Here is a 144,179-nt window from a genome sequence, read left to right as displayed (position 1 = left end):
TCCCTCTGCAACATCAGGAGGCTGCCTTCGCAAAGAATTAAGATCGCATGGGGATTTCAGTTTCTGGCTGTGACAGAGTAATTGGTACATTATTTTTCTCCCTGCTTTAAACAACTACAAGCAGGGCCAAAACATACGAGGCAGAAGTTTTCAGATGCTGAACAACAGGCAATTGGAGACTGTGATTTTGGAGAGAAGTGAACTGTATGAGGAGACTCCCGTGTTCACCCCAGCTCTCTGCCCAGGGGCATTTCCCTGCAACAGTGGAGAGTGAACCTAAGCTGAGTAGTGCTCTCTCAGAGCTGAGAAGGCAGAGATCAGAGCTCCAGCCTACAGAAAAGGCTGGACTTTGTGGGACAGGATATCAGAGAAGAAAGAGCTCCACAAAAAGGCAGACCCCTGAAGTCTGCATGGGGATTGACTGGGGGGTCTGTGGCTGAGAACTGAGCTACACAGACACAACTAAGAATCCACAAGGCCTAGCAAAGGTCACACACTGTAGGGCTGAGATCTGAACAGACACACCAGAAGTCCTGCAGCCCTGAGAGACAGTGGACTTCTGGCCCAAGCAGAGTGGACGCACCTTCTAAAAAGTACCTCGAGGACTGATTGGAACCCTCAGAAAGTCTATGCCTTAAGAGTAAAAGCCATGACCTAGAATTAGGGCCTAAATCTAGCCTCAAAACAAAAAACAGACTCCCTCCTTTCACAAAGAAAAAGAAACAGGCCTGACAGGACCTGACATATACAATCAACTGATGTTTGACAAAGGCACCAAGGCAAATTCATGGTGAAAGAAAAGTCTTTTCAACAAATAATGTTGGAATAACTGGACATCCTTTAGAAAAAATGAACCCTGAACCCCATCTCACACAGCTCACAAAAATTATGGTTGTCTCTTGGTATCTGCAGGGGATTGGTTCCAGGATGCCCCCACCCCTACGGTTACCAAAATCTGAGGATGCTCAAGTACCTTATATAAAATGGTGCACAGAACCTACACACATCCTCCTGTATACTTTAAATCATCATTAGGTTACTTATAACACCTAATACAATGTAAATACCATGTACATAGTTGTAAATACAATGTAAATGATATGTAAATAGTTGCCAGCACTTGGCAAATTCAAGTTTTGCTCTTTGGAACTTTCTGGAACATTTTTTCTAATATTTTTGATTATGGTTGACTGAATTCATGGATTTGGAACGCACAGATATGGAGGGTCAAACTGTTATTCAAGATAAATCCTATATCTAAACCTAAAAGCTAAAACTATAAAACTTCTAGAAAAAGGAGAATATTTTTGAGGTTCAGGGTGTGCAAAGATTTCTTCAAGATGACATTAAAGTACTAACTATGAAATTTCAAAATCAATAAACTGGACTTTATCAAAATTAAATATTTCTACTCATTAAAATAATTTTTTAAGAAAAGGGAAAACAAGCCACAGCCCAAGGCAAAATATGTATAATAAAATGTCTCACTAGAGGAGAAAAGGGAACACTGTGTGAGTGTAAATAGGTGCAGCCTCTATGGAAAACAGTATGGAGGTTCTTCAAAAGGTTAAAAATAAAACTACCGGGTTCCCTGGTGGTGCAGTGGTTGAGAGTCTGCCTGCTGATGGAGGGGACACAGGTTCATGCCCCGGTCCGGGAAGATCCCACATGCTGCGGAGCAGCTGGGCCCATGAGCCATGGCCACTGAGCCTGTGCGTCTGGAGTCTGTGCTCCACAATGGGAGAGGCCACAACAGTGAGAGGTCCACGCACTGCAAAAAATAATAATAATATAAATAAATAAATAAATAAAAGTACCACGTGATCCAGCAATTCCACTTCTACGTGTTAATCCAAAGGAAACATAAGCATTAACTTGAAAAGATATGTGCACCGTTATGTTTAGTGCAGCATTATTTACAATAGCCAAGACATGGAAATAACCTAAGTGTCTATTGACAAACGAATGGATAAAGAAAAAAATACACACATATATATTAATATATATAATGGAATATTGTTCAACCATTAAAAAAAAGGAAATCCTGCCATCTGCAACAACATGGATGGACCTTGAGGGCATTGCACTAAGTGAAATAAGTCAGGAAGAGAAAGACAAATACCACATGATCTCATTTATATGTGGAATCTAGAAACAAACAAACAAACAAACAATAAAAACAAACTCATATGCCAAGAACAGTTTGGTGGTTGCAATGGGTGAAGGGGGTCAAAAGATACAAACTTTCAGGTATAAAATAAGTAAGTCCTGGGGATGTAATGTACAGCATGGTGACAATAGTTAATAATGTACTGTATATTTCAAAGTTGCTGAAAGAGTAGATCTTAAAAGTTCTCATCACAAGAAAAAAAAATTAAAACTGTATGGTGATGGATGTTAACTAGACCTATTGTGGTGATTATTTCGCAATATATGCATATATCAAATCATTATGTTGTACACCTGAAACTAATATAATGTTATATGTCAATTATAGCTCAATTTAAAAAAATGTCCCACTAAGAACTTGTATCCAGAACACATAAAGAACTTCTACAAATCTGTATTAAGAATAATAACAAAAAAAACCCAAGAGTTCAGTTGTTTTTTTCAATGGGCAAAAGACATTTCACAAAAGAAGATATATCAGTGGCGAATAAGTACATGAAAGGAGGTTCAACATTTTCAGTCACTGGAGAGATGCCCTCATAGTGCTTGAAGTTCTGCAAGGAAGATAGACATTGAGCAAGCAATTAAATGGCATTTGATGGACAAAATTACATACCAAAATAGCAGTGACATACCAAGGGGGTGGTCATGGTGGGAACAGTCAGCCCAGAGTACCATAAGGAGGTAAGTTGTCTGTAGAAAATTTTAATACAATAATAAAAACAATTAAAAGCTGCCTGCTTTTCATTATGTGACAGCAATTCTAAACAATATCAGTGAAAAAATATTCTTACCCCCACCCATTTACCACTGATGATAGTTAAGCACTTGTGATATATATAATTTAGATCCCATGTCCCCCCTTAACATTAATTAATATATTTCCTCTTTAAAATCTTCCTGAAATAGGAAATTTTAATGGTTGCATGATACTCCTTCATATTTTGTTAACCAATCCCCTCTTATTGAACACTAAGGGTGTTCCCAATTTTTCAGTCTTACAAATGACATTGAGATGATATCTCTATGCATAAATCTTTGACATTTTTTCAGGTTATTTCCTTAGGAGAGAAATGTCTCTTCTTGATGCTTGATGTTTGAGGAAATTCTTGGACAGTGAATTAGCTGGAAGTGTATGGGAGTGTATGTGCAAGGACCATGTAGATGTGTCCTCCAGGGCTGAGAGATGTGGAAAGGGGAGAATAGCAAGTGGGGAGCAGCATGGGAAGGACCCCTGGGAAAGGAGGAATGTGTGTAGGACTCTACCTAAATGGTGAGCAGAAGGGACACCAGGCCATGCCTGCACCCAGAGCAGGGATTAGAAGTTACATGGAGGCCGCCATGTTCCTTGTGGCTGGCAGACTTTACCCTCTGTGTCTCATATTCCTCATCTTTAAGAAGAGCTTAGGAACAGTACCTAACTTTGTAACCCTCTTCTATAGATTAAATAAGTTAATGCTTATAAAGCATCTAGAATATGATCTGAAACACTGTGAGTGATATGTGTTTGGTAAATAAAATAAAGGTAAGCATGACTCCTGTGGGGCGCCCAAGACAGTGCCCAAGGAGGAAATCTGCACCAAAGAGGACACAGAATGGATGCCTTGTGTCCCTTCATGAGGGAAAGTGACTGGCAGCCTTGCCCTGGAGTCAGCTTCTATCAGAGCAAATGCCTATGGGGGCCAGCTGCCTCTTTTCTCTGACTCTGGCCAGTATCTCAAAGATAAGCTGTGAGAAAGGAAACACGCTGAACTGAGAGATAGAAGACACAGCCTTCCCCTTCTGTCAGCTCTTCGGGGGCACCAGCCACCACTTATTAAGCAGTTTATGTCAATTAAGCTTCTCCCAGGGGAGCTGGAGAGCCACAGGACAGTGTAGATAATGAAGATCTATTGCATAAGCAGAAAAAGTTCAATGGATAAATACCTCCTCCCATGCTTCCTGGCTGCCTCTACCCCAGCGGTCCTGTCTCCTTTTCATTAACAGAGGATTCAACATGGATTTTATTTTCTCACTCCTTGTGAAAAAAGACATTGATTCCAGCTTAAGGAGCTTCTCTGCATCTGTTCCCTGAGGCTGAGAATTGGGTTCCTCCAGGCACAAGCTGGATGCTCCCTATGCCCGGCGAGCCCTGGGCATGCTTCTGACTCACTTCCCTTTTTGGGTCTCTGAGATCAAGGATAGTGCCTGCTCTCAGGCCTCTTCAACCAAGGAGGACTGCCCTCAAAAATAAAAGCCTGACATGGAAAGGGAACCGGATGCCACCATTCCCTTGGTTTCTTCCAAGGGAATGAAACACAGGGCAAAAATGGAAAACACAAGGCCTAAGGGCCTTCCGATCTGTACATTCTGTGAAGTGGAAAGTCACCAATGGTCCAGGCAGCATCTGGAGGCAGGGTGGGCTCAGGCCCGGGTGAGGTCACGAGGGGAGAAAGGGGAGGAACACGCCGCCTGGGCCCCAGGTCAGTGGAGTCCGGGGCACGCCTCACCACAATGGTTTATTTTACTCCATCCATGGACCTCTCACTCTTTGATTGAGCTGGGTGTGTATCATGTTTGAACAGAAACAGGTGAAGAATTCCCCGCTAATGTCTAGCACACGTTTCTCCAAGCCTTCTCTAATGAGAGGTTTGGAGTCTGTATTCCATTTCTCCCACTCTTTGGCCTCCTGTCTTACCTGTCTGCCCTGGACCCTGCTTACCAGCTCATCCAAGCTAACCTGAGGTTCACATATGCCATCTGAACCTCATATGCCCTCCGGCCCAAATACGGAACTTTTAAAATCTGCCCTTAATACACACACTCTATCATGTTTATTCCATTCTTGTACTCCTCACCCCATCTCGCTCCATCCCACCTCTGATCCCACAGGAACCAGGACCCCGTGGCCATACAAGATATTGCTATTGCATTGTAGTCACCCCGAGTTTACTTTCACAGGAAAAGTAAGTACCTACAAGTCTCTATGGTTTAGAATAACAGTGTTACCTGAATAATTGCCTGAAGCAAAGCATTAGGTGCCTTTTTCTTAAACCTGGTAAACCATGTAGTTCTGAGGTAGAGACTAAATTAGAAATACTACAGCTGGAAAACAATTCACACACCAAACCCCATGAACTGTGTTAAAAACTGGAAGTTCAGAAATGAACAACATATGGATTATTTGGTTGAGAGAAGCATATATCACCCAGTGTATTGGAATCAGAAGACTGCGAAGGCTAGCAGTGTGGAATTAAATTAAAACACTGGAATTGCCACTCTGAGGAATTTGTCTTTAATTCAGTGTTTCTCAGCCTGAGCACTTTTCACATTTTTGACAAATAGTTCTTTGTTGTCAGAGGCTATCCCGTGCATTGCAGGGTGTTTAGCAGAATTCCTGGCCTCCACCCACTAGATGCCAAAAGTACCTTCCCCCAACTGTGACAACCAAAAATGTTTTCCGTGTGGGGGCTGGTACCTGTACCTCAGAGAGAAGGTGAGATTAGCGACTGGGAGGAGGGAAATAAAATATTAGTACTTCTATATATTTTATTTGATTATAACCTATAGAATTTAAGTTTTATTGACATTAATGATGTCCTCATCCAAGATATGTCACTGAGATACACACAACTTGGACAGGTAGACAGAAAAACCCTCATTTGTTCTATCCCTCTAGGCTTATTACAAGGGGTTGCAGTTCAAATGTGCACAATTAGATGAATTTAGTAATTATTTTAAATAGCAGATGGTAACAATAAAGACCCCAGAGGTTATCTCATGGCAAGGCACTTAAAAATGAGGCATATTTTTTTCTCTTACAAAAAGACAAATTATTCCAAATTTACTGCCCTTTTCAGTGATAGGTAATATGCCAGTAGTATGTTGCCTAGTAGATATTTTCCATACACACAAAATGCATTTTTTCAAAGAAAAGGTGATATTTTACAATGAGTGAAAATGTGACTACTTTTAGAAAGATGCCCATGCTATGGCACTTCTGGCAAATAGCAAGAGAGCTTGAAAATTCCTCCTGAAATAGAACACATAGATATTCTGTATAAAATATAACAGGCACACTTTTAGATTCAGAACTAAGCTGACCTGAAAGTAAGGAAAATCACCAGATTTTCACTGTGGGATGCAGAATACACAAATACTGAGGGCTGATCAGGGGACTTGAACATCTACAGATTTTAGCATCTGCAGCCGGAGCTGAAACAAATCCCCTGCAGATACTGAGGGTTGACTGTACTCTAAAAAAGGCCCAGGCATTTGTGGAATAAGACCAAATAGAATTCTAAACACAAGAAAATATAATTTTTATAATTAAAAACTGAATGGATGAGAAAAAAAGGAGTAGGACATTAAACATGAAATTAGGCACACTGAAGAAAGAATTAGTGAACTGGAAGATAGATCTAATGGAATATGCAGAATACATATTTTTTTGGAATCAACAGAAAAACAGTGCTAAAAGAAAATAATTGTCAACCAAGTACTGTAAACCCAACTAAAATATTATGTAAGAAAAAGAACAAAACAAAGACATTTTCAGACAAATAAAAACTGAGAACTTTTATTATAAACAGAATAGTTACTAAAGGAATTTCTAAAAAAGAAGTACTTCAGAGGAAGAAGACAGTCTTGTCAGGAAGTTCTGAGCTTCAAGAAGAAATGATTTTCCATTTAGAACAAGGATTCCTTTATTAGTTCCTAATTATTAAGGGTTTATACACAAATTTGTGCTACTTTGAGCATTTAAATGCATTTCAAGGATTTGAAAGTAAATGTTAGAAGTTAAAGACTTTTTTTTTTGCCACTTATTCATAGTACAATTTTAGATCTTTTTAAAAAAGGAGGAAAAGAAAGAAGAAAGACAATAACAAAGCAAGTGAATGTCAGTTATAAGAAAATGTTTGTTTGGAAATACAAACATAGAGATTGGGAAGGAAGAAAAAAACTGTCTTTGTTAGCAGATAATATAATTGTATATGTAGAAATCCAAAAAAATGACCAAAAAACAAAGCAAAACAAAACAAAACCCTAAAGCAAAAACAACTCCTGAAACCAATAAGCAGTAACAGCAAAACTGCAGGATATAAGTTAATATACGATAGTCAATAGCTTTCCTATATACACTAGTAGTGAACATTTGGAATTCGAAATTTAAAACATAATAACATTCATATTAGCATCCTCTCAAAATGAAATATAAATATGGTATGAATCTAACAAAATATGTACAAGATATATATGAAGAAAACTACAAAACTCTGATGGAAGAAATCAAAGAAAAACTAAATAAATGGAGAGATATTTCATGCCCCTGGATAGGAAGACTCAATATTGTCAAGATGTCAGTTCTTCCCAACTTGATTCAGTGCAATCCCAATCAAAGTCCCAGGAAGTTATTTTGTGGATATCAACAAATTGATTCTGAAGTGTATATGGAGAGGCAGAAGACCCAGAAGAGCCTGCACAATATTGAAGGAGAAGAACAAAATCAGGATTGACACTACCCTAAGATTATTATAAAGTTACAGTAATTCAGACAGTATGGTACTGATGAAAGAATAGACAAATAGATCAATGGAAAAAAAAAATAGAGACTCAGAAATAGACCCCGATAAATAGAGTCAACTTATCTTTGGCAAAGAAGCAAAGGCAACACAATGGAGAAAAGATAAACCCCAACAAATAGTACTGGAACCACTGGACAGCCACATGCAAAAAAAACAAAAAAACAAAAAAAAACAAACAAAAAAACCCAGAATCTAGACACAGACTTTACATTCTTCACAAAAATTAACTCAAAATGGATCAGAGACTTAAATGTAAAAAACAAAACTATACACATATATACAATGGAATATTACTCAGCCATAAAAAGAAACGAAACTGAGCTATTTGTAATGAGGTGGATAGACCTAGAGTCTGTCATACAGAGTGAAGTAAGTCAGAAAGAGAAAGACAAATACTGTATGCTAACACATATATATGGAATTAAAAAAAATGTCATGAAGAACCTAGGGGTAAAACGGGAATAAAGACACAGACCTACTTGAGAATGGACCTGAGGATATGGGGAGGGGGAAGGGTAAGCTGTGACAAAGTGAAAGAGCGGCATGGACATATATATACTACCAAACGTAAGGTAGATAGCTAGTGGGAAGGAGCCGCATAGCACAGGGAGATCAGCTTGGTGCTTTGTGACTGCCTGGAGGAGTGGGATAGGGAGGGTGGGAGGGAGACGCAAGAGGGAGGGGATATGGGAACATATGTATATGTATAACTGATTCACTTTGTTATAAAGCAGAAACTAACACACCATTGTTAAGCAATTATACTCCACTAAAGATTTTTTTAAAAAAATAATAAAAAAATAAAAATAAAAAACAAAACTATAAAACTCCTAGAAGATAACATAACAGAATTCTAGATGATCTTGAGTTCGGCAAAGACTTTCTAGACAAAACAAAGGCACAGTCCATGAAACAAACAATTGATATGCTGAACTTCACTAAAATTAAAAATTTCTGCTTTGCAAAAGACTCTGTCAAGACTCCCAGCCACAGACTGGAAGAAAATAATTGCAAAAGACATATCTGATAAAGGACTGTTATCCAAAATATAAAAAGAATTCAGAAAACTCAACAATAAGAAAAGAAACAACCCAATTTTAAAAATGGGCAAAAGGCACCAGAGGGCAGACAGCAGAAGCAGGAAGAACTACAATCCTGCAGCCTGGGGAACAAAAACCACATTCACAGAAAGAGACAAGATGAAAAGGCAGAGGGCTATGTACCAGATGAAGGAACAAGATAAAACCCCAGAAAAACAACTAAATGAAGTGGAGATAGGCAACCTTCCAGAAAAATAATTCAGAATAGTGATAGTGAAGATGATCCAGGACCTTGGAAAAAGAATGGAGGCAAAGATTGAGAAGATGCAAGAAATGTTTAACAAAGACCTAGAAGAATTAAAGAACAAACAAACAGAGATGAACAATACAATAACTGAAATGAAAAATACATTAGAAGGGATCAATAGCAGAATAACTGAAGCAGAAGAACAGATAAGTGACCTGGAAGACAGAATGGTGGAATTCACTGCTGCAGAAGAGAATAAAGAAAAAAGAATGAAAAGGAATGAAGACAGCCTAAGAGACCTCTGGGACAACATTAAACACACCAACATTCACATGATAGGGGTCCCAGAAAGAGAAGAGAGAGAGAAAGGACCAGAGAAAATATTTGAAGAGATTATAGTCAAAAATTTCCCTAACATGGGAAAGGAAAGAGCCACCCAAGTCCAGGAAGCACAGAGAGTCCCATACAGGATAAACCCAAGGAGAAACATGCCGAGACACATAATAATCAAATTGGCAAAAAAAAAAAAAAAAAAAAAAAGAAAAAAGAAAAAGAAAAATTATTGAAAGCAGCAAGGGAAAAATGACAAATAACATACAAGGGAACTCCCATAAGGTTAACAGCTGATTTCTCAGCAGAAACTCTACAAGCCAGAAGGAAGTGGCATGATATACTTAAGGTGATGAAAAGGAAGAACCTATAACCAAGATTACTCTACCCAGCAAGGATCTCATTCAGATTCGATGGAGAAATCAAAAGCTTTACAGACAAGCAAAAGCTAAGAGAATTCAGCACCACAAAACCAGCTCTACAACAAATGCTAAAGGAACTTCTCTAAGTGGGAAAAACAAGAGAAGACAAGGACTTACAAAAACAAACCCAAAACAATTAAGAAAATAGGAATAGGAATATACATATTGATAATTACCTTAAACGTGAATGATTAAATGCTCCAACCAAAAGACACAGGCTTGCTGAATGGATACAAAAACAAGATCCATATATATGTTGTCTACAAGAGACCCACTTCAGTCTTAGCGACACATACAGACTGAAAGTGAGGGGATGGAAAAAGATATTCCATGCAAATGGAAATCAAAAGAAAGCTGGAGTAGCAATACTCATATCGGATAAAATAGACTTTAAAATAAAGAATGTTACAAGAGACAAAGAAGGACACTACATATGATCAAGGGATCAATCCAAGAAGAAGATATAATAATTATAAATATATATGCACCTAACATAGGAGCACCTCAATACATAAGGTAAATGCTAACAGCTATAAAAGAGGAAATCAACAGTAACACAATGGTGGGGGACTTTAACACCTCACTTACACCAATGGACACATCATCCAAACAGGAAATTAATAAGGAAAAACAAGCTTTAAGTGACACAATAGACCAGATAGATTTAATGGATATTTATAGGACATTCCATCCCGAAACAGCAGATTACACTTTCTTCTCAAGTGTGCACAGAATATTCTCCAGGATAGATCACGTCTTGGGTCACAAATAAAGTCTCAGTAAATTTAAGAAAACTGAAATCATATCAAGCATCTATTCTGACCGCAACACTATGAGATTAGAAATCAATTACAGGGGAAAAAAAACATAAAAAACACAAAAACACATGGAGGCTAAACAAAACATTACTAAATAACCTAGAGATCACTGAAGAAGTCAAAAGGGAAATCAAAAAATACCTAGAGACAAATGACAATGAAAACACGACGATCCAAAACAAATAGGATGCAGGAAAAGCAGTTCTAAGAAGGAAGTTTATAGCTATACAAGCCTACCTCAAGAAACAAGAAAAATCTCAAATAAACAATCTAACATTACACCTAAAGGAACTAGAGAAAGAAGAACAAACAAAACCCAAAGTTAGCAGAGGGAAAGAAATCATAAACACCAGAGGAGAAATAAATGAAATAGAAACCAAGAAAACAGTAGCAAAGATCAATAAAACTAAATGCTGGTTCTTTGAGAAGATAAACAAAATTGATAAATCATTAACCAGACTCATCAAGAAAAAGAGGGAGAGGACTCAAATCAATAAAATTAGAAACGAAAAAGGAGAAGTTACAACAGACACTGCAGAAATACAAAGCATCCTAGAGACTTCTATAAGCAACTCTATGCCAATAAAATGGACAACCTGGAAGAAGTGGACAAATTCTTAGAAAGGTTTAACCTTCCAAGACTGAACCAGGAATAAATAGAAAATATGAACAGACCAATCACAAGTAATGAAATTGAAACTGTGATTAAAAATCTTCCAACAAACAAAAGTCCAGGACCAGATGGCCTCACAGGTGAATTTTATCAAACATTTAGAGAAGAGATAACACCCATCCTTCTCAAACTCTTCCAAAAAATTGCAGAGGAAGGAAAACTCCCAAACTCATTCTATGAGGCCACCATCACCCTGATACCAAAACCAGACAAAGATAATACAAAAAAGAAAATTACAGACCAATATTACTGAATATAGATGCAAAAATCCTCAACAAAATACTAGCAAACAGAATCCAACAACACATTAAAAGGATCATACACCATGATCAAGTGAAATTTATCCCAGGGATTCAAGGATTCTTCAACTTACACAAATCAATCAATGTGATACACCATATTAACAAACTAAAGAATAAAAACAATATGATCATCTCAATAGATGCAGAAAAAGCTTTTGACAAAATTCAATACCCATTTATGATAAAAACCCTCCAGAAAGTGGGCATAGAGGGAACCTACCCCAACATAATAAAGGCTATATATGACAAACCCACAGCAAACATCATTCTCAATGGTGAAAAACTGAAAGCATTTCTTCTAAGATCAGGAACAAGACAAGGATGTCCACTCTCACCACTATTATTCAACATAGTTTTGGAAGTGCTAGCCACAGTAATCAGAGTAGAAAAAGAAATAAGAGGAATAGAAATTGGAAAAGAAGGAGTAAAACTGTCACTGTTTGCAGATGACATGATACTATACATAGAGAATCCTAAAGATGCCACCAGAAAACTACTAGAGCTAATCAATTAATTTGGTAAAGTTGCAGGATACAAGATTAATGCACAGAAATCTTTTGCATTCCTACACACTAATGATGAACAATATGAAAGAGAAATTAAGGAAACACCCCCATTTACCATGGCAACAAAAAGAACAAAATACCTAGGAATAAACATACCTAGGGAGACAAAAGACCTGTATACAGAAAACTATAAGACATTGATGAAAGAAGTTAAAGATGACACAAACAGATGGAGAGATACACCATGTTCTTGTATTGGAAGAATCAATATTGTGAAAATGACTATACTATCCAAAGCAATCTACAGATTCAATGTAATCCCTATCAAAGTACCAATGGAATTTTTTTACAGAACTAGAACAAAAAATCTTAAAATTTGTGTAGAGACACAAAAGACCCCAAATAGCCAAAGCAGCTTTGAGGGGAAAAAACAGAGCTGGAAGAATCAGACTCCCTGACTTCAGACTATACTACAAAGCTACAGTAATCAAGACAATATGGTACTAGCACAAAAACAGAAATATAAATCAATGGAACAGGATAGAAAGCCCAGAGATAAACCCATGCACCTATGGTCAACTAATCTATGACAAAGGAAGCAAGGATGTACAATGGAGAAAAGACAGTCCCTTCAATAAATGGTGTTGGGAAAACTGGACAGCTACATGTAAAAGAATGAAATTACAATACTCCCTAACACCATACACAAAAATAAAAGCACAGTGGATTAGAGACCTTAATGTAAGACTGGGCACTATAATACTCTTAGAGGAAAACATAGGAAGAACACTCTTTGACATAAATCACAGCAAGATATTTCTTGATCCACCTCCTAGAGTAATGGAAATAAAAACAAAAATAAACAAATGGGACCTAATGAAACTTAAAAGCTTTTGCATAGCAAAGGAAACCATAAACAAGATGAAAAGACAACCCTCAGAATGGGAGAAAATATTTGCAAATGAATCAGTGGACAAAGGATTAATCTCCAAAATATTTAAAGAGCTCATGCAGCTCAAAATTAAAAAAACAAACAACCCAATCCAAAAAGACCTAAGTAGACATTTAGGTCTATTTAGGTCTTCTGCCATTTCTTGGGCAGAAGACCTAAATAGACATTTCTCCAAAGAAGACATACAGATGGCCAAGAAGCACATGAAAAGCTGCTCAACATCACTAATTATTAGAGAAATGCAAATCGAAACTACAATGAGGTATCACCTCACACCAGTTAGAATGAGCATCATCTGAAAACCTACAAACAAATGCTGGAGGGAATGTGGAGAAAAGGGAACCCTCTTGCTGGTGGGAATGTAAATTGATACAGTCACTATGGAGAACAGTACAGAAGTTCCTTAAAGAACTAAAAATAGAATTACCGTATGTCCCAGCAATCCCACTACTGGGCATATACCCAGAGAAAACCATAATTCAAAAAGACACATGCACCCCAGTGTTCATTGCAGCACTATTTACAATAGCCAGGTCATGGAAGCAACCTAAATGGCCATGGACAGACAAATGGATAAAGAAGGTGTGGTACATATATACAATAGAATATTACTCAGCCATAAAAAGGAACGAAATTGAGTCATTTGTAGAGACGTGGATGGATCTAGAGACTAATACAGAGTGAAGTAAGTCAGAAAGAGAAAAGCAAATATCGTATATTAACACATATATGTAGAACCTAGAAAATGGTACAGATGATCCAGTTTGCAGAACAGAAATTGAGACACAGAAGTAGAGAAAAAGAGTATGGACACCAGGCGGGGAAAGCGGTAGGGGTGGGGGTGGTGGTGTGATGAACTGGGAGATTGGGATTGACATATATACACTGATGTGTATAAAATGGATGACTAATATGAAAAAAAATTTTTTTAATATAAATAAATAAAAAGGAAAAAAAAAAAGGAAAATGGGCAGAGGTCTTAACAGACACCTCACCACATAAGATATACAGACAGCAAATAAGCATATGGTAAGATACACAACACCATATGTCATTAGGGAATTACAAATTGAAACAGTGAGATACCGTCTCACATCTACTCAGATGGTAAAAACTGAAAATACTGGGCTTCCCTGGTGGCGCAGTGGTTGAGAATCTGCCTGCCGATGCAGGAGACACAGGTTCGAGCCCTGGTCTGGGAAGATCCCCCATGCCGCGGAGCAACTAGCCCCGTGAGCTGCAATTACTGAGCCTGCGCATCTGGAGCCTGTGCTCCGCAACAAGAGAGGCCGCGATAGTGAGAAGCCCGCGCACAACGATGAGGAGTGGCCCCCACTTGCTGCAACTAGAGAAAGCCCTCGCACAGAAACGAAGAGCCAAAACAGCCATAAAAAAAAAAAGGCAAAATTCCTTAAAAAAAAAAAACTGAAAATACTGACAACAGCAAATGTTGGTGAGGATGTGGAGCAACAGGAACTCTTATTTATTACTGGTGGGAATGCAAAATGGTACAGGTACTTTGGAAGATAGTTTGGCAGTTTCTTACAAAGTTAAACATAATTTTACTATACAATCCAGCAATCACACTCCTCGGTATTTAGCCAAATAAGCTAAAATTTTATTTACAAACAAATTTATAGTTACCAAAGCAGAAATGTGTGGGGAGGGATAAATTAAAAGCTTGGGATTAACATACACACACTACTCTATAGAAAATAAGTAACCAACAAGGACCTACTGGATAGCACAGGGAACTCTACTCAATATTCTATAATAACCTATGGGAAAAGAATCTCAAAGAGAATGAATATATGTATATGTGTAACTGAATCACTTTGCTGTACACCTGAAACTATTACAACATTATAAATCAACTATACTCCAGCAAATTTTTAAAAAAGATTTAAAAACAAATAAATAAACAAAATTTTATGTTCACACAAAAACCTGTACGCTAATATTTATAGCAGCCCTATTTATAGTTGCGAAAACTTGGAAGCAACCAAGATGTCCTTCAATAGGTGAATGGATAAACAAACTGTTGTATCTCCAATTTTTTATGTGCAATGGAATGTTATTTACTGATAAAAAAGAGTGAGCTGTCAAGCTGTGAAAAGACATGATGGAATCTTCAGTAGGTATTGCTAAGTGGAAAAAGCCAGTTTAAAAATGCTAAATATAGTATGATTCCAAATATCTGATTTTCTGGAAAAGGCAAAACTTTGAAGACAGTTAAAAAAAATCAGGTATTTGCAATAGGGAAGGAGGTATGAATAAGTGGAGCTCAGGTTATTTTTAGGACAGTGAAACTATTTTGCATGATACTTTAATGATGGATAGGTGACATTATGCACTTTTTGAAACACATAGCACTGACATCACAAAGAGTGAACCCTAAACTAAGGACTTTAGCTAATAATAGTGTATCATTATTGGTTAATTGTAACAGACCCCACCTGATGTTAGACTTTAATAGGGGAAACTGCAAGGTGGGAAAGGGTCACAAGGGGGTAAATGAGAATGCTCTGTACTTCCTGCCCAATTTTTCTGTAAACTTAAAACTGCTCTAAAAAATAAACTCTATTAACTGAAAAAAGAGAACTATTAGAACTAATGAGTTCAGCAAGATTACAGGACATAGGATGAACATACAAAAATCACCATACACTGTATCAACATACATGGTATTTCTATTTAACAGCAATGAACAATCTGAAAATTCAATCACTGTTGCCCTAATTCAATCACCTAACAGCCACATGTGACTAGTGGCCATTCTATGGGATGGCACAGACATAGAGCATTCCCATCACTGTAGAAAGTTCTACTGGACAGCACCACCCTAGCACAAAATGAGGGCTCTGTCTCCTCACCTCAAAAACTGGGATAGTTTCCATCTCACAGGTTGTTGTGACTATTAAATAAAATGATGTCTGGAACAGAATAGGTGTTCAGTAAGTGGTGGTATCTTTATGACTCATAAACAAGGAGTCGGCCGTGTTGGTTGTTGGGATGCCCTGGCGATCCTCAGTGCTACCACCAACTCTCCATGTTACCTTGGATAGCTCACTTCCCTGACCTTGTGACCCAGCACCTTTGTCTGGAAAACACAAGAATTGGGTCAGATGCTGGTGATCACTTCTGATATTTGAATAGCCTATTAATCAAAGGATCTTTCCATGATAAATGATTAAAGAAATTTTTTCACTCTATCTCCTCCACGATAGGGCCAAATCATGCAAAATGTAGAGAAAAGGAAATAGGGGATATACAATTTTTTCTCGTTTCTGTGAGAGGTCCTAGAATTCTTGGTGAAAATTAACAATTAAAAAGCATTCACTCTTTCAACATAATGAGGAAGAAAGAAAGAAAAGGCAGGAGTTGGGGAAGGGGAAAAAAAAGCATATAAATTTACAGGTTGACTCAACCTGTTCCAACTGCAGGACATTTGACCTCGACATATCTTCTGAACAAAGTAGGAGGGAAGGGCTTCCTGCCATCCTTTGTCATCAAGCAGGCCAAGCCTGGCTAATGGGAACTGTCACCTGGGCCTTTCCAGGTCAGAAACGAAGAACAGCAATTAACTCCTCTTGGGGGCCAGCGGCCCTGAGCCGGCCCTGCTAGGCCAGGTAGCTAAATCATTAAAGACACAGTTCTTTTCAGTGATAAATTTTGCAGGCGCGTGAAACCCGCTGCTGGCCATTAATCTGGGCTAATCAGGTTGAAAGCTGGGTTGTTTTATTTAGTAATTAATGGGTTATGTGAAAAACATGATCCATGGCCTGGGGCATGTCTATAGAGCACTGTCCAGGCAGAGAGAATGGAGGACGGCGGGGATTCTCTGGAGAGCCACTCAGCCTTATGCAATTATAGCCATGGGCAAATGCTGAAAAATGACCCTGGGTTCGTATTGACACCCAGGAAAGAAACATTGCTGCCAACAGCGCAGGCGGAGTCTTGAAGGCCGATAATTGCTCTCTCCCCACTGCCCCTCACCGCCACCTGCTAAGCCAGGCCCAAGGTTTCAAAGACGCACGGTGGTTCTGCAGGCACACACTGCTCCCCGTAGCTGTGGACAACCTGTGTTTGAAAGTGGGCCGGATGGAGGGTGGGGCCCTCTGCAGAAATGTGGTTCCCAAAAGGAAGAGAGGAAGCTGAGGGTGGGAGAGATGAATGGCTCTGGCTTGACACCTAGGTGTCTGGTGCTCAGCGACGGGCAAGAAGGAATGACCACTTGGCGACTGGATGGATGGATCTGGAGCTCAGGACCTGCACAAGAGGTCTGGGCTGGAGCTGTGAGCCTAGAGGGGTGCGTGATCATCCAGAGAGGCTGTGTTGAGAGCAAAGGCTGAGAGCAAAGAGCAGAAGGCCCGGCTCAGGGCCCCGGGTGTGGCCCAGATGGAGGTCAGCACCCAACTACAACCCAATCCCCTTCACATAGTTCTGCTGCCGCTCTGCTACTTGGTTCCCTCCTCCACTCTTGCTACACAACGAGTCACCAGAAACCATGTTCTGCCTATTCCACCTTCTAAACTCCCTCCCGTCTTGTTCTTCCCCATGGCCCGCCCTCTGCGGCAGGGCTAGCATCTCCGCTGTAGAGTCCGATGCAGTAGCTACTTTCAGGTCTGTCCATTTCCGTTCTTACCTCCTCTGAGTCTCCACCATGGAGTCGGGGTGATCTTTCTGAATTACAAGTTGGCCCAAAACTTTTTGGGATGCTCCTGAATGATTTAAAGATAAAATCAAAATGCTTTCCCAGGTGACCAAAGTCTGGCATGATATCAGGGCCTTGCTGCCCGTCCAGTCACCTCCTCTCCCCTCACCCTCTGTGACCCAGCCAGCCTACACTTCACTCACTTCTACAAACGTGTCTTTCAGAAACCTCTCCCCCTCCCTGCACCATGTAGCTCCTACTGGATCTTTGGGGTGTCAACTGGAACACCTCCTCTTCTAGGATAACTCACCTGGCCCCTCAAGCTGGATTCGGAGCCCTCCTGTGGGTGCCACAGCCCTGGGCTTTCAGGGCATCCACCACTTTGCGGCCATTGTCTGCTTCCCTCTGTCTCCCTCCAAGCCCTGGGAAGGCAAGGCCCACACTCATAGTGCTGTTTGCTATTGCACTTCCAGCTCCTAAAATGGTTCCTGACATAGTAGGTGCTCAATAAAATTTGTTGCATGAATGAGTATAAAAATTCTTTGAATCAGAAGGCCCCTTGAAGGGCACTGAGACTCAACCCTCACTGTTCAAATAAGGAAAATGACTCCAGAGAAGGCCAATACAGTACATGTGGCAAATTAGTGGCAGATCAAAAAGGGACCATGGATCTCTTGACCCAGCCTAGGGGTCTCTCCAACAAACTATATTACCTTTCAATTCACATCTGCCACTGCTTTTTCTTTGGAAGATTTACTACTTAAATTCCTGTGGAAGGCCCTTGACCTTTTGACCAGTTTAAGCAATTTCTCCAGATGAACAGCCTATAAGTGGGAATTGCTGACATTTCCATGTAATGTCAATGACTAGAAGGAATCTAAGGAACATTCCTGAAAGTTCACGTTAACCTTTCAGCTGACAGGTAAGAGGGAGTGTTTTGGAGCCAGAAATTTAAACCTGAGTTTAAATTCTCGCTCTGCCATGCATGAGCTATATAATTTGGGGCAGTTTACTGGACCTCTTTGTGCCTCGCTTTTTTCATGTATAAAATGGAGATAATAACAACACTGACCTAATGAATTATAGCTAACAACAAGTGAGATGCTGGAACTTCCCTGGTGGTCCAGTGGTTAAGACTCCACGCTTCCACTGCAGGGGTCATGGGTTCGATCCCTGGTCCGGGAACTAAGATCCTGCATGCCACGTGGCACAGCCAAAAAAAAAAAATGAGATGCTAATAATAATAATAATAATAAAGATGATGTTTATTAAGGGCTAGATGCTATGTTAAGTGTTTTCTATGTCTTATCTCAATCTCTAGTGTATCAGTCTCTCATATATCTTTTATCTTCTCTCAACACCTATATGGAACAACATACTATTCTTATCCCCATTTCACAGATGACGAAAAGCACAGCACAGAAAGGTTCAATAAGTTGCCCAAGGTCACACAGTCAGTAAGTGGAAAAGCCAGGACCAGCTCACTTCTAACCACTGCACTCAGTTTCCTGTGCAGCCCAGTGCCTGACACACGTGCTCCATCCATGTTTCCTACTATGAGTAGAGGCAGCACCAGAAGCCACAGTTGAAAGTGCATTTTGTCAAAGGCTTGGGTTATAGTAGGTGCTCAGTAAATGGTAGCTTGGGTTATAGTAGGTGCTCAGTAAATGGTAGCTTGAAGAGTCTGTGTCTGGGAATGTGTTTTCTACTGTTCCTACTCTTTCTTTAAAAGGCACCTAGGAGCCCTTGTGAGGAAATCCGATCAGCAGGCATGGGTCCCTGCAGAGCTAGGTGTTCTGGCCACAGAAGAGCCAGTCCTCAGAGGGCCAGGAGTTCTGGGACTGGCTGACTTCCACTCAACTGCCGAGTCAAGATGTGCCAGGACCTGGTTTCATCTCCTTGCAGGCCTGAAGCTAAGCCTTGTGCACACAAACCAGATGGAGTGTCAGGTTAAAATGCCCAAGGGTCGGCCGATGTAGCACCCACAGGACTGCAAAAGCCCCGGGGGGAACCTCTGTTGCCCCAGGACTGGAACCTGGAGGACACACCCTGATGGCCCCGCCCCTTCCCTAGGCCAATCATGCAACAGGGTAGCTACTCCTACTGTCTCCCCTCTCGAGGGGCGGCCTCTCATTCCTCAAAGACATGCATCTCTTGTTGGCCTTCCCGCCTAGCTGAACAAGGGAAGGTACCAGCTAGTTAGGTCCAACTTCACAAGAACACCAATGGCGCCATTCCTTGGCAAACTGGGAATTCATTGAACCTCAGAGATAGAAGGGTGCTTGCGTGGAGATCTCCTATAAAGGTAGGTGTTATGGAAATAAGATTGAGACCCTGGCCTCTGGAGGCATCCTGCCCAGGTTTGAGTCTGGGCTCTGCCCTCTATCAGCTCTGTGACCTTGGGCATGTTTCTTAATTTCCCCAGGCCTCCATGTTCTCATCTGTACTAATGGGAATAATAATGTTACCTACTTCATAGAGCTCTGTGAATGTTACACGAGAGAACTCACGAAAAGTACGGTTGACCCTTGAACAACCGCAGGTTTAAGCTGCATGGGTCCCCTTATAGGTGGATATTTTTCAATAGTAAATACTACAGTACTACACAGTCCATGGTTGCTTGAATCTGCAGATGTAGAGGAACTGTGTATGCAGAGGGCAGACTATAAATTATACACAGATTAACACCCATGATTGTTCAAGGGTCAACTGTATTTAGAATGGCGTTTAGGACACAGCAATTGTTCAGTAACTGTCAAATGCTTATTCTTATCCCTGTACCTAGTGCAGGAATCCTCACTATAACTAACGTGTGGGTCGTATCCACTTAACCAGTTCTAATGATGGGAAGCTCATTACTTTGCAAGGCTCTTCTACTGGACCGCTCTGATTATTGGATGGTCCTTCCTTCTCTATGCAGCAATTAAAATGTGCATGTAGGAAGCCTACTATACTAGAATGAAAGATACCCGAGATATATTCAATGAAAAAGATCAAGCTGCAGAGCAATATGTGTTTAAAAAAATAGGATTTGCCCTGCTCAGCCCTGAGACAGCTCAGTGACTGATGACAGATATTGGCCCCTCCCTCTGTGTGATTGCCCCGCCCCTCCATGGTTTTAGGCAGCAGGGTAGGCTGGTAGGTAATGGAAGAGAGTTTAGGTGCAGAGGCTCTGCTGATTAAATCTCCTAGCTACCTGCTAATCCAGTCTCAGAGAGGGTCAGTCCCAGAGCTTGACCAAAGGAAACTCACTGGCCACAAGGGGTGGTTTAGGTCATTTTTTAAATGAAGCTCGGGATCCAGAATTGATGGGAATTCTTGGATCTGTCATTTAAAAAATTCCCCAAACTCCCAAGAGTTGGCCAAACATCTCTCATGCAAAACTTAATGCATGCACGTCAGGGCAATCTCAAGTCATCTTCCCTTTCAGGACACTCCAAGGGTCCCACTGAGGGCCTCCTCGTATCCTGGGACGATGGCCCCGCCCTGCCTCGCCCACTGCACCTGTTCCTTACCCAACCACGAGGGGGAATCAGATTTCCTCTCTGCACCCACAACACCTGCGGAGGCTTGGAATAGTATTATGTAACCAGTTCATCAGCAAGGAGAGAATGCTCACCTTGTCCACTAGCTTCGCTCTGCCAGAGAAGTTTCTGTGGGTCAATGGAAGTTTGCAGACCTGGGCCATGTAAGTATGCAAACCTCCATCATATTCATTATTTTATTCAGTTTTACAATAAACCCATAGAGGAGGTCTATTTGATCCCCATTTTACTTATGAGGACAGTGAGGCAAAGACAGGGAAGACTCACCTAAGGGCAGAGGTAGGCTGACACCCAGCTCTCCCAGCTCCTCACTGCATGTTCTTTCTGGTCCCACTGGCCCCTTTGCAGCTTCATCCTTTCCTCCTGTCTTTGTTCCTAAACCAGTTCCTCTGCCCTCTTCAATCTACCATCTTACGCTACCATGGGGAAGAGAAGTCTTCTTTTAGGAGAAGAAAAGTAACAGGAAAGTGTGACAGAACAGAAAACTATTGGAAGCCCAGGAAACTGAAGCAGCAAATACAAACATGGGGCTTGTTCATCCTGTGAAAGCCCCAGATCATCCAGGCTGATGCTCAGGGTCTGATTGAGAGTAAGGCCAAGGTCCTCCTGATGGCTGTGAATTGTCGCTCACTCTGCTCAAGGCTTAACAGAGGCTGGCTAATGAGGCTCTATGATGCAACTAAAGAAGAGGATACAGGGCTTCCCTGGTGGCGCAGTGGTTGGGAGTCCGCCTGCCAATGCAGGGGACACGGGTTCGTGCCCCGGTCCGGGAAGATCCCACATGCCGTGGAGCGGCTGGGCCCGTGAGCCATGGCTGCTGAGCCTGCGCATCTGGAGCCTGTGCTCCGCAACGGGAGAGGCCACAACAATGGGAGGCCCACATACCGCAAAAAAAAAAAAAAAAAAAAAAAAAAAGAAGAGGATACAGATGGTCAGGTCTGCCCTGGGCTCGCAGTGCCCACCCCGAGGCCACACAAGAGCTTTAGAGCCCTTAAGCTGTACTTTGTAGAAGGGCGGGGAAGCTGCCAGATGAAGGAGGCAAAGTCATGGACCGCCATCGCCATGGCAACCTCGCTCAGCAACATCATTTATTATAGAGAGAGAAAAAAAGGGAACACCAGCCCCCAGGCAGTCCTCATGCTTACACCTGGCCCCCCGGGCTCAGGCCCTCAGCATCTAGGAAAGCGAGGCGAGGCTGGTGTGGGCATCCCCTCCCTGCTAGGTGAGACTCTACTCTGCAGTCTCCACCCTGGCATTGCTCTGGAGGGTGCCCACTGCCCAAGGTGGACCAGAGGCCATGTGGGGATGTGGCCTCAACCAGCACCAAGGGACCCTGGGTAAGGAGGAACCCCTGAGGGTGCCATCTTACACTGTGGCTGATGTGGACCCCAAATGGGACTTGTGTCTCCTCTGGAGCATTTCTCAAGTGGCTGAAAGCCCTGGGCCAGCCTGAGAACGGGCAAAGTACCTGCCCAGCAGGCTAAACTTCCCAACTTAAAATATCAGCACACTGGACAACCTAAGAGTCTAAGGTGGGAGCTGGAAGCTCCCCCAGGTAAACTCCTCCTGGGCTGAGAAGGTGCAGGAGAGAATTCCAATCCATCTTCCTTCTAAGTAGGGTTTCTCTTGGGGCCTTCATTTCTGCATCTGCAGAATGAGGGACAGAAGGAACTTTCCAGTCTCTCCAGTTCTGCTCTCCTATGATTCTGGAAACCCCACACTTTCACTTCTGAAAGGCTATGTCCATTCCCAGACGCAGTAGCTCCAGGTGGACACACACGAGATTTTATCACAGAGAGAGGCCACTGCTTACCAAGGTTCTCAGCATCAAAAATAAGAAAATATTCTGTTTATCTGTGACAGCCCCAAATTCAGCTACATTTAGTTACATGGTTATTTAATATAATAATACAGGTAAGAGTTCCTACCTCTTTCCTTTAATTCAGCCAAAGCTTTGCCTGGAGCACCCCCATAGATTCCTCCAGGTCTGAAAGCTCCCATTTTAAGTTCTGGTGCCAGGTTTCACGGTTTCCCAGAGTCCAGCATCTGAGGAATATCTTTTTTGTTTTTTGTTTTTTTGTAAAGGATCTTCATAAACTCCCCCCCCCCCACTTTTTTTTAAATTGAAGTATAATTTACAATGTTGTGTTAGTTTCAAGTGTGTGACAAAGTGATTCAGATATATAATTTTTCAGATTCTTTTCCATTATAGGCAATTACAAGATACTGAGTATAGTTCCCTGTACTGTACAGTAGGTTCTTGTTTTTTATCTATTTTATATACAGTAGTGTGTATCTGTTCATTCCAAACTCCTAATTTATGAAGGTAAATTAGGATCTTCATAAACTTTAAAAAATACATGAGAAGAGGCATAGGTAAGCATACACATCTGTTCAGCAAAATGCGTCCAGTACCCTCAGCGCAGGCCCTGCGCTGGGTGACAGGCTGCAGTCTCATGGGGGATGCAGACAAGACACGCAAACAGAAAGCGATGTCAGCACGCGCCCCGTGCCTTGAGCTTTGGGCATTAGGGATCACATTTGAACACAGGAGACATAGGCTGAAAGTAGGAAACTCATATGCCCTGTTCACAGGGCTGGGGGGCAGGTCACAGAGACCCTGCTGGGAGGCAGGAGAGTCTCCCCTCCCACTGACCCGCCTGGCCCCTCGCTCACTGCTCTGATCACGTGCATCTCCCTGGGGACCCCATTGTCTGCACGGATGAGCTGGGGTTCATTTGGGAAACCCGTCCCTGGGAATGGAAAGGGAGACTTCAACCGTGGCGTTGGACTTTTGTGCTAATAGAACTGTGTTTTGTTTGGGAGTTTTATCTTTTTTCAAATAACCCCTAAGAAGGTCCCCAGGCCACGACAGACAGACGCATGGTTTCTTTTTATTCCATCAGTCAGGGGAAAAAAGTGAGAAAGAGGAAAGAAAAGGAAGAAAGGAGAAAGAAGCCCCCGAGAGCGCCTCCCGTGTCCTTCCCATCAGCCACGTGGGTTTGCACAATTAAATCTCAATATCTCCTTCCAGGGCTTTGTCCCCTGACTGCCTCTGAGGACGGTCACTCTGGCACTCAGAGCGACTTCCGTCTCCACACTGCAGGTCTCTCTCCAGCTGCTCCTTCCGGCCGCACCCAGCCAGATGGGCTCCTCTGGAGGAGTGGGTGGCACTCCCGGCAACAGGGGCGTCCACGCCAGACACAAGCAGCCCGGGTTCCAGCTGGAAAAAACCGCCCGTCCCTGGAGAATGCCGAAAGCAGGCCGCTGGCGTCGCTGGCCTTTTATATGGCTGCAAAGCGGGTTCATTCCGAGTGTAGGCCGGTTTATAGCAGGAGCAAGGAAATGGTTTGTTTGGGGATTTTTCCTATTAGGGATCCATGAGGGATCATGTGCATTCAAAATCATCTCGTATTTTCTGTTTTAAAAAATCCTAAACTTTCCATTTATCGGATAATAAAATTAAAGGCATGAAACTTAATACAAGATGTCCATTTTAAATCTGAAGCTATGGTATCAAATGGGACTTAGGCCTAGTTTGGAAAGAGAGAAAATTCAGTTAGAAGGAGTGCAGAGAGTTAGAAGGAAGAGAGCAACAGGCTTCTCTGGCGCGGGTCCCCCCTTCCCCCCTCCACTTCCATCCATCCTATCCTCATCCTTTCCTTTGCTCCTTTGCCCCTTCCTTGGATCTGTGGTTCCCTCCCTCAGCTCTCGTGAGTCCCCCTGCCCCCACAGAGCATTTTGGGGGTCTTTCCCTGCTCCTCTGATGGCTGCCTCAGCATCACTGCAGCCCTGGTCCATATCTGCCAATGCCATGTTACCCCTTCTCTCCTCACAGAGCAGACTTGCCTACGTGGCTTACCCACCAAAGACCAGAACCGCTTGCTCCTTGAAGGCAGGGGTGGGACTTGATTTGCCCCTAAAATCCCCCTACCACCACTGGCCTGTCGCATAGTAGGTATCCAACATGTCTGAGCAGAACTGCAGGTGACAGAAGGTGACACTGAGTCTCCAGCAGGCTTAGCCCTGCTGGTTGGCACCCCTGCCTCCACCAGGATACCAGCCGTGCTGACTGGAAGGTTCTTCTGCCAATGTGTTCAATCAACATGTATTCATTACGCCAATCTCCCAATGAAAAAGAGCTCATTTGGGCTTAAATTTAACATGGGGGAGTGGGGAGTGGGGAACATGGGATGTGAGTTCACAGACCTTGAATTTGCATTTTAACTGGGCCATGTCACATTAGCTCTTGAGATTATTTCCTCATCTGTAAAATGGGCATAATGATAGTACTACCATCCACCTGCCTTCTTCTCCGAGTGTTTGTGAAGAGAATGCCTGTGAAGAGCACTTTGTAAAGAGCATTTATCATATAAACGACTGCAAAGCAAGCTTTCCTGTGCTGGGAAATGTTATTCCTTAAGCCATTGCTCCCACTACTTAGAAATGGGTTTGAGAATTAACAGAATTAAAGACTGTTTTTTTTAAGAAAAAGAATCTATGTATAAAATTATGGTCGCCCTGCTGCCAGAAGTGGGGTGGGAGGACATTAGGGAAGGGACCTGGGTAGGTCTGAATGTGAAATGGTGACCGGCTTTCCTGGAGCCAAGAGGATGTGCGAGGTACGTTTGGACATGAAGGCTGGGGCTGTAGAGGCCCACGTGCACGTCAGTGGCTCCCTAACCCTTGAGGATCTTTGAGCCATGAAGCGGGGTGCTGTGAGCTCCAAGTGTGGTCAGCGCGGCAGGGCGCATTGGATGGGGAAGGGAGATGCTGGAGAGAGGCAGACTCAGACCCACACTGCAGGAAGGGGACTCTGCAGGTCACTGCCTGGGCGGGGGGAGGGGGAGGGGGCAGCCCCCAGGACACCAAGCCTGGGTTATCTGTCATCGCAGGGCACCCCCATCCGTGCAAGGCACTGTAGCTGTCTGTGGCTTGTCCGTCTCCCACACTGGCCCATACATTCCTTGAAACAGGTGTCATAGGAATATCATGCGCCCAGCATCTGGCCCATGGAAGGTGCTAATACATATGTATGTGGAATGAATGAGAGTGACTCACTTTTATGCTCTTAGTGAAGCTAGGACTCCTGCTGTGTGAGGGAGCTACATTTTCAGTAACATGGCCCCTTGGACCTTCCCCCTCCCCACCAGGATGGATAAGGCTCTGGGAAACTTCCAGGTGCCTCTCTTCAGACTTTTCCTTGGCTCCTCCCATCTGATGTAGGTCCCCTGGGACCACGAGACCAGCCTGGACCGAAAGCCTGCCAATCACTGAGAGCCATCGTGGCCAGATTTGTCAAGTATCTGCTCTGTGCTAGGCCTTGGGGGAATGACATACATCATCTCATTTAATTCCACTTCATCTTTATCGCAATCCTTTAAAAGGGTTATAATCCCACTTATTAAATGTAGGAGCTGGGACTCAAAAATTTCAGTGACTTGCCCAAAACCATACAACGAGATCTAATGGACCCAAAGTACTATGCTGTGAACTCCTTAAGGTGGGATTGCATTCTGTTCGCTATTGTATCCTCCAAAACCTGCCCACACTGCAATTTTGAGTATTTGTTGAATGAACGACCGGGACAAGATTCTTCTGATTCCAAAGCTCAAATGCACTCTGCATTGCCTCATCCAGAAATAACATGAAACAGATGGGCTTGGTGTGAAGTTAAAATGTTTGGTAAACATAGGGGTATGGAAGCCACCTGCCTTCCAGAATTCCCCAAATCCCAGACTGCAGACAATGCTTGCAGATCTTCTTTTGAAGAGGTTTGGGCTTCAGAGCTCAGCTCACTTCCCATTGGGGCTTATTTGTGGGTCCAATCTGATTCTCAAAACTGACACTGTCAGCTGCCACCAGGCAAACGGGCAAATCTTCCAGGAGAAGCTAAACAAACTCCCTTTATTTCCACCGCATCTGAAACCTGCTAGCTAGTCCTGGCCACACTACCCCAACCTGACCACACCTCCCAGCTCCCCCATGGCCCTTTGTCAGGGAACTCAGAGGAACTGAAAGGTTAACCAAAAGGGGGCCGTCTTTGTTGCCCAAGCAAACTAGTGGTGGGGTTGCCTTCTCAGCCTTCCTGGCTGAAGTTTCAGCTGCTGCGGCCACACAGAGCAAGCCTTGTTCTTTTGTGAAAGTTCTAGTCCCAGTTTTGTTCCAGGGTTGTGGAGACTTCGGCAGGGCCTTTGTGGCCAAAGAATCTTCCTGGACAATAAGGCCACCTCCTCCAAAGAGTCTGCTCCACACTGGAGGGAGAGCCGAGGCTCACAAACTGCCTGGCGGCCCAGCACTTGTAGATGTGGAAAGTTCCATGAGGCCTGGGAGAAAAGGAGAGCTTGGGCCTCCACAGTGCCAGGCCCCTCGTAGGCCAAGTCACAACCCAGAGAGAAGGGTACCTCCAGGCCTCACCAGGTGGGGTCAATATCAGCTACATCCACTTGGGGACAAGATGGGAGACCTAGACTCAGCTGAATTGTCTCTCTCAGAAGCTGGCTTTTCCTGCCTGGAATAGCTGGTGTCCCCTCTTGATCTAGAGTGCCAAGACTCTTCACAACCAAACACAGAAAATTCAGTCAGGGAAGGTAAGTGTGGAAAAAGGGTGAAACTTTATTGAGTATTTACCAAATGCCAGGTGCTGTGGGAAGCACTTTAAAAAAAAAAAATAGACATACCATAGCCATTTATTGAAAAGCATAATATATAGAAATGATGTCAAATGATCACAAATTGATAGGTTTAATGCACTGTCTATCAAGATATAATAACAATTAATATTTATTAAGCACCTACTACATCCCAGGTATTCTCTTAAGCAATTTATCTGTATTGTTTCATTCCATGTTCATAATCATCTTTTAAGGAAGGTAGGAATATTATTATTCTCATTTTGCAGATGACAATTTGAGGTTCAGAGAGGTTAAGCAACCTGCCAAAGTTCCCACAGCCTGTAAGTGGTGAGCCAGGATTTAAATGTAGGATTTGGATCCATGTCTGTGCAACGGAGAAGCCTATATTCTTTGTTTCTTTATTGAGGTATAATCGACATACAGTATACTGCACATATTTAAACTGTACAAGTGGTAAGTCTCTGCATATGTGAAACCATCACCAAAATCAAGATAGTGAACGTACTCATCGGCCCAAAAGTTCCCTTGTGCACTTTATAATACCTTCATCCTGTCCCCAGCCACCCACAGATCTTCTATCACATTAGTTTGCAATTCCTAGAATGTATGATTCCTAGCATCATACAATATGTCCTCTTTTAATTTTTTTTTAATCTGGCTTCTTTCACTTAGCATCATCATTCTGAGATTCACCCATGTTGTATGCATGTCCATTCTTTTTAATTGTAGAGTTGTATTCTATTGTGTGGATATACCAGAGTGTGCTTATCCATTTCTCTGTTGGTAGACATTTGAGTGATATCCAGTTTCTGGCTGTTAGAAATAAAGCTGCTAGGAACATCTGTGTACAAATCTTTGTTTAGACACAGGCTTTTATTTCTCTTGGGTAGACATCTAGGAATGGGATGGCTAAATCTTATGGTGGGCTATATATTTAACTTTTCAAGAAACTGCCAACTGTTTTCCAAAGTGGTTGTATCATTTTACATTTCCACCAATAGTGTAAGAAGGTTCCAATTGTTCTAGATACTTGTCAACACTTGGCATGGTCAGTTTTCAACTTTAGCCATTCTAATAGGTGTATATTTGTACTTCATCTTTTCATGTGCTTATTTGCCATCCTACATCTTCTTTGGTGAAATGTCTATTCAAATATGTTGCCCATATTTTTAATTGGGTTATTTGAGTCTTATGATTGACCGTTGAGAGTTCTTCATATTTTCTGAGTACAAGTCTTTTTTCAGATCCATGAATATTTTCTCCAGTCTGAGGCTTGTCTTTTCATTTTCTTAACAGTGTCTTTTATAGAACAGAAGTTTTTAATTTTGATGATGTCCTATTTATCAATTTCTTCTTTTATGGATGGTGCTTTAGTTGTGCTTGCCTAACTTGAGCTTGCAACACTTCTATGTTTTCTTCTAGAAGTTTTATAGTTACAGTTTCTACATTTAGGTCTATAATCCATTTCATGATAATTTATGTTTATCACGAGTTGAAGATTTTTTTGCATATCCAATTGTTTCAGCACCATTTGTTGAAAAAAATCCTTTCTTTATTGAATAATATTTGAAATTTTGTCAAAAATCAGGTTACAAGACACCTCTGGCTTAATATTCTCTTTCTCAGTTTTTTACCAAAATAATGTGTGCTTCATTTTCTGTCTTTGGTTTTTAAAAGTTACTGTTTCATTAAATTAGTGTTCATAAATCTTTTAGGAAGTTCCTTTCTTGTCAGTTTAGATTGCTATAAAAGGAATAAAAAGGGACGCTTTCTACCGGAAAAACAAACAAACAAACAAAACAAAATGGAAACAGACTCACAGACATAGAAAACAAATTTATGGTTACCAAAGGGGCAGGGCGTGGGGAGGGATAAATTAGGAGTTTGGGATTAACAGATACACATGACTATATATAAAATAGATGAAAAAACAAGGACCTACTGTATAGCACAGGGAACTATATATTCAATATCTTGTAGCAACCTATAATGGAAAAGAATCTAAAAAGGAATATATATATATATGTGTGTGTATATATATATATATTCCTTTTTAGATTCTGTGTATACTTCAGTAAACTAACTAAATTAAAAAAAATAAATAAAAAGCTGAAAGAGCTCAGCAGCAGCAGGCATATACTATAAGAAATAGCAACAGAAATCCATTAAAAATGATACCAGATGGAAATCTGGATCTATGGAAAGGACTGGAGAGTACCAGGAATGGTAAGTACATGAGTAAGTGTATATGATCTTTCTTATTACAAGTCCCTTTCAAAGATCATTTTTAAAAACGTAATTGCCTGTTTAAAGCAAAAATAATAGCAATGTATTGGGGACTTTATAACATAGGTCGAAGTAAAATGTATGACATCAATACACTGTAAAGTTTCTTAGCCATTATCACAATTAAGAGCTTATTATGCCAAAAGTGAAATATTTTTTTTTTTCTTTTTCCATTTTTTTTTATTAGTTTCTGCTTTATAACAAAGTGAATCAGTCATACATATACATCTGTTCCCACATCCCCTCCCTCATGCATCTCCCTCCCTCCCACCCTCCCTATCCAAAAGTGAAATATGACAGTTCACTTTTTGAAGTATATCCTTCCGTGCAGCTGAAATGCAACCTCCTCCAAAAAGGCCATCTAGGTTGATGGGCTTTCTTTGGCCTGTCTTCCCACAGCACTCCATGCCCCTTTTAGGAGTGCTCATTCTCTAAAGTTAGTGTCTGTGATCCAGCATCATTACTCTCCTCCTCACGTTCAATCCCTACCAAATTGTTTGTAGAAAAGCTTGAGCCTCCTAGATCTCTCTGAGTTCCAAAGAACAAATTTAATCAGAGAAGTGAGGAAATGCAAAAACAAAGGAAAACAGTCAAGCAAGACAAATAATAGTTTAGCCATAAAACAAAGTTAAGGACCTTTAGTTCCTCCTCAAGGGCTATAGGTAATATCCTGAGCCATATCCTTGAGTTGTTTTGCAGATACTAAAACCCCCGGCAGAGCAAGAGGGAGGGGATATGGGGATATATGTATACGTATAGCTGATTTACTTTGTTATACAGCAGAAACTAACACAACATTGTAAAGCAATTATACTCCAAAAATGATGTTAATAAAAACAAAATAAAATAAAACCCCCAGCAGATGGAAGAAGTTAACTATGCTGACCACAGGCATGCGGACCTCAGAACCAGGTTGATGATGTTAACTCCAGAAATACCACGCTGTTACCTCACCACCAACCAATGAGAAGAATGTCCACGAGCTGATCATGCACCCTGCAACCCTCACCCCTAATGTTGCCTTTAAAAACCCTCTCTGAAAGCTATCGGAGAGTTCAGGTCTTCTGAGCATGAGCTGCCTGTTCTTGCTTGGGACCCTGCAATAAATGCTGTACTTTCCTTCACCACAACCCGGTGTAAGTAGACTGGCTTTGCTGCACGTCGGGTAGGCAGACTCAAGTTTGACTCTTCACCTGTGAGGGAAGAAGTTGAACTCTCAGCTCTGGCATGCTTTCTGTAAGCCATTTCCACTCCCTGCCGCCCTATCCCACCACTACCACTGCACACGCACACACAGAAAAGGCTTTAGGAATGCTAAAAGGAGTGGGATATCTATCACTCAGCAGAATGTAGTAAGAGGGAAGTTTCCAACCTCTCTCTCTCCATCTGCCTGGGACAGTTTTCAGATAGGAGAACGGACCAGATTCAGGACAGGAACGAATCAGGTGTATTCCAGTGGTGTGGAGAGAATCCTGAACTGACCTGTCTTCTGATGTTTCTGGATGGCGGCATGGAAGGTACAGTGAGCCATGATGGGCAGGGCAGCACCTCCTTCTTAGAACATACTCCCAAGCCTGTGCATGGACATGGGCTTATAGTCCTCCTGTGCACAGCCCATCCGCCCCCATAGTGGAGCCCGGGACCACACGCTGGCACTGGAAGGGCCCCACGAGACTCAGACCAACTCTGTCCTTTGGCAAGGCCAACCTGATACCAGAGCACTGAGGGGCTTGCCCAAGCAAGGGTGGAGGTGAGATCAGCGGGAGCGCTGCCCTGTAACCACACTTTGCTGGACAAACACAGAGTACCTTGGCTTCAAATGCCAAGGGAAAGTTTCAAATGCAAAAGGCTTAAAACAGGGGAAAGTAATTTCCGTTAGAAGTCCGAATAGGAGAGTGGTCACTGTTGCAGGAGGTGGTCTTGGGAGGGAGCACAGGTGGGCTGTGGGATGCCGGAAACGTTCAGGTTCTTGACCTGATGGATACAAGGGTGTGGCAGTTTCCATCAAGCCGGACAGGTGACACGTGTACGTTATATTTCAATAAGAAAGTATTTTTAACAAATGAATGAAAAGAGAGAGGAAAGGAAGCATGGAGCCCGGACACTGTGCTGGGCAGCCCCCAGTAGGTGGAGAGGGCAGTGTGTCCGGCACCCCAGCTGTGCCCCTGGGAGGGGCTGAGGGCCGGTCGCCTGCGCGTGTTGTCAGAGCTAACAGCCAGGCCTCTGGGCGCACTGTCTCCTCTGTGTACACAGGGTGTTAGGCCAGGCTCCACCGAGCTGCACTTCATGGTGACAAAGACCACAATACCACCATCTCGTAACTGTCAACAGCATCGCTGTGCTCAGGGCTTTGTTCCAATATTTGCGGAGCCAGAAGGGCCGGGTCGCCTTTACGATATTGACTTAGATTCATCACTTACCAGAGAAAGCAGAGCGCCCAGGCCTGCCGGCTCGCTGCTGAGGCCTTTGGGACGTGCGTGACCTCAGGCAGAACCTGCGGGGCCTTAGAAAACCGACCCGCTTGCCTGTTGTCACTCTTACCTTCCCTGTGGACCTGGGGGTCAGGAGTCACAAATTTCCAGACCGCCGATCAAGATTCTCTCAAGTCCTGTATAAGCCAACCTGACAGATTTGCAGAGGGAGCTGGGGAAACTGAAGCAGAAAGTTTACATCTTGAACTGAAGATTTCGGGAAATGGCATTAGAAAGCTTTTCATGAGGAAGTTTTCTTATTTTATAGGAAAAGGAATTTTTTTTTTTTCTTAACTGGATTAAACTCTATAAATGCCAAACATCTTAGCCTCTAGCTTGGGGTTTTATTGCTCCAATCATTTCTCAGTGAGACACTTCACCACTGACAAATATGAGAGACCACTTTCCAGAAACTCGTGTTGCCAGGGGAAGCTCCCCGCTCCCCTTTGTGAGCCCCGGGCCTCAGCGTCCAGCCCTGACCTGTGACCTCCGGGGCTCCCGGCCTTGCTGTCAGCGGGAGAAAGCGAGGGGCCAGCCTGCGTCAGCTGGACAAACGAGGGCCTGGCAACACGGCCTTAGACTCTGCTCTCCGCGAGGAGCTGACCCCTCGCAGCAGGTGCCCTGTCCCCAGGGCGGCCTTGCTGTCCGGTCAGGTGGCAGGAAGCTCAGGCATCTCTGCTGTCTGAGAGGGTTTCTCTTCTTCCCGTTTTATGAGAAGAGCTCTGCCGAGACTCCGTGCCCTGCCGTCTCTCTGTCTCCAGGGCCCACACATTCAGCGAGCCCTCCGGCAGCCATTCATTTAGCCAGTTTCCTGGGCCACAGCGTCCCCTGGGGACCCCACTTTGGTGGGCAGCAGCGGAACAAGACGCCCTGCTGTTTCCCTTCCCTTTTAATTACACGGGGACAAGCTTCCTTGGGCTGACTTTGGGAGGCAAGCCCCGGGCCAGCCTGGCTGCCCTCCACGAAACAATGCACACATGTTCCAGAGAATTCCCTTCTCGCCTAATCCGGGCTAGGAAGAAAAGGGCTTTTCTTCTTCTTGTCAAAGGGGGTCTTCGATGCTAAGATTCCATTTTGTGTCTCAAGTCATGTCACGGGACTTCTGCCTCGGCCTTGCTGCCTGCTCTTTAGAAATGAAAGACACAGTCCGTGCTTCACCTCAGGACAAGCCCCCCTCCCCTTCCCCGAAAATACAGGGGCTGGGGGCCAAGAGAAGCGGGAAAATCTTCCAGCTCCCACTGTTCCTTTCTTACCCAGGCAACCTCAGCTTTTTGGACTATTTGCCCAAAGGATGAGTGGGGAGGGCTGGTCCTCACCTGCTGATCTCAAGGGTCATGAATATTCTTATAATCCCCTGGAGAGAAGGGCCCTTTCATTAGAGAAGCAGATTCCTCTGCCTCTCTGCTCCACAGCCTCTGGGGCCCAGCTGGCTTCTCCAGATTTTCCTAAGGCCTGGCTATGCTGCTTTCCATCGCGAATCCACACCCCTATTTTATAGATGAAATAAAGGAAATAACAGCAAGGAAGTTACAGACACGCAACCTGTGCTTAGCAAGGAGCTGGGTTCAGTACCCAGAGGAGAACAAACTTCCTGCATCACTGGTAGTTGCAGGCACTTATGTGTTTACACTTTACCTTGTTTGGCAAAAGGATTGGAGGTAGCTTTTGGAAATACCCATGAAAATTCAGACGAAGAAATCAAAGATAAGTGCAGCGGGAGTGGCAGAATGAAATCAAGGCAGGGTAAGGTAGGTTTAGACATGTAAATGTAAGTTTCCATTTGCGAGCCAGGCTAAGCTGAGAATTTAGCTTCAGGCTTCCTAGAAGCCAAAGGAAAGGGAGAAAAATGGTTGATAGAAGGTCAGAGCATACCAGTCTCTCAAGGGAAGCACAGTTCTCCTTGAAACTGAGGCCTGAGACTCCCCACCCAAGGCCCCCATGAATGGTGACATGGTGGTGAGTCCTCAAATAAACAAAAACACTAGGTACTTCATTAAAAATATCATCTCTGATGTAACAGTTTCCTTAAGTTGTGCTTTACAATGGTTGAACTTGCAACTCACACAGCAATAACTGACATTCACTAGACTCCCATCTAACCCTTGTATTTAAAATATATCCTGAATTCAGGCTAAGAAACTAAGAAATAATTCTCATGGGGATTGCATTGCTGCAGATATTTTAAACAAAGGCTCTGATCCTATCGCTAAGCCTCATAGTACAAAGCAATGATTTTCAAAGTTTTAATCTCTTAAAAAGTATCGTACACCCCAAAGATTTTGTTGACATGGGTTTATGTCGATTGATATTTACTATTGGATATAATAGTTGATACTGATATATTCAAAACTGAAACTGAGAAATATTTAAAATATTTACTCATTAATAAATTTTTTTAAATGAAATGATTCCATGTTAATATAAAATACATTTCTTATGAAAAACAAAAGAATGTAGCAACACGGGTAGCTATTATTGTTTTTTATTTTTATATTTTTTTTGCGGTACGCGGGCCTCTCACTGTTGTGGCCTCTCCCGTCGCGGAGCTCAGGCTCCAGACGCGCAGGCTCAGCGGCCATGGCTCACGGGCCCAGCCGCTCCGCGGCATGTGGGATCTTCCCGGACCGGGCACGAACCCGTGTCCCCTGCATCAGCAGGCAAACTCTCAACCACTGCGCCACCAGGGAAGCCCTATTATTTTTAATTAATTTACTTTTGGCTGTGTTGGTTCTTCATTGCTGCATATGGGCTTATTGCGGTGGCTTCTCTTGTTGCAGAGCACGGGCTCTAGGCGCGCAGGTTTCAGTAGTTTTGGCACGAGGGCTCAGTAGTTGTGGCTCACGGGCTCTAGAGCACAGGCTCAGCAGCTGTGGCACACGGGCTTAGTTGCTCCGTGGTATGTGGGATCCTCCCGGACCAGGATCGAACCCGTGTCTGCTGCACTGGCAGGTGGACTCTCAACCACTGTGCCACCAGGGAAGCCCACGAGTAGCTTAAAAAAATTTTTTTTTTTGCAATTCTCTTTAGTGTCTGGCTTGATAGAAGATAGATGGATTCTTCTATCTGCTTCTGCATTCAATCTGTTGCAATATGTTGTTTTGGTTAAGGAGGTGAAGAAAACCTGGTCTCACGCAGTAACGGGATGAGAAAAAAACAAGAAGAATGGAATAGCCTTTCCAGGTAATTGTGCAGCTCCTTTGATGCTACACAAACACTTGACACGTCAGTAAACTTATCCTCTATGACGTAAAATCCCTTGGTCTACCTCCTGCTTGGAGAGGACCTTTCCTCATGCCTGATCTGGACCCATTATGCACTAGCCGTTCAGAAAATATTGGTTTCCTTGTTTATGCAGATCTTCCAAATGACACATCTCTTTTTACAATATGAAAAAATCACATTCATGAATACCATCTTCTATCTCATCAGAAAAATACTGAGAAGTTGTCAAGCTCATTTTGTTTTTCCAAATCCTCATTTTTGCTTAAACGTGTAAGTTTTACCATTGGCAACCAATACAACAGAGGTGTTTTCCTTAAAGTGGCAGGTTCACTCTTAGTATTGAGAAAATGTCTGCTTTATGAGTCAGTTTGAATTACCATAGTTGATTAGGCATTCTTTTAAGCAAAATGGTGTTCCTTGAAAAAAATGACAGTTTAGGTCATACATCAAATAATTGCACGAGTACTTTTTATCAAGATGACTGTGATATTCTGGGTTACAAAGGGTTTTATGTGACACTCCTACTTTGTCAGACTATTAAAAAAGCATGTACTTAAGGGTTGAGGTTTAATAAAACTAAAAATTGATAAAATACATTAATATCATAGCAATACAAATTAATAAAATAAATGAATAATTTTTACTGTTTCATCAAGCCATTCTTTAAGTAAAACTAGTTTGTTTCTTTTAAACTGTGAGTGCATGGTGGTAAAGATGACACAATGCTCATTAGCACAGGTTGTGCCATTGTCTTGATTCATGCTAGGCAGTGTTACCCATGGCTGTTTTTGCAGAACCAGTTAATGTCAACATAGTGAAAAGGGGAAATAAAATATCAGTGTTATTATAAAATCATTTTGACCTTGTTGAGTACTGACAGGGTCTTGAGTACCCCCAGGGTCCCACCCTTACCAACTAACTGCTGGTGTAGAGGAAGACTTGGCATCTAAGATAGCAGGTAGTCTAGGAGAGACTCCGGATGCCAAAAAGGAAAAGGCAAGGATTTCTTTCTGAAAATGTTCTATATTTTGAGTACAGCTCTGAGAGCTAAAGGAATTAGGAATGCATCCTGTGATTATAATGTGATAAATATTTCAGAAGTTTAGTGCTAGAATCAAGTTATTTGATTAAGGTTAGATAAATGCTTAATATAAGCCAATAACTGAATTCTACTCATTTCATCACAATATCTTATCTACCATACTGATATATTTTAAACATTAAATGAGATAATAGCTCTGAAAGCTGTATGCCAATTCAGGACAGTTTTATTTAGAAAAGGCAGTTTTATATAAAAATAGAATCACTTATGGTTACCAAGGTGGGGGCAGGAGGGATAAATGGGGAGACTGGGATGGACTTATACACACTACTATATATAAAATAGATAACTAATAAGGACCTACTGTATAGCACAGGGAACTCAATACTCTGTAATGATCTATATGGGAAAAGAATCTAAAAAAGAGTGGATATATGTATATGTATAACTGATTCACTTTGCTGTACAGCAGAAACTAACACAACATTGTAAATCAACTGTACTCCAATAAAAATTAATTATAAAAAAATAGAATCAAAGTTCTTACAAATGTCAGCATTAGAAGGACCTTTAGTGAACAGCCAATCAAACCCTTTTATTTTACCAACAAGGAAATTAAGACTAAAGTTGCAAAGGACCTTCCAAATTACAGCAAATCCTGGGCTAATTTTTTGCCAGTTGAAGTGAAAAGTTAATTATTTATCCCAGATAGCAAATGAAAAAAGACACTCACATGCTCACACATAAACCTGAGTAAACATATAGCAGTGAGCATTACCTTATACGTAACTCAACGTCTATATACTGTATGTTTTACAGACGTGAACAGTTCACTCATTTGAACAGTTTTTCAATATTTGTTATGTGCCAGATGCTGTGCTAAATGTTAGAGATAAGAAGATCTACGATACCCAGTGTCTGCCCTTAAAGACCTTTCACTCTTGTTAAGAAATGTATGTAAAGCGGCAGTCCCAGGATATGATGCTGTTAGGACAGGCAGATGTGTGGGGCGCTAATGGAAAAGCAGCCAGTTCAGGTGGGAGTTGGGAAGGAAGGGAGGGTTCACAAAAGTTACCCAGAGGAGGTGGTGCTGGATCAGGGTCCCCATGGATGGACGAAGGTTATCAGAGCAAGGACAGTCCATCCTGAGCAGTGTGTGTGCAGGAAGGTCTGTGGCTCTTGATATAGATGTGGGCTGAGGGGATGGTTGGAATTGCTATCAGAGAAATGGGCTATGTGCTAAAGAATTATTATTATTATTATTATTTTGGCGGTACGCGGGCCTCTCACTGTTGTGGCCTCTCCCGTTGCAGAGCACAGGTCCCGGACGCGCAGGCTCAGCGGCCATGGCTCACTAGCCTAGCTGCTCCGTGGCATGTGGGATCTTCCCAGACCGGGGCACGAACCCATGTCCCCTGCATCGTCAGGTGGACTCTCAACCACTGTGCCACCAAGGAAGCCCTGTGCTAAAGATTTTGAACTTTATTTGCAAGTTATCTGGAGACAGTTTTAATAAAAAATGGTCACATTTGCATTTTAGAGTCTTCTTTCTGGCAAGAGTGTAAAGGATGCTTAAGATAGAAATGAAAATGAAGGCATGTGGCAGGAAGAGAGGTGAGCTATGGGGCCATCTGAGGTGTGCAGAGACAGGAGGATGAGCACAAAAGATACTAAGATCAAAACTGTAGACATTGGTGATTGGGTTTGTTGCTTGTATCAGGGACAGGGAGACTCCTAGGTGTCTTTTTTGGCAGCTATTACAGTGCCTGTCACCAAAATAGTGAGATCTGGAGAAGGGAGAGGTTTAAAATGGAGAAAGGGGTGGCTGCACTTTGGACAGGTTGAGTGTAAGACACCTAGGGCACATGCAAGTAGGGAGCTGGAGTTGGGGTTTGGAGTGTGGAGATAGGAACAGGATGGAGCTGGAGAGTTGAGAGTCACAAGCAAATGTGGCTGGGCGTCAACCAGCCAGGAGGAAGAGGAGACAGAAAAGGAGAGTGCTGAGGGAGCGCTCCAGGAAAGGCCCGCCCTCGGGAAGCTCTGTGGACAGTCCTGACAATCAGCAACCATTCTGTGATAAGAACGAAGACCAGGAGAAAGTGGGGTCACAAAATTACAGAAGTCAAAGAAGTAAGAGTTGAGAGAGAGAGAGAACAGATGTCACAAAGTATTAAATGGCCTTAATGGATCAAGCAAAGTAAGTATAGCAGTATTTGGGGGCATTAGTAGCACGGAAGTCACTGGAGACCTCCGAGAGGGGTGGCTGGCCGAGGGGCAGTGGTGGGAGCAGCAAGGACGTGGGGAGGGAGGCCCAGCTGACAAAGGAAATGCCAGCTTGCAGCTTGGAGTGAGCTGTAGATTGAGTACGGGTTGATCTCTCTTCCAAGGCGCTTGGCTGAGAATGAAAGAGAGGGCATAGTTTACAGATATACAGGGTTTACCGAAGATACCAATTTACTTCTAGAGCCTGGGATTCAAGGACATTTTAAAAGTTCATTTGCTTTATTTCCAGATAACTCTCCCCAGAAGTACCCAGAAGACAGTAAAGTGGCAGTATCAAATGAAGACGAAGGAAAACCCATTCAAACTGAAAAATGTAAAAATAGCTAACGTAAGCAACCATACTGAATAAGATGTCAACAATCCAACTTTCCTTATACCCACGTGGTAAAGCATAGCCTGGTGGCAGGGCTAGTAGGAGATAGCGAGCCAGTCCCTTTGCTGCCCGCCATGAACATAAGGATTCACACAACTCTCACTGTGCCCTCTCAGGCAACCCATCCATAGCCTTTTTTTTTTTTTTTATTTTTTTTCAATTTTTTTTCATTTATTTATTTTTTCGCTGCATTGGGTCTTCGTTGCTGTGCGCAGGCTTTCTCTAGTTGTCGCAAGCGGGGGCTACTCTTCATTGCAGTGCATGGGCTTCTCACTGCAGTGGCTTCTCTTGTTGGGAACACAGGCTCTAGGCGCACGGGCTCAGTCGTTGTGGCACGCAGGCTCAGCAGTTGTGGTACACGGGCTCAGTTGCTCCATGGCATGTGGGATCTTCCCGGACCAGGGCTCAAACCTGTGTCCCCTGCATTGGCAGGCGGATTCTTAACCCTGCGCCACCAGGGACGTTCCTCCATAGTCTTTTTAAAAACCTACTTGGTTTCAGGTCTTTGTTCTCCCGTTCCAGTGCAAATTAAGCCCCTGCCCTCCCCTTCGGCAGGGAGGGGCTGCTGGGTGTGAGGTGTCTCCTTGGAAGTGAGGAGCAGCCCAAGACTGGGCTGCCTGGCTCCCAGGGATTTGCGTGTGAGGTGTGGCACTGAGCCCTAGAAATAGAAAAATATTCTATCTGCAAACATTCCTGAGGGGGCTAGAACTCTCTTATCTACAGCTCCCAGATGCCAGCATTCTGAAGTCACAACCTCTCAAACTTCTCTGACGTCCTTTGCCGACAGCAACTTCTTCCTCAGGCTTCCTACTAAGCAACACAGGCTATTTCTAGTAGAGAAACAGTTTACAGCACCGTGCAGTGGTTAAGTGCACAGTCGAGGGGACAGATTGCCAGGGTGGAAATCCCAGCTTTGCCACTTCCAAGCTAAGTAGACGGACAACTTGAACAACTCAGAGATGTCATTTTTTTTTCCCATCTGGGAAAGGGGAAAAGACCAGTACCTACCTCTCAGGGTTGTGGAAACCAACACACAGGTTAAGTGCTTACAACAGTGCCTGACACATAATAAGCACTCAATAAATGTTGGTATCATTATTTAGAAGGATTTAGGAGAGAAACACCTTGTACCCGGTTTGGAGGCAAATATGATGCCTTTCACTTAAAAGAGAATATAATCTGGAAAATGTCCTGCTTGACTCAGTTGGACCAGGAGACACTTTTCCTCGGTGTTGGGAGAACATCTTTATTTATTTATTTATTTATTTATTATTTTTTTTGGCGGTACACGGGCCTCTCACTGTTGTGGCCTCTCCCGTTGTGGAGCACAGGCTCCGGACGCCGGACGCGCAGGCTCAGCGGCCATGGCTCATGGGCCCAGCCGCTCCGTGGCATGTGGGATATTCCCGGACCGGGGCACGAACCTGTGTCCCCTGCATCGGCAGGCGGACTCTCAACCACTGCGCCACCAGGGAAGCCCGGGAGAACATCTTTAGATGCCAAGTTTAATCAGTGGTAGGAACTTTGGGACCATCCTGGTAGAGGAAGGGGCTCTGATAAGGTCACTCATCACATGGACGCAGAGCATGATTAGAAGCATGGTTCTTTGGCTTTGTGGCCTGTGCTCTGCCTTTGCTCTCCTGTAGATAAACATAGGTTTCAAACCCTGTATGGGTGTGCTTGTCAGGGCCTTGCCCTTCTCAGCAGTGGCCTTCCTCCTGGTAGAGTTTCTCCAACTAGATTTCTTTTTCTGGAAACAGCGATGAATTCTTGGTTACAAATTCAGGATAAACACACACAGACTACACAATAGACTCTCCTTTTTGAAAAAGCACCCTTTAGTTAGGGAGCTGATTTTATTCAAGCTGCACCATAAATACAAAATAATTACCAAAATTCTGGGCTACCTCCTCCTCAATAAACCTTAAAAATAAATGTGCTCTGAAAACTCAGAATTCACTTAAACTATGAAAAACTAGCATGACAAGTGCCATTTTCCCCGGCTGAGGTTCACCAGGGTGACCTTCAGAACTTGAAAAACTTTGATGTTTAGAGCAAAAGACTTTTATGTAAGTATGTGCATCTCATTCAATTGGGGTTTTCCCTTAGCGAGGACTTGCCCGATGTGCCGGAAGTAGGGTATCCAGTTCTCCCTTTATGAACATACCCAGTTTTGCCAAGCAGCTCACATGTAAAGGAACCGCCATGGCAGGAGAGTTGAGGAGGTGAGGGAAGAGGCTGTTAGCACACGGCCGGCCCATCCAATACCTGCCCTTTGTTCCAGGCTCTGCACTCAAACCTTCCTGGAATCCCAGAAAGACTTGGCTAACAAGCCAGCCTCGGAACTTCAGGCAGCCTCTCTGAGCCAGAGTTTATGTACGGTAAAATTTTCCCTTCAGTCCAGCCTCATCATCAGTGAAGCTAGAGCTCTAGGTATATAAATGAAGCTAAAAATCTACACATCTCTAAGAATGAGCAGAAATCATATTATTTTCAGAAGCCCTAGTAATACTGTCACTCAAATCCATGGAGGCCAGAGGTGAGCAGGAAGTTACCGTTTAAATCAGAGGCTTCAAACGGTGACCCATGGGTGGGCAGTGTGTTACAGATGTTTCTGACTCACACACTGTTAAAAAGATTCTTAAAATCAGCTGCTAATATTTAAAAGGCAGGAGGTTTCGTATGATTATCCGGATCCCCAACTTCTTTTACAAATGACTAAGGCATTATTACATTTGTGGCCCCTTATTTAAATCTTCATGGAACAGAAACAATACTTCCCTGGGAGTCAGGAGGCAAGGGTTCTAGCTCGACCACTAATTGAACAAATTGCTTCTTCTCTCTGGGTCTCTTTTCTTCTTCTTTCTTTTTTTTTTTTTTTATAACGAAAAAAGAGCTATCATTGTTCTAAAACTATAATTCACTTTCTAGATACGCAAAGCAAGTCCAAAGCAAGTCCATGATATAACTCCTCTAGAAATCACACCATACTCTGTACAGTTAGCCAGGTGGTAGAAGGTTTTAAAAATGTTTCAGTATGTATATAACTGGTAACACAAAAGATTATCCAAACTATAGGCATCGGTATAAAAGCCATGGTAACTCAGAAGGAGGAAGCTACTTTTAAAGGAAGAAGTCCTCTGTCTCATACACTTGGGAAGATGGAAGCTGCCCACCACCAGATGCTGAACATGCAGATGTGCCGCGTATCCATCTGCCATGGAAATTTCCCTATTTCCACATTCTCATCTTGTAGTTTTGAGGGTGAGCATGCCACGCCTCGGCCGTGGAGGCTTTCTGCTCCAGTGGCTTCAGACAAAGTTACCATTAACTCCCCAACCTGCAAAAAAATTATTTGACACAAAGGATTCCAAAATGTCCTCCTCTCCCCCTACAAGCCCACAAACAAATGGTACAGGAATGAGGTCAGAAAGGAATCCCCCGCCTACCAGGCCCCTGAATTCATTTACCTACCTCAGAGCCCATTCAGGGGAAGGGGTGGGACCGGGAACAAGAGCCCCTCGGAGGCCAAGTGGAGTTTGGGGGTCGAGCGCTACATTACAAGATCTGACAGGCCTTTGCCAGCCTTCAGCTTCTTTGTGTCTCTCACATAATAGAGAAACACAAACTGAGCAGCACACGATCTGTGGTTACACCCTTGGACAGAGCGCACTCTTTGCAAATGCTAATAGTATTGTAGCATCCTGTCACCCGGGAACACGAAAAAAGGATGTTGATTTTCACATGAACCAGAACAGGCCCATTGTACACAAGTTGGTGACCAACTTGTAGTATCTGCACATCAAAAGCCCAGCCAATCATAGGGTACACAGCTGGCGAACCACACCAACCCGGGCGCCTGTCCCAGAGAACGAGATCCTAATGCCCCATCCACCGCTATGGTGACAAAACATAGTGCTTTTGACGTGAATGGGCCCACAGTCTCAGGATCCTGATTCAGCAATTAGTATAATTAGTAAGAACGTAAGTGTCTCAGATATTTAAAAAGGGAAATCTGAATGTATGAAAATGGGCGTGGCTTCGTGCTCTTGCTGAGAGCCTTCGGTATGATATTCAATGAGGCACTCATACTTGGGGGGGTATCTGATACTGGACTAGAGGAACTCACGAGAATGTTGGCAGGGAAGTATTTATTACCTACTCCTATCCTAATGGTCCTGGGAAACTAGAAACTCTCAGGGCAAGAAAATTAAATAAAGAATATAAATGATATTCCTGAAAATAAACTTAGAGGTTGTAAAGGCTTCTGTTAATAGCTTTCAAGTGCTAAGTTTATGAGAAATCAAAAGGCAGTCAAAATTTGGGAAAATAAAATATTCAATCAAGGTTTTGAAAACTGGGGTAAAAATAATTCTGCATCTTAACAGTTGGGCTAACTCAGAAAGAATTAGAGAAACTGTACAGGTAAAATGGGAAAATTAACATGATTAACATGTTAAGGGAAAATTGCAGAGTATTCATTTTCACTCCTAAGGTCTGGGGTAGACCTGAGATTAGAAACCCCTGAATCTTAGTATCACCTTGTTCCCCAGGGCCCCATAGGAAACCATCTCTGCAGGGGTTTCTATTCTTGTGGAGCAACAGAAGCCTCATATAATTAGGGAAGACCATCCTGGGCATTTCTGTAAAGTTAGCTCAACTTGCACTTTCTAGGTATATCAGTACCCTAATATACTCATAATTTTATAAATAAATTCATTTTCCTAAAAGTATATTTGAGAGACAGCACGTTTTAGAAAGTGCGTAGGCTTGTAACCCGATTTGTTTTCCAATTTAGACTCTGCTAGTCACTGGAATGACCTTGGTTATTTAACTTTTCTGAGCTTATTTTCTCATCTATAAAAATGGAAAAAATACTGCCCGTGATAATGGATGCATAACATAAGACATACTGGTTCCTTTGCTCTGGATTTAAGTTCTTTTCTTCAAAGTTTAAAAAGAAAGTCAAAAACGTTTCACAGGATTAATCCTTGGCAAGATAGGATACTGACCATTAAAAAGGTTTTGGGGGGGTCTCTAGATAGATCCCCAAAGGCTCATGGCCAGCGACAGTACACTGTGTCCTGAGTCCCGCTAGGACCTTTATACAGGCTCTTACTCAGGGTGTGCTGCCACCCCTGCAATGGCTGTGTACCTTTTCTCCCAAAACACATCAAACACCGCCCCCTCGCATTAGTGCTGCTCATGGCGGTGGGGAGGCGGGTTCACCATCATTACTGGGCGTGTGCTGTGCTGTGCTGTGTTAAGGTATAGGTGACTCCTGGTTTTCACTACATATACGTTGATGGTAGACAAAAATGATATAAATTCGGCACCCAGAGGGATTGGCCAGGTGCGGTGGCATGTGCCGGTAGTCCCAGCTACTTGGGAGGCTGAGGGCAGGAGGATCGCTTGATCCCATGAGTTCCGGGCTGTAGTGCGCTGTGCCAATCGGGTGTCTGCACTAAGTTTGGCATCTGTATGGTGACCTCCCGGGAGTGGGGGACCACCAGGTTGCCTAAGGAGGGGTGAAGCGGCTCAGGTCGAAAACGGAGCAGGTCAAAACTCCTGTGACCAGAGGAATTGGTTGTATACCACTTGGAGCATCATTGGCTGCAAGTGTGAGGACTTTGGACTTAAGCCCTCTAGACATATACAGTTTTTAATGGAGAAATAGTAAGTATGCCATCTCGTTAATGACTCATGACGACTTCTGTGTTAACATGCGTGGAAAAGAGAGATTAAAAACAAAAATGGAACACAAACTAAGGGAGCAGAGAAATGGATAGGTTCATCCCTTAAGAGGTATATTAATTTCAATATTCCTGGTAGCTGAAGCAAAGAAACAGGTGAAGTCTTGAGTTCTCTTTGACAGAAGGGAAGCACCATATGCGTTTGTCTGTAGTGGGAAACTTTGATGGCACTGAATTATCTAGTACTCCTTACTTTAAAGACCTTAAGTGAGAACAGAGACATGTCATTAGATTTTACTACTGCAAAAGGTACTGTGTATTTTGTCAAATAGGTGCATCATACAGTATTTGTCTGCGAAAGCCAAGGGCATAATACTAGATAAATTAAGAAGTCGGTAAAGGTAAGTAGTCCACGTAGTACTGATTTCTGATGATTTGGCCTAATTCTCAGATGAACTTTATCAAAGCAAGAAGATGGAGTTAACCTATTCCCTACATACTTTCTCACAAATGTTAGAGGTCTCACAAGCTTTTGGCAAGTGTTAGATCACGTATGCCATGAACATATTTTTTGACAAGTGGATAAAATTCGAATTTCCATGTTGTTGCTATGATTTAGTTACTTCAAGAGCAAGTAGCAGAACGGACATTCTGCTTTGAACTCTAAGGAGTGAAACTTGTATTCTTAACACAACCATAAGATATGCCTCTGTGGAGGCTGCTGACAGTTTCACTGGATCTTCAGTGAGGTCTATGGCCTACATTTTTTTTTTTAAAGACATTTTGCATTTTCTCAAATACTTGGATAGGAACCAGGCTACACCTGGGTTAATTAGTTAAAAACAAAACAAAACAAATAATAAGAATCCTTTACCACAAAGAATAAGGAACTGATTAAAAACATTTAAAAGCTATAGTTACCCCCATCAGTGACTTGACCCCAAATGAACCTTAACACTGATCCTACAGAATGTGAACAAAACACACAAGGAGGCTTTCAGAGGGCGATCATATACACTGTCTCACTGTCAAGCTGGTAACAACTCTCATTTCAAAATACATATTTAACCCAATGCCTTATGATGTATGTTTTTCTTACCCTTATTTTATAAAACTGTCTTCTTCGGGCTAAAGATCACTCACATTTAAACTGTCCTGGCACTGTTCTGCTTTGCAATCTTTGACAACTTTTGGAGTACCTGTCTTAACTCTTTTAAGTTTTCTACATCTATCAACTTAGTCTAATATGTGCAGAAATTATGACTTAGTTATCACCAATTGGGTATTTTATTGCTTAAATTTTATTGAAACAATAATTATTATTTTAAAACACATTTTGTAATATAATTAAATAATGAATCTGTATTATTTACAAGCACGTGGTAGCTACTTCACTTGGACAAAGACATTAATTCTTCAGCTGAAAGTATTAGAAGAAAACACATAAATTACCCTATTAAATCTTCAGGAAGTAAATTCTTCAAACTTTCTTGACCCATGAAGATTTTGAACTTGAAGTGAACAAAGGAGGAAAACAATTTCAAATGCAACTAGTTTCGGGGCCTCAAACTAGGACTGGTCTGTTAACGCTGACGAGTGAAATAACTGCTCATATGACTGAAATATGTTCTTCCTTATAAACCCTCTAAAGGAAGTCAAAGATTGTCTTGACACCTATTCACCAAAAATATACCACACTCCAGCTATTGTCTACAACGTATGGAAGCAATCATGACTTTACAGAATCTTTTCCTGGTTTTGATTTTAGCCAACCACATGAATCCTGGAGAAGACACACCCATGCTCGGCCTTATTTTACACATCTAATGATCACCAAATCTTTAATAAGCATCATTTAGGAGCAAAGTTCTGGGAAGAATTATAAAATAAAAAATGGGAGCTCATTCGGTTCTTTGTGACCGCCTGGAGGGGTGGGATAGGGAGGGTGGGAGGGAGACGCAAAAGGGAGGGGATATGGGAACATATGTATATGTATAACTGATTAAATTTGTAAAATAAAATTTAAAAAAAAAATGGGAGCTCATAATCAGGTGGTAGATGGAATTAAGTGATCTTTAAGGTTCCTTCCAGTTCTAAGACTTAATGATGGCTTGTTAGTAAGCCTCATATATGACTGAACATGTTAGCATCATTAATGAAAATGGTGGCCATGGACTTCCCTGGTGGTGCAGTGGTTAAGAATCTGCCTGCCAATGCAGGAGACACGGGTTTGATCCCTGGTCCGGGAAGATCCCACATGCTGCGGAGCAACGAAGCCCGTGCGCCACAACTACTAAGCCTGCGCTCTAGAGCCCACAAGCCACAACTACTGAAGCCCTCGCGCCTAGAGCCTGTGCTCCACAACAACAGAAGCCACCACAATGAGAAGCCTGCACACCGCAATGAAAAGCAGCCCCTGCTCGCCACAACTAGAGAAAGCCTGCGTGCAGCAACGAAGACACAATGCAGCCAAAAATAAATAAATTAAAAAAAAAGAAAGAAAATGGTGGTCATGGCAGCAAAATGCAGTTAAAAACATTTAAAAATTATATTTTACCAAAGAAAATACCAAAATGCATTGACAAATATCAAGACATGAAAAAGAGCATCGTTAGACCATAGATTACAACTGTGCAATGTGAGGCATGTGAAATTCAAGCATTCAAAGAAGAGCTACATTTAAGAGGCTTGTTAGACCATGCATTTGGTTATACTGTGACGTCAAATTATTTCCCTAGGTACACAGGTTTCTCTCTCTCTCCCTCGTTAAAACAGAGACAACTTAAAAACTGCTCTCCAATAAGAGAATTATAACATGATTTCAGTATCTTTAATTACTCATCTACACAAATGACCTTAGATCGAGCACAGGCAAAATATAAATTGCAGTAATATCTGCATATAGCGTGAAGGTTTTTAAAAATAATACGAGTTCATTCATAGTTCACGAGTAAAAACAAGGTTAAGTTTTAAATATTTAAACACAAAGCCATGATTATTCAAAAGGTAAGCATATTTATGAGCACATTTCTATACTGCTAAAGTTCCTGAAACTATAGCATATACCAGCTTAAAGAACTGAGATTAAAAAAAAATTACTTTGATCCCCTTTATTGGTAAACTAAAACACCATTATAATTTTTTCACAGATAAATACCTCTAAAATAAATAAAAAATAAAATTATTAACTAGTTAAGGGATTTACCTTTTAAACCTACACTCTGAATCTTATCATCATGTGTAAAATTCCCAAATTATAAGGTCAGGAAACACCTCTCTCTGCAATGTTCCCTACTTATTTTTACACTATTCATTTGCTTCTGGAGGCTAAATAATTTGTGGGAAGGAGTCTGCTGGAGTAAAGCCTGGAAAGGGGGGATAATGCAAAGAAAAGAGAATATAATTAAGCCGCTAAGAAAGGCTGATTGCTCCGCCTATAACTAAAGCTCAGCTGAACTATAATTCAACCGTGAAGCTGCAAGAACCGCTTGTTTCCTGTCATGATTTGCCCACACAGTTTGATTTTTAAAATTGATACCCGGACCGAGTAAATTTTAGATATAATCTATTTACAGTTGTTCAGTCTTCCATACAGAGCTTTGTTCATTCTATTCTTTGCAAATTCTGACAGGAAAAACAAATGATTCCGGTCTAGTTAGAATTTAACTTCTGTATATTGAATTTGTTTTTATTTGTTACATTTGTATACTTCTGTATAGTGATTTGTTGATATCTGAATCATTTGTAAGTTCTGAACTATAGACACAATACGCAGGGTTTACTATTGAGAATCTGAATTTTATTTTTTTCTTTTAATAACATCTGCATTTAATAAATACCTGCCTGGCTTTTGGGTGGGCAGGGAAGCATGCTTAGTGTGAGACTAGCCATAAAGGAAAAAAATGTATAATCCATGAAAGAAGTTGTATTACTGAGGAGGACGGGGAATATCTGGACTCTAATGTGGGATTTAAAATAATATTTTTATTATCTATTTACATATTTAAATTACAAATACTGATCTCAAAGAAATGGAGACATCCATCCTCCCTCCCCCACACCTTTCTTAAATTTATACAAAGAGATGCAATAGTAGTACTGACTTAACATCAGCCTTTTGCTTGGGGGCAATCTGTAGAAATACAGCTGAGGGCATTCTTCCCTATCCATAGCTCACGGAAATAAACATGGTCTTATTTCTTTTTTTCTTTAGAAATAGATTTGTAGTTATAAAGTGGTTGTGTTTTACAACTGCAAAAATATTAATCATTGCATGATGTTTGCTTCCATGAGGGTGTTTACCCACTGGCCAACACTGGTTAGAGGGAGTTAACCGGTAAAGTCATCTCCTAACTTTTGCACAGACCAGCAGGGAGTTCTACTCCCTTTCCATTCACCCACTATCCCTAGGTCTGAAGGATACAGAAACGTCCTTGACTACTCAGCTCCCAAATAAAGTATACTGCTACTAGCTGTTTAAAACTGGATCTACTTTTCTTACCAACCAGTTTAAAACAAATATTTCCTGAATTCTCAATTTTGGAAATATTTTGTGGTATACTTTAACCTTCCATATTAAGTGTCAGATCTTGATAGAGATCACAATAAAGAATGTACCGATGTTAAATTAAAAAAAAAATGTGGGGTGGAAGGGAACTGTTACCAAAACATAATTTTCAAGAAAATTGTAAAATTAAGTAAACTGTAAAATAAAAACTGTCACACAATGGGCATTTTTATTAGAATAATAAAGGCTTAATGAAATGGCAGCAAAGAGCAGAGTTAAATGAGAAAGACATTTAAAGTAAAAAATGGCCTATTTCTTTGCTTTAAAGTCCTTTAGCCAATAAAAAAAATATTTATATAAAAAAATGAAAATGATGTGAGAATATTATTGTAATTGAATTGCAATGAATTAAACTTTATATTTTTCTTTAAACATTCAGTGAAGAGGTGGATGGTCAACACTATTCTAACTGTTGAAATAATTTCTATTTAAAATACAGTCTTATGAAAGCAGGCTTTTTTCCTGAGGCCTAGATGAAATGTTTGACAATAGCTGAAATTAGTCTAAATGAAATTAGTCAATTGATTATTCTTAATCTTTCCTATCCTATGTCACAAACCAACAGCTCTGTCAAATGGTAAAAAAACCACTGTTAACAAGAAAGCTAGCTCAAGTATACAACATCCAAAATGAATGAATTTCAAATGGGTAGAGAGAGTACAAAAACATCAACTGAATCCAATAGGTAAGCTGCTACTCACTTAGCTTCTAAGGCAACTTCTAAGCTGTCAATGAAGGGTTGAAATCTTTCACTGAATGTACACGGAATTGTAATACAAATTAACCTATTTGAGGGGTTTTTCTGTTAACTCGCTTTCTTTCATGAGATGAATATAAACTGAATTATCATGGTCAAATAGTTTCTGGATATAGAACATTACAGATACAGACAACAACTCAGCAGGTTACCATCAATTTATATACAATTGATAGCCTTTAGATAATTGCCATCAGTTTTATTTCAAAACACCTAGCATTCTTTTTCTGGAAAAGAAACTGACATTGAGTAACATCAGCTAATGAGTTAGTTGAACTAGTGCCACTACAAACGAGACAACAAGCAGGAGAGCGAGTTTCTTATCTTCAAGGACTGAGTCTACTGGCCATACCAAGTTAAATTATCCCAATTTGTCACTTTAATACAAAAAAAAATGGAATGTTAATGCCATTTCCACTGTTTTTCCATTGAAAAGGCAGCTGATGGTTAAAGTGCCTCTAACACACATAAATTATTTTTATTCCATGACTTTATTTTATGTTTAGAAAGGTGGAACAGCAGAAGAAAAAAAAAGGCAGGACAAAAGGCTCTGGAGTTTTCTTTCTTCAGATGGGTGCAGAGGTGATTATATTATGAGTAGGAGGTCTGTAAAAATAAACAGAATTTTCATTGATAAATTTAGGTCTAGGGAGACAAATGTAAAGTTTCTAAGTAAATTTCACTACTGCATGATCATAAAAATGTTGAAGCTTAACTGCCTAAGTTTGCTAGTTTTATTAAATTTAAAATATCTACCACCAGAATAATATAAAATAATTTTATCAAACATGATGTATGAATCAAATATTGGGCTTCATCTTCAGCAAGTATCAGAATTGGTTACTGAAAACGATCAGGCTGAGTAACTCCATGCATCTTAAAACTGTCATTGCAAAAGTATTCCTTAAGATGCTTGGTAACTTTTATTAAATGGTCAGAATGAAGCAAGGCTACAATTTTGCCAGATTTATTCTTTTAAATGGATTTGCAGGATACAAAATAGATCATCTGTCCAATTCACAGATATATGTAACAGTTCATGGCATAGAGAGTAGACACAAGTAGGGAACAAAGAAAGTTGGGACTATTTTCCTGTACACAGCCGGCCTCATAGGACTGCCCTGGCCTGCAACTGAGGCAGACACTCTGGCAGGAAAAGGCATGTTCCCAGCAGCAACAGTACCCCAGATGTCACACTGATCAGCTTAGGGAAGTGACAATGACTGTTCCGTAAAACACTGGTTGGCTTTGGGCTACCTTATTTCATTGAAAAGACAGAAACATACCTTATATTTTTAATGGGGTTTCTGTGAATTTTTCCCCCCAAAAACCATATGTGTAAACAAAGACATCAAGTAAACTGGTGTTTATGAAGAGAATCTCCAAATCCAGAAGACTCTCAAAATGTTGCTAACATTAACTACTGATAGTAATTATGATGTTGAGGAAGATATCGTAACACTTTATGGTTTTAAAAGAAAATTTTCATACATTGAAGTTATATAAAACATTTACAAACACAGACACTTAATAACACTGAATTATGTTTGGTCTGAGTTAAAGATTAATGATATTTAGTTTCTAGATATATTTTTGTATACATCCATACACCAGTCTTAACTTATGAAAGACAAACAAAGTAACAAAGCATTATTCTAAAGCTTTTAACTCCTTCCTCTCTCATTCATTGCTGGTATACTGTTCTGAATGATGTTGGTCTGAGCTGTGCTTCCCTTTCTAGCTTGCTTTCTCAAATATATCACCCCTACACTACAAGAAAGTAGGCAGTCTGATTTAAGGGCCTTTTCTGAACAGAATGCATCTAGGGAGAGAATGAATCTTTCACATTTCTACTCCTTTCACTTCTGACTGTGTTGCAGGCTGCCTATAGTGTAAGGCTCACAGATAAAGTGAGTAATTAAATATTTCAAATTAATGATAAGGTCTTAATTATAGCATTTTCCCTTTCTCAACTTCTTTTATAAAAGACTTACTAATTATAATTCTTCAGAAATAATTAACAATTAACTCTGCTACTAAGGGAAGTCTTCCAATATACAATATTTTATTGGGAACTGCTTATAATGCCAGACTACAGAATTAAACAAGAGCCCATATATTCAGAAGAGTCCTAAATTCTACAGCTATCTAAGTTACTTTAAATTGAAAAATGGTTTATTTAAATGTTTTTAAACATTGAAAATAAGATTAAGAACAATTGTTAAAATTTTTAGTCAAGACAAATAAAAAGCTTTGCAAGTGAACATATACACAATTATCCATTGAATATGAACAATGAGAAATAAAACAATGAGCTACAGCTCAATTCTTCACATACAGAAACTCTATGAGCCACCTGCACACTATGAAATATCTTAGCTTTATTCAGCTTTCTTCTGTTCAGAGTTCTAGAGGATATTTTTAGTTTAGCCACAAGGCAATCAAGTTATTCAAAGGAACATCATACATACAAAATTTAGAATCTAGTTTCAGAAACTCCTCCTTTTAAAATTATTTAATTACATTAAGATTATTAAGGAACAAGTTGGATATAGTTAAATAGAATGATAACTATTAAAATAAGTCTAAAATATAAATTTTGTGTTTAGTCATTACCAATGCAGTAAGAGGTTTTTTACTCACTTATTACAATTTATTTCTCCTGATGAAGAGCTTCAATAAAAGCATCAAGTTTTTCTTGAATTTCTCTAACTTTCTCTGTGGAGATAAAAAGAGATAATAAATTAAAAACAAATTTATTTTTCAAAGGCATCACAAATCATAGAAGATAAATGGTTTGGGATACTTTAACGACTTGGGAAAAGAGGGGAAAATTACCTTAGCACCACACGCCATCTTATAGCCAAATAAAGTTTGAACAGATTATGTAATAGCAAGAGCTTCTAAATTTTTGGAAGGGGAGGAGCATGGGGGTTTGTGACAGATACCTTTGAGGATTTAATACAAGCTGTGGATCCTTACACAGAAAAATGCAAGTATAGATAAATATACCATTACATATAGAATTTTAAGGAGTTGCCAGATTCTCTGGAGTCTAACCAAGGACTCACAGTTAGCATTATCTGGAACAGAGGAAAATATATAATAATGAAACCATTTTTTAAAATTAGAAGAGAATACAGGTGAGTATATAACTGGCCTTCAACTGGGAAATGACTTTCTAAGTATGAAGTAATGGAAAGAGTTACAAAGATCAACCAATATGACATTAAAATGTACTCTTTATATGTCAAAATGTCCTAAAACTGAACAGCAAAAGAAATTGTAGGAAATATTTTCAACAAACATGAAAAAGGAAATAACACTTAAAAAAATAAAAACACACTTTTCTTGCTGTGAATGAGGAAAGGAAAGTTTAAAAACACCAGAGCCACTGATGACAGATTTACATTATTTTATTTGATTTTAGGTTTCCATGTTTAAAGATGTTTAAATAAAATCTACAATTTCCCTCTGAAATATAAAAATTTCCTTCAAAATGTAAACTATTCACAGGACACACGCCAATCTCTTAATATTAAAAACAGAAGTCGTGACTTATTCTACTTCACTAACCTAATCATGCAGCTCCCATTTTAAAATACAGGTTATAGTAAGCATGGTAACAAATATTTTTGTCCTGTTAACACAACTTAACATGTTGGTGAGAATTATCAATTAAAGTGAAATGACTGGTTCAAAGCTGGTGATCTAGAGACAAAACTGCAAAGCATTCTACTTCATATCTTAGAGAAAAAACATGTAAGAGGTATTAATAGTCAACATTTATATTTTTCCCACCCAGAACATCATGCATACTTTATTTGTTGGCAGTCACTGAATGGCTGCATAGTGCAAAGCCTGAATAAGACAATATTCTCACTCTCATGATGTTTATATTCTTTCTTTTTCCAGGTTTAAAAAAAAAAATGAAGTATAGTTGATTTGCAACATTTCTATCTTTTAAAAGATACAAATTGTATCATTTAAAAATAAATAATCTGCAATTGAAGATATAAGTATCCCTTTTTAACAGAGAGACAGCTTTTGTGATGAGTAGCCAATAAAAAGAACTATCTTTTTTGTAAATTCTTATTAGCATTGCAGGAACTCAACACAGCCTACCAGGGTTGCATATAAAGAACGTAATGTCTTCATCTTCTTTTTCCAGTAATTCAGTACTTCTAATTCTTGGTATTAGACCGAGACTAACACACACCAAAAAAAGCCAGGGGAGGGGTATCCCCTATTGTTTTAATCAAATTATTTACTGAGAAAATATGATTTTAGTTATCACAAAGGCAGGAGTAACTCCTTATATATAAAAAATTAAACTCTTGGAAGTTTAGTTTATACTTTTTGGTAGTCTGTTTTTTTTTTTTTTTTTTTTTAACTAGCAGTCAAACCAGTAAACATACTTCCTTTCTCAAAATAAGGCCACATTTCTTATTTTAAAAATTATTTCATGTAGTTGCTTAGAAACAGTTCACCTATTTTCTTCATTGAACATTTAGAGAGTTCCAGATACTATAGGTCATCAGTTGAAGAATTTTTAAAGGGGGTTGGGAAACAGGTGGAAAAAAGTTTTCTAAACTGTCTCAAAATTTTGGAAGTGGGGGTCTTTAAAAAATCATCTAGCTTAAATAGCACAAAACATGGAAATCTAAAACAAGTGTTCAGAGCCTTAGTAGCTCTCTAACATTAGACTGAGAACTATTTCTACTTGGGAAAACTGTACTGTATGAAGAAAGGAAATGATTCTATCTACTCCATGATCAGAGTACAATCAGGCAGCTGAACGGCCAGCTCTACCCATCCTTTTGCCCTGTCAATGACCTCTATGTTCAGCTGGACAGACTATCTGTGAGTGGGTGATACAGTAGCATCACTCACAAGACACTGTTCAGAGCAAGATCTACTTGTATTGAAAGAAGCCAAGAGCCACTCTGATGCATGTGCCTAACTGTGGAATCTGAATCAAATTCAAATTCTTCTAAAATTAGAGATAAGTGATGTTTTTCGTAAATGAAAGTTAAAAAAAAACTAATTAATTTAAATATGAAAACCACAGAATAAAAAATCACCAAATTTCCCTTTAAAAAGCTTTTTTTACAAAATATTTTACAATCAGAATATCAGGACACTGTACTGAAACCTCAAGAATGACACAAAAAACATTAGTAAGTTACTAGGAAGTAATGCGGGGAGAGGAGGAGAGGAGAGAAGAGGATGGAGGTAAATGTTAAAAGAAAAAAGAATAGTTGTGATAAATGTATCCTTTTAATACTAAATTGAAAAACTCATTTCTTCATTCATTCCTTCACTTATACAATGTACTTAATGGAGTGACATGGGACACACATTATACCCTGCCTTTGAGAAGAATTCCTTGCTTACTTTCTACCTCTCTCTAAGTCTGTAAGTGTCTACTATGATGTTTTGTGTGATGTCAGATCCCACATTTCATTTGGTCCTCATACAACCCAGCAGGTTTCACTGCCAAAGATGAGGACATTAAGCCTGGAGAGTTAGCCTTGTCCACACTCCTCCAATTAAGAAACACATATTAGATCTGCTACCATATGCAGACTCTAAATGGTAACAAAACAAATGCCATTATTTCAAATGTATTTGTTGAAAGTTTTACCTTTTATGTAAGATAAGACATTTTGATAAAAATTAGGGAGTGAGATAGTTACTGAGCACCTCCTAAGTAGTTCTGTGCCTAGAAATGTCTAAAAAATGTATACTATGCTACCATACTCAGATGAATATTATTACCTCTTGAGGAGACTAGATCTATACACACTTGGAGAGACCCTTGGAGAACAATGTAAGAGTAGGAAACTGGCCCAAAAAAGTTTAGCATCTTCAGTGTCTACAACAATGTCTGACTCGCTATATATGCTCAATAAATATTTGATAAATGAAGTTCCCAAAAGTATGGCATGGAAAATGAGGGCTGTAGGTTATCAAGAAGGGAAAAAAAGCACTTAACATGCTTCCTGGATGTTATGCCAGGATCACAAGAGCTACAGCAAGTCTGAGAACAAGAGGCAGGGTATACACTGACAATGAAGATCAAGGAAAGCTGGTGGGTCACCTGAACCACATAAAGCACCACAAAACAGAGAATACTCAGGTCTTAGAACACAGTAGCATTTTGTGGGGGCGGGGGGGGATGGGGGTGGGGTGGGGGGACAACTTAATTATTGCACCTTAAGAAGGCTAAAATATGCTGACTACACAAGCACACACAAGCATGATTTCATGCTTTGCAAGGAAGCTATATTACAAATAATATAGCAGCATTATTTTCCATATTTGAATTCATTCATTTTGAATTCTGATGTAAGGTTCCAGCACTGTCTTGTATACCAACTATGCCTCCTGGCTGCACAGAAAACTGAGTTATGTGTAAAAATCAAGTTGGAATGTTAGCAACTAACACTTAACACTTTCTGATCCTTCCAAATTAATGTCTCACTATTACAGTGTTTTCAAATCCCCAAATATTATGGTATTTAATTTTTTCACCATTAGAACTTACTTTCCCACAGAAAAATGTGTATATATTAGCATGGCTAATTATAGAGCAAAATCCTTTTTTTCTATTAAATATTTGCAATAAATATTTATATAGCTAGAGAATTCTTATAAATTTGTGATTTACCTGATAAACTAAACCAACTCAGGAAGGGATTAACAAACTGCTATTTTTGTTACACTGAAATAGCCAATTCCACATGTAGTGAATACTGAGTCTACTTTCCATTTGTCCAATGTTTACTTAAAAGATGAACAATTTCAAACATCAATTCATTGTGCTTCTTGATTGAGTCATGAATATTCCCATAATCCCCAACTCATAAACCGTCAGTCTCAGTGAATGAAGTTCCTTCTCTTTTTTCTTTTCTTCGGATGACTTGACACTCATTCATGTTTTGGGTCTCTTTATCTCCACATGAAATGATACTGCTACTCTCATTTTTTTTTTTTTTGAGACTTCTGATACTTGCTCTAAAAGTCTCAAATATAGACTAATCTGTAATTAGGATTCGAATACACTGTGAATACCAAAAGGCCAAACCCGGGAGAAGGTTCACTTCAGTGGTTAATAACAGTTTAGAACAGGAACAAAGAATCACACACAAAACACTACCACATGAACTGAAATAAACCTTTTACAGCTTTTGATGTTTTTAGAGAAAGCATAAAGAAACGAGCTGCAAACTTACTAATGCAGTGTATTTTAAACAAACCACACATCCAAAGATCCAAATGTACCTTAACAGAACTGCTTCATAACATACTACATACACACTTTGTACCAAGCTTGAGGACACCTTGTAGGTGAGATTTTGCTATAAAAAGCTGTTCACTAAAAGACTGAAAATTAAAGGAACACTTCTTATTATGTTATATATGTTGTTCCTAAACAGGCTTGCTTTTCATTAGACAATTACACTGTAAGTGCTCTTTAGAAATTCAGTATTTAAAGGAATCATCTAGGGAAACAAGCAAAGAAAACCAACAACAAAAAAAAGTGAATAACAGACCAGATTCAAGAGTCTCAAAACTACAGTCGAAATCTTAGACTTAGCACAAGAAAAGATGTACACCTCTTACAGTTGAAAGGAAGAGCCAGAGATACAGAGTCAAAGATGTATAGCTAAATCTAACACTTATCTTCTGAATCTTGGCCCTATAGTTTTTTTTCCCTACAAATAGGTACGATTATTTTTAAACAGACTCATTAATGAAGACAAACAGTATACTTCTGCTTGTTACAGAAGAAGGAGGCATCGTTTCCTATGTCCTGGAAAGCTGTTTGAGACTTGGACAGTAATTGTAAAGCTGGGTGGGGTCCCAGACTTCCAGGAGTCTGTGAGGTGGAAATAGAGTTCTCTGGGTTATTTGCATTGTTTCAAAAGTTCAAATGGAAATCTTTGTTTGGGCTAGAATTACATCTACTCTTTTTTTTTTTTTTTTTTTTTTCTTTTTGCGGTATGTGGGCCTCTCACTGTTGTGGCCTCTCCCGTTGCGGAGCACAGGCTCCGGATGCGCAGGCCCAGCGGCCATGGCTCACGGGCCCAGCCGCTCCGCGGCATATGGGATCCTCCCAGACCGGGGCACGAACCCGTATCCCCTGCATCGGCAGGCGGACTCTTAACCACTTGCGCCACCAGGGAGGCCCTACATCTACTCTTGTAACAATTAGTTATTTAGGCTGATTAAAGATATAATTGCAATTCTATGTTTCAAATTAAAACTATGTGCATTGTAGACAAATCTTATAAAACATGGACTTCACAAGAGTATACAATAATGAAAGGAATGTTTGATGAAAAAAAAATGTTAGGAATCCCTGGTCTAATGCCCCTAACAATCAATGGAGTAGTTATTTCATATGATTTTTATTAAGATGAGAACATAATGTATTAACAGGTATACGATAACGTGATCAGGGGAACTAAGTTTCTAGCCCTGGTTTTGCCTTTAATCTTACGACTGTAGACAAATCACAGTTCTAGTTTCTTTATCTCTAAAATGAGGGAATCAGTCTAAAAAAAGCCCATATTACTTTAAAATTTAGGACTGAAATGTACTATTCTAACTGATCATGTTTTAATTGTACCTTTTAAAACTTGTAAATAGTCTTTTCTTTGTTCTTTAGTATCTTTTTTTTTGATGTTAAGCTCCTAGTAAAAAATGCAACCACAAATGATAATATTATTCTCATAGAGTTGCAGAATTCATTTTAGAAAGATCAGTTTTATACTTTTTTTCCCCCCAGGAATCAACGTGTGACTGTTTGTATGAATTACCTACTTACAAAAAGTCTGTCATTTAAAATCACTCAGCAAGTGCTACAGTACTTGCTATGTAACAGATGCCCATGAATATCCATTCATTGCTCATTCATTTATTTATTGGTAAGTGATCTGACTTAACCAATACTTAATCCAAACATTAAAGATGATTATTTTAAAAATTTGCTATTTCAGACTCCAAAACAATATGATTTAGAAAGAAAGCTGCCATAGAAAGTCTGTGAAGTAAATTATAATTTATGTCTGCTGAATGTATAAACAGCTCAAAGTGACTTGTGAATAAATTCAGCCTAAATTTTAAAAACAACTTTTGCTGAGCATTTCTATCAGGCTCCTTTCTGGCTAATATAATCAAAACCTCTTAAAAAATACTTTCTTGAATTTTGAAGCCTATTCTCCAAAAGACTTTAGTATGGATGAACAAAGAGTAGCTTTATACCCAGGCCTTTATATTGGTTAGGCCCTTAAACTTTCATAAATAGATGGCAACCCTAATTTCATCTCAGCTATTAATTCTTATGGACCTGCCCTTAACCAACAGAGTCGCACCATTCCAGGTGCTTGTCAGTGTCAATCAGTGTAAAATCTTGAACTTTCTCTGCTATCTGATACTTATTAAAAGGCTCAGTTGCAAGAAGAAATCACATTTATGGAAAATTGTATGGGGGATATATAATTCATCTATTTCGCTAGATGCTATATATTTCATCTTTAGATAAGCCAAGCCAAATAGCTATTTATTTAGATTTTGTCCAGAATTGCTTGTTACTGGCCTACACTGAGGAACATTACAAGAAAGAGCCCCATGAAATTCATGATTATGTGCAGTCATTTGATTCAGTATATCATATAACTCAGTGTTCCTCTTATGAGGACTAGTGACTTTTCTCTCAGGTGTGTGTACCAGGTATAGCTATGCTTCAACTAAGCAACTGCTGTGCTGTTGTCTGAGAGCTACCATAAATCATGTAATCAACTCTGCTTTCAATTTTGCATCAGCTACTGAAACCAACTCCCCCTAAAACTAAGTTCCCCTGCAGGGCTTATGATTAACCTCTCTGCCCGAAACTCTATCCCTTTTCTTGTCCCGTCCCTGTCCCCCTGAAGATTGAGAAGTAGCAAAGAAAAGAGGGGACTGAAACCGAGCATTCCCCAGGTACAAGGAGCATTCCCCAGGTACAAGGCCCTCCATGTCCCGTTTCTTGTTTGACCTTCCCTGAGTTCCAAAGAGCAGACTCAAGCAGTTAATGATTAGAACAGAGTCACAGGACTCCTAGTTCCTCTTGAAGGGATGTAGATGACAATCTGACGCATATCTTCGAGTTGTTCTGTGGAGTTGTTCTGTGGAAACTAAGACCCCCCCACCCAGTGGAGGAAGGTGACTACATGCTGTCGGCAAGCAAGTAGACCCCAGACTGCTTGGAACTGGAAAGTTGATAACTGAGATTCCCTAAACATCACCCTGTTACCTCACCACCAGCCAATCAGAAGAATGTCCACGAGCTGATCAGGCACCCTGTGAACCTCACACTTAATGGTTGCCTTTAAAAACCGTTCCTGAAAGCCAGCACGGAGTTCAGGTCTTTTGAGCATGAGCTGCCTGCTCTTGCTTGGGGTCCTACAATAAATGCTGTACTTTCCTTCACGACAGCCCAGTGTCAGTTGATTGGCTTTGCTGTGCATAGGGCAAGTGGACCAGAGTTCAGTTTGGTAACACTACTAGGAAGCTCAGGGCCAGATATGCAGCTTGCTTACAGCAAAGTACACAGAACCCTTGAGCACCAATCTTATCCCAAATTTCACATTATTTCACTTGCCTGGATTTTCTCTTCCCTTCCACCCAATTTTTCCACTCAAGTATTTTTACTTTTTGCACAGGGTAGATCTTTATAAGCTGCCTCAAATTGTTTGGGGAATAAGGCAGGGAATTAATAAACTAACAAGCTAGTTTGTAGAAGACATACCACTAGGTAGCTGATTATATAATATACTATAATATTCTAAAAAAATCTTGTTATACTGGTAATACTTTTTAAATCAGTAATTTAAGAACATTTTGGGAGGACAATATTTGTCACATTTAACCTTCTATATTCGAATAATCCCTACATGAGAGAAAAAAATAAATTATTTTTATTTCTGCTCAATTCTTGGAAAACTCAATGATATAAAAATCTATACTTAAAGTCATTATTTTCAGCAACAGAAAAAAATCATACATTTTTATGGGATTCATGATCGTCTTTTTAAATGTGAATGTTAGATGGATTCTACCGTAAGATTATAATTGTCTCCTGTGAATTATTTTATTCTGTATCCAGTAAATAAAATATTCCATGTTCATTACATCTATCAACTCATATTATGATGAAAAAATATTTAAGTTATTTTATGTGGTAACTCATTAATGATACATTTTTTTCCCCAAAAAGTTTAAATAAATATGCTATTTCAAAATGAATACATTTCTTTTTCTCCCCATAAAAAAACCTAAATATCTCTACAATTTAAAAACTATGATATAGGTAATTAATTGGGAAAGCTAAAAAGCGTTAGCGTAATGACCAGTAAAATATTCAGTTCCAAACAATCAAGGTTTTAAAATAATTCATCATTTTTTTTCTTTTCTATTTTCCTCTTCTTAAAAGCATATTTTACTCTGAATTTTTTTAGGAGGGAAGTTGAAACATTTTAAGAGAAGGATAACCACCCAGGCAGCCCTTAAAGAGACAGGACATCATTTATCACCTGAAAAGACAGATTTATAAGAAGAGAGCCCTTTCTGTTCCTTTAAGACTGCAAAACAGATGGGAAGTGAATGGACAGTCAATGGGACAAGAAAACACATGGGAGGTGCCGCTGTATGTATGTTCCCAGCATAAGAAAGAGGTCAAGATTGTAACTGCATGACTGGGTCCTGGAAAGGGTCTTTCTTCAAGCTGTTACAAAGACAAACGCTGTTCCTCATCCTGCTGTCAAACTGTTATAAATATTGGTTTGTCAAAAGACCTTCAGTGCTGAAATTTTAAAAGGGAGGTGTAACAGATGAATGAATCATGAGAATGATTCTTAAACAGTCAGCTCATTAATGTAATTTTAAAAGTAAAAGGAAATAATACAAGAAGGGAGAAGGTAATTCTGATTTATGAGCCAAACTGAAAGTTTATAGAAAAAAGTGTGGAATTAAAAATTGCAGACTTTAATAAAGTTATGAATTAAGTGAGATGAAAAACAAGAATGGAATACAATTATATCTCTTAAATAAGATGCTACATAAGGACAAAGTATTATTAATATTATCACAAGGAGAACTAATAGGCATTTGTGTTTTTTTAGGCTGATTTCATAAGTTTTTAGTTATTTCTCACTATAACCCTATAAATTGATATCATTACTGATATTGGTTCCATAAGGCAGAATAAGGCTCAAAGACATAAATGCAACTTCAGAATTAATTTCATGCATTCAGTAATTTAGAAAATCACCTTTAAATTATAAATCACAATTTCTTTTTTTCTACAGAAAAGAAATAAAATTGAAATAGCAATAAGAATGCATAGATGGATAAGCCTGGGTTATCTTTTTCGAAGAATGAAACCATTACACATTTCTTTAGGAGACAAACTCATTGTTCTCGAGTTAATGATTAGTTGAACTAGGAGAGTAGGCTCTTAAAATAACACACTGAAAATAATATAAAAAAGGAAGCCAAACTATATGAACTTGGTTATCTACAGTCACCACTAGCACAAACCCAGACTAAAAATGAACAGAATCCCAAAACAAATCTAAAAAGATACTATCTCTGACACATGTTGTTAGCCCCAGCTTTGCCATAAATATTTATGTAACTGGCTAAATCATTTCCCTTAGTGAACATCAACTTCCCCATCTGAACAATGGGGATAATAACTTACAAGCCTTATACGCCTTTAGAAGACAAACATAACACACGGTGTAAAGTGCAAAGTTCTATACAAATTTAAAGCACATATATAGAGTTCCAAACAGGATTTAATTTGGATTCCAAAGTACCAAATGATGCAGTTACATGAGAATACTTTCTATTCCTAATGCTTGCCTGGCTCACTGCTTTCCTGATTGTCAGCAATCTCAGTAGAAGTGAGCATAAAAGATTACAAAGTTAAGAAGAGAGTGGATGGTTTAAAGTAGAGGCAGCAGTCAAACATTCAAAAGTTTTCCTGTAGACTTCCCAGGTGGCTCAGTGGTTAAGAATCCACCTGCAACGCAGGTGACATGGGTTCGATCCCTGGTCCAGGAAGATCCCACATGCCGCGGAGCAACTATGCCCATGCGCCACAACTACTGAGCCTGTGCTCTAGAGCCTGCGAGCCATAACTACTGAGCCCGTGTGCCACAACTACTGAAGCCCGCACGCCTAGAGCCCCTGTTGAGTAACAAGAGAAGCCACCACAATGAGAAGCCCATGCACTGCAACGAAGAGTAGCATCCACTCGCTGCAACTAGAGAAAAGCCTGTGTGCAGCAACAAAGACCCAACGCAGCCAAAAATAAATAAATAAATAAATTTATTAAGGAAAAAAAGTTTTCCTGTGTAAAAGAGAATCATGATCAAAAGTAGCTAGAGTGCACAGAAGAATCAATCTAGTAGTTTTAAGATAGGAATGATTTCAGCATCTTTGAAGAAAGAGAGACATAATGAAGGTACAAGTACATATAGGAAGTGCCAGGGTCCTGAATACAGGTGGAGATTAACTTTAAAAGCAGAGTGATTTTTAGTACATGTTTTGTTACTATATAGCCTCTGGAATCCCTGACCTATTTAAAGCAATGGGTACCATAGGTTTTATTTTTACTAATGCTGCTTATTCCTCTCAGGGAATCTTTTTTTTTTACAACTTTACTGGAGTATAATTGTTTCACAATGGTGTATTAGTTTCTGCTTTATAACAAAGTGAATCAGTTATACATATACATCTGTTCCCATATCAGGGAATCTTTTTGAAATAAGTTTGTATGAAGAAAAGGAAGAGAAATTGAGCCTACTCTGATAGGTGAGAAACCAGAAATAGGAGCAATGACAACAAATTGAAGATTTGGGGTATAAGAGGAAGCCAACCCAAGATTTCTTCATGAAAAATGTGTTCTAGAAGTGTAACAGAAATTATGTCCCTAAAATCATATTAAAAATTTTGTTAGAATACAATGTTACAGTGGTTATATCTCGGCAGTGGCAACAGTTTAAAAAATTCTGCCATCTATATCTTCTAACTTTATACAATGCATATGCACTAGTTTTGTGATAAAAAAGATTAAAACAAAAACACCTAAAATTCTGGTAGTTGTACTGGGTGAAGACAGGTACACATGACACAGAATATGAAGTGGTACCAATAAAAGGAGAGACAAAAAAAGACCTGAATTCCTTGGCCCAGAAAAAAGATCTAACTCAAAAGACTAAAACTAAGGAACAGACTGAAAAAGTTCTTCTAAGAGAAATTAAAATGGACTAATTCCATACACAGTAGGTAACGACGAAGCAGAGAAAATCTATTATCTTTAATGGACTGCACAAGTGTGAAAACTTCACCAGTTCAAGAAAGATTTCAATTCATTCACAGGTGACAGGTCCAGGAAGGGCAGTTACTAGAAATAGGAAGAATTCAAAGTGAATCCCCAACCACAAAGGATGATACGATGACAACCAATTACTATGTAGCCCCATGAAATGTCTCTTGGTGTCACAATTACCAAGAGGTTATTTGGGAAGATATCAGTCACTTTTAAAATTGATCATATCATGAATCAGCTTAATCATTTCTATGAATGTGATAATTAAGAATATGAAATTTCTAAGGTCATTTTGAATTATGCTCATTTGGAAAAAGAAACAGTTTAGAAATGTATAAAATGGTAAAGAAATTAAAATTTCTTTTGTCCTCAACCCCTCCTACAACTATCCTGAGAACCCTCTTTCACAGAGGTTACCAGTTCAGTGTGCATCAATCTGTCCTTCAAGACAGTTCTCTTTTTAAAAAAATGTATTCATATCTTGTTTAATTTTATTTTTTAGTATACTGTTCCACAGATCAATGGATTGTTTTGCAATTCGATTTAGTTTTCAATAACTAGATTACACCTTTTTCCATCTTAGAATGGAGAGAATACATAACAAAAATAAAACAAATCAAAGTTTAATCCAAAACGTAAAGATATTATTTCATCCTAAAGTCTCACTGAGGGAGTGGTAAGCATTAATAACAAGGGGAAAAACAGCCTCATTTCTAGCTTTAAAAATGTGCACTGTCTTTTTTATACATAATCATATACACACAAGCCCATAATACATAACACATAAATAGAAACCACTTTAAAATGATCAACAAAAAATGCAATCCATAAATTACTGAACAGCCCTTTCCTATCTTTATTCTCACTTTTAATCAGTTAAAATGTGAGTTTAAAGCAAAAAGAATATACTTGCTAGTAAAGCATTGAATAACAGTAGCCTGTAAAAGATTACAGAGAAGTAAATATCCTTTTAATCTTGTACCAATTTATCAATATCCATCAATGCTGTCTTTAAAAGACAGACTTAGGGCATGAAAAATGTGCTTGATTGTAAAAGCCCCATTTTGAGTCTGAATTTTCTCATCAATAACCTGGAAAGCACACAACTCGGACTCATCGTGTGGAATTGTGCATGTAAATAACTACTTCTCTAACACACAGGACTCTCCCTGAGGATTACTTTATTCTTTGTGTCAACTCACTCTCCCTTTTTTGGACTACAACACAAAGGCAGAGTCTACTTCATCTCTGCAGACTCAAGGTAAAAATAATCCTTCACTCTCTTCCTTAGCTGCTTTGTCAATTTCACCTTACTAGGAAAAATATTTCACAAAGGCAGAAGTTAAAAATTCAATCACTTTAACCCTGAGAAGATACCTTAAAGACCTCAAACACTGATAACATAAAACAGAAAGAAGCTATTTATTCTGTAGTGAAGAAAAGAAACATTCCAATCTTTCCATTTTTCAAATATACTCACTTCTACTAAGCATTCCAGAAAGTACATAAATGTTAAATAGAATAAAAATATTCCAGTCGACTTAAAAATTCCTAATAAACACACACAAAAAAATGAGTGTTTCGGTGAACTGGGTGGACCGGGGATTAGGACATCACTGGTGACCTAGAAAGAAGTAAGAAGTGGTTCTGCTAGGGATGAAAGCTAGTCACAAGATGCTAGCAAAGGAATGTGTGGGTATAGGGGTGAATGTAGCAAATGCGAGCTGCTCTACAAGAGAAATGGGGTTGCAGTTTTCTGGTGAGACAGAGTGGGAGTAAGCTTTCTTCTTCCTCTTTTTTAAGTTAAGAGAAGGGGGTAATGAAGAGCCTGTATTAAAACATCATGATCCAACATTCAGCAAACACATTCAATATGACATACAAAAAATGGTGAATTTATGAAAGAAGCAAATGGCTTTGGCAGAATAGATCAGTCATAATAGACATGAAAAAAATTTTTTCTTAAATTGGTTATCTTGGTTGATCTACAGTTGTCTATAGTGGGAAGCCTGCCTTCTGCTCAATTAAACAACACTGGCAGTATCTCAGTAAGGTTTTTAACCACTGAAGGAAGGTAAATAAGCAGGGAGGAGGAAAAACACTAGCTCAGGACCAAGAGATAATAATGATATGTAAGAAGGCACAGTGAGAGACATAAGAAGAAAAGAGACAAAGAGGGAAAGACTGCTTAGAAATGTGCTAGAAGCCAGGAGAGATGAGGAAGCAGTACTGAGTGCCTATAATTACTGGCCAAAAGACCACAATCACAGTATGTAGGTATAAATGATGCCACAGAGATTATGGTTTTTACAGTTGCCTAGGTACCTAGAATTCTACAACTCAATGCTACCCTCTCCTCCTTTAAAATTCATTTTCTTTGGTTATGTCTACAGAAACAAAATGAACATGCTACTATAGATAATAGTTCAAATAAATTTTCAATAGTCACATGATTTATCAGACTCTACTAAAAGTATATGTCGATTTCATGCCCATTAATAAAAATAACAGACTATGCCGCTGTAAGCATGAAGAACTCTCCAGAGAACTGGTGCGGGGGCGGAGTGGGTGGTGTTGGTGTGTGGCAACAATCACCTGTGGAGACTTGGCAAAATATGCATGCCGTAGCCCTACCTCCGGAGAAATAGTTTAAACACATGATTTCCCTTTTCTACAGTTTTAAGTTCCAGATTCTGAGTACAATAATCTTTCTAGGATGATTTTCAGTCTCACACTACTTCGTGGCCACGGTTTTCATCCATAAAGGCCCTCAAGGATTCTGCAAGTACGGCAGAAGTTTAGGAATGTGGAGGAGCCAATGAAAATTAAATTCAAGAGTATCTTGCTATTTTTCTTTCCTAAATAAAGAACAACAAAATTATTCTTGCTGGAGCTTCTTCCATCTAGATATTTCCTGACTACTTTTTATCCAAGTTTTAACATGGCATGAAGACACTTCTTAACTCTTATAAATCAGAATTATATTTCAGAGATATGAAGGTATTTCTTTTTTTTTTTTGTGGTATGCGGGCCTCTCACTGTTGTGGCCTCTCCCATTGCGGAGCACAGGCTCCGGACGCGCAGGCCCAGCGGCCATGGCTCACGGGCCCAGCTGCTCCACGGCACGCGGGATCTTCCTGGACCGGGGCATGAACCCGCATCCCCTGCATCGGCAGGCGGACTCTCGACCACTGCGCCACCAGGGAAGCCCAAAGGTACTTCTTAAACTGAAGCAGCTAAGGTGCATTTCTCTTCTGATCTTAGCTTATAAAATGGTAGTACTGGATCATTCTGCTGCTACTCCCTTTTTATCATCATGATTTAAAAAATGCACTAGTACATTAATTATGAAGAACAAACAAAATTTTCATTACAAAAATAATTTGTTACTACCTGGTAGCTCAGAGAAAAAAGAAATTTCCATCTGTCATCTATATTTCTAAGTTTTTAGCATCAAAACTGAATCTCCTGCACACTAAGATAGAAAGCTTGTATCTTTACTCCATTCTAATTATCAAGAGAAAGCATAGGATGGAGGATAAGAGGAGACTGGGAAAGTAAGGAGACACAAAGACAAGCCCCACCAGCATTGTATATTGCCAAGAGAAACAAACTTTAGTTTCAGGAAACAATTGCCGGCTGTCTGGGAGATGCTCAGGCATCAAACAATAAAGAACAGTCAACAGAGGCAAGAGGCCGAGCATGCTGCTGCGACTGCTTCTCTAATCCCCGGACCTCTAGTAAAAAGGCCAGCTGTTGCCACCTCGTGTAGAGAGTCAGCAGAGCAAATTAACCACGGGAGAAAAAAAGCTGCGGATATTGGAAAATTCTAATTTACCAGCCTCTTTAAGCTACACTGTTTTTAACACTGAGGACATCAAACTATTATCATTAAAATAAGCCTGTGTAATGGTAGCCCAAGTAAAAAGGTTTAAGACTGTTTTCACATTTCATTAGTAAATGAGATAGATGTAAATATGAAATATTCGGTTTTGACTGAAGTATATCTCCTCTTCATGTAAAGTACAAGAAATATGAAGAAGCACACTGAAGCTTATTATAAAACATTTCAACACTCCCAGACAAGCTCAACAAAAAGCCTCAACTTAGAATAACAGCCATTATGCTCAAGTAAAGATTCTGTATCTGTTACAGCTGGATTTTAAGTCTCTAAGTACAAACACACCACACTGAAAAGCTGTGTCTGAATTTTGGGCAACTTTGATACTACTTACCTATGGCGGAATTCAATTGAGTGTACTTCAAGACAATTTAACAAGTCACATAAAGAAAATTAACTTCCTTCAATCTGTTTACTGGCTTCATTTACACTTTTGTGTTCTCTTACCCAGATGTTCTAATGCTATCAAAGTTTTCATATTGTTTGAAAGTTTAAGCTGCAAAGTTTTTGTAGTGTAGGAAGTACAGAGGATGATAATGATCATGATGATTATCATGGTCATAACTAACATGTATGTTCTTTTTTGACCCTCTCCGTAAAGGACACTGTTAACTATGGGAGCTTCCAAATATAAAAGACCATTTTATGTAATTATATTGTCTAACACCTTGGGGTTTTCTTCTCAAATTAGTTCAGCAGAGTAGTTAAAAGACCTGGGCTCAAATCTTGGCTTTACCAGTTACTATCTGTGTGTTTCTTAGGCTGCCGTTTCTTTTTCTATAACATGAGAAAAATGACTATACCTATGAGACTGCATGTTAAACACATAACCTAATATCTGGCACAGGAAATTTATTCAAGTATTAATTTATATTCATAAATAGATTCAAGTTTCGATACAAAAATGAAAAGGAATTTATTGTAAAATAAGAAGAGAACAATCTAAATGATTGGTAATACCCCTTTAATTCCTGGGTATCAGCGATTCTTTGATTATGTACACAGGGAATAGCGAACAAGAGTTAAAAAAGAAACCTAAGCTCTAAACCCCATGCAATTGATATCAAGGTCCAAAAACTCACAGTAAGCTAGGTTGATATGATATTTACAGAGCAAACAATAAAAGAATCCCATGCTGTTCTGATGAAACTCAGTTTAGCAACATTACTAGCAGTTGTTACCAGTGTCCAGACACTCAGTTTCCAGGCTGGGATGGAGAATAAATTCCAAAAAAAAGTCTGTGAGACGTTAGCACTATTACTTATTTTATATAATGACAATCATAAAATATATCTTATAAATCATAAGCAGATCATGATAGAAAGAAACATTTTAAACTGAGCTGTAACATGCCAATTTTTTCCTCTTCAAAGAAAGCGTTTTAAAATTGCGGTCTTTTTCAATAAATACATTGGACACATTATTAAAAACTATGCTGGGAATCCAAATAGATTTTATCTAAATTAATGCTGTATTTAAGTATCTATAAAAAAATCCTTTGAGATAAAATTCACTATAAAATCAAAAGAATTTCATCAAGGTCATAGTGAACATATTTAAGCACCAGACAGTTCTGAGTATGACTAGACAATGCAAAAAAGGAATAAGGTGGAAAGATTAGCTATGTATTTTACTAAACTGTCCATGAGGCAACCCAGTCTTTCAACATCTTCACAGGTCATGTTTTCAAAAGTCTCATTATTTTCATATGATCCCTGATCCATTATCAGCTATAAAAACAAAATTAAATATTTTTTTACCCTTTTCTCAGACTTAGGGAACAGTTGTAAGAATACTACAAAGAACATTTTTCCTGAATCGTTAACTGTCATTATGCCCCATAAGCCCCAAATATTCTACTGTGTATTAGCTACAAATAAGGATATTTTCCTAAATAATCCCAATCTAACAAAGTTTAAAAATTAACAGTGAAGTATTACTACCATGTAACCCTTAGATTCCCACCAACTGTCCCATGAATGTCCTTTAGAGCCAAAAGATCTAGTTCAGGATCATGCATTGTATTTTGTTTTCCTGTTCTTTAGTCTCCCTCAACCTGGAACAGTTCCTCAGTCTTTCTTTGTCTCTCATGATCTTGATACATTTTAAAGATTACAAGCCAGTTATTTTATAGACTGTGCTTTAATTTGGGTTTTTCTGATGTATCCTTATGATTGAATTTAAGTTATACATTGAAGGTAAGAAAATCAGAAGTGACGCTGGGTTCTTCTCACTGCATTCTATGAGGTGGCACACAGTTCTGATTTGACTACTACTGATAATATTACTGTGACCACTTGATTAAGGTGGTTATTACCAGGCTTCCCCACTTTAAAGTTACTCTTTTTTCCTTTTTAATTATTTTGCATGGAGATAGTTTGTGTGATTATACAAACATCCCATTCCTCATCACTGATTTTATTCATTTACTTATATAATTATCAATTTATGGACTCCTGTTTTATTCAGTGGATTATAATTTCTAACTGTCCTTATTTATATTGATGCCCAAACTGTCCTAGTTTTGGCCAACAGGAACCTCTGCACGTTGGCTTCTGTATCTTGTTGACCTGTCCCTATCATCCTTCAACTATTTCCTTACTTTCTATATCCTAAGATGTCCCAGGTTCCTCCTGACCTTCCCCTGCTCCACCTATGGAATCCACTGCATCTCCAGAGTCCTGGTTCCTTGTATGCCTCCTCATCTCATAAGCCTCCTAGGACTAGAAGAGGCAAGGTCTTCTTTCATTTCTTTCATCTTCCTAACCCTAGCTTTGTGGCTTCACTTCAATACTGAACACGGTATATTTTCTCCAGAATATGAGAGAATACCGTACTACTTATGTACTCATCTAAAAGGACAACCAGTTGATGAATCCCCAAAGTAAAGTGGTGAAATGATTTGAAATTGGGCAAGTTTAAAACTGGCAAAATATATGATGCATCAAACTTCTACCAATCTCTACAATAATCTACCCTGTACCATTTTGAAATGGTAGTAAAAACAAAACAAACAAAAACTCTGACTCCCTTTCTCTAAATTTCATTAACCAACTTAACATATTCTAATTGAATATGCTATACTAGGAACTTTGATCTGTGTTAAGACAGTAGTAACCATTAAACTGTGAAAGTTTACTGGCTGCAAGTATCCATGACCATATTTGCAAGTGTTAGACTGAACATAAACAGTAAGGAAAAGGTACTCTCAAGATTTTTTTTCAACTAATGGACAAAGTCATGGCTCATCTCCTTTAGTGTGACTGATGAGGCTGAGTCACTGGTCAAACACCTGCTTCCAAGGACATTATCTGGTACATTAACACGACAATAATTATATATATACAAAAGTAGTAAATCATTTCAAGGGAGTCATATGAGTACTTTCTCAGGAAAACATAAGACTTGGCTTGACAGTGCACAAATTTGTGTTAGCAATACACTTTCCTTAAACAATCAAATTGGGAGTAGAAAATGATAGGGTTACACAAGACTCTATTATAGAACATGAGAAAAGACATATTTTCTAATCACTTAAAAATGTATATGCTGGTAAAACACATGGAAGTATTTCACTGTCTGATAACTATGTCTTGAGGGATACAAAAGAAATAGATCTGTATACACTGTGATACTGACACATCTCTTCCTGTAACAGTACTAATTTAGCATGAAATTATGAACCAGAAACTTCCAAATGTTTTTTGAACCAATTCCCCTACCAACCCTGTAAAAAAAAACTATTACAGTATCATTCTTACAAAGAAGCTAAGGCTGTGGGAGATACCCTGCCTAAGATAACACAGCTAGTACATGGTAGTTCAGATTTAAGCACAGGCCTTCTATGAGTTAGCACAGACTTAACTACACTACCAAGGCAGCATGAAAAAACTGGAAGAACAGCAACAGAAGATGGAAATAAAAGTTAAAGTGAGATATGTTTCAAAAAAAGATTACCTAAAGAAAGAAGGAAAAGGAAAAGAGAAAGAAATAGGAAGCTGAGATAGTAGGGAGGAGAGAGAGAGAGGACAAGCAGTGGAGGAGAACATGCTGCTCTGGCACACAGCAGAAGACAGGAAAACGCTGCTTGGTTTCGCTTGGATGTTCTAGGGGTTGTATTGTAGTGCTAAATACTCAGCTTAGAAACTGTTTTCAGATTTGAAGAACTGCTTTTGGTTGAGCATGTGCTACCTTCTGGATATCAGAAAATTCAGAGATAGTAAATTTAAGTTTACACTGAAAGAAAAAAATACTGTTTCATGAAGCTGAAATAAGGGAAACTTATAACAAGGTAAACTCAAACAAGCACTAACCACCAGTATTTTTATTTTTATTTAATAATATATTAACTTCTCACTGATTTCCTTGGGTTCTGAAGTATCTAAGTAAATCTTAATAGGCAATCCAAACATCTTAAAGCTAGGAATTCACTAGCATTCAAAGAAGAACCAAATGTCCCTCCGCGCCCCCGCCACAAAGCCCCCAAAAACAAAGTGACAAAGTGACTAACAGGGCCCAGCTAGGTTGGGGGCTGAAGGTGGGGAGCCGTATCACCCTGGTATAGGTGTTAAAGCCAGACCAGGTGTAAGAGGGTGTTCATGACCTGCCCAGTAGTGAGGAGAGGATCTGTGTAGGAGGAGAGTCAGTGCAGGCGGCCAAAGCACAAGCAGGATGAAAACAGTATCTCTACAAAAGCACGGTTGGGCTTCAGGTGAGGAAGAGTCCTTGTGTAGCCGGGCAGGGGGTAGGAAGAATGAGAGAGAGAGATGCCTGGCAGTGTCAGAGCATGAGCTCAGTAAAAAGGACTCTGTGAGGAAGGGCAACCTGGCACAGAATGTCAGAGCCTAGATGAGGTGGAAAGGGTATCAACACAGGGTAAGGTATTGTGGTGGTGGCCTGGAGTTGGGTGATAAGAACTGAGCTGGGTGAGAAGGACATTTGTGCAATGAAGGGGACAGTAGCAAGTTTGGTTACATATAAGAGGACTGATCAAAATAAGGAAATATATTAAAGATACTTAGAGCCAGATTTCTGTCAGAAAAAGGAATTACAAATAAGGAAAAGGAAAAAATTAGAATGAACTCGGTATTATTAGATTAAAATGGAAAGCACTGGTGTCAACTTATGGTTTTCAATACAGATATATACATATGATTAGAAATACAGATGTAAATATGTGTATATATGTGCACACACACACATGGTATTTGTTCCCTCGCTCCACAGAGTGGGTCTGGGAACAGTGATATTTCAATAATGATGAACATATCTGGTTCCTAGTTCTTGATTTCTAAATATCATTCTCCAAAAAGGGAAGCTTGGTCAGGGAAAGCACAAGATGAATATGGAACATCTTGTGTGGAAGGACAATATTAAGACAACAGGTGAAACTTGCATGGAGTCTGAAAATTAGATGTAGTAATTTATCAGTGTTATTAACATCCCGATTTTGATGGGCTAGGAGAAAATTCTTGTTTCTAAAAAACACACGTTAAAGTACTTGGAACTGATGGAGCTTCAGGTCAGCAACTTTCAAACAGTTCAGGGGGAAAAAGTTCTTTGTACATACTTTTCTATAAGTTTAAAATAAGGTGGAGAAATAAATGGACATGCAGAAGGTGAAAAGGCAGTGAGATGGAGGGCAGGAAGGATTACTTACTGAGGTCTTCAGCCAGTTGAACTCGTTTACCAGTAAGCAATTTTACTTTCTTCTCACTATCTTCAGCAAAATCTTCCAGTACCTCTTTAACATTTTTCTCTAATCGCCTGACTGTTTAAAGCAAATAAAGAAACATGAGAAGCATGATTTTTATGAATGCACAAGGATGATAAAATTAACAATATACGGAGAGCAAGTTCTTATTTTTCTCATCACGATAAATCTATTGTTAAGTTCAGACTTCTCACAGTTATAGGGAGAATATCTACCTGTTATGCAGTACTTTTATCAACATGAAATTAATACATATCTTCAGAGAAAGTCCTATTCTTAAGCCCTAACATTTTAATGGAAGTACAGATTCCCCAAAAAACCTAAGTGATGCTTAGGAGTCCTTTCCTAACAGAGTTTTTGTGTAATGAAGAAAGACTCCTGATATGTTTATCTCCCATCTTTTTCAATTATGGTTTATTTTCATTACTATTTTAAAGGCAAATTATAATTTTTGGTCTTCTAATAAATCTAATATTCAGGAAATATTTTGGTATCCATCTATTTAAAGTGAAATGTTATTACTGCTATTTTTCATGTCAAATTAGAAAGTGGTCCTTCTGTGGCTTACCTTCAGTGTTTGTAAGTTGCTGTCTTAAAGTATTTGCAGTGATAGCAAGCATTCGCTGTATTCGCCAAAACAGGACAACATCATTGCATTCCAACTGAAATATTAGGTAATAAAGATTACCAGATGCAAAGTTAAAAATGAAAACCACAATCATGAACACATAAAATTCCTGAAGTCAGTACCTACAGCCTCTGCTTTAATGAAAAATAATCAGATTTACCTAATATATATATTCCTCTTGTAGATAGGACCTACTGCATTTTTTCTGCACAGGAACCACAAAGTTCTACATGATTTGGGTTTTATTTGCACCACAGCTACATAGCTTTGTTTTGATTCCAATGACAAAGCAAGTAAACTTGGGAAGTAGAGAATTTCATTATGTTATATACAAGCAGAAGTTCACAGAATATATACTTACTTAGCATTTAGTTCAACTAACAATCATGTTATCTTAAATATGTCCTTAGGCTAACCTCTATTCTTTGAGTGTACACTCAAGCCATTTTTGAAATTCAGCTGCATATGAAAATACATTAATGATATTTTAAAAAAGCTTATCCTCTGGGTGAGGAGTAAAACAGGGGTAGGAGATTAAATAGTACAAACAACGATGTATAAAATAAATAAGCTACAAGGATATATTGTACAGCACAGGGAAATATAGCCAATATTTTATAATAACTTTAAATGGAGTATAATCTATAAAAATATTGAATCACTATTCTGTATACCTGAAACAAATATAAAATAGTAAATCAACTATACTTCAATTAAAAAAATAGCATATTCCTTTTCGAAAGGAAGAAAGCAAGAAAGGGAAAAAGCAAGAAAGCAAGAAAGAGAAAGGAAAAGAAAGAAAGCTTATTCAATAGAGAGGTCTTACTAACAATGAAAATTATGCAAACAACTTGCCAATTTTTACACAGGCACATTTAAACACAAATTTCTTTTAAGCTGCTGAAAACGCAAAAGAAAAACATTTTAGGGGGTCTCAAATAAGATCGCTGATTAACAGAGCTCTTTCAGAAGGACACTTTAAAAAGCATTTATGCTTGTATGAAAAAGCTCAAAATACATTAGTTTACCGCCACCTAGGGGTTACTTTGTAAGATGTGATATTAAAGTGCAGTTGTGCATTCTAACAACTTTCTACAGTTCTTTTAAAGAATTATTTAAAGCAAGATTTTCATGGAGGAAGCTTGCACAAGCCTCTTAGATAGCCTCATCCACCAAAGGGCAGACACCAGAAACAAGAACTATAATCCTGCAGCCTGTGGAACGTAAACCACATTCACAGAAAGACAGACAAAATGAAAAGGCAGAGGACTATGTACCAGATGAAGGAACAAAATAAAACCCCAGAAAAACAATTAAAAGAAGTGGAGATAGGCAACCTTTCAGAAAAAGAATTCAGAATAATGATAGTGAAGATGATCCAGGACCTCGGAAAAAGAATGGAGGCAAAGACCAAGAAGATGCAAGAAATGTTTAACAAGAACCTAGAAGAATTAAAGAACAAACATCTAGAAGAATTAAAGAACAAACACCTAGAAGAATTAAAGAACAAACAAACAGAGATGAACAATACAATAACTGAAATGAATAATACCCTAGAAGGAATCAATAGCAGAATAACTGAGGCTGAAAAACAGATAAGTGACCTGGAAGACAAAATAGTGGAATTCACTGCTGTGGAACACAATAAAGAAAAAAGAATGAAAAGAAAGGAAGACAGCCTAAGAGACCTGTGGGACAACATTAAACACAGCAACATTCGCATCATACGGTGCCAGAAGAAGAGAGAAAGAAAGGACCTGAGAAAATATTTGAAGAGATAATTGCTAAAAACTTCCCTAACATGGGAAAGGAAATAGTCACCTAAGTTCAGGAAGCTGAGAGAGTCCCAGGCAGGATAAGCCAAAGGAGGAACATGAAAGACATGTAGTAATCAAGTTGACAAAAGTTAAAGATAATGAAAAAATATTAAATGCAACAAGGGAAAAGCAACAAATAACATACAAGGGAATTCCCATAAGGTTGTCAGCTGATTTCTCAGCAGAAACTCCGTAGGCCAGAAGGCAGTGGCACGATGTATTTAAAGTGATGCAAGGGAAGAACCTACAACCAAGATCACTCTACCTGGCAGGGATCTCATTCAAATATAACAGAGAAATCAAAAGCTTTAGACAAGCAAAAGCTAAAAGAATTCAGCACCACCAAACCAGCTCTACAACACATGCTAAAGGAACTTCTCTAAGTGGGAAACACAAGAGAAGGACCTGCAAAAACAAACCCAAAAGAATTACCATAATGGTAACAGGAACATACATATTGATAATTACCTTAAATGTGAATGGAATAAATGCTCCAACCAAAAGACACAGGCTCATCGAATGGATACAAAAATAAGACCCATATATATGCTGTCAACAAGAGACCCAATTCAGACTAGGGACACATACAGACTGAAAGTGAGGGGGTGGAAAAAGATATTCCATGTAAATGGAAATCAAAAGAAAGCTGGAGTAGCAATACTCTTATCAGATAAAATAGACTTTAAAATAAAGAATGTTATAAGAGACAAGGAAGGACAATACATATGATCAAGGGATCAATCCAAGAAGAAGATATAACAATTATAAATATATATGCACCCAACATAGGAGCACCTCAATACATAAGGCAAATGCTAACAGCTATAAAAGAGGAAATCAACAGTAACACAATAGTGGGGGACTTTAACACCTCACTTACACCAATGGACACATCATCCAAACAGAAAATTAATAAAGAAACAGAAGCTTTAGATGACACAACAGACCAGATAGATTTAATGGCTATTTATAGGACATTCCATCCAAAAACAGCAGATTACACTTTCTTCTCAAGTGCACATGGAACATTCTCCAGGATACATCACATCTTGGGTCACAAATTAAGCCTTGGTAAATTCAAGAAAACTGAAATCATATCAAGCATCTTTTCCGACCATAATGCTACGAGATTAGAAATAAATTACAGGGAAAAAACGTAAAAGACACAAACACATGGAGGCTAAAAAATGTTACTAAATAACCAAGAGATCACTGAAGAAATCAAAGAGGAAATCAAAAAATACCTAGAGACAAATGACAATGAAAACACGACAAACCAAAACCTATGCGATGCAGCAAAGCAGTTCTAAGAGGGAAGTTTATAGCAATACAATCCTACCTCAAGAAACAAGAAAAATCTCAAACAAACAACCTAAAGTTACACCTAAAGGGACTAGAGAAAGAAGAACAAACAAAACCCAAAGTTAGTAGAAGGAAAGAAATAATAAACATGAAAGTAGAAATAAATGAAATAAAAACAAGAAAACAATAGCAAAGATCAATAAAACTAAAGCTGGTTCTTTGAGAAGATAAACGAAATTGATAAACCTTTAGCCAGATGCATCAAGAAAAAGAGGGAGAGGACTCAAATCAGTAAAATTAAAAATGAAAAAGGAGAAGTTACAACAGACAACGCAGAAATACATAACATCCTAAGAGACTACTACAAGCAACTGTATGCCAATCAAACAGACAACCTGGAAGAAATGGACAAATTCTTAGAAAGTTATAACCTTCTAAGACTGAATGAGGAAAAAACAGAAAATATGAACAGACCAATTACAAGTAATGAAACTGTGAGTTAAAATCTCCCAACAAATAAAAGCCCAGGACCATATGGATTCACAGGTGATTTCTATCAAATATTTAGAGAAGAGCTAACACCCATCCTTCTCAAACTCTTGCAAAAATTGCAGAGGACGGAACACTCCCAAACTCATTCTACAAGGCCACCATTACCCTGATATCAAAACCAGACAAAGATACTACAAAAAAAAGAAAATTACAGACCAATATCACTGATGAGTTTAGATTCAAAAATCCTCAACAAAACCCTAGCAAACAGAATCCAGCAACACACTGAAAGGATCATACACCATGATGAAGTGCGATTTATCATAGGGATGCAAGGATTCTTCAAAATACACAAATCAATCAATGTGATACACCATATTAACAAACTGAAGAATAAAAACCGTATGATCATCTCACTAGATGCAGAAAAAGCTTTTGACAAAATTCAACACCCATTCATGATGAAAACTCTCCAGAAAGTGGACATAGAGGGAACCTATCTCAACATAATAAACGTCATATATGACAAACCCACAGCAAACATCATTCTCAATGGTGAAAAACTGAAAGCATTTCCTCTAAGATCAGGAACAAGACAAGGATGTCCACTATTGCCACTGTTATTCCACATAGTTTTGGAAGTCCTAGCCACAGCAATCAGAGAAGAAAAAGAAATAAAAGGAATCCAAATTGAAAAAGAAGTAAAACTGCCACTGTTTGCAGATGAAATGATACTATACGTAGAGAATCCTAAAGATGCCACCAGAAAACTACTAGAGCTAATCAATGAATTTGGTAAAGTTGCAGGCTACAAAATTAATGCACAGAAATCTCTTGCATTCCTATACAATAAAGATGAAAAATCCAAAACAGAAATTAAGGAAACACTCCCATTTACCACTGCAACAAAAAAGAATAAAATATCTAGGAATAAACCTACCTAAGGAGGCAGAAGACCTGTATGCAGAAATCTATAAGACACTGATGAAAGAAATTAAAGAAGATACAAACAGATGGAGAGATATACTATGTTCTTAGATTGGAAGAATCAACTTTGTGAAAATGACTATACTACCCAAAGCAATCTACAGATTCAGTGCAATCGCTATCCAACTACCAATGGCATTTTTCACAGAACTAGAACAAAAAATTTCAAAATTTGTATGGAAGCACAAAAGACCCTGAATAGCCAAAGCAATCTTGAGAAAGAAAAATGGAGCTGGAGGAATCAGGCTCCCTGACGTCAGACTACACTACAAAGCTACAGTATCAAGACAATATGGTACTGGCACAGAAAGAGAAACATAGATCAATGGAACAGGATAGAAAGCCCAGAGATAAACCCACGCACCTATGATCAACTAATCTATGACAAAGGAGGCAAGGATATACAATGGAGAAAAGACAGCCTCTTCAATAAGTGGTGCTGGGAAAACTGGAGAGCTACATGTAAAAGAATGAAATTAGAACACTCCCTAACACCATACACAAAAATAAACTCAAAATGGATTAACGACCTAAATATAAGACCAGACACTACAAAAGTCTTACAGGAAAACCTAGGAAGAACACTCTTTGACATAAATCACAGTAAGATCTTTTTGACCCACCTCCTAGAGTAGTGGAAATAAAAACAAAAATAAACAAATGGGACCTAATGAAACTTAAAAGCTTTTGCCCAGCAAGGAAACTATAAACAAGACGAAAAGATAACCCTCAGAATGGGAGAAAACATTTGCAAATGAATCAATGGACAAAGCATTAATCTCCAAAATATATAAACAGCTCATGCAGCTCAATATTAAAAAAACAAACAACCCAATCCAGGAATGGGCAGAAGACCTAAATAGACATTTCTCCAAAGAAGACATACAGATGCCCAAGAGGCACATGAAAAGCTGCTCAACATCACTAATTATTAGAGAAATGGAAATCAAGACTACAATGAGGTATCACCTCACACCGGTTAGAATGGCCATCATCAGAAAATCTACAAACAATAAATGCTGGAGAGGGTGTGGAGAAAAGGGAACCCTGTTGCACTGTTGGTGGGAATGTAAATTGATACAGCCACTATGGAGAATAGTATGGAGGTTCCTTAAAAAACTAAAAACAGAATTACCATATGACCCAGCAATCCCACTACTGGGCATATACACAGAGAAAACCATAATTCAAAAAGACACATGCACCCCAATGTTCACTGCTGCACTCTTTACAATAGCCAGCTATGGAAGCAACCTAAATGCCCATCGAAAGATGAATGGATAAAGAAGGTGTGGTACATATATACAATGGAATATTACTCAGCCATAAAAAGAAACGAAACTGGGTCATTTGTAGAGATGTGGGTAGACCCAGAGACTATCATACGGAGTGAAGTAAGTCAGAAAGAGAAAAACAAATGTTGTATATTAATGCATATATGTGGAATCTAGAAAAATGGTACAGATGAACTGGTTTGCAAGGTAGAAATAGAGACACAGATGTAGTGAACAAACATATGGACACCAAGGGGGGAAAGCAGGGAGGGGGTGGTGGTGGTGGGATGAATTGGGAGATTGGGATTGACATATGTACACTAATATGTATAAAATAGATAACTAATAAGAATGTGCTGTATAAAAAAAATAAACAAAAAAATTCAAAAACAAAAAAAAATTTTCATGATATAAAGAATTATAATATGGGGGAAAAGCATGATAAAAATGTAGTGCATTATTATTTCCATTATGCAAATAAATGGCTATGTTATATATCTATACACACATACATACAACATGTATAGAAAGAGTTGAATAGATATACATACATATGTTAACTAAAAGTACTTCTAGGTCAGGGGATTATAAAATATTGTTTCCTTTTGCATTTTTTTTTTTTTTTTTTTTCCTTTTTGCGTTATGTGGGCCTCTCACTGTTGTGGCCTCTCGCGTTGCGGAGCACAGGCTCCGGATGCGCAGGCCCAGCGGCCATGGCTCACGGGCCCAGCCGCTCCGCGGCATATGGGATCCTCCCAGACCGGGGCACGAACCCGTATCCCCTGCATCGGCAGGCGGACTCTCAACCACTGCGCCACCAGGGAGGCCCCCTTGCATGTTTTTTTTTAACATTTATTTATTCCATTTACTTTCTATAATGGGAAAGTATTATTTTCTAACATAAAGGTAATTCTTAAAAAAAATCTTTAAAAAGTAGTGTAGTGCCTATTACATTCACACGATCTAATATGCACTGGGATGATATGTATGTAAAATGTAATCACTACAAAAGTGGTAAATATCTTTGAAAAAATAAGAGTTAGGTCACTCTATAAATTACGTATACGTTTTTCAGAAGATCAAAAGACTTAAAAGTTAATGTTAAACCTCAAGCTTACTTTTAAGCAATTAAACAACTATCACTAAAAAACATTTCTCTTTGTTTTTGGAAACCTTACCTCAGAATCTACAAAATGCCTCTGGTAGTAATAGAAGCCTCTTCGACAAAGGTTACAATGGTTTAGAGCTGTTTTTAAGAAATGTCTTCTATAAACTTGGTGCCAAGTATCCTTGATCTAAAATAATAAAAAGAAGACGGACCAAAGAGTTACTGTATGCTCTCCAGGTTGATCAAACACATTCTGAAAAGTCATATACAAAGTTTACTTATAAAAAACTAAAACCAATAGCAATGTTGTTATTCTGTCAACCTTTTATATCCATTAAAAATGTTTTTCTCAAGATAAAGATTATATCACTAGTACTCTGACTCCTTACCAGTCTATATACTTTAAGCACTATTATTAATCATCTTGTAGAGTAGAGAGGGTGGAGATTATCTTCCTCTAGTTAGAGGTAAGGTGTCCAAGGCAAAAAGAGGTTGTGAGCCTTGTCTAAGGTCAGAGTCAGACTAGGAAGCTGGTCTCAGACCATGTCCATCAACCCAACAACATTTCTTTTCTCATTATGAAATTTCATTGTTCCCTCAGCAATATGACCCCCACCACTTTATTACTATATAGTCTGTTAGGGTGCTCAGAGGTCTTCCACACCATTGTCTTTTTTCGAGCACGACAAAAATAATGTTGAGAAAGTAGAACAAGCATCATCAACACCATCTGACAGATGAGAAAAGGGGGCTGAGATTATACCAATAACTAAAGGCAATATTACTAGCTAATGGAATGGAAGTGTACTGGAATTCACATCTCCTGACATCTAGTCTATCCACTGTTCTTATCACAGTACTTTGCTACCTATTTTATAGCTTCATAAAATGCAGTGGACATAGTTTCTCTTGGAAAAAATCTGATACTTTCTCGCTCACAGAAAGTAATTAAGATATACAGTCAATTCATATCCTAAGATATGGACAAAGTCCCTCCTATTGTATTAACCACTTATAAAGTTCAAAAGTATCCAACCAAACAGAACTTACTGTTAGTAAGAGCTAGGACCAATGTGGATAAGTAAAATCTATATTCAACTAATAATTTCATGTAATCATTAGTTTTAATTTCATTTTCAATTTATAAACAATGAGATGTATAGCAGCTTTAACTGTTTCTTTTCATCAGTTTTCTTTTCTTGTTCTGACCTCTGGTGGATTTTAAATTAAGTATACTCATTTCTCAAGTGCAGAAACATAAATAGCAAATAAATCTTTAAAAGAATCTATGCATGGCCCTGAAACTTCTTAAATGATTGTTTTCCTCACTAGAATTACTTTTCTAAATGGGGTTCACTTAAGCTAATTTAAGCTAATGTTAAAATGAAGCTTTGATCCCTTACACCCTAACTAACTAGGGAACACAGGCCCAGAAACACAACTGTTTTTTTAAAATTTTCTCCAAATAAGCATCATGAAGGTAAGCAAAAGTAGCCTAAACTATAATTATATATCCTCATATTTATTATGAAGAAAGAAAATGAGATAGAACCCAAAGGCGTTATCCAATTTACTCATACCTGATTAAGATACATTTGACTGAAAAAACATACATATTAAGTGAGCCATATTTAAGCAAAAATTTCATTCTGTAATCTGAAACAGTGTAACATAGTGCAGAGATCTGGGTGGGGTCCCTCCCCTTTTCCCAGAACTTACTGCTGAATTTGTCCAGATAACTTCCCTTTTCTAAGTCTCAAGTTCCCCATTTACAAATTAAAGCATTATACTTAAAGCAATACTGAGAATAAAATTTCAACTGTTTCCACACTCAAAATGACCAAGTTCTTTTTGTCAGCAAAAGTACACACGATCAAAGTGCAATTAAGCACTTAAATATCTAAGTAATACATTAGAAGTAGTAACATTTTACTACAAGAAACAAAGACTAAGGAAGCAAGTTCATGCTTTTCAGCAGTTTATTACCAAGCTTGGGTCTACTTCTACTCCTCGGGATTCAAGGTTCTTTCGGACTGTAGTTATCTCATCACTTGCAAGATAAGCTGGGTGCTCCTCATTACATTTCAACATTTTCTCCAGTTCATTCTTGGTTTCATTGTGAACACACTATGAAATGTTTAAAAGAGGACTGTGTTTAGATGGTTCATGATTTGGCATAATTATAAAAACAGAGTCCCAATTTTAATAAATATATTACTTTTGCATGATTGGTGACACAAGCTCAACCACAACAAACAAGGAAAACCAGAGTACCCCGGCTTATGAATGCAAAACAACCTGGACGTTTGGGGGCAAGGAGGGAAGGGGATTAGCCCTATTTGCTGTATTTTATCGATACTTTGGCTGAGAGGTTTTACTGTCCAAGTCACAGGATCAGGCACCTTACTATGTACTTCCTTTCTTGACCTTAGGGTATGATTTCAATCTAGGAAAAAGTGCCCTGTATACATGGGAAGAGATAACGTTCTATAAATGCCTCATATCTAAGAACTGGATGACTGTAAGGCCCTGTGCCTGTTGACATGCTCCTTTTCTGATAAATACAAAATTCATAGTCTGATTTTTTAAAAAAGTCTTTTCATTAAAATCGTTCTTAGATTGCTTCTGTGAGGTGCCCAACATTCTTAAATTCACTTCCAGTCTCTTCTATATAATTGTTTACAATCTCTTCACCAAATGAGGAAAGCATACACACTAGTGGTAAGTCTGAAAGCAAGACTCAGTACAGTGTCAAATTAACTTTATCTTTTCATTTTTTCCATCCTTCTTTCAAAACTGCATGGTACAGGAAACTAGCTTCAAATTCACTAATCACTCTAAACAAGTTACGACCATAGCACTTTGCCCCAAACTGTACCAAGCTATGGAATCTGAGTATTTATATAAAAATAACACTGAAACACAAATAAATGGCTTATAAATGGAACTACTAAATAATATTCTCTGAAAACATTAGAAGAAATTTAATAAAGAGAAATTTCACTGTTTCCTTAAACTTCTGCTATTTGGTCTGAGACAGGAAGGAAAATTCCAACTATATTCTCCCACTTTTCCTGCCCTGTTTCACTTCCACCTGTCCACCTGTGTCCACCATGCTGGTTGTTCAGGAGAACACCACTCTCCCATCTATCCTGACCAAGATTTCCATTAGTTTAGCTCAAAGTGAAAATGTTTCAAAGAAATGGTTTTTCCCCAGAAGATTAGGAAAAAGTAACAATATAAAAGCAAAATATAGTTTTCAGAACATGGATTTCTCATCTTTAGCAAAGGACAATCTTAAGTTTCTTTTCCTGCTAAATCCTGCCAACTGAAAAAGAAAAGGAACTGTTACACAGCTATCTAAACTTGCAGTGTGGGACCTAGGGATATTCTCAACTTCTAGAATCTGTTTCTCACTGAAAACTCCAGGTATGAAGTCTGGACCAGTGTTTTCAACTGGGAGTGGGAGGGTTAGAGAGGTTAGAGGAGAGCTTGAGTTGGTGAGTCTGACATGACGCTTTGCTTTGACAGAGAAAACAAAACCTGCGTATACAAACACCTCCCCAGCGGTTCTCCTGTCCCTCCCCTCTACACTCCAAACTATGGCCTCTGTTTGTTCTACAGTCAGACTGAGTCTTACACATGCTGCCCTGAAACCCTAGGAGAAGCTCTTCTCTGAAGGGTTTCCAAATTCCTCTTCTAGGCTACAGATCCTTGCACTGACAGTAAAACTAATTCCTCTGCTTCTCTTAAAGGGATTCCCTATGGGTTCAAGTTCCTGAGAAAGTAACTTACAACCAGGAATCATTCCTCTCTGAGAATGTTTGGCCAAAGCATATTTACTACTAGTTGCTGAGGCAAGTTCTGCCATCACTGATTGCTCTAGACCTAATTAGGCCTAATTTCACTAAGCCTTAAAGGTCAGACGCCATTTTTCTTTGGAGTTTATCTGCCTTACACCAGTTCTTTCTAATCAATGCCTCTATCTGTCTCAAAGTCAGAAACCTCTGATGCATCCCCTAGGAATTCTGTTCTGAAAGACCGCCTCCTCACAGCCCATCTGTATAGCAGAGATAACTGATGCACTCTGAATACACACATGACCCAACCACTAACTCTGTCCATTTCTTCAGCTTCTTTTCAGTCTCTGAGTGACTCATTTTCCCACAAAAATCATTATCAGAAAAAAAAAGAGAAGAGGAAGACTGTCCCCTCACTATTTTAAGACAAACTGTGACTTACATCTGATAGATATCTTACAAAACAAGAAATGCATAAAACCAGAAAAACATAGGGTGTTGATTATATAATTAACTCTGTATTTAAAATAAAAACAAAACAAAAAAAAAATAGGAATGATATGTCATTTGGTAATTTTTCATTCTCTTTATCTGCTCTCTCAATATACACACATCTGATGGTCTCATTTCTCTAATTACATGGATTCAAGGAAGGAAGAAAGGAAAGTAAATTAGATGCCACCTCTTTTTCTTATTCATTACTTCCTTCATCTATGCATTTTGATTCTATATTCTATTTACAATCTTTTATTTAAGGAGTTAACATAAGAAAGAGATGGTGGTGTAAGACTCAATGCTAATAGGAAAAGAAGCCATAACAGCAAGGAAAGAATAAAAACAGGTGGGGGGAAGTGGGGGGAGGATTTTAATTACACATTTTCTCTCTATTTATTCATTTGTAAAGTTATTTATACTTGCCTGTACCATTTTGTTCTTTTAAAGTGATCATTAAATGTTTATAATATGAATTCTATCATTCTACTTCCTGTCTGAATTTTTATGCTTATTTTGTGAACACAGGAGCAAAAAATGCAAAAGAATAAAATAATTTAAATAGACGACTAACAGAAAAATCCAGTGATAATAATAGAATAAGGTTTTAAAAAAAGTCATTATATCTTTTATTCTAATCACATTCATTCTACATCCTCTGAAGTCCTTGTCATTTTTTCTTCTGTTTATAAATTTAATCTTCATCTTACCTCAAATAGGCACTTGAACAAAGTAATCAACCACTCTTTTGAACAAAAAATGCTACCTCATTTTTTAAAAACTTTCTTTTGTAGTTTACTGTTTTTTCTAAAGATTTATTGTCTTTTAGAAAGGCTGATATAAAATATTTGAAATTATTAAGTTTGGCTTAGAGGCATTCAGAGGTTATATTTTAATGCCTGAATTAAAATGCCAAAGATTTGTTTGTTTTTACCTGTTCTTGGGTTCGATTCTTCCAGTATAACCACCTCTTTTTCCAATCTGGACCTACCATATTTTCAATTGTATTTTCAGCTAGAAAAATTAAAAAAAAATTTTTTTTAATTTATCAGGAATTTTATCACTTACCAGGTACGTAAATTATAACTAATACTATCTTGCTTTCTTAACCACTTCGAAACACTGTGTCAATATGAAGTCAGTTGAAATAAAGAATAAAACTATATAATTGATATGGTACATATACAAGAAAATTTAATTATATACGTTTAGAATCTATGAAAAGTATAATTGCTTATAAAGTTCCCATAAGTATAGTAGCAAACACTAAAATCGTCTGAATTACAGCTTTTTAGAATATAAGTACATATAAATACCATGTGTCCAATTTAACATTTTTAATAGTTACAAGCAGTTGACCAAAAAATTGCACAAATAATATTCAACTAGAATAGTACTGACAAAGAACTTGAGATGTTAGTTTTTTTTTTTAAACCAATGTTCACTAAAGTTAGATGACTCTTTATCCACTGAGAATACTCAAAACTCAATAACCCATGTCCCTACTTACTATCCTTGAGACGAGCCTGAAGAGCCTCTTCCATAAAGTAAATAGCTGCATCCCATTGCTGTTTATCAGATATGGACCGATCTTCTAAAGCATTGTGCTGAATAACCCTCTGAAACAACAAGGAAAGAAAAACAGCTATTTTGATGTATATCTTGTCATTTTAGTAATTTTAATTCTAATTGACAGCTCAGCAAATATCCAAACTAGCAGATGTATCTACAACAACATAAAAGTATGTCCCTCCCACACAAATCCTATTATCTGCCTGCTTATTTGTCAGTTTTCTGTCTAAAAAATAAAACAGTGGAGATTTCCTCCTAGCCTGAATTAAATGAGCTCACCATCGAGAAGATAGTTGGGGGTTGGGGGGTGGGTAGAGAATTACATATTTAACTACATAAAATTACACCCTAGAACCCTGGTATTCAGGAGCTAATGATTCAGATCATCTCTACTGCTTCTTTTTGCCATATGACCTATGTGTTAGCATTTTCAAAAAGGAGAGGAGAAAAAAAGCAATAACCATTATCTCACTGTTAACACCAATGGAAAATGTAATGGAAGGAAGCTTAAGAGGTCTAGACAATCATAAGTAAATGTTAGTTATTTATTGTAAGAAAATTGGTTTCCAAATCTTATAGCTTTTGAATTAATGAATGAATGAAAACGGCACCACTCTCTCTCAGTAAGCCTATCTTATTAAGGCATTTGACAAGAATGGATATGGTTTTCAAATATGAAGACAAATTTCTTAAAAAAAACCCTATAATTACGATCAGCCCACAGTGAAATATGCATTTTTAGAAAACTGCTCAATCTTATCTTTCAACAGTTCCTCCCATAACTGTCTGAACAGAGTGGGTGGTTAAAAAAGGTTTGATTAGGTGATGAGAACATTTTACGTAACAAAAGATTTATCAGGTGATGAAGGTCAGGAGACAGGCTTTACAATTAAGACACAATGGGGCTCGTATCCCAGCTTTGCCAATGACAACAATAGAACTGCTTAAGAACAAAATAAAATAATGCTTACAAAATACATAGAGTTTCTGGTACCTTGTAAGCATCCAACACATGGTAGTTAGCATTATGATTTTAGGAATCTAACATTTTGACTCAACTCCACTGAAAACCAATGCATCTAATTCTTTTTACCACTGAGGGTAAAATGAGAAGCAGCTATCCGTAGTTCAGGCCCATGTAAATTCTGTGGAAGTTTATAGAAACCTGTTTACTGCAAGGTTTGAGTTTCTTCTGAAATGATAGCCAAGAAAGAAATAGCAGAGGGCGATTTTAGAAGGGCAGAAAAACATCAAAAGGCCAATTATATTTCGTAAATTTCTTTCCTTCATTATTTTCAATTCAGAACCTAATTTAAATAGTCATATAAAAATATTCTATAAAAGAATATCAATTTGAGAAATTATATAAAAAAATGAGGCTGGCACCCTAATACACAAACGACATACCAAGCTGTCCTCTGCAAAATCATTCCACTTGTGGCGTTTAATAGTTTCTTCCTTAACAGCCTCTTTAAGTTTATCAAATATGTCATCATGCTCTTTTCCTTTCGGTTCTGTCATGAAGCGGGAAAACTCTTCTTGTAGGGTCTCCCAAGCAACCTAGAATGATTTAAAAGAAAAAAGCTGCATCTATATTGCATACTTTCATTTAATGAGTAACAAGAAAAATAAACACATGAATTTAAGCCAAGTAGATGTGATAAATCAGTTTATCAGAAAATACATATGAAATCACATTTTTAAAAAAAGGTATAGCAAATATAAACTCTGCCCTCAAGAGCTCATACTGGTAGCTGGTGGAATAGACTTGGCCTCCTGACATGTTTCACTATACATACACAGCGACTCAAATTTTAAAAAATTAGTAACCAACATTTAAAACCTGAGAGACTTCCTATAAAATCCATGTTTCCAGCCTCACTTGAACCACCTGGCAACACTGGGCCCACGTTCCTGCACACCTTCACCCGCCGGAGCTAAACAGGAGCTGCCTGTCCCTTCAGGGAAGGCACGCAGGCCACATCAGCCACCAGACTCGGTTCACTTACTTATTTACTTCACTCTCTACAACATCTAAGCTTGCCTGCTTCTTCCATACCGTAAAAAGTTTAAAATTTCTTAATGATTTAGTTTTTTCACATCTTTGCCCTTATGCAAATATATGAGGTAGTGTGTCAATACTTTCGAACACAGGTGAGTATTATTCAGCCTTGTACTATTGCTAATTCCCAATTATCTGAACAGTGAAAGGAGAGCACAGTGTCAAAAGAAATTAAGAACTAAACCTACTTAGGACTAAGTGGGCTAGTTAATATTGTATTTGATATGTAGCCCTCTTCGTTTTAAACATTAAGAAATTATGGCATAAAAATGGGTGACTGTCCAAGAATATAGAGTAAGGTATTAAAATCTGTTTCCTGACCTTCAGCAGGTTGACGTCTTTCTACCACACCTATGTGTGAAGGGAGAAAGCAGCAAAAGACAGAATCACTTGCCATTTTTATGATCACTTCTGCTGCTTGAACCTTAGGGTCCAGAAAAATGTTAGAGCCAGTAGTGAGGAGAAGAAGTGGCAGCAGCTCTCAATTACTTTAGGGGGAAATGTGTCGAGACCAGGGGTCAGCAACATGGAGCTTAGATAGAGTGGCTGTAAGAGTTCTTAGAAAAAGAGACTTGAGGCAATTGAGAACAGAGATAAAGAAGCAAGGACTGGAAGGATAGGAAAGGGGTAAAATACACCTGAATAATTAGACACTGACATTTTGTTTCTAAGGTAGGTATGAAAAACAAAATTATTTTTAACACGGATTCTAATTTTGTGAGCAACTTCACACCGAAGCAAAGGACACACTGGCTCTTTATCTACAACAATCATTCTTCAGAGTAATGTGCCTGGCAAGATCAACTTGGATGATGATCATAATAGCAGCTGGCATTTACCAAATGGTTACTATGGAGCAGATACTGTCTAAGTATTCTACATATGTTAACTCCTTGACTCCTCACAACGATTTGTGATGTAGGCAACACTTTCATCCTTATTTTATAGATGAGAAAACAGGAAGGCTACTAAGCAAACAGCCCAAGGATCGCATAGCTACAAAGTGGTAGAGCCAAGATACATGGGTATCAGAAATGCATTCTCTAAGGTACCTTCTTACAATTCGTAGTCTAACTTCTGGCAGGGTCCTAACTAAGGAAATAATTATTTAAGTAAAATTGAGCCCTGCAGAAAATCAACAAATAAAAGTTTCATCCATTAAACGTTTTCCTTATGGAATCTCTAACTACACAAGAAGTTAAAAATATTTCACATTCAAACAAATTTTGCCGGTTTTGTCAAATGCTCCCTTTGGAAGGAGAACCAGTACCCTCAGACCAACACCATAGCAATTAGTAAATTTTTTTGACAGTAGTAACTGGTAGGAGCATTAAGGTTAATCCCAATACAGAGATTAAGAATATAGAATAAAAGGAGCATAAGGATGAAAGAGAAAGATAGTGGCTGTGATAGGAATAAAACCTAAAATTCACAGCTCTTAATCCCTTCACATAATGCTTCTTACCCATTTAATTAAATTATATCCTAACCTCGACTGCTTTATTAGGAAGCTGCTTATCAGTCCACTGTTTAAGCTTGATATCCACTGTCGTATTAAAAGTTCCAGAATTCATGGTCTGTGCAGCTGGAAGATAGATGTTTTCAATCACATGAGTTGATACTCTTTCCCACAAAGACTGCTGAAGAATTTCCTCCCTGAAATTAAAAAAAAAAAAAAGTTCCAAGAACACCAAATTCAAATATAATATTAAGCTTTTATAAGCAGCTTTATTGAAGTATCAACTTACAATAAATTGTACATATTTAAAGTTTTGACATATGTACATGCCTATGTATCACCGCAATCAAGATAATGAACTTATTCATCATCCTCAAAAGTTGTAACCACTGGATCTACTTTCTGTCACTACAGCTTAGTTTATATTTTCTACAATTTAATATAAATGCAGTCAGGTAGCATGTACTCTTATTTTCTCTGTCTTCTTTCATCAGCATAATTACTTTGAGATTCCTCCATATTGTTGTGTATATTAATATTTCACTTCCTTTTTTGCTGAGTAATATTCCATTGCATAAATCTGTTTACTTATTCACCTGCTGACGGACATTTGGGCTGTTTCCAGTTGCTGGCTATCACAAATAAAGCTGCTATGAGCATTCATGTACAAGTCTTTGTATGACATATGCTCTTGTTCCTCTTGGGCAAATATCTAGGAGTGGAATGGCTGGATCATATGGTAATTATATATTTAACTTTATAAGATACTGCCAAAATGTTTTCCAAATTGGTTGAACCATTTGACATTCCCACCAGAGGCGTATGAGAGTTCTAGATCCTCTACATCTTGCCAACATTTGATATGATTAGTCATTTTCATTTTTGTCACTGTAATAGGTTTACAGTGGTATCTCATTATGGTTTTAATTTGCATTTCCCTAATGACTAATAAGTCCAAGTATCTTTTATGTGGTCATTTACCTAATATTAATATATACTTTATATGTGTTGACTGTGAAGTAGAGTCCAAGACTGTAAACTTCTTGGTATGATTTTAACAATTTATCAGACCACAGCACAAAGCACAGAGACATTATGGGATATTGCTAGGTAAAATTGTTCAACATTTCATGATAATATAAAGGATGAATAATCAAGCTGAAAATTCTACCTTTTAAAAGACATCTTACAAGAATACGGTTCTTTAAATAGAAAAAAGAAAAGTACTTCAATCAAGAAAAAATTTGAAATCTCTAGAAAATATTTATTTGCTTCTCCCAAACTAATCTTTACTGTTATACAGTGCTAAAAGATACAAAAACACCGTGTTTATCAAATGATCAGTCTTAGGAGTAACCTCACCTTTTAGGATGCAGTTACAAAGCTCAGGGCAACAGAAACACCCCCTTCTGTCCAAAAGCCAAACTGCACTTTTCTTGGGTGAGGAGAGCCAACACTTCCTGCCATGCAAGTTGACTCATACTCACTCAATATTTTGTGTAAAACTAAGTCTACTGGGTCAATGAGCTTAGCTGAAGGTCTTCCCTTGATAATTTTCAGGTCTTTTTTCCCTTAAACACACACAAAAAAAGAGTATGGGAGGGAGGACAAAACACGGGAAGAAGATAAAGAGGTATAAACATACAGCTGTAAAATAAATAAGTCATGGGGATGTAATATACAGCATGAAGAACATGACCAATAATATTGTAATAACTTTGTATGGGGACAGATGGTTACTAGACTTAGTAACTTAGTTCCATAATGTATGCAAATGTCAAATCACTATGTAGAGGAGGAGCTTCAAGATGGCAGAAGAGTAAGATGTGGAGATCACCTTCCTCCCCACAAATACATCAGAAATACATCTACATGTGGAACAACTCCTACAGAACACCTACTGAACGCTGGCAGAAGACCTCATACCTCCCAAAAGGCAAGAAACTCCCTATGTACTTGGGTAGGGCAAAAGAAAAAACAGAGACAAAAGAATAGGGACAGGACCCGCACCAGTGGGAGGGAGCTGTGAAGGAGGAAAGGTTTCCACACACTAGGAGCCCCTTCACGGGCGGAGACTGCGGGTGGCGGAGGGGGAAGCTTCGGAGCCACGGAGGAGAGCACAGCAACAGGGGTGTGGAGGGCAAAGCAGAGAGATCCCCGCACAGAGGATCGGTGCCAACCAGCACTCACCAGCCTGAGAGGCTTGTATGCTCACCCGTCGGGGTGGGCGGGGCTGGGAGCTGAGGCTCGGGCTTCGGAGGTCAGACCACAGGGAGAGGACTGGGGTTGGCGGCGTGAACACAGCCTGAAGGGGGCTAGTGCGCCATGGCTGGCCGGAAGGCAGTCTGGGAAATAGTCTCAAGCTGCCGCCTCAGGCTGGTGCAACGTCACCACGGCCTCTGCCGCTGCAGGCTCGCCCCGCCTTCATGCCCCTCCCCCCCCCCCCCCCCCCCCCCCGCCGGCTGAGTGAGCCAGAGCCCCTGAAGCAGCTACTCCTTTAACCCCGTCCTGTGTGAGTGAAGAACGGACGCCCTCAGGCGACCTACACGCACAGGCGGGGCCAAATCCAAAGCTGAACCCCGGGAGCTGTGCGAACAAAGAAGAGAAAAGGAAGTTTCTCCCAGCAGCCTCAGGAGCAGCGGATTAAATCTCCACAATCAACTTGATGTACCCTGCATCTGTGGAATACCTGAATAGACAACGAATCATCCCAAATTGAGGAGGTGGACTTTGGGGGCAACGATATATATATATTTTTTCATGTTTTCCCCTTTTTGTTAGTGTGTATGTGTATGCTTCTGTGTGTGATTTTGTCTGTATAGCTTTGCTTTTACCATTTGTCCTAGGGTTCTGTCTGTCCATTTTTGTTTTTTTAATTACTTAAAAAAACTTCTTTTCTTAATAATAATTTTTTATTTTAATAACATTATTTTTTTTACTTTATTTTATCTTCTTCTTTCTTTCTTTCCTAGTTTCTCCCTTTTATTCTGAGACATGTGGAGGACAGGCTCTTGGTGCTCCAACCCGGCATCAGGGCTGTGCCACTGAGGTGGGAGAGCCAAGTTCAGGACACGGGTCCACAAGAGACCTCCCAGCTCCACGTAATATCAAACGGTGAAAATCTCCCAGAGATCTCCATCTCAAAGCCAAGACCCAGCTGCACTCAACGACCAGCAAGCTACAGTGCTGGACACCCTATGCCAAACAACTAGCAAGACAGGAACACAACCCCATCCATTAGCACAGAGGCTGCCTAAAATCATAATAAGGCTACAGACACCCCAAAACACACCACCAGATGTGGACCTGTCCACCAGAAAGACAAGATCCAGCCTCATCCACCAGAACACAGGCACTAGTCCCCTCCACAAGGAAGCCTACACAACCCACCGAACCAACCTTAGCCACTGGGGACAGACACCAAAAACAACGGAAACTACGAACGTGCAGCCGGTGAAAAGGATACCCCAAACACGGTAGGTTAAGCAAAATGAAAAGACAGAGAAACACACAGCAGATGAAGGAGCAAGGTAAAAACCCATCAGACCTAACAAATGAAGAGGAGATCGGCAGTCTACCTGAAAAACAATTCAGAATAATGATAGTAAACATGAGCCAAAATCTTGGAAATAGAATGGAGAAAATACAAGAAATGTTTAACAAGGACCCAGAAGAGCTAAAGAGGAAACAAACAATGATGAACAACACAATAAATGAAATTAAAAATTCTCTCGAAGGGATCAATAGCAGAATAACTGAGGCAGAAGAACAGATAAGTGACCTGGAAGATAAAATAGTGGAAATAACTACTGCAGAGCAGACTAAAGAAAAAAGAATGAAAAGAATTGAGGACAGTCTCAGAGACCTCTGGGACACCATTAAACGCACCAACATTCAAATTATAGGGGTCTTAGAAGAAGAAGAGATAAAGAAAGGGACTGAGAAAATATTTGAAGAGATTATAGTTGAAAACTTCCCTACTATGTGAAAGGAAATAGTTAATCAAGCCCAGGAAGCACAGAGAGTCCGATACAGGATAAATCCAAGGAGAAACATGCCAAGACACATATTAATCAAACTATCAGAAATTAAATACAAGGAACAAATATTAAAAGCAGCAAGGGAAAAACAACAAGTAACCCACAGGGGAATCCCCATAAAATTAACAGCTGATCTTTCAGCAGAAACTCTGCAATCCAGAAGGGAGTGGCAGGACATATTTAAAGTGATGAAAGAGAAAAACCTACAACCAAGATTACTCTACACAGCAAGGATCTCATTCAGATTTGACAGAGAAATTAAAAGCTCTACAGACAAGCAAAAGCTAAGAGAATTCAGCACCACCAAACCAGCTTTACAACAAATGCTAAAGGAACTTCTCCAGGCAGGAAACACAAGAGAAGGAAAAGACCTACAATAATAAACCCAAAACAATTAAGAAAATGGTAATATAAACATGCATATCGATAATTACCTTAAATGTAAATGGATTAAATGCTCCAACCAAAAGACGTACACTGGCTGGATACAAAAACAAGACCCGTATATATGCTGTCTACAAGAGACCCAATTCAGACCTAGGGACACATACAGACTGAAAGTGAGGGGATGGAAAAAGATATTCCCTGCAAATGGAAATCAAAAGAAAGCTGAAGTAGCAATACTCATATCAGACAAAACAGATGTTAAAATAAAGAGTATTACAAGAGACAAAGAAGGACAATACATAATGGTCAAGGGATCAATCCAGGAAGATGTAACAATTGTAAATATTTATGCACCCAACATAGGAGCACCTCAATACATAAGGCAAATATAACAGCCATAAAAGGGAAAATCGACAGTAATACAATTATAGTAGGGGACTTTAACACCTCACATTCACCAATGCACAGAGCATCCAAAATGAAAATAAATAAGGAAACACAAGCTTTGAATGATACACTAAACAAGATGGACTTAATTGATATTTATAGGACATTCCATCCAAAAACAACAGGACACATTCTTCTCAAGTGCCCATGGAACATTTTCCAGGATAGACCACATCTTGGGTCACAAATCAAGCTTTGGTAAATTTAAGAAAATTGAAATCGTATCAAGTATCTTTTCCAACCAGAACACTATGAGACTACATATCAATTACAGGAAAAAATCTGTAAGAAATACAAACACATGGAGGCTAAAGAACACACTACTTAAGAACCAAGAGATCACTGGAAAAATCAAAGAGGAAATCAAAACATACCTAGAAACAAATGACAATGAGAACACAACGACCCAAAATCTATGGGATGCAGCAAAAGCAGTTCTAAGAGGGAAGTTTATAGCTATACAAGCCTACCTTAAGAAACAAGAAACAGGGCCTCCCTGGTGGCGCAAGTGGTTGAGAGTCCGCCTGCCGATGCAGGGGATACGGGTTCGTGCCCCGGTCTGGGAGGATCCCATATGCCGCGGAGCGGCTGGGCCCGTGAGCCATGGCCGCTGGGCCTGCGCGTCCGGAGCCTGTGCTCCACAACGGGAGGGGCCACAAAAAGAAACAAGAAACATCTCAAATAAACAACCTAAACTTACACCTAAAGCAATTACAGAAAGAAGAACAAAAAACCCGCAAAGTTAGCAAAAGGAAAGAAATCATAAAGATCAGATCAGAAATAAATGAAAAAGAAATGAAGGAAAAGATAGCAAAGATCAATAAGACTAAAAGTTGGTTCTTTGAGAAGATAAACAAAATTGATAAACCATTAGCCAGACTCATCAAGAAAAAAAGGGAGAAGACTCAAATCAATAGAATTAGAAATGAAAAAAGGAGAAGTAACAACTGACACTGCAGAAATACAAAGGATCATGAGCGATTACTACAAGCAACTCTATGCCAATAAAATGGACAACATGGAAGAAATGGACAAATTCTTAGAAATGCACAACCTTCCGAGACTGAAACAGGAAGAAATAGAAAGTATGAACAGACCATTCACAAACACTGAATTTGAAACTGTGATTAAAAATCTTCCAACAAACAAAAGCCCAGGACCAGATGGCTTCACAGGTGAATTCTATCAAACATTTACAGAAAAGCTAATACCTATCCTTCTCAAACTCTTCCAAATATAGCAGAGGTAGGAACACTCCCAAACTCATTCTACAAGGCCACCATCATTCTGATACCAAAACCAGACAAAGATGTCACAAAGAAAGAAAAATACAGGCCAATATCACTGATGAACACAGATGCAAAAATCCTCAAAAAAATACTAGCAAACAGGGCTTCCCTGGTGGCGCAGTGGTTGAGAGTCCATCTGCCAATGCAGGGGACACAGGTTCATGCCCTGGTCCATGAAGATCCTACATGCCGCGGAGCGGCTGGGCCCGTGAGCCATGGCCGCTTAACCTGTGTGTCCGGAGCCCGTGTTCTGCAATGGGAAAGGCCACAACAGTGAGAGGCCCGTGTAACGCAAAAAAAAAAAAAAAAAAAAATGATACTAGCAAACACAATCTAACAGCACATTAAAAGGATCATACACCATGATCAAGTGGGGTGTATCCCAGGAATGCAAGGATTCTTCAATATACACAAATCAATCAACGTGATACACCATATTAACAAAGTGAAGGAGAAAAACCATATGACCATCTCAATAGATGCAGAGAAAGCTTTTGACAAAATTCAACACCCATTTATGATAAAAACCCTGCAGAAAGTAGGAATAGAGGGAACTTTCCTCAACACAATAAAGGCCATACATGACAAACCCACAGCCAACATCATCCTCAATGGTGAAAAACTGAAACCATTTCCACTAAGATCAGGAACAAGACAGGTTACCCACACTCACCACTATTATTCAACATAGTTTTGGAAGTTTTAGCCACAGCAATCAGAGAAGAAAAAGAAATAAAAGGAATCCAAATCAGAAAAGAAGTAAAGCTGTCACTGTTTGCAGATGACATGATACTATACATAGAGGATCCTAAAGATGCTACCAGAAAACTACTGGAGCTAATCAATGAATTTGGTAAAGTAGCAGGATACAAAGTTAATGCACTGAAACCTCTTGCATTCCTACACATTAATGATGAAAAATCTGAAAGTGAAATTAAGAAAACACTCCCATTTACCACTGCAACAAAAAGAATAAAATATCTAGGAATAAACCTACCTAAGGAGACAAAAGACCTGTATGCAGAAAATTATAAGACACTGATGAAAGAAAGTAAAGATGATACAAATAGATGGAGAGATATACCATGTTCTTGGATTGGAACAATCAATATTGTGAAAATGACTCTACTACCCAAAGCAATCTACAGATTCAATGCAATCCCTATCAAACTACCACTCGTACTTTTCACAGAACTAGAACAAAAAATTTCACAATTTGTATGGAAACACAAAAGACCCCCAAAAGCCAAAGGAATCTTGAGAAAGAAAACGGGAGCTGGAGGAATCAGGCTTCCTGACTTCAGACTATACTACAAAGCTACAGTAATGAAGACAGTATGGTACTGGCACAAAACCAGAAATATAGATCAACTGAACAGGATAGAAAGCCCAGAGATAAACCCACGCATATATGGTCACCTTATTTTTGATAAAGGAGGCAAGAATATACAGTGGAAAAAAGACAGCCTCTTCAATAAGCAGTGCTGGGAAAACTGGACAGCTACATGTGAAAGAATGAAATTAGAACACTCCGTAACACCATACACAAAAATAAACTCAATATGGATTAAAGACCTAAATGTAAGGCCAGACACCATCAAACTCTTAGAGGAAAACATAGGCAGAACATTCTATGACATAAATCACAGCAAGATCGTTTTTGACCCACCTCCTAGAGAAATGGAAATAATAACAAAAATAAATAAATGGGACCTAATGAAACTTCAAAGCTTTTGCACAGCAAAGGAAACCATAAACAAGATGAAAAAACAACCCTCAGAATGGGAGAAAATATTTGCAAATGAAGCAACTGACAAAGGATTAACCTCCAAAACATACAAGCAACTCATGCAGCTCAATATCAAAAAGAAACAACCCAATCCAAAAATGGGCAGAAGACCTAAATAGACATTTCTCCAAAGAAGATATACAGATTGCCAACAAACACATGAAAGAACACTCAACATCATTAATCATTAGAGAAATGCAAATCAAAACTACAATGAGATATCATCTCACACTGGTCAGAATGGCCACCATCAAAAAATCTACAAACAATAAATGCTGGAGAGGGTGTGGAGAAAAGGGAACACACTCTTGCACTGTTGGTGGGAATGTAAATTGATACAGCCACTATGGAAAACAGTATGGAATTTCCTCAAAAAACTCAAAATAGGACTACCATACGACCTAGCAATCCCACTACTGGGCATATACCCTGAGAAAACCATAATTTAAAAAAGCGTCATGTACCAAAATGTTCATTGCAGCTCTACTTACAATAGCCAGGAGATGGAAACAACCTAGGTGTCCATCATCGGATGAATGGGTAAAGAAGATGTGGCACATGTACACAATGGAATATTATTCAGCCATAAAAAGAAACAAAATTGAGTTATCTGTAGTGAGGTGGATGGACCTAGAGACTGTCATACAGAGTGAAGTAAGTCAGAAAGAGAAAAACAAATACCGTATGCTAACACATATATATGGAATATAAAAAAAAATGAAAATGGTCAGAAGAACCTAGGAGCAAGATGGGAATAAAGATGCAGACCTACTAGAGAATGGACTTGAGGATATGGGGAGAGGGAAGGGTAAGCTGGGACAAAGTGAGAGAGTGGCATGGACATATATACAGTACCAAACGTAAAACAGACAGCTAGTGGGAAGCAGCCACATAGCACAGGGACTTCAGCTCGGTGCTTTGTGACCACCTAGAGGGGTGGGATAGGGAGGGTCGGAGGGAGGGAGATGCAAGAGGGAAGACATATGGGGACATATGTATAACTGATTTACTTTGTTATAAAGCAGAAACTGACATACCATTGTAAAGCAATTATACTCTAATAAAGATGTTAAAAAATCACTGTGTAGTGCACTGAAACTAACATAATATTGTATGTCAACTATATTTCAATAAAAACAAACGGAAGGAAAGAAGGAAAGAGAGAAAGAATATGCAGAGAGAATACACCACTGAGGATCAAAAGGACAAAGTCCATTTAGCCACGGCATTAATGACAGATAATGGGAGAATTCTAAGAGCAAGGTGGAACAAAAGAAGTTTGTCAGGGCCATCTATTCAGACAATTTTAAACACAAACTCAAGATATCTGAAAGATGAACAAAAAATCAGGGTACAGCCTCTGACCACGAAGGCCTTTTGCTGCTCCTGCCTCAGAACAGACATGGTCTGTTAATCTCTTCCTAGGAGTCTATGGGACAGGACTCTACAACCGAGACACCCTTTCAAGGAGATCATAACAAAATTCCACACCACTAAATTCTGACAAGCCTGAGGTAACTTTCTCAACAGAGGCTGCAGCTTCCCAATCCAAAGGTGGCGGCTGTCACTTATCCTTACCCAGCTCGCTTGCCCTTCCATCACTAAGCTGCTGTCCTCTGTCCAGACTCCCTCTGCTCCCCTCCATCACAATAACTTTTATTGTGCCTCCAATACCTTGTTCCATAACAAACAAACCATTTTATATTCTCATTCTTTCCATTTTCCTTGCATCTTCAAACCTTTCCTGACCCTCCCTTACAGGCAGTAACTGTCCTCAAATTCTGCTGCCTGGAAGCTGCTCATTAGCTGAATGTGCTTCAGAGTCAGGAGGTGGATGTTCTCCTTATCCCACAATCTCTCTTCCAGACCATTAGTCTTCTACTCACAACGACCAGTTCCCCCAGTATATATTCTAGGTGATTGTAGACTTCTCTAAGTTTTGCCATCGTCCAGGGATAAATACCACTAATACACAAAATACAATTACCATTATAGTTGTATTTATCACCCCCTTTATCTCCTGAACTTTACCTATATGCCCTTTTAATTAAAATTTTTTTCAAAATGAAAATTTCTTCTTTTATAGCAGAAGACTTACTCCATATAATTTAAAACCAATAAAGAAAAAGTAAGAAGTCCTCCATAATGTCTCTTTCACTAAATGACCACTATTCACAAGCTTAATTTATCATTAAAAATATTCAATGCCTACATTACTATTTGTGTGTTTACACAGGTGATATTACACATACTGTTTAATAAATATAATATTAAAGTATATTGTACATAGTTTTCCATGTTGACATCCTACATTTTTCAATGGCTGCATAGTAATCCATTCTATGGATAAATCAAATATTATGTAATTACAAATAAAAACACAAGTTTTCAATTTTTTACACTTATAAACAAAACCATGGTGAAGATTCTTATGTGTTCATCTTCGTCAAATATATCTTCATTTCCATAGAGCCCTAGCAATATAACTACTGGATATAAATGTACTCAGTGTTTAACTGGCTCCTCGTCTGCATTACCTACACATCCAATCACTAAATCCTGTCAATCCTATCCTCTAGGTAGCCTCTCAAATATCTCAAAAATGTCTCCTCTTCTCCACCTGCACAACCACTATTCAAGTTCAAGCCACTATCTCTTCTGGTCTAGATTATTTCAACAGTCAACTATCTCCTTGCTCAGTTTTCTCCACCTGTATTCCACTTTCCCTACTACAAAAATCTTTCTAAAATGCAAATCTGCCTAAGTCTCTTCATTGACCCTCACTGGTTGTGGGATAAATTTCAAGCTTCTAAACATGGTTTCTAAGGCCCTTAATCATCTATATCTTGCTTATATCCACCGTTTCATCTTCTGCCTCTTGCCTCCTTCTATGCTAAAGCCATAGGTACCTGTCTTCAGTTACTTGTGTCACTTTTCTTGCTCTCACCTCTTGGCCTCTGAAATATTCTGGTCACTGCCTTTACCTAGCATCTATTCACTCTTTAAATCTCAAAATATAAGAAATCTTTTTTGATTCCTTACATCTGAGTTAGGGTACTTAACTGTGCATTCCCATATTCCTTTCATTCTTTTAACTTCAACAAAATAAACTTAATACTTTTCATCAAAAATTGTATGTATACTGCGATACCATTTTTAAGTGTATTTCTATAAATCCTGCCAGCTATCCTTCTAAATAAGGATAAAATAACTATCTCCTGCTTAGTGTCCGTAATCGACTCGTAAAGATCAAGTATATTGTGTGAAAGTGCTGAGAGCCTATTTCTTACTCTAATGAATCATATGTCAAATCTAAACCTCCAATAACTTTCTTAAAATATGATTGAAGTATAGAATGACAAAATGCTTGTAACAGTGCTTCCAGATGACCAAATACAGATCAAGCAGTCCTGTGACTTAAATAATTATAAACATCTTAAGGGTGTATCCTAAAATGTCACATAAGGCATTAAGCAGCAAAAAGATACTACCTGACACAACATCAACTATGTCACAAAAATAAAACATTTTGGGTGCAATGCAGTTGAAATCAATGTGGCACAAACAGCTAAGATTAGGACCTGCTATTTTGATCTATGTTTGTGTTAAGCTACAGCGTCTGGGGAAAAAGGGTGCGGCGGAGGTGGTGGTGGTGGTGATGAAAAGATCCAGCAGCTCAAAGAATAAATCTCTAGCAGCCAGATGTCCTAGTTCTCTCCCTTGCCTTCTCAATAGGCAATCTGGCAATATAGGTTTCTTGTCCCTTCACAAATTCCCTTCACCACCCGTGTATTAAGTAAATTAGATTTATCTTCAAGGCTCGCTTAAGTGTAGGTACACTTTGATTTCAGACTTGCTCTGTCCAAACAAAACGAACCATTCCATTTGATGATGCCAGAAATTCAGAGGCACCACATTTTTCTCCCATAAACAGCATTATGAGTTATCATAGTTTACAAATCACTTTTTCTGTACATTATCTTCATACAACCTAGTAAGTAGTACTATTCATTCTGTGTGTATATGTATATGTATATACTATACACATACATACATATATACACACACACATATCTATCTCTTGCAAACTTCAAAAGCTGGATGACTTATAGAAAGCCATAGAACTGGCTTAAAATACAAATAATAATGAGAACAAGTTTTTTTGTGTGTATGTGTATATATATATATATATATATATATATATATGATTAATCAATCAACAAATACAGATAAGATCAGAATTCTTTTTTGGATAAGGAGAGAGATTAAAAATAGGCAAATTTTGACTACTTGAAGAGAGAAAAGGGTTCACTACTGAGGAAGAAAGGGCACCAACATGAGGAAACTAGTAGTACTGAATACAAACTTAAGGACTGGACACTACTCTCTAAGTTCAATTTTGATAATCTTCAACTGAGCAAATAGAAGAATTACAGAAAATATTCATAATAAATGGCAGTTCTGCTCCAAGAATAATAAATTCTTAAAATACTACAGACTTCATTATAAAGATAATTTTTATATAAGGGATTTGCTAATTAAAATACGATTATAAAAATTTAAGCTATTTATACGTAGCTTGCTTGAGGTACATGGAACCTATTTTGGTTACTGCCATTCCAACATATTTAAGAGTGCCAATATTTACTAAAACATAAATTGAAGGTGACACTTGGCCCTAAAAGCGATTTGCATGAGTATTTTTCAAAAGAATGCATTTACTTGCTATTTTAAAAAAAATCTCAAATAGGATTCAATTTCAAATGTGATTTGTACAAAACATATCAGACACATATTACAAAAGCACCAGTGTTCTTATGCAGATGTGAGAATTTGAAAGTAATATACTCTTCTCCGTTTACAAATCAACTTTCTCTGTAGTTTTGTTCTCTATGTGTAATCCAACAAGAGCAACCAGTTTTGTTAGACTGTTTGATACTTAGCTAAAGCACAATTTGATAAAACTTTTACCTAAATGATTTTATAGAAATCAAAATTATGTATTTATTAAGTATAAGATAAAGAAAAACCTAAGATGAATGAAGATTTCAAAAGAGCATGGAGAAAGCTATCTTTCAGAATATCTCTTCTCAGAGATACATAATAAATACATAATTCATTATACTTAAAATATTTAATTGGTTAGACTAGAATAGTGGTTAGATTTTGCAAAAAAACCATACTTTTATGTTCTTGCCTATTTACTAAGTGTTTGGGGGGATAGGCCAAGGCTACAATAAATCACTGCTTTATCAATCTAAATTTTAGTATTCCATTATAATTCACATAGTAAAGTCTTTGAGAAAAGGTCAAATACTCACCAATGTTTTGGTGTAACCTGGCTCAGACTGATAACTTCATCGAGGATTTCATTTTTAGCTTTTTCAAACAGTTCGTTCTAGGCAATATAGATATACGTAAGTAAGATTTTCATAAGATAGTTAATTTGCCCTGCCATGATTTTCAGAGATAACTAAAAGGAAGCCCTCTGACAAGCTACTGGCTGGGCTTAGGTTTGAAGCATGCCTGACCAACAAGTAACGCTCTTCTCTTCTAGTTTCTTTCCTTAGGAATGCCAATATCCAGATAAGGACAAAGAAACTGACACACGTCTACTTATTCAACTCTGAATGCAGTTTTTCACAGAACATTTGTTCTGATAAGTTTTTTACGTAACAAACGTTATGTGAAAGTTATCAACGCACATTAATTTAGTGTATTACTAACAGTAATCTGATGCTGTGTTTTACAACTGATGGCATTTTAAAATCAAGGAAAACCAATACGTAAGACCTATTAACTTAGGGTATGAACAGTGAAAAGGTTAAAAAGCTGATGTATAATTTTTAAGTTTACACTACATAAATATGTTAATTTATAAGACCTTGAAAGACTATTCTTCACCTTTTCAGAAAAAAATTTTGAACACTTGTTTGGATATCCTATGATCCCTAATTACTTTTTTTATTATGTAGTAAATAATTTAAATTATTTGTAAAAGTGACAACTGTTCCTGGAAATGTATTCTTGCAACTCTAAATTAGTAATCATGGTTAAAACCAAAACAATTTAGCTTACCAGATTTTGCTCGTCAACATAAATTTTGTTAGAGCACAACACTAAATTAGATATATACAAAATACATGAGGTACATAAATATTACCCGGTCAAGTTCTCGCAGGCGAGGATAGTTATTCTTCCACTCAGTTTCAAGGTTAAAACGTGTTGCTGAGGAAGAAGGAAAAATGCTCAAGTTTGAGGATTCTCTTCAGTTCCAGATGCAGTGGTTAAAGGCTATCTCTCACATATCTGCTATATTAACTGAATTTCTGAGTGTGCACAGATAGTTCCTGAGTACTCTGGGCTCTCAATATCTCAGAATAGCATTACTACAACAGTTTTCCAAACTAATCCCTTTGACTTTAGTTTCTCCATTTTCAATCCACAAAGCACACAGCTGACACAATTTAGTACAGCTGCTAAGAGCATGGAACTCTGAAGTCATACCACCAACTCAATCCTGATTTTGAACCCCATTCAAATCCTGGGTCTATTATCTATTACTGTTTGATGCTGGGTGTGTTACTTAGGTAAATTATTCTCTGCCTCAGTTTGCTCTTCTGTAAGATGAGAATAATACTTACAAGGCTGCTGAGGGACTAATGGGATAAATAGGTAGGCTCTCCTAATGAGAAAATGGAACGAGGATATACTCTCACCAAATGAAACTACAGAAGCAAGCAAAGCCATGGAACAGGAAAGCGTGGGATTCAGCAACCAGTACAATGTAGCTGAAAGTACACTGGCTGCTCTGCTTCCCAACACATTTCCTCTCTTTCCTCTAAAAAGGCAGAATCTGAGTTCTCTATAGTTATACTAGGTTCTTTCTCCCAAACACTACTGCAAACTTTCTCTTTAAATTTTGTAATGTGCTCCTAGCAATGTTTCCCCTGAAAGGAAAAATCCTGCTCTCATACAACTGAAGATTTGTATTTTTCCTTTTCCTACATACTATCTTATAGTAAATGAATGAAAAGCAACTGTTAAAGCAAAGGAAGTAAAGAATCTGATGGATGCCCAAGACTGCCAGCTAATAAAATATCTAAATTTGAGAGTTTATTTTAAAAACCCAACTTACCTTTGAAACTGTCAGCCTGTTGTTCAACTGACTCTCGTACCATTTTCCAAAAGCAGTCCGATACAGCAAGGCTTAGATTTCTTGTAGTCACTTGGTGTGCCTTTAGCATGCTTGTCCTACAAAACAATAACCAGAGCTAAAGTATATTAAAGTGGCAGAAAGGACAATACTATCACCAAGTTTGAGAATGTGCTTGTTATAACATAATGAGAATAGCCACTTAATCATTTTATACTAGGGTGGTCCAATGAACTTTCTGTGATGAGGTAAGTAACCTATACCCGTGCTGTCCAATATGGTAGCTACTAGTCACATGAGGTTATTGACCCCTTGAAATGTGTGGTTAGTGTGACTGAGGAACTCAAATTTTCCCTCTATTTAATGTTAACTAACTTAAATTTAGAGACTTCCCTGGTGGCAAGAGTCCCTGGTGGCAAGAGTCCCTTCCCTGGTTAAGAGTCTGCCTGCCAGTGTAGGGGACATGGGTTCGAGCCCTGGTCTGGGAGGATCCCACATGCCGCAGAGCAACATGCGCCACAACTACTGAGCCTGTGCTCTAGAACCTGAGAGCCACAACTACTGAAGTCCACACCACCTAGAGCCCATGCTCCTCAACATGATGCAATGAGAAGCCTGCGCACCGCAACAAAGAGTAGCCCCTGCTTGCTCAAACTAGAGAAAACACGCGCGTAGCAACAAAGACCCAACACGGCCAAAAATAAATTAAAAAATTTATTTTAAAATAAATAAATAAATAAATTTAAACAAGCACACAAGGCTAGTGACCACTGTATTGGATAGCATAGTTCTACCCACTTGCCAGCTCCCAACCCAACAGACAATTCTCAGGACTACGTGTGAAAAGACTACCTTGACTTGCTACACTAATACAGAGGCAAACGCACTCTTCCAGTTCAAGAGACTCTCTACATGTTATAATGTTTTAAAATTCAGTTGCCCTTTAGCTTTTCCTCTTTGCTTTACTGTCAGTATCTTATTTTCTGTTAACTTCTGTCAATATCTATTTAAGGACACCCCTTTCACACTCCCACCCCTCACTCCAACTTTTCCCAATACTGTAAGAGAAATGTGTACATGCATTTAAACATGTAAGTGTTGATTTTTAAAAATCACCTTATAAGCAAAGCAACTTAAGTGGTGTCAGCGTGGTCTCCGATGCCCATATGCCAAGGGGCAGTTTATTATAACAGCATGTACTGTACTGTGTGATAAACTGCTCCCAATTCTGTCAGAGTAGCTTGAGGTCTTGCTTATTAAATACAGATCGCTATTTGGGAATTCAGTTCTGGAAATTCAATGTTAAACTGATAGCTATAAAACAAACTTGTAAATGAAAACAGCTGAAGCTACTCCCTCACTATAAAGTCTTTAAATATTTAAACAAGATACCTACTTTAGGAGTTTTGAATTCTGAAAAAATTCTTCTTCATAGTCTCTTATAGCTTCAATGCTTTCAGAGCTGTTTCCTAGGGAGAGATGATGGTAAAGTTCTCACTAAGAAAATTCGTTTTTATTATTTGAAAACAACAAAAAACTATAATAATCTGTCTTTGCATACCTTTTCCTGTTACAACAGCAAAATAACCTAGAGCTTTCATTGGGAAGAGTTTTCCTTCAATTATCTGCTGAATCTATTTTCAAAAGTGGGAAAAATAAACAGATGTAAGTTTACATAATTTTTAAAGCATAACATGCTATTTAGAAAGCAAATTTAATAATGCTATATATGTATATGTTTAGGTAAATATATGTCTGTACAAAAGTACTGAAATGTATTTCAATTGCTATATATGTCTGTACAAAAGTACTGAAATGCATTTCAATTGCTCTTTGAGGAAAAAATTAAATACATTTAATTTTGTTATATTAAAAATGTATTGTTAAAACGTAAGTACCAAAATTAGAACTTGGAATGACATATAGAGCTTTGGAGTCAGGCCTTACTTAGTTTGAATTTCTGCTCTGGCACTTAACTAGGTGTGTGGCCTTAAGTAAGCTACTTAACTTTTTCAAAATGGTAGTTGAAAAGATTATATGATACTTAACACAGTGCCAGGCATGCAGAAGCACACAATAATAGTAGCTGCTATTATTATTTCCCCAATATCTAAATTCTAACAAAGTTGGACGGTCTTTTTTTTTCCTTTTTTAACTTTATTAAAAAAAACTTGGATCCATTGGTTCTCAACTCTTTTAGGGTCAAAACTCCTTTTCTAAATGAAATAAAAACTACAGACTCTCTCTCTAGAAAAATGCACATTTGCACAGAGATCTATCATTCACACATAACATAAAAGAGTTCCTACTCCCAGAAGCTCATTAAGATTAATACTGAGATAAGAATCCCTCCTCTAAGACAAGTCACATTTCTAAGCTAATGCTGAATCTTTGGTATAAAAAAAGACTGATATAAGCTTCAACTGTATTCAAAGGAAATGCAAACTCATTATCCTAAAGAAGAGGATAAAGAAATGAAAGGAATGATGGGAAATGGGAAGGAAGCACAGAAATTTGCTTCTACCTCACTTCTCCCCTCCTCCCTATCAGGACCAATACTGCCAAGGGCAGGCCTTACCCTTAAAAATAAGGCAAAGCTAAGGTCACCGAGGCTGTACAGAAAAGAGTTAACACAGCAGGCCTGAGAATGCTGTCCTCAGAAAGGCCTTCTTGTCCTTGGCTGGCATCTGGGAACTTAACTGGTAAACAATTCCCTACACTGATATAAAACTTTCCCTAAATAACAGTGGCTCATTGTGCAATCCATGTGGTTTATGCTGAACATCTGCTTTCCTTTGGGCGTCTGGAATCTTGGTACTTGAGGGTGGCTACATGAACAGCCCCCAGTAAAAACCTTAGGTGCTGTGTCTCTAATGAGTAACTTGTTGCTGGCAGGATTAAGCATTTCCTGTATGACTCTACTAGGAAAGAACTCTTGGAAACTTGAGCTTGGTTTCCTTCAGATATCACTTTTTGCACCTTCTCATTTTGTAATTTTGCTTTGCATCCTATCATTGTAATAAAATCTTAGGTGGAAGTATTACTATGTACTGAGTCCTGTGAGTCCTTCTACGGAATCAGGGAGCCTAGGGGTGGTCTGTCTTGGGAACCCCATCACAGAGGCATAGTCCTACAGAGTTTTGGATGGGAAAAAGAGAAATTCTAAGCAGTAGCCAGAGGGATGGGTACTTATATCTGAAGTTGTTCCATGGGGGATGAAGATATAATAAAAACAGATGATAGCCACCATTTACATAACACTTTTGTGCCAAGCACTATTTCAACCACTTTACGATGGATATTTAACTCAATAAATTTTCATAACCTATGAGACAGTACCATTAATATCTTCATTTCCAACAGATGAGAAAGCCTAAAGCACTGAAAAAGTAAAACAACTTACCTAAGGTTACACAACTAGCAAACAGTAGAGCAGATGTGAAACCAAGCAATCTGGCTACAGATTGTGCATTTTTACCCACTTCTACCTTATGCCTTCATAATTAAGTAGAGAGCATGTCCTAATAAACCTTGCACACAATCGTACCTTAAAATAAAATTCTTGCCTTGTCAAGGGAGGAGGAGAGAAGGGACACTGAATACCATGAATAGAAGTCACAGAATCTCAGAAATGAAAATGACCTAGAGATCAACTAGACTAATAGGTTGGATGGTGCACTGGCTGGATGCAGAAAAGTAACAAGATTTGCCCAAGGACATGCAGCTGGTTGGTGGTAGAGCATGGATAAGAATGCTGAGCCCCAACACCCCATCCAGTGCCTTCTCTATTATGAAAATCTGCCACACAGTCTTTCATCAGTTAAGAAACGTAATGTTTATCTGAAAAAAATACATAAATAATAAAATCTTTTTAAAAAACAGGACAAAATAAAATAAGTAAGGCCCAAAAGGAATTTAAACTGTCACTAGTTTTACATTAATTTATGAACATCAACTAAAAAAAAAGTTTAAACTATAACAAAAAAATACTACAAATGATGTTAATGACTCTATGTCAACATACAAAATTTAAATTAAATTAGAGTAAGCAACATTGGCAGTTTTAAGTATTTGAAGCAAACTGATTACAATTGTGGAATTTCACTTATACCTCGATATTGCACTTAATTTACTATAACTACACAATACTTTGTTTTTAATGAGAACCAAGAAAAATCGCACTACTTGTATTTCACAAGGAAATTTTTTATTCCCCCAACCAGTCCCTGTCATAACTGGAGCTTGTATAAAGAACTTGCCCTCACCCTGCTTGGACTAGCCACATTTTTCTCTGCCAGGTCTACTTTGGTCAAAACAAATATTGTCCTTCTTCCATGAGGATCCATTTGACTGACCAAGTCGGTAACAATGCTGCGTTCAGCATCCACAGATCCATCTGAAAAAAAATGGAAAAATGACACTGTAGGGCTTCCCTGGCGGTGCAGTGGTTAAGAATCCACCTGCCAGTGCAGGGGACATGGGTTCAAGCCCTGGTCCGGGAAGATCCCACATGCCAAGGAGCAACTAAGCCCGTGCGCCACAAATACTGAGCCTGTGCTCTAGAGCCCGCAAGCCACAACTACTGGGCCCATGTGTCACAGCTACTGAAGCCCACAGGCCTAGAGCCCATTCTCTGCAACGAGAAGCCACCGCAATGAGAAGCCCGTGCACCGCAACGAAGAGTAGCCCCCACTCGCCACTAGAGAAAGCCCACGCTCAGCAACAAAGACCCAACGGAGCCATAAATAAATAAATAAATAAACAAATAAATAAATAAATAAGACACTGTAATGGTTACAAAGTAGGTTTTAAAAACTTCAACAAGCTACATCCTTGTGTCTACATTATAGTAAGAAAAATTTTCTTAATATTTTATCTTAGTTATGAAAAGACATTCTAGCCAATAAAAATGTCTATGATGCCTACACAGTGAAATTTATCAAAATATCACCAACTTCAATTCTATTTACTAATAAAACGAACAAGTAAGAGGACAAAACATATTTATTTTGTATGTTTATGTAACATGCATATATAGAACAAAGCTTTGATTGCTAAGTAAGGAAGAATATTAGTGCAATTAAAATCTTTCAATAAGACTTACCTTGAATACATAATATGATAGCATTAGGATTCTGCATATAAGCTTTGCTGATACTGAAAATAGTTTCTTTTGTGTCAGGAGCCATGCCTGATGTCACAGTCTTGAAGAAAAAGGTTTTAAATGTCATTATAAATGTCTTTCACAATAGGAATAAGATAAAACACACATTTTGTAGATACTTACATTAATCACACCTGGTAGGTCAACAAGCACCATCCTCTGTAGTCCAGGGCCCTTTACATTTAAGGATATGGTCTGTGCAGGGAAAAAAAATCCAAAAACCAAAAAACTAATTTTGGGAGGCAGCTTGTTAGGAATTTTTTGGTGACACATATTTTGAAAATTCTGTATCTCATCCATTCAGATATGCAGCTCAGAAAAAAATTATGCTTTTTCTGACCATAACAGTAATTATCATAGAAAATTATCCACAAAGCAATACATTCTTTGGAATATTAAAAGAAAAAAAAAGACTAAGTATCTTGGAACAGCTGCAATCTAAACATCAATGCTAACACCATGATTTCAAACCATAAACATTGGATTTCCATAAAACATTGTTGAAATGAATTGCAACACTTACCTCAGAGCTAACAGTACAGCCTTCTTTCACATTTTTTCTCATTCGGAGTTCTATTTCATGTCTTAATGCTGCAAGCTATCAATGGAAAGCAACAAAATCCTAAGGAAATCTTCAGTTAAATATTCCATTTAGTTGTCTTTTATAAGTTTACACGCTATAAAAAGTTACATACATAAACCTCATACAAATTCTACTTACATCTTCCTCTTTGGTAAGATCAAACTCCCGAGAACTATCTTTAAACAAGGCCACGTGGTGAGGGCCTTCACTGAGAGTCACCTGAAATTAATAGAAAATTGAGAAGACTGTATTTACAATTCCTATTAATTCCCACAGCACTTACATGGTTCTCATTTTCCAGTCAACATTATACAGAGTACCAAGCACAAAGCCATCAATCTCAAAACTTGAAAAACTAAAAGGAAATCTTGCATTTCACTTCAAAGGTAAATTTAGGTAAAGGACAATTCATTTATTCAACATCTATTTATTGAGAGCCAACTGTGTCAGGCATTGTAGATGGGGGAACTCGAAGAATTGACTGTCCCTGGTTTAGGCCTCATTATATACTGGGAGAAATATACAGAGAGAATAGGTCTGTGTAGCAAAACCTAGGATGCCACAGAGGAGAGCAGTACTAAGGGGAACTAAGGCAGCCTTCACCCAAGGAGTGACATTTGAGCAAGAAATTCTCTAACAACTTACATGTCAACAGTCAGTGGTTTCATGAGAACTTCTAAACTTCACATTCCTTAACTTTTCAGTTGTAACTTTTCAAGCTTCTCTATAATGATCCGATTTCACTTTTAAAATACAATTCTATCTACTAAGATTAGCTAAGCATACAGAGGATAACAAACAAAACCTAGCTGTTTGAAGACATCAGAGGAGCAACCATGGCAGCCTGGACTGAGTCCAAGACCCCAAAGGATTTGGATGGGTATATTCCTGCAGCTATTTTCCCTCAGGGCATTTGCTGATTTGTGGCACAGGGTGGCCTGAAAGAGAAGTTTAAAACTTGTAGCAGTCTCACTGTGTTGAAGAGACAAAATCGGACTCTGGGGTTATCAAGCAGCCACGATCTAAGATGCCAAACTCTCAGAGAAAAATGGACAGCAGAAATAAATCTCCAAAAACTGAGCCCTACATTCTATGCACAATTTCCCTTTAAGGCATTTGCACATTAAGGAACAAAGAAGCTGTTAAAGAGGTTAAAATGTTAAGTCAAGATTTTGGCAATTTCACTCTTCAAGGGGAGACAAAAAATCTGGAGTTTAGAGTCCATCAAGGAGAAGTCCTGGTAAATACTAGTGAAGTAATGACAAACTGAAAAGAGAACAGCCTTGTCTGTTTCAAGGAAATCTGTCCATGATATCTGCCTGCTGGAAGAAAGTGAACTCCTTCCTAAAATATAGTATCAGCCACAGCCACTACAATTAGGGTGCTGGTTACAATGTAAAAGATAGGTTCACAATATTTTTACAGTTAATTACAGAGCATGATATAAAGTATAGTCAGTTCATTCTTTTCCTCCTAAATTTGTAATATTCCAAATGCCCATCAACAATAAAACGGATCTATAAAGTGTGATATATTCACACAATAACACAAAGCAATGAAAAAGAAACTAGTTTTACACAACATGGTTGAAATCACAGCCAGACCCCAAATAATGCACTGTCTGAATCACACTAGACTGCCTGTTGTAATTATAAACAGACCTCAATTCTGCAAGACTTCAGCATCAGCCTCATTGTCTCACTTTCTACCACTATTCTAGCCTTCATTCTTGGTGACCTCAATTTTCCATTTCTCCAATCACTCTATACCTACTCCATCCATCGGCTGAGTTAAAACATACACACACATCCTTGTGTCTACATTACAGCAAGAAAAACTCCTGATCTTTGTTCACGCCTGAGGGATGCCGCCTACTGATTTCTACACTAGCAATAATTCCAAATGCTACATATCAATTATTTCTTTTGTCAGAATTCTTCATTTTAACACATGGACAAACTTCATTAAAGTGACTACTTTCCTGAGGAACTTCATTTGGCCTATTTTCCTTTTTAACTGAAGTAGAGTTGACAAACAATATTATGTTAGTTTCTGTGTATAACATAGTGCTTCAACATTTAAATACATTACAAAATGACCACCACAATAGGTCTATTAATCCAGAGGGCCTATTTTCTTACCTTAACCGGAGAACGTGTCATCATCTCCCCAGATCCTCTAGGGAATATTCGTGCTTGAGCAATCATTTCCAACACACTAGTTTTTCCAGCACTTTGATCTCCAACCACAACAACCTTGTGACAAAATAAATACCACATTTTCATATTTTTTGATACCAACTTAAATTTAATAGATTTGGAATGCTGCTGAGAATTTTTAGTCTTAAAAATTATACACACTTAAATGATTTTAAAATATCATCCAGAAAAAAATGATGGTTCATACATTGATGTGTATTGAAAACATAAACAGCAAAACATTAACTGGATCCATTATTTACAGCCAAATTTTTATTAAAAACTTATGCTAATTTAAACCACTATTTTAAAACCACATCAACATTCATATGCCACAAATCTTTTCCAATAGCTAGTTTACTCTTTACAAAGACATTTTCAATTCTATAAGGTTAAATTTCACTCATGTACCTAATCTTATCCACCATTCAGGTATTTTAATATCATGGATATTATGAATACGTAATGCCAAATATCTGAAAGCCTTACTTTATTATGCATAAATATAAGTAAACCAATGGACCAAAATAAAGAGTCAAACAATATTCAATGCTTAGGGCATCACCTAGAACACATGAATATTATACAGAAAATTTTATGTCTTTGTCTATGTCTATACATATGTGTATGTATTATGTATGTAACTTTTTAAAAAACTACAGTGTTTTTTTGCTAATGGGCAAGTTCACTGTGTACTAATTTTTTTACTTACCCTTGGCAGATGATCTTGTGTATTATAACTGGCATCATAATCGGACAGAACATCAAGAACTTCAGAGTACATGTCAATCAAAGATTTCTATAAAATTCAAGAAATTAATAATATAAAATAGTGAAAACATTTTTAAAAAACCACAGATGTGTCGAGATAAGAGAGCTGATACATTCAAAATGTTTCCATAATAATTGTATTGCTTTTCCTAGTTATGCAAATAAATATTCCTAGTAAATGTAAAACAATACAGAAGATTCCATATGTTCTTATCAAATTTATTTTAAAGAGACAATGATTTAACACAGTATATTAATTCATGATTTCCGAACCTTCTAATTAAATGGTAAAAGAAGGAGGTTATTGTTTAATATTGAAGAGCTAACATTAAGTGCCCAACAAAGGAAGACCATTAACACCAAAAACGCCCAATAAGGGGTCAGGTGAACAACTGAAAGGAATGTTTGGTGTATGAGTCAGAGCAGGAGAGAAAGAAAGACTGAAGAACTGGTAAAGTAGAGAAAGAATCACCAAGATTATTGTTAAATCAGTATGAATGATTAGTGTACACTGATAACTGGGCAGACTAAAATGTGAGAGCACCAGGGGCAGACATCTCAGTAAAACCAGTATCAAACACGGTGCCTGGAAAATTATAAGCTTCAAGTATTTGAGGAATGATTGAACATATACACAGGCCTGGGAAAAAGGTTACTATCAAGCATTTAATAATTAAAGGTAAGTTTCAGTGCCAAAGTAGGAACAAAATGAGGGTCTACACTGCCTTTCATCTCTCAACACCTAGAAATAATTAAAAGGAAAGCAACTGTTATCCCCTCCACCTAAAAATAAACAAAAAACTTTTCGAATTTTCATTACCATTTCATTTTATGAGAAAATACAATTTCTCAATGTTAATATATATAATTCTCAATATATATTAATGCTTGGTTGTGGTTTTTCCCAACTGCCATGTGCTGACTTATAAATAAAGTCATGCTATTTATTTGTTTTATGCAGTCGTAATTTGGAGTCAGAACTATTAATACATGTTGGTTAAACTAGGGCTATATATCTTTGGACCTTGGCTACAAAATGAATGTGCCATGATTTATTGCAGTTTTGCTACGGACAAATTGTTTACTTATATGACATTTAAGTTAAAAGAATTACTTCAATTTCATTTAGCACATAAACGTTGGTTTAGTGGGGAATAATAAGATTTAATTAACTGATAATGGTAATTACCAATGTGCTGATGATAACAATACCAGCATGCTTTTTCAAAAATACTTTAAAATGTCTAAGGAAACTTCCAGAAGAAAACATTAACTATTGTAAAACTGGAGAAAGTGGCCTCTTCACTGAGTGGCAATACAAGTAAGGCAATGAAAATAAGACATACGTAACTTTCTATCAACTTACTTTGCTGGTTTTATAGCTGTATAAATTAAGTAAACCTAGAGATAAACTAAATATTTCAGAAAAAATAAACTGATTCACAAGAAATGACTCTTGAAAGTATGAAAATTTAAGGATATAGTATAAAATAAATGTTTGAAGATTATAATTTGTGAAAAGTCTTAACATAGGAAGAGACCTCCCTATCCCCTAAGCATATCAGGTTAGAAAGAAAAGGATGATAGAACCCTTTGCAGTTCCTTAAAAACCGGTATTGATCAACACACAATGAGAAGTGGTAAAGTTCTGAGCGAACAAATTAAGACCAACTTAAAGTACCTTAAGCTTTCTATGATGGATGCCTTTGTCATCTTTCTGTAATACTAATTTTCTCAATTCTTTGTTCTCCTTTTCTAGCCGTTCCAAGATTCTCTGGTACTTTAACTGCAACAAAATAATACACATAACTTTATAAGAAAGAGATGGGTTAAAAAATAACATTAAGTGTAAATTAAAATCTTCCAAGATCCTGAAGCAATATCTCCTGCCTACTTAAAATGAATTATTTCATTTAAGTCATCTATGAAAATGTTGAACAAATAAATTATGAATATTATCTCAAACAATGAACTTCATTATAGTTTTCTATTTCAATTGGCATTTTGTTTAGAAAAGTCTTTGCTGTTTATGTTGAAGAAATTATTAAAAATACTAAAAATGAACGGAGTTGAAGAAGGAAGTTCTTAAGTATACTCTATGAAGCAATATTTCCTATTACAACAAAATTTTAAGTCTTCATTAAAGGGACATTTGACAAAAATTCAAACTCTCCCCATCCCCCATATTATTTTATAAAAATGATTTAAAATAAAAATAGCTAATAGTACCTGACTATGCAGTATGTGACAGGCCCTTTACTGACTGTTTGACCTGCATTAACTCCCGTAAGACTTCAAGTGAGGCAAATTAGAATTAGATCTGTGCTGTCTAATATGGATGGTAGCCACTAGCCACATGCAGGTACTGAGCACTTGAAATGTGGCTAGTCTGAATGGAGATGAGTTAAGTATAAAATACACACCAGATTTCTATAATTCAGTAAAAATACATAAACACCACATTAATATTGTTTATACTAATTAGATGTTTAAATGATATTATTTTAGATCTGCTGGGTTAAATTTATTATTAACATCAAAATTCTACCTATTTCTTTTCACTCTTATTTTAATGTAAAAATTTTAAAGTGCATGGCTTGCATTATATTTCTACTGAACACTACTGATATAGATAATGCTATTATTACATCATGAACTCTCCATCAAGTGTTTGTGTCAATGCCTAGCAGCTGACAACAACTGTACAAATTGAAGGGTTGATATCAATAGGTATATATAGGGGTGGTAGGATTTCCACTGGCTCACTTCTTGGTAAATATGGAATCAATTATGGGGTCTACATTTTCTGGGGCTGGAAACACTCTTTAGTACAGGTGCCAATCTGCAGTCTTCCTACAGAGATGTGCTCTGGGTCATCCTGCAAAGACGTCTAGACCAGTAATTCTCAAACTTAAGAATTCATCAGAATCACTTGAGGGTTTTTAAGAACAAAGATTGCTCAGTTCTACACCCAGAGCTTCCCACTCAGTGCAGATGGGATGGGATCAATAATCTGCATTTCCAACAAGTTCCCAAAGGACATTACTGATGCTAATGCTGCAGAGACCACATTCTGAGGCCAATGATTCTTAATCCCTGGCTGCAGATTGTAATCACCTGGCTGGGAAGCCATAACAAATATATACAGTGCTGCTCAGAGCACACGCAATTCTAACATATAGTCAAGTGTAAGAATAATGCATAGATATTAAGAAAACCTGGGACTCAAAATATACTAGTTCCTAATTTCATCTAGATTGTCCTTGTATTTTTTTCCCCTAAAAAGAGAGACCCAATAAGTCTTTTTAACTTATTCTTAATTATTGCATATCATTGTATCTACATAGAATAACTAAAGATAGAGTGGGTGATAGGGCAATTTTTCACTAGAATGTTACCTACTCAATTACATTGCACAGAACAAGTCTTTAATGATAATTGTTATCATCAATTATAAGAGAATAGCTTTTCATAGTAGTGTTAGAAATACCTTTGGAAAGGTTATTATCTGATTGGCTTTGGGCTTCAGAGAAGAACTGTGGTAGACTCAACTCCAATTTAACTGTTACTTAATTAGCCTATCAATGTAAAATTGCAAACATAGATTTATATAAGGACAGATCACTTTCCCCAGTTTTTGCCATAGTTTTTCTTTAAAATTAGAAGCATGAGGGCTTCCCTGGTGGCGCAGTGGTTGAGAGTCCACCTGCCGATGCAGGGGACACAGGTTCGTGCCCTAGTCCGGGAAGGTCCCATATGCCGCGGAGGGGCTAGGCCCGTGAGCCATGGCCACTGAGCCTGAGCGTCTGGAGCCTGTGCTCCACAACGTGAGAGGCCACAACAGTGAGACGCCCGTGGACCACAAAAAAAAAAAAAAAAAAAAAAAAAAAAAATTAGAAGCATAAGATTCACTAAAAAATAGGTTTTTACACATAAATTAGTTAATTAAACTTATCAAGTTCCTTCATTATTCCTTATTTCTCAATTAGTTTTTGCATTTTGGGGGTCATCTACTTATAATAATAAGGTTCTATCATTAAGCCACTCTAAATTTTGCTTTGGTTAAAAAGATAAATTTCCACACCACCAAACTTAGAGTATAAGAAAAACTTTCTGGTTCTTTTTACTCATCAGAATTACCTGGGTATGCAGAAGCTCTTCTTGAAGTTGGTCTATTTTCTCTTTGTCTGACACCTAAATGTTTAAAATAAATAATTTTATTTGAGTAGAATTAGGTTTATATAGAATATACAGTAAGTTAATGTTTTTAAAAAAACATTTTTAAGAGTGAAAACTACTGGCTTTATATGGATATTTAGTCAAAGCAAATTTTAAATCATATGCTTATTTAAGTAAAAAAATCTTATTAATAAAAATAGCTCATCAAAATTGTATATTAAGTGAAAACCTTAAAAAGCAACCATCTTCCTATTGCCATTCTAGTCATATATGGCTGGCTTGTTAGAAAAATAAGAAAGCAACACATATGGTTACTACATTCTTGATAGGTTATTTTGTACTCAAGCACAGGGACTTGGATGCTTGGAGAAATAAGGCAATAATATCCTTACAGAAACGTTTTGGGAAGTCAGACACATGTTATCAACAGCTACTGAAAAGTTCATTGGTCATAGTGTATCTTTAAGCAAACACTATCCATTTCTATTCTGTAAGTAGGAAAGTGTTTAATAAATCCAAAGAACAACCTGCATTTTCAGAGCTTTAAGTGGAACCAGATGCTTGTTTTTAAATTCAGTTCCAATGCAAGATCTGCTAACCCGTAATAAAGCGAATGCATCAGGAGCAATGAAGTTGAGTAAAGCAACAAAAATTGATTTGAACATAAAACAAAAGTAGGATAAAATCCACAGGTATTGGGGAAACTACTCCGAATTGTTATTAATGCTAATAGTTCTAAGCTAAAATATTCAAAACAACAAAAAACTTTATTCTATAACAGGCTTTAAAGTAGTCACAATTCCAAATATAAAACACAATAATCAACTGTAATTAAAATGATGCCATTTATGACAAATACATGTAACTGTACTTTGACTCCCTGGTGAGATGCCAAAGTTGCCATTCTCAGTCTTTCAAAATAATTATCTAATTTCTGATACTCAAAATTTTTAGAGATGATTTTATTCCACAGGCGACAAAAATCAAGTTAAAATTAATGTAAATCTTTATTCATCTTTATTCATTGGCTATTTAAGCAATCAAGACATCATGGTAGCAAATATATATGAAAACATTCTAAATGATTTGCTTATTGAGGTAGACGTTAATAACTCTCATCCATGCAATAAAGTTATTTTGAGATTTTAATTCCTATTTCCAAATAATTTATCAAAATTCTTTTAAATAAAAATGACAATACTTGCTAGAAATGATAGGCATGTATCATTTTTTCCTAAAAAGCCTATGTTTAAAAATATAAATTTGATTTGGTAATTAGAAAAATGATAATATAAAACAAACTTTGCCAGAGACTTGTGGATAGAAGTGTTTTTCATTTGACTATGTGTTTGTGTAAAATGGACAAGAATTATTAATCGTCTCCTAAAATGTGAGGAGACAAGCACGTTGAGGAGGAGCCCACAACCCAAAGAACAAAATCTTAAAGGCCAATGAAGAAATAAATAATTCCATATTTTGACCATATGGCATGCCATCATACTGTAATAGTATGGTCATAAAAATTTTGTTATGCAGATTATATTCCCAATTCATTTTGAAAGTTTCTCTGATTTACTCTGTTCCATTAACTATTCATCCAACTGCAGTTAAATTAGTATGAAATGTATAAACAATATTAGTATAAACTGTTTTAGTTTTAGATGTGAATATTTAATGATTTCATGCAATATATCCTAAATTACAGTAGAAAATCCGATATTTCTCTATATCTGGGGCAATAATTAAGAAACTAATACAATTACACAAAGTTAGAATGTTTACTATAAGCCAAGGACTATAAAAAGTTACCTTGATAATTTGGTAAAATAAAAAGGATATATAAAGAGTTAAAATGATATAAGGTTATTAGAACATTACAAATACAATCTTTATGCTAATATTAGTATTTAGTACAATGACTGTTAAGATTTTCATAAATTTGGATTTTTAGAAATATTTAAATTTATCATGTGACCTTCTGGCACGACTGTTAGGAACAACTCATGCACAGTTTTACCAATACACTTCCTATCTGCTTAGTTTAATGTTAAATTAAAAGATTAATGTTATTATGTAAAAGACATGTGATGGTGGAATCAAGAATTAGGCCTAATATTTTCTAGGAAACAAAATCAAAACATTTAGGTTCACAAAATAAATATTAAAGATTAATGATAAGATACTTTTACATATTTCCTTAAGAGAATAGTACATGCTATTGTTAGTCTATCATTTATTTGAGGTCTTAACTAGCAACCTGGGTATATTTTATTTTGATGCACTTTACTGGTAAAATTCAGCTACTTACAGTAAGTTCTTGTCCTGCTGTTTAATATATTTAGTTTTCATTATGAAATTAATTTAAGACTCACCCTGACAGAAATGGGTATCAATAGTCTTGAAACCAGAGCTTTTCTACAATTCCAGGGCTGTAAAATTGATGGAGAAAGAGCGGAACCTTCTGCAGAAACAAGCTAAAGCTGAAAGAGAAAAACCCTTACTAGCTCCTCACAAAACCAAACCTGATTTTTAAATTTTAAGTATTTCTTCCTACTAAGCAATTGTGGACATTCTGAAATACAGAAATGCATAAGACTCGTAAAAATTTTTATGTATGTGTACGTATTCACAGGAAGCAAACCTATCAATGGCAGGTTTTTTTTTTGGCAGTATGTGGGCGTCTCACTGCCGTGGCCTCTCCCATTGCGGAGCACAGGCTCCGGATGCGCAGGCTCAGCAGCCATGGCTCATGCGCCTAGCTGCTCCGTGGCATGTGGGATCTTCCCGGACTGGGGCACGAACCCGTGTCCCATGCATTGGCAGGCGGACTCTCAACCACTGCACCACCAGGGAAGCCCCAATGGCAGTCTTAATCTGCTGTCTCTGCATGAGCTCCTTTGCTCAGATGATACAGGGTAAATCTATTAGCTGCTACTAATAAGATATAAATAATGAAGGCCTACTTATATTTTCAAGGTGTAATAAGAAATAATGATCAAAAAGCAACAAAAAGTAGCTGTGGCTTAGAACCTCAAGCAAACCTCAAATGCTTGGAATGATAATCTCATCAAATTAGGATTTTGGTCATTATGACAATGTAGGGCTGAAAAATCATCTGTGTACTAACTATAGGGGGAACAAAGGGGAAGATACAGTAAGGAAACCATCTTTAAGGACAGTAAAAGGAATGATATTATTATAGAGGAGCATAAATTGTTTTTAGTCTCATTTACTTTCACACAAGGTACTGCGAAGTGGGCAGGAACAAGCCCCGTTTCGTGCTCTAACTAAGTATGCCTTAATAAACAAAACAGATGGAGGTACAGTCCTGCCAGTAGCTCTTTTACAAATGTGTAAAGTGAGGAATAAAAGGGTTACGTGGATAATCCAATAAATATTAGGAATAGGAAGGATAACCGTAAGCCTGAAAAAAGGCTAGGAAAGTAGGCCCCAAATGAACATTAACCCTTGGCAGTGTAGAAAGTAAACAATATTCACTATTGATATTGCTTAAATCATCAGATTCAATAGCACATCAATAATCTTAAACTGTATCTTAGAATCTTAAAATAGCAGATCTATAGGACTCTTTGCAAATTATTTTACCATCATGAAAAAAACAAGCACTACTAGTAACTAGAGCTATATTCATATCCTTAACTAACGTATCAAAACACAGTAGCTCCCTCCCCTTCTTTCTGTAACAAAGCTAAGGAACAGAGAGGGCTTAGCCTAAGCATCCAACTTGTTACAATATTTAAATGGTACTCTCAACAGCATGAGGAACAGAGAATGCTAAAGCACCATTTAAAGTAAGCCCTCCCTTGGGACTTCCCTGGTGGTACAGTGGTTAAGAATCCGCCTGCCAATGCAGGGGACACAGGTTCAATCCCTGGTCTGGAAGGATCCCACATGCTGTGGAGCAACTAAACCCGTGTGCCACAACTACTGAGCCTGCTCTCTAGAGCCTGCGAGCCACAACTACTGAGCCCACACGACACAACTACTGAAGCCTGTGCACCCTAGGGCCCGCACACTGCAACTACTGAGCCCACGCACTGCAGCTACTGAAGCCCATGCACTCTAGGGCCCGGGTGCTGCAACTACGGAGCCCGTGCACATAGAGCCCATGCTCCGCAACAAGAGAAGCCACCGCAATGAGAAGCCTACACACCGCAATGAAGAGTAGCCTCCGCTCACCACAACTAGAGAAAACCCGCACAGAGCAACGAAGACCCAACGCAGCCAAAAAAAAAACCTAAGTCCTCCCTTGGTTTAACACAAGTAGGAAAATAACTTGTTTTCTATTTCTACCTATGTTATTCATTCACTGAAAGCTAAACAACATATAGGAGTTGATTCCACAGCCATGGAATTGAGAAAAGCCAGGTAGTGATACTGAAAAAATAAATGAAACTATGATGAGTATTCTCAAGTATTAACCACCACCAAATGCAACAGGGTTAGCCAGCAGAATTATTGCACTAATTATCTATAATATTGGTTGATTTCAATATCAGAACCTACAGGAAGCTAATTATATGACTGAATCTTTTTTCCTGAGTAAGATTTGCACCTAACTCCAAAATTTTTCTTATCTAATATATGTAACACAAATAGCTGATTTCAAGATCTTAGAGTATAATTTTAAAATCATTACATACAGTTCATTTGACTCTAGTCTCTTTAGAACATTAACCTTGGGATCTATACTATAGGATCATCTAACAGCCAAAAGTATATCTTTAAGGATTCCTTGGTTGCTCCTATAACCAAACATCTGTATACTGTTATGCTGAGTTTTATCAGAATCTGTTCTTTATTGACCAGAATTATATCAAATTTCCAATGTTCAATCCTTCAGTGGACAAGGTGAAAATCTGTGCTGACTTTATTACTAAATGTGGAAAATCTTTATACAAATTTATCAAAGTATCTAAGAATAACTTTGCCCCAAAGTTAAGTCAAAATAGTTTCCTTCTGTAAGAAATAAGAATTCTCTGCTGATTCATTTTAACTAAAACAAATACATTTCATTCTTTAATTTAACATGGTCATTCACAGTAACCCTTTTCATTTTACAAATGAAAACTTGGAGAATAGACAAGTTGGCTACAAATTTAAGGTGACTCAATAACTGGACCAAGTAAACTGCAATTCATAATTCTTATCTAAGTACAAATCCATGAGCCCTCACAGATAATCTAATTTTCAGAAAATAAATTCCTATGTTTAATATTTTGGATTTACCTACTCTAGGAAAGTTGCATATCTCCATTATCTTTCATATTTTTACTTTGTCAAAAATAATTTCTCATAATTGGAGTCCATGAATGGATTAAGGTGACATGATCCTGGTAGAAACGGCTGATTAGTGTGAACATATCAGTAGCCCCCTTAAACCATCCATCACCTTGCGCTTCTGTTGGGCATGGCTCGTGCTATATTGGCCTGCGGCTCTGCGCGCTTCCTCTTCATGCTCTTGAATTTGCTGTTGTAAGAGAATGAGCTCACCAAGCAGACCCTGCCATGAGTTTACAACGAGGAGAAGAGGAAAATTGGGGAGGAGAACAATGTTAAACCAAAGGGCACAAGAAAGGAACAGATGTAAGTCAGAGAGGAATGGATAGCTTATAACAAAAATGGAAACTCAATTATGTACCTTTAGAGCCACTGTATAACTGGGTTCTGTACTACATTTCCATTTTTCTCCTCAGTAAAATTATGTCTCAGAAATATAAAACAGCATAGTTTAATAAGTGAAAAGGAAAATGCAATAAGTGACTGCTGAATAAAACGAGCCAGATATATAATATCAACATACAGTAAAACCGAGACTAACTGGAATGCTCAAGGAAGGTGGCACTATAGTTAACTAAATGTCCTAGTAACAGAAAAATTGAGAAAACAAATACTTCAACCCTTATTTTTGAATTGCCAATATGAACTAGTGTACGCTCCTGACTTGATACCTATGGGGGAAGAAACAAAACTGATTTTTGAACAGTGTTGATTTCAAAGGTCTGAATCTTCTAATTCTCAACCATAAGTTTCGTAAGACTAAATGGGAGAATACATAATAGCTTAATCACTTATTAAATTATTATTCTTAAGTTTTCCTTGACATCTGATGTCTTCAATTAAAGACCCCTCAAGGGACTTGCCTGGAGGTCCAGTGGTTAAGACTCCAAGCTCCCACTGCAGGGGGCGTGGGTTTGACCCTTGGTCCAGGAACTGAGATCCCATATGCCACGTGGCATGGCCAAAAAGTAAATAAATAAAGATCCCTCAAAATGCAGTTTCGAGCATCAAGTTAATCAAGGTTTTACATTAATTCATAATTTTACATGTCTACGCACAGAATCTTATTTGATTAAAATCTAAGGGTTTTTTTTTTTTGCAAATTAAAAAATGTTTGAGGTACTTTTAGCTTTATACAACATCAAATAAGTAGTTTGACTGAATTTTCACTTTTTATGAGCTGTTTTGACATTAAATAAAAATGGCCTCTGAGAATATAACCAAGGATATATCAATTACTAAAGCACAAGTTCAATAAAATAACATAATTAAGATATGGAGATAATATAGTTACTATGAAAATAAAAATGAAACAAAACCCAGTTTGAACCTATGAACAAAATAATCATCATTTCTATGTTTAAAATTCATTCCATTTAATAATCATGAAATGTTCATCTGATGCAATGTATTCACTTGTGACATGAAAGTAAAATACAGGTCATTTTCTGTACAGTGTTTTTAATTGCTGTCTATTAGATAATCAACCTCAAGAAATGTAGGAGAAAAAACAACTAGCAATTGACAAGGTCAGGAACCTTATATTTTCCCAATTAGAAACCCTATAAAGGCAAAGTTCCAATGAATGAGGTCACTCTTTAATTTGCACAAGAATAGTTACCTGGGAGAACAATTTTTACCAAGTTATAATAATAAAAAGAATTAGGAAAACTAACACTCATTAAAATAGTCCAAATTAGGAGTTTCAAATAGCTTCACAGCTTTATAAAATAACTGCCAAAAATATTTTATTTTGTATAGTACAATTATAAAGTTTCTTAAAATGAAATATTGGTTAAAGTTACATTCAAATTTTAATTAGTAGACTCACCTGGAGGTTTAATAACTTAGTTTATATAATCCAAAGATTTATATAAATAAAAAAGTTTACCAGAACAGAAATAAATACAAATAGAAAAGCTGTATTACAGTAAAGCAGTTTAAATTAAGGGAAATATTACCAAACAATTAGGGGGATTTTTATTTTGTTTGATTCTTAGTTTTAATACATTAAGTTATATCAACATAATGAAACTGGTTGACTTACTATATAAATCAAAGGATGAAACTAGTTGATATTTCTTCATGAAAAGTAAGAGAACATCAAAGTGGCAAGTAACATAACTGAAATTTCAACATTTGTTTCCAAATAGTACAAAATATATTTATAAAAACCTGCAGTTATCTTTTAACATGTATTTTTTTAAATAAACACTTTTATGGTCATTGATAAATCTATCAAAGAAATGCAATGCCAACTCACTACCCTCATCATTCCCATAATTTTTTATGTCCTTTTTTTTCATTTTTTGTATCACTGCCTTTCATCAAGCAGAAAGAAAAGTAATCCAACTCATTTTTATTCATTTAGTCATTTATCATAATCACTTCTTTAACTCATCCAAGTGTTTAGATTTCTCAAAACAGTTCCCTTTTAAAGAAGGCTTCCCATGTTGGCTTACTCATTAGTGTACCTGTGCTTTAATTAACATAATACCCAGTAGTATAAGTTATAAAATGCCAAAGCAGTGAGAAAATATTCCACATTTCTTAACTGTGCTGGTCTATCAGGCACAGGATTCTTGTTTATTCATAGCTTAAACACCCCTTCCTAATCCCCTGTTTATATGTACATACAAATTGTATGGTAAATATCTAATCTCTATTACAAGAAAAACACCCTCTCTTTCTAGTGACACCTCACTTTCCTTCCAAGTCTGTTACTGAAGCACTTTTATGTGAAGGTAGTTGAAATTAACTGTTACCTCCTGAAAAAAGTAGGAAGAAAACAAGAATTAGGCACAGAAAAAGCTATATACACTATACTAAAAAAGGTTACCTTTATCCAACTTTAGGCATCAAATCTCACCCTAAGCACAGCTAGATTAGCTTTTAAAGCTAAGGCTTGTGGAATAAGGAAGGGTAAAATGTGTGTGCCTCCTGTGCAAGATGAGGCATTTGTTCATGCCTCCTTACATGAACAGAACACTTTTACTCAATAAATATTTTCCCAAGTTCAGATATTCTTCTCAAGAAACAGCACATAATTGTTTTTTAAATGATATATATTACATTAAATATGTACTAATTGTGGTCTTTAACAAGTTATTGTAAACAACCACAGATGAATACTCTCTAAACATCTCCTGGTTACTGTCAATTTGACACTGCAGTTCTCATAGTCCCATATTTCATGTACAGTGTTCTCAGGTTTTTAAAAAATTATAATGCAGACCAAGAAAATCAGTGATAACTCCAGAAACCAAAATATCAACTGAAAATGCTGCAAATACCTCTGAAGTTGATAAACTTGTTAGAAAATATTTTTTAAAATCTTGAAATTATGACTCATTCTTATGTGAATACATTTAAAATGCTATATTTTGGGGAATTCCCTGGCAGCCCAGTGGTTGGCACTTGGTGCTCTCACTGCTGGGGCCCTGGGTTCGATCCTTGGTTGGGGAACTAAGATCCCGCAACCCAGGAGGCATGGCCAAAAAATAAAATAAAATAAAATAAAATATTGGGTTGGCCAAAACGTTTGTTTGGGTTTTTGTGTAAGATATGGAAAAGCCCGAACGAACTTTTTGGCCAACCCAATACTATATTTTTAACAGTATTCTAAAGGGCCCATACCTTGTTTGTTTTTATACCTAGCACACAGAATAAGGCCTGACACTTTAGATGTGTTATGGCCAGCACCTAGGATAGGGCTTGGCCCATGTCTGTTGCTTGAATGAATTAAATGATAACCTACTTTTACCTAAAAATGCACATAGTTTACAGCATAAAATCCAAATTGGGTTTCCTAAAAATTGCCTATTCTGTAAATAAGCTACACATCAACCCTACAGTCCATTTTCCCACTTATCACAATCCCCAGAACAGGTTCAACAGGAATTAAGAAAAGGGGAGGAAATTAATCAAATAATGTTAATATGCTAACTCATGGAATAATTCTAAGTGTTAGATGATAATAATCATCACTGTTATTATCATGATATTAATATTCATTTAGTTTTATCATGCGCCAAGATCTTGTGCTAAAGGGCTTTACGAAATGCTCACAATAACCCTTATCAGGTAGGGTTCCCCCATTACTGAAGAGGAAACCAGAAACTCAGAAAAGCTAAGGAACTTATCCAAGGTCACACAGCTCAGAAAACAGGAAGGACAGAGTCTGAATACAGGCAGTGTGACTCCAAAGTCTACACCTGATACCTGTTAGCTCTACAGTCTCACTATTTTCAAAGTGCCTTTGACCCTTCACGTTCAATTTACATTTAAATGAGGAAAATGGTAAAACTACAATATTTCGGAGGGCAAATGTAAATTACTCATTAGAGAAGGAGTTGACGAAGTACAGTGGGCTACCTGAGTAGTCCTAGAGACCACAGGGCTTGCAAACTTAAAATATTTACCATCTGGCCTCTAGGGAAAAGCTTGCCAACCCCTGTTTTATTAGTTTTAAAAGTAACTTGGGTCCAGGAAAGAACTTCGTGAAAGTGAAGACTTCTTTCCCCTTCCATTTAAAAAATATTCCTAGGCACTAAGCTACTTTTCAAAGTTTGAATAATTCTGCTATTTCATTAGCTAAAAAGATCTATTTTCCTATTTTCCTCCCTCCCAGTAATATATAATTCAGCTCAAGATATTTACAGCCAACTAAAATATGTTTATTATTGGATATCAGAAAGAAGTATGTCTTTCTACTTGAATTATTTAATTTGCTCCAATTGAGAAATATCGTATCCTATTTTACTATTTGGACAATTTCTACAAATAATAATTTTAAGAGATGAACAAATCAGTCTATTACCAATAGTTTTTATCAATAATACAATTTCTACCAAATCCCCTTTGTTCTAAATTATTACCTAAAAAGTGTTATGTATACAGTATATATTTAATGTTTTTTAAATGACATAAAAATGCAATATGCTTATTATTAAGGAATAAAACAAATATCTAACCAAGTATAGTTGCCAATTGTTAGCTGCTCAGGAAACCTAAGTTTCCTGAATCTGCGGCTACTTAATGGTGCTGGTTGTGAGAATTTCATTTTGCCACAGTTTACATTATTTGTTGCATGAGGAATCCCAGAAATTTAAGTCCTACTTAAGCAACACTGCTTTGTTACAACTCAGAATTCTGAGTATAAGTGCTACCTTCACATTCTTGCTCTCCTCAATAGTTGTCAAATATTGAAGGCCAGGAGAAATTCAAAGGTAATCAGAGCAAAAAGACACATAAAATCTTTGGGCCCGCTCTTGTTAGCATTAATCAAATTCGCTTACTTTAAATCAGACTTTTACTGAGTTAAATCAACTGACGAATTGTGTTAAGAGTTCAGCATTATCCTAGGTGCTCTGAGAACAGAGATCTTGTGATAGAAATAGCCTATTAAACAGTAAGAATGAAAGCCAAAGTAAATAGTGTTTCATCTGTGAAATGTTTTAAATTGTTAAGAGAATAATTATTGGGACTAAAATGGTTATGGAAGGCTTCACAAAGGTGACAACTGAACTGGGCTTTCAGGATGAGTGGAAATTAGGCAGAGAAAAGGGAAGAGAGATATTTCAGAGGGTAGGTATAAAATAAGTAAAGCCACACAAATAAGAATTACAGTAACGTGGAAAGGAAGATAATTACTATTTAATGATTATTTTAAAAAGAGTAACAATACTTTTTATGATTTGGACTTCAAATATTTTCTATAAATTATAAATGGGCTTGTAACCTTCAGAATGACCATATTCCTTACTTCTATGAGATGTTTATGAGCCATCAGAAACATGATAGAACAAAAGCACAGATGATATCTCATTTAGCAAATTAATTTTCACTAGAACACAACAATGTTACTGAATCTAAAAAAAGGAGATACACTAAGTGGTCCTGTCACCTATATATATTATGACTGATATACAGAAATCTACTGACTTACAAACCAGGTGAGTCCATTGATTCACTAAAAAAGCCTTGCCACTCCAATTCCGAATTTGTCTTCAGGTAGATCTAAAGGTCTCCAGGTCTCAAGAATATTATTCAGGTCACACTAAGGGCTCTTTCTAATATTTTTCTATAGTGAACACAAGTTTAAAAATTTTTGATTAACTAAAAGCATTTACTAAAATGTGGTTTCAGTATTTTTCCATTTTTTATTTATCAAAAATATGTAGAAGAACTTTTGATAAACATAACTACTGTCCACAAACTGAACGGATATAAATCCAGGCAAAATCAAAGAAACTTGAGGTTTAGTTAGCCTGTGTAGCATTATGTGGGAATACATGCTTTTTGACTTTTTCAAGACCTCAATCACAACTTTCCAGAACACCTAGAAGTCTAGTGACCCAGACTGGGAACCACAGGTAATCTGTCTATTGTGTGGTTCATTCTGCCTCACTCAAGTCAATCTGGCATCTGTGTTCCTGCAACTCCCTGTCACTTTCACTTCAGTTGGCTTAGAAAGGTTCCTAATTGTCCCTCTACTTGCCAGCACTTTTCCAGATGTGTTCTCTTATTAGAAAGAACAAGTTTTTCTTTTTACTTCTAGTCGAAATGTTTTTATTACTACATTAAAAAAATCTGATTCACATTTACTTTTACATTTCTAATAGAAGTCTAGCCAGAAACTTTGGTATAAACCCAACAATCATTAAGCTAAGGCATGAACACTATTTTAAACCTTGGGGCTCTCAGACACCAGAACGAACCAATCTAAAAGGTATCACCTGAACTCTGGGTGCCATCCTACCACCTCTGATTATTGCCCAAATTTTCAAATTTGATGCTTTAGAATAATTTAAAAAAGGCTTCTGCTAAGGTCTCCCTTTCCATGCTTACATTCAACCATCAATTTACAGACAAGTTTCTTACAATCAGTTTATCTGCATCTTGTTTGAGTAGTTCATTATTTTCAAATATCACAGGTAACAGTCAAGCCTTGAAAACATAATGCTGCATATTAATAAAATTTAAAACCACGAGTTGAGGTTGAAAATACTTTTTCTGTAAACATTTATACTAGCATCTAATACTATCTGATTTAACCTATAATGAAAACGGCTTAATTTATAACAAATAGTTGGAAATAATTGGTGCATTTTTAATGGGCAAGATAATCACCATAAATTATGGAAAAGTTCAAAAGAAAGAGTCTACAACAGCACTTATCTTCAAGCAAAGCAAATTATAAAATAAAGCAATAAATTTGCTCTCATGTTTACTATGTAAAATAAAATCTGAAAATATAAATTCCCAGAGATCAGTTCTCTTGTTTCTTCTATACTGCAGAGCTCTTGATCATTTATCAGTTACTACTCATTTATCACCTTAGCAGGATTTTAAGGGAATTATCTGTCAGGCCCTAAACAGGATTCTCATTTACCAAAACAACCCTAGGCCATATCAGAAAAGAACAGAGATGCAAGCCTCCCCTAACTGATCTAGGCAACAAGAAATCCTGTCGCTCAAAAACCATACTACCATACTTGTAACAGGGGTTCCTTCTCCCCAGTTAGATTAGCTTTTCTCTGCACATTAAGTCTATCTGCATTAAGGGCCAAGGCCTTGGTTCAAAATAAGCTGTACATCATAGGTTAATTTCTATTCAAATTTTTCTTCCCAGTAGCATGTATAGTCAAGGGTATCCCTTGGTTAAAATAATGCCAGTGGAAAAGGTATCAAAAATGATCAAGTTAAAAGGCAAACACACACATGTATACACACACATTTTGAAAAATGTTTTCTCCAAAAGATCAAGTTAAAAGACAAAAGAAAAAAAATCTTTTGAAATATAATTAAAACTTGGAATATCATGTAAAAAGCTCAAAGTTGAAGGACAGGAAACAAGATGTAAATCTATACATAGGAATTACTTTCTCCCTGCTTCCCCAAAAAACATAAAATTATTTACCTCAATGATTTAAAACCAAAATAACCTTCATCATTTAATTTTTAAATGTTCATATTGAATTTTTAAATGTTCATGGAATATTTTTTCTAGATATTTATTTATCTAGGTTATTATTTAAAAAAAAAAAAACTTCCAAGGAATCAGTTATCTTACCAATTTCAAAAGATGAAAAAAATGAAGAGTAAGACAATATCAGGTGAACATATTAATATAAATACACAACAATCCATGTTATTCTACATCAGCAATTCTCCTAAAAGTTTCATATGGGTTTTAATGCATGAATTGAAATTAACATATCCTAAATAACCCCCTACATAATTTTGTTGACTATCAATGTAACAGAAGTCTGTTTATCCCTTAGTAACAAACTCACCGTTCCCTTAATATTTCCTCTAACTGTATATCATGAAACATTAGTCCCTAGAAGGTATTTCATGGAAGAAGGGTTTTGTTGCTAAATAAATCTGGAAAACCCTGCACACTTTGACTTCTCTTAGAGATTCACAATGCACATGCATATATTAAGGTCTGAGAAATCCTAGGGAAAAGAAAAGAAGCCTGTTTGTTTTATTTATACCAGCTTTCCCCCACACATACTTAACAACAAAGCCCTTTGTTGGGGACAACCCTGGAATCTAATATTTCACAGATATATTTGAGGGAAACTGGCTTCTCCAATTATATTCCAGAACTGTTGAATAATACCTTGCATTTTGTACCAAGAATAATAACAATACCTCCACTGGATGCTTTTATGTTTGCTTCTCGGATGTTACCATTTTCAGAGCTTCCAGGGTAGGTAAAAACTTTAAAAAATCTTTCAAGACTATCTATGTGAAGAATGCTCCTTTATACGTACCTTTCTATAAGGCTTGTCACTTTCAGACCCGGGATCTGTCGCTCTAAATGCCGTTTCTCCAGGTGAACCTTAAAGATAAATATGCAGTCCTTTAACTTCTCCAGTGAAGTCAATAGCCTAAACTAAATTCCAAATTATGTTTAGTTGGTTGAAAGATAAAAGGATTTTTAGAGCAAAAATCACTTTTTGGAAAGCTATTCTTATTTTAAGGAACAGAGTGGTAACCTAAGAAAAAAATTTTCAAAACCATTATAGGACATGTTTAACTGATTTTTTAAAATATCACTGAAAATTACAATAAAAAATAAGGCAATCTTTGATAAGGATTATTTTACATGAGAGTACTTACAGTTCAGCCATACACTACTGCCATTACAGACCATATACAGTAAAAAAATTAAATTAAAAATGTCACCTGTGACAGGACAGATGAGACAAACTAAAATGACTTTCGTTTCAATTATCAGAAACAATCAGATCAGGTTCAAGAAAATATTTTGGTTAACCAAGCTTTCTTTTTAATAGCTTTAATCTTATAATATAGACACATATTTAGGAATTTTAGTTTTACCACAAAAAATTATTTTATTATTTCCACCTAAAGGATAATGAATTTGCCCAATATAGTTCTGACATTTTAAAATTCAGCATAAGCAATATTATAAATTTGGTCTGCAATTTTATTTGCAGCTAGTTTATTAGATGCATTTAAAAGGCATGTTAAGATCAGCAAAAATATCTGTTTACACACCTAACAAGAGAAGTAGGTCAGAAGCTTCTATGACTTCACTAACCAATTTGTGACCTGTGAAAAATCAGCAAAGGGGGAAATAGAAATGTAACATTTAACAATGAGCAAACAAAGATGTCTGAGACCTCAGATTTATACCATGATAGGGCAGAATTGGGCAAATACACCAGGACTAACCTTAGTAAATTCTACTCATTATGGTCCGTTATAATTAAATTTGTTTTAAAATCACCAAATCGGCTCTAACCAATTATGAACAGCAAACACATAGGAAGTATCATCTACTTGTCAAGAACAAGTGATTTATTTTTCCCTCACTGACTAAAGCCAAGCATGTTTAAGTTCCTGCAAATTTTCATTTTCTTGGGCCAAACAAAAATTAAAACCACGGGGACTTCCCTGGTGGTCCAGTGGTTAAGACTCTGTGCTTCCACTGCAGGGGCCACAGGTTTGAACCCTGGTCAGGGAACTAAGATCCCGTGTGCCGCATGGCACGGCCAAAAAATAAAAATAAATTAAAAAAAATAGTGAAACCACAGAGCAAAAAAACTTCATGTTTATCCTTTTATCAAAAACCTGGCTTTTATTTGTACTAAATATTTTCATTTAAAAGATGGAAATAGGGACTTCCCTGGTGGTGCAGTGGCTGAGAATCCGCCTACCAATGCAGGGGACACAGGTTCGAGCCCTGATCCGGGAAGATCTCACATGCCGTGGAGCAACTAAGCCCGTGAGCCACAACTACTGAGCCTACACTCTAGAGCCCGTGAGCCACAACTACTGAGCCCACGTGCCAAAACTACTGAAGCCCGCGTGCCTAGAGCCCATGCTCCGCAACAAAAGAAGCCACCGTAATGAAAAGCCCGCCTGCCGCAAGGAAGAGTAGCCCCCGCTCGCCACAACTAGAGAAAGCCCGCGCATAGCAATGAAGACCCAATGCAGCCAAAAATAAATAAACAAAATAAATAAATTTATTTTAAAAATGTTAATTTAAAATTATAAATAAATAAAGATGGAAATAAACAAATGAATACATTTTAAGTATTTTTCCTCTGTGTTTCCCAACATTTTAAATGAGATCAAACACACGTCCTTCCTTACCTGTGGTGAAAAAGTCCTTCAATAAGCTGAGGCTTTCAACAATCTTGTCAAAGTCGGGTGCCAATTTTGCAAGGTCCTCTGAATCAGGAAGGGCTTTTCTAATTTTCTCTGGAGAAGAGAAAAGAAATAGTCTCAAAATAAGAATTTGACTATTGAAACATTCATACAATTTAAATAATCATTATAAACTTAAACATTTTTTCCATTTTTCTCCCTATTCCAACTATAACTGCTACATATATCTGAAACAATGTGTTATTCTGATGATCTTCTACAAGCCATGAAAATTTTTTAAAGACTCACCAAACATACGGTTTAGAGGGTTATCTTTGATTTATAAGTTAAATGCCTTGAGACAGAAACACTGTATAAATGTTAACACTGGATTGGAAACAGAAGTATTTTTTGGGAGGAAGTCACAACAGAAAGGCAATGAATCAAAGAAAAAAGAAAAAATATCTTTTGTAGCACCTGACCTGAATTCCAAAAAAAGTGATGAAATCCCAGTTCAAGTTTAAGAACAGAACTCCATTACTTTTCTCTCTCCTTTTGTATTCCCTAGGAAGACTAACACTTGTTACCACTTCAGAAAAACTGTCTCTGAACCCAAGACAAGCCATTACTTTATTATTGCTAGCTTTATTTATAAAGTGATCAAGTATTTATTTTTGTTTACAAATACTCAACAATTTTGTCAAAGTTTGGTACAACTTTACAGTGTTTTCTGAATTAGGAAGGGCTTTTCTAATTTTCTCTGGAGAAGATAAAACACAAAGTTTCTCAGAATAAGAATATGTATTAGGTCTTATTCGATAAAAGCATTAACTTGTTTAATTTTCATGTCAATGCTACAAAACAGTTCTCATCAACCATTTTACAGACGAGGAATGGGGCACAGAGGTTAAGTAACAGGACCTGCACATACAGCAAAGTGGGGGAGTCAGGTTTAAGCCTAGACAGTCTAGCTTCAGAACCCAGGCTTGCAGTCACTACAGCGCGGGACTAGTCAATGCATACCGTTAAAAGCTCTTCTCATAAACGTTAGAAAAATAATTTGAAGGAGTGCTTTTCCTGTAAATATCTTTGTCAATGCAACAGTTTTATCTTTAAGACAGTGCTGTGAATAGTGCATGCAGAGATTAAATCCACCCCCATATACACCTAAGCTAAAGTCTAAAAAATGTCTACACAAAGTCTTAAAAAAGAGACCTGAGGAAAATAATTTCATCAGAAAAAATCTTTTTCTAAAGATCACCATGAGTTACTGGCAATCATAACTATCAAATATACTTTTTTTCTCATCTATCTATTATTTGAAAAAGGGAACAATGAAAGACTAACAGAGAAATTACTCTGGACACTAGCAGGCTCTTAAGGAACCTGGTTACAAAAAGTAGAGGTAACCAAGGTACTCAATCAAAGGGAGCTAGTTAGGTGAAGCACAGTGCATCTGTTCTGGGTAACATCAGACAACATTGAAAATGATATTCAAGAAGGCTGCTCGGCAGAGTAGAAAATGCTGACAAATGTGTTAGGTAGCAAAAGATAAGATAGCAAAGTGTATGTTCACTATGACTATATAATTCTTAAAAAGGAAAGTAAAATATTAACCACATACACAAAATAGGTACAATTAAAAGAAACTGATCCCTAAGGATAGTGGCAGCTGTGTTAAACTGATGAACTAGTGGATAATTTTTTTCTTACCAATTTTTTTTCTGCTATTCTATTACTTTTATCATTAAAATAAAACTGCTACAACAGGCCATCATCAAAAAATCTACAAACATGGTGGTGTGATGAATTGGGAGATTGGGTTGACATATATAAACTAATGCGTATAAAATGGATAACTAATAAGAACCTGCTGTATAAAAAAAAATCTACAAACAATAAATGCTGGAGAGGATGTGGAGAAAAGGGAGCCCTCTTGCACTGTTGGTGGGAATGTAAATTGATACAGTCACTATGGAGAACAGTATGGAGGGTCCTTAAAAAACTAAAAATAGAATTACCATATGACCCAGCAATCCCACTACTGGGCATATACCCAGAGAAAACCATAATTCAAAAGACACATGCACCCCAATGTTCATTGCAGCTCTATTTACAATAGCCAGGTCATGGAAACAACCTAAGTGTCCATCGACAGATGAATGGATAAAGAAGATGTGGCACATATATATATATAATGAAATATTACTCAGCCATAAAAAGAAACAAAACTAGTTATTTGTAGTGAGGTGAATGGACCTAGAGTCTGTCATACACAGAGAAGGAAGTCAGAAAGAGAAAAACAAATACCATATGCTAACACATACAGAAAGGAATCTAAAAAAAAAAAAAAAAGGTTCTAACGAACCTAGGGGCAGGACAGGAATAAAGACGGAGACGTAGAGAATGGACTTGAGGACACAGGGGCGGGGGAGGGTAAGCTGGGACGAAGTGAGAGAGTAGTACTGACATATATACACTACCAAATGTAAGACAGCTAGTGGGAAGCAGCCACCTAGCACAGGGAGATCAGCTCGGTGCTTTGTGACCATCTAGAGGGGTGGGATAGGGAGGGTGGGAGGGAGACACAAGAGGGAGGAGACATGGGGATATGTGTATATGTACAGTGGATTCACTTTGTTATACAGCAGAAACTAACACACCACTGTAAAGCAATTATACTCCAATAAAGATGTCAAAAACAAAAAAACTGCTACAACCTTAAACTTAGAGTTAAGGAGCTATCTCAATACAACTATTTCTCTTTCCTAAAGATACAACCAAGAAAAGTATTTTAATGTTGATACAAACCGAAATCGATATACTCATCAATCTCCCATACAATGTCAGGCACAATCCATTTATAGTCACTAAGGTCAGGTATCATGTCTTTCCACTGATCAAAAGTCTGAAAGATAAGAAAGTATGCCGATCAAATGATCTGAATGCCATATAAAATATAAAAAAACTATTTAAATTTATTTTGTTAAAACATGCTAAGCTACTAAGAGCAATGTATTATGTTCAAAATTTTTAGAAACAAAGTGGCCTCTGCTCTTCTAAAAATAAATTAGCAGACAAGCATATAAAACATGTAAATGTTCCTTTACTAAATACAGAAAATGGAAAAATTCAAAATGTACTCCTATTTCAAATGGGTTTCATGATTTGGCTTTAAACAACACTGAGGAATACAAGGAAGACAGACCAGGGATCAGGATACCCCGCCTTTGGTCCCAGAGCTGCCACGAAGTAGTTGCATGAGCATGCCACTTACTTCCCTGCCTGTGCTACTAAATGGCAAAGCTGAAAATCAAACCTAAGTGTTCTTACTCCCAGACCAGTGCTCCTTCCATTAGGCCATTTTCATCTCTTATAATAACTAAGATTCGGAGAGCATTTTCCTATTAGCACCATTAAAACAATTTAGCACATAATAGAGACACACAATAAATGTTTAAACATTTAATTACATTCTACTGCACTAAAGAAAAACGACATATGCTAAGAAACCTTAAAACAATCATGCTGGAATAATTGAAAAAGCAGTAGGAAAGTTAACCTCACCTTTTTGGCTGTATAGCCACCCCCAACAGCAGATCCGAGTATCAGATACCGAAGTTTTAAGAGTCTTGCAGCTAATCTCGCTGGCCAAAAATTTCTGTGGGGCTGGTAGCCATATTTAATTGGAGAAAGTTTCAGTTTACGTAAGGGAAGGTTAGTTAAAGAGGAGAACTGCTGAAATGAGGTCCTGAAGTGGGGTCTTTGAAGCTTTAAGATAGGATGATGAGAATGATAAATACTTCGTGAAACCAGATGCAGTTTTTGTAGTGGTAAGCTTCCTTTTGTTCCAGAGCTGTGTTTCACTAAGGACTGGCAGACCTCACTGAAAGAAAAATAGGTGTGGAAGAAAGATCAGATGGGGAGACAATGCAAAGGAAATGATATAAAAGAGCAATATGCAAAAGGGAAAACACACAGGCACACATGACCAATCACACTGTGTCTTACGAGAGTCCACAGTTACTAACCATTTACTGTGTGCCAGGCACTGCTGCAGCAGGAGCTAACTCATTTGATCCTGCTGATAATCCTATGATAAAAGTACTAGTATCGCCCCCATTTTACCAACGAGGAAAAGGCGGACAGACATAAGTAAGTTGCTGAAGTCCCCACTGACATAAGGAGTAAAGGAAGGATTCAAACCTAGGCAGTGGGGACTCCAGAGCCTGTCCCCTAATTTACTATATATGGGCTATGATCCTGGTCCAAGAAATCAAAACTGAAAACAAAAAATGTAGAGACTTATTTTATTAACTACTGACAGCTATTTGCTGTCGGTAAAGTTGAAAACATAATATCTTTGTATAGTGACATATCCGAACTAAACTCATCATGGTAATCATTTTGAAATGGTATAGAAATACCAAATCACCATGTTGTGTAACAGGAACTAACACAGTGTTGTAGGTCAATTATACTTCAAAGACAACCAAACAAACACACATAGAAAAGAGATCAGATTTGTGGTTACCAGAGGAAGAGGGTGGCAGAAGGGGGAATTGAATGAAGGCAGTCAAAAGGTACAAATTTAGAGTTCTAAGCTAAATAAATACTAAGAGTGTAATGTACAACATGATAAATACGATGAACAGGCTGTATGTTATATATGAAAGACAGTAAATCCTGAGAATTCTCATCACAAAAATTTTTTTTTCTATTTCTTTTATTTTGTATCTATATGAGACGACGGCTGTTCACTAAACTTGCTGTGGTCATCATTTCATGATGTATATAAGTCAAATCACTATGCTGTACACCTTAAACCTATACAGTGCTGTATGTCAATTATACCTCAATAAAACTGGAAAAAAAGATGTGCTGTAATAGCAAAAAATGTTACCACTTAAATATCTAATATTAAGAACATAAATTTGTAAACTATGGTACATAAACAAAAGAGAATACTGAGAATACTGTGTATAGCCATTAAAGTGATAAATATGAAGACCATGTAGATATATGAAAAGATTTCATGTAATGTTAGGCTAAAATGGTGGTATGAAAATAAATGTGAATTATGGATGCACCTATACAAAAAAAGGCATGTAAACTTTTACTTTTAAGCACAAAAGTTCCAGTAGCTTATAACATCTATTCTTTGCCCTCTCATCTATGTTTCACAATCCTGAGATGGTCCAGGAATGGAAATTAAGGAGAAATTATTAACACCTCATGTACCTGGCTCCCCAGAAAAAGAAAGAAAGAAGGGGGGGAACACCCCAAAGAGAAAAGAATCTAAATGCACATGTTACTATCTGAGAGCTCTTCCCTCCTGTCCTTCCTGGCAGAGAATGGAAGTCTCCTACGAACAAACATACGTCTGATTAACTTATTCAACACACAGTCATAGTGCTTACTATGGGCCAGATCCCATACTAAAGAATAAAATTTTAATTCATTTAATTACACGGGAGTAGAAATATCTTAAGGAAAAGGAATCAAGGAACACTGAAATAATGTTGTGAAGAAGGACAGTGAGGGGAAAGGGGTACCTAGCTGCCAGGCATTATGTCAGATGTTTACACAAATGCTACTGTTAACTCTCAGAAAAACCCAATAAGGTTAAGCATCCTTATTTTACCAACTTGCTTTTGTTAAACTGTGTCTTGCCTAAGGTAGAATGACTAGTGAATGGTGGAAAAGGAATTTGAATCCATACTTCTATATTAGGCCAAACTAAAAATCAAATGTGATGCAAAACAAGGCTCCCCGACTCCAACCCCAGAAATCATCTATTCACACTCATCCATCATCTCCTTTTAATCTATGTACTGTTTCCTAGCATGTTATTATTTTTTCAACAATTTTATGCAAATATTTATTGCACCTAAATAAATGTTGGGCATTGGTCTTCTGACATATCTATGAGCACATATTTAGATATATATGTCAAAGAATGTTTATTTATTAAAGATTAAGAATTTAAATGTACTCCTTCATAACATGCATAGGAACTACATCAAGAGACAAACTCCAGGGCCTCCCTGGTGGCACAGTGGTTGAGAGTCCACCTGCCGATGCAGGGGACACGGGTTCGTGCCCCAGTCCGGGAGGATCCCACATGCTGCGGAGCAGCTGGGCCCGTGAGCCATGGCCGCTGGGCCTGCACGTCCGGAGCCTGTGCTCCGCAACGGGAGAGGCCACGACAGTGAGAGGCCCGCGTACCGAAATAAATAAATAAAATAAAATAAAATAAAATAAAATAAAATAAAAAGAGACAAACTCCAGAACTTGGGGCATCTGACCTTCCGCATGTCTACTTCTGCAGGCAGCTAAACTGTGCTATCAACATAAGACATATTAAGCCATGACTATAGAGTCAATAGTAACTTTAGAAACAATTTAGCCAACAGCATCCAATTGAATAAACAATTATCAGTTGATAATTAGTCGGTTGGAAACTCAATTCTTAACGTTTTTCCTACATATCTTAATTGCTCCAACAAAGTACGCTATTTTCTGCAAAGTCTTTTCTTATTTAAAGAAAATTAAATATATTGCCCCAGTAAATACTGAGGAGTAGAAATAAAAAGGTTGTAAATAACTTAGTTCAGTACCAAGCGCTGTGGATTTACTCAGAAATTAAAATTCCATGACATTAGAAGTAACTTATTCAATTATTCTAATTGACTGAAACTTCAACTATTGTATGCCATTCCGTTCTAAATTTAGAATCAAGTTAACCTTCATAAAACAAATGGATCCCCTCACTTATAAACACTATAAATTACACCACTTAAAAACATTCCGAAAAAAATTCAAAACAGGTGTTTAGAGACTGAGTTAATTCAGGAAAACCAACTTTTTCCAACCTTGCTTGATGTATGTTATTTCTCATCAAATGCCTGCAACAATGAGTTAAACCTGAAGATGTCCACGGATACTAGAACACAGCTACGTGTAAAGATTAAAGTCAAATTTAATTTCATTAAAATGCACACAGTAACCCATAGAAATGTAAATACTTCTATGATTTTCGGTTTAGAATAACACAGACCAGGGCAACAATAACACAGTGATTAGAAAGGTGGTGCTACATTAACCACCTCACATCCAAAAAGCAAGTCTCCCTTCCTAAACACTGAAAAAAGCTGCTATTAAGATAATATCTCTAATCACCATCTCTGACACTACATGTATGCGTCACCGCTCCAGATCTGACCCCAAATCATGTTCACTCAGCGTACTAAGGAAAGAGGCAGAGTCCCCTTCACCCCGAGAGCAGAGCTCAGGTACCTGCAAAAGCAATGTAAGCTGGCGTGGAGGCAGAAGCAAAAGACAGTGAGAATTAAGAGACGCGGCAAGGGTGACACATGGTTAGAGTCATAGAGCCCGGACAGACACAAGAAGCCACCAGAGACAGAGAAAACAGCGAGGATAGAAGGGTGAAAGGGGCAGGCACAAAAGGAAAATAGAAAAGGCCAAGACTGAAAAGCGCCCAGAATCTTCCGAGGGGCATAGGAACACGGACAGGGGCCAGTACGGGGGCCAGCACCTAGGTAAACCTAGTCAGGGCTCCTGTCACTCCGGGTCCTCAAAAATATCCCGGAATCCTCCAACTGCTCTCTGCTTGGCCTGAGAGTTACCTGCACATTCTGGATGTCGTGATGGGACAACCTCGTTTTCTGGAGGCCCCGGAAATAACGGGGCCAGGTCGGAGCCCGCACTTACCAGGCCACGGCAGCCCGGCGTAGTCGCCACATCCCGCCGGCGAGGAGGTCACACAGGCGCCGAGGCGGCCGGGGGGAGCCTCGGTGTCAGCCCCAGTCCGGCTCCTACTCCAGGAATGACCCAAGAAGAGGCCCTCGGCAACAAGGGCACAGACCAGCCACTGCGGACCTCCCAATGGCGAACGGACTTCCGTGAGAGCCTGCTCGGCACCCGTACTCGGTCCGTCGGGCAAACCTCCACCCCACCCCTCTTCCTAGGAGGGCAGCACAAACGGTCCGGGGGAGGACTCACGCATGCGGTCAAAGCCTCTGTAGGAACCACAGTATTTTCCCCTCCCCTCCCCTCTCCCCACCCCGCCCCGACCCGCCCCTCCCTTTTTGTTTCCAGAGTGGAATGGTGAATTCGTGCCTCTCTGGTTAAAGACTTGGGGAGGGGAGGGGTCTAGGTGTGGGGCAGGGGCTGAAGGACGAGAAATACGGAGTGATAAATTCTTACTGGGTGGCTACCATTTAGAAAATTTGGTATTGCAGGAGCATAGAGGAGCCTAGGAAATACAAAATGAATACAGTACAGGGAAAGAGTAATAGAATAATGAAAACCCACGGCTGCCCCTTTGCCCTGCTCCTTTGTTTGGCCTCTTTGTTTACGAAGTACTTTCATATTCTTAGAGCAATCTCCGGAGGCTGGAGAAGTACTGGACAAGTTAAATGCTTTAGAATCTCTGAAGGTCAGACCTAAGAGGGGTCATGAATTAGGAGACCTAAGGGCTTGGGACAAGCTTGTGCAGTTTATAAAGGCGTCAAAAATGATTTTGTTCATTTACTCCTTAACCGGCTTTCATCTGGCTTTCAATCACACTAATTTGTTGAAATTGCTGTTGTCAAAGCCTCCAACAATTCCATATTGCCAGTGGTCACTGGACTGCTCCGCGTTCAGCTCAGAATATTGGATCTCAGCACACTCCTTAA

The 144,179-nt window shown here is 38.0% G+C and overlaps 1 protein-coding gene across 5 annotated transcripts; it reads right to left on the bottom strand.

The window, feature by feature from the left end:
- Nucleotides 1-51,023: 51,023 nt before the first annotated feature.
- Nucleotides 51,024-143,432, bottom strand: OPA1 (OPA1 mitochondrial dynamin like GTPase). Of its 5 annotated transcripts, XM_060099300.1 has the most exons (31): nt 143,212-143,432; nt 139,045-139,363; nt 138,289-138,385; nt 135,484-135,591; nt 134,383-134,436; nt 133,632-133,699; nt 124,961-125,071; nt 119,509-119,562; nt 117,050-117,154; nt 115,310-115,396; nt 114,541-114,654; nt 112,538-112,618; nt 112,340-112,414; nt 111,940-112,011; nt 111,757-111,856; nt 110,918-111,048; nt 108,214-108,286; nt 108,049-108,121; nt 106,635-106,750; nt 105,660-105,724; nt 104,818-104,894; nt 91,576-91,741; nt 89,431-89,583; nt 87,962-88,070; nt 87,386-87,465; nt 84,146-84,286; nt 82,230-82,346; nt 75,120-75,213; nt 74,498-74,608; nt 53,195-53,269; nt 51,024-51,157 (listed from the first exon to the last, which is right to left on the bottom strand). In XM_060099300.1, exons 1-30 carry the CDS (start codon nt 143,241-143,243, stop codon nt 53,205-53,207), a joined length of 3,048 nt encoding a protein of 1,015 aa, XP_059955283.1. In that variant the 5' UTR covers nt 143,244-143,432; the 3' UTR covers nt 51,024-51,157; nt 53,195-53,204. The 5 variants fall into 5 exon arrangements, with proteins under 5 accessions (XP_059955283.1, XP_059955285.1, XP_059955284.1 ...); XM_060099302.1 differs by lacking the exon at nt 124,961-125,071; XM_060099301.1 differs by lacking the exon at nt 134,383-134,436.
- Nucleotides 143,433-144,179: the final 747 nt, after the last annotated feature.

Source organism: Mesoplodon densirostris, chromosome 5, assembly GCF_025265405.1.
Source record: "Mesoplodon densirostris isolate mMesDen1 chromosome 5, mMesDen1 primary haplotype, whole genome shotgun sequence".
NCBI lineage: Eukaryota > Metazoa > Chordata > Mammalia > Artiodactyla > Ziphiidae > Mesoplodon > Mesoplodon densirostris.
The sequence above is the reverse complement of the archived record's forward strand: the minus strand, read 5'-3'. Positions and strand labels throughout refer to the sequence as shown.

Coding starts and splice junctions, on each gene's coding strand:
- OPA1 (XM_060099300.1), bottom strand. CDS start 143,243: ATGTGGCGACTACGCCGGGCTGCCGTGGCCTG. Junction 119,563..124,960: donor ATGCCCAACAGAAGCGCAAG/GTGATGGATGGT, acceptor TTAAACATTTAG/GTGTCAGACAAAGAGAAAAT. Junction 105,725..106,634: donor ACAGGCTGACAGTTTCAAAG/GTAAGTTGGGTT, acceptor CTTCTTCCTCAG/CAACACGTTTTAACCTTGAA.